At 56.4% G+C, this 130,615-nt stretch overlaps 13 protein-coding genes across 38 annotated transcripts in view; 6 read left to right on the forward strand and 7 right to left on the reverse strand.

The window, feature by feature from the left end:
* Window positions 1–900: 900 nt before the first annotated feature.
* USHBP1 (USH1 protein network component harmonin binding protein 1) lies at window positions 901–10,229 on the reverse strand. Its single transcript, XM_047850968.1, has 12 exons — window positions 9,688–10,229; window positions 9,448–9,596; window positions 8,793–9,231; window positions 5,593–5,718; window positions 5,285–5,421; window positions 4,978–5,118; window positions 4,557–4,730; window positions 3,612–3,861; window positions 2,844–3,065; window positions 1,771–1,877; window positions 1,448–1,570; window positions 901–1,166 (listed from the first exon to the last, which is right to left on the reverse strand). Exons 1-12 carry the CDS (start codon window positions 9,739–9,741, stop codon window positions 977–979), a joined length of 2,112 nt encoding a protein of 703 aa, XP_047706924.1. The 5' UTR covers window positions 9,742–10,229; the 3' UTR covers window positions 901–976.
* A 2,619-nt stretch (window positions 10,230–12,848) lies between these two features.
* On the forward strand, window positions 12,849–20,976 carry BABAM1 (BRISC and BRCA1 A complex member 1). Of its 3 annotated transcripts, none has more exons than XM_047850489.1 (10): window positions 12,849–12,942; window positions 13,222–13,263; window positions 14,828–15,140; window positions 15,861–15,919; window positions 16,599–16,719; window positions 16,803–16,881; window positions 18,088–18,112; window positions 19,360–19,489; window positions 19,678–19,764; window positions 20,489–20,976. In XM_047850489.1, the coding sequence occupies exons 3-10, from the start codon at window positions 14,841–14,843 to the stop codon at window positions 20,690–20,692; spliced, it is 1,005 nt and encodes a 334-aa protein (XP_047706445.1). In that variant the 5' UTR covers window positions 12,849–12,942; window positions 13,222–13,263; window positions 14,828–14,840; the 3' UTR covers window positions 20,693–20,976. The 3 variants fall into 3 exon arrangements, with proteins under 3 accessions (XP_047706445.1, XP_047706444.1, XP_047706446.1); XM_047850488.1 differs by having other exon boundaries at window positions 12,855–12,942; window positions 14,790–15,140; XM_047850490.1 differs by lacking the exon at window positions 13,222–13,263 and having other exon boundaries at window positions 12,886–12,942; window positions 14,790–15,140.
* A 737-nt stretch (window positions 20,977–21,713) lies between these two features.
* On the forward strand, window positions 21,714–44,485 carry ANKLE1 (ankyrin repeat and LEM domain containing 1). 11 transcript variants are annotated; one of them, XR_007147781.1, is made up of 11 exons: window positions 21,714–22,043; window positions 22,489–22,641; window positions 23,091–23,440; window positions 23,672–24,445; window positions 24,607–24,784; window positions 25,548–25,707; window positions 25,813–25,942; window positions 26,201–26,329; window positions 26,688–27,218; window positions 27,598–27,604; window positions 44,475–44,485. XR_007147781.1 is itself a non-coding variant. In XM_047838642.1 (10 exons), exons 1-9 carry the CDS (start codon window positions 22,354–22,356, stop codon window positions 26,386–26,388), a joined length of 1,896 nt encoding a protein of 631 aa, XP_047694598.1. In that variant the 5' UTR covers window positions 22,339–22,353; the 3' UTR covers window positions 26,389–26,401; window positions 26,540–26,830. The 11 variants fall into 11 exon arrangements, 5 of the variants coding, with proteins under 5 accessions (XP_047694598.1, XP_047694613.1, XP_047694589.1 ...); XR_007147780.1 differs by lacking the exons at window positions 21,714–22,043; window positions 26,688–27,218; window positions 27,598–27,604 and adding exons at window positions 22,339–22,415; window positions 31,106–31,111 and having other exon boundaries at window positions 23,091–23,196; window positions 23,296–23,440; window positions 26,201–26,532; XR_007147778.1 differs by lacking the exon at window positions 21,714–22,043 and adding an exon at window positions 22,344–22,415 and having other exon boundaries at window positions 26,688–27,195.
* ABHD8 (abhydrolase domain containing 8) lies at window positions 29,254–36,207 on the reverse strand. 2 transcript variants are annotated; one of them, XM_047838760.1, is made up of 6 exons: window positions 35,313–36,207; window positions 34,522–34,594; window positions 33,326–34,073; window positions 31,566–31,736; window positions 31,205–31,421; window positions 29,254–29,944 (listed from the first exon to the last, which is right to left on the reverse strand). In XM_047838760.1, the coding sequence occupies exons 3-6, from the start codon at window positions 34,063–34,065 to the stop codon at window positions 29,774–29,776; spliced, it is 1,299 nt and encodes a 432-aa protein (XP_047694716.1). In that variant the 5' UTR covers window positions 34,066–34,073; window positions 34,522–34,594; window positions 35,313–36,207; the 3' UTR covers window positions 29,254–29,773. The 2 variants fall into 2 exon arrangements, with proteins under 2 accessions (XP_047694716.1, XP_047694723.1); XM_047838767.1 differs by lacking the exon at window positions 34,522–34,594 and having other exon boundaries at window positions 35,313–35,544.
* MRPL34 (mitochondrial ribosomal protein L34) lies at window positions 36,713–38,483 on the forward strand. The gene is made up of 2 exons (XM_047838804.1): window positions 36,713–37,509; window positions 37,748–38,483. Exons 1-2 carry the CDS (start codon window positions 37,463–37,465, stop codon window positions 37,959–37,961), a joined length of 261 nt encoding a protein of 86 aa, XP_047694760.1. The 5' UTR covers window positions 36,713–37,462; the 3' UTR covers window positions 37,962–38,483.
* On the forward strand, window positions 39,514–47,223 carry DDA1 (DET1 and DDB1 associated 1). 2 transcript variants are annotated; one of them, XM_047838790.1, is made up of 5 exons: window positions 39,514–39,634; window positions 44,119–44,199; window positions 44,439–44,490; window positions 45,299–45,360; window positions 46,538–47,223. In XM_047838790.1, the coding sequence occupies exons 1-5, from the start codon at window positions 39,632–39,634 to the stop codon at window positions 46,646–46,648; spliced, it is 309 nt and encodes a 102-aa protein (XP_047694746.1). In that variant the 5' UTR covers window positions 39,514–39,631; the 3' UTR covers window positions 46,649–47,223. The 2 variants fall into 2 exon arrangements, with proteins under 2 accessions (XP_047694746.1, XP_047694736.1); XM_047838780.1 differs by lacking the exon at window positions 39,514–39,634 and adding an exon at window positions 40,045–40,208.
* Window positions 47,224–49,439: 2,216 nt separating this feature from the next.
* On the reverse strand, window positions 49,440–59,913 carry ANO8 (anoctamin 8). 5 transcript variants are annotated; one of them, XM_047838613.1, is made up of 18 exons: window positions 59,226–59,913; window positions 58,347–58,457; window positions 58,100–58,232; window positions 57,781–57,919; window positions 57,604–57,700; window positions 56,843–56,959; window positions 56,611–56,738; window positions 56,355–56,516; window positions 55,872–56,024; window positions 55,613–55,739; window positions 55,445–55,500; window positions 55,273–55,347; window positions 53,655–54,464; window positions 53,207–53,398; window positions 52,938–53,069; window positions 52,726–52,836; window positions 50,844–51,510; window positions 49,440–49,983 (listed from the first exon to the last, which is right to left on the reverse strand). In XM_047838613.1, exons 1-18 carry the CDS (start codon window positions 59,329–59,331, stop codon window positions 49,604–49,606), a joined length of 3,696 nt encoding a protein of 1,231 aa, XP_047694569.1. In that variant the 5' UTR covers window positions 59,332–59,913; the 3' UTR covers window positions 49,440–49,603. The 5 variants fall into 5 exon arrangements, with proteins under 5 accessions (XP_047694569.1, XP_047694549.1, XP_047694539.1 ...); XM_047838593.1 differs by lacking the exon at window positions 49,440–49,983 and having other exon boundaries at window positions 50,600–51,510; window positions 55,944–56,024; window positions 59,226–59,911; XM_047838583.1 differs by lacking the exon at window positions 49,440–49,983 and having other exon boundaries at window positions 50,600–51,510; window positions 59,226–59,910.
* A 545-nt stretch (window positions 59,914–60,458) lies between these two features.
* On the forward strand, window positions 60,459–64,837 carry GTPBP3 (GTP binding protein 3, mitochondrial). Of its 6 annotated transcripts, XM_047838738.1 has the most exons (9): window positions 60,463–61,367; window positions 61,789–62,042; window positions 62,150–62,236; window positions 62,335–62,537; window positions 62,706–62,778; window positions 62,866–63,009; window positions 63,204–63,369; window positions 63,597–63,875; window positions 64,076–64,835. In XM_047838738.1, the coding sequence occupies exons 1-9, from the start codon at window positions 61,315–61,317 to the stop codon at window positions 64,299–64,301; spliced, it is 1,485 nt and encodes a 494-aa protein (XP_047694694.1). In that variant the 5' UTR covers window positions 60,463–61,314; the 3' UTR covers window positions 64,302–64,835. The 6 variants fall into 6 exon arrangements, with proteins under 6 accessions (XP_047694671.1, XP_047694702.1, XP_047694663.1 ...); XM_047838746.1 differs by having other exon boundaries at window positions 60,460–61,367; window positions 61,795–62,042; window positions 62,706–63,009; window positions 64,076–64,836; XM_047838731.1 differs by having other exon boundaries at window positions 60,461–62,042; window positions 64,076–64,836.
* Window positions 64,838–70,182: 5,345 nt separating this feature from the next.
* Window positions 70,183–82,749, reverse strand: PLVAP (plasmalemma vesicle associated protein). Its single transcript, XM_047831853.1, has 6 exons — window positions 82,274–82,749; window positions 77,535–77,631; window positions 76,699–77,411; window positions 75,400–75,457; window positions 75,184–75,262; window positions 70,183–70,951 (listed from the first exon to the last, which is right to left on the reverse strand). Exons 1-6 carry the CDS (start codon window positions 82,637–82,639, stop codon window positions 70,945–70,947), a joined length of 1,320 nt encoding a protein of 439 aa, XP_047687809.1. The 5' UTR covers window positions 82,640–82,749; the 3' UTR covers window positions 70,183–70,944.
* Window positions 82,750–90,541: 7,792 nt separating this feature from the next.
* CCDC194 (coiled-coil domain containing 194) lies at window positions 90,542–96,844 on the reverse strand. Of its 3 annotated transcripts, XR_007146695.1 has the most exons (5): window positions 96,739–96,844; window positions 95,067–95,149; window positions 94,846–94,902; window positions 93,906–94,050; window positions 92,640–93,318 (listed from the first exon to the last, which is right to left on the reverse strand). XR_007146695.1 is itself a non-coding variant. In XM_047831881.1 (4 exons), the coding sequence occupies exons 1-4, from the start codon at window positions 94,227–94,229 to the stop codon at window positions 91,448–91,450; spliced, it is 720 nt and encodes a 239-aa protein (XP_047687837.1). In that variant the 5' UTR covers window positions 94,230–94,645; the 3' UTR covers window positions 90,542–91,447. The 3 variants fall into 3 exon arrangements, 2 of the variants coding, with proteins under 2 accessions (XP_047687837.1, XP_047687845.1); XM_047831881.1 differs by lacking the exons at window positions 94,846–94,902; window positions 95,067–95,149; window positions 96,739–96,844 and adding exons at window positions 90,542–91,613; window positions 92,176–92,308 and having other exon boundaries at window positions 92,714–92,810; window positions 93,906–94,645; XM_047831889.1 differs by lacking the exons at window positions 94,846–94,902; window positions 95,067–95,149; window positions 96,739–96,844 and adding exons at window positions 90,542–91,618; window positions 92,176–92,308 and having other exon boundaries at window positions 92,714–92,810; window positions 93,906–94,642.
* A 5,362-nt stretch (window positions 96,845–102,206) lies between these two features.
* On the reverse strand, window positions 102,207–104,541 carry BST2 (bone marrow stromal cell antigen 2). The gene is made up of 5 exons (XM_047831910.1): window positions 104,244–104,541; window positions 103,383–103,458; window positions 103,056–103,116; window positions 102,668–102,799; window positions 102,207–102,434 (listed from the first exon to the last, which is right to left on the reverse strand). Exons 1-4 carry the CDS (start codon window positions 104,487–104,489, stop codon window positions 102,679–102,681), a joined length of 504 nt encoding a protein of 167 aa, XP_047687866.1. The 5' UTR covers window positions 104,490–104,541; the 3' UTR covers window positions 102,207–102,434; window positions 102,668–102,678.
* Window positions 104,542–117,621: 13,080 nt separating this feature from the next.
* MVB12A (multivesicular body subunit 12A) lies at window positions 117,622–121,758 on the forward strand. The gene is made up of 9 exons (XM_047831868.1): window positions 117,622–117,849; window positions 117,958–118,056; window positions 118,187–118,283; window positions 119,591–119,717; window positions 120,265–120,384; window positions 120,460–120,566; window positions 120,793–120,854; window positions 121,155–121,211; window positions 121,383–121,758. Exons 1-9 carry the CDS (start codon window positions 117,760–117,762, stop codon window positions 121,443–121,445), a joined length of 822 nt encoding a protein of 273 aa, XP_047687824.1. The 5' UTR covers window positions 117,622–117,759; the 3' UTR covers window positions 121,446–121,758.
* A 7,779-nt stretch (window positions 121,759–129,537) lies between these two features.
* The window catches only part of TMEM221 (transmembrane protein 221), a 7,324-nt gene continuing 6,246 nt past the window's right edge, over window positions 129,538–130,615 (reverse strand). The window contains exon 3 of the mRNA XM_047828183.1: window positions 129,538–130,401. Coding sequence (XP_047684139.1) covers window positions 129,932–130,401 — 470 coding nt within the window. The 3' untranslated portion in view covers window positions 129,538–129,931. The remainder of the gene's footprint in view (window positions 130,402–130,615) is intronic.

The raw sequence follows: 130,615 nt of genomic DNA on the forward strand, positions 1-130,615 counted from the left end.
AGTCGGTCCCAGGCCCACCTTGCCCTCCCTTGGGAAAGGCCGTCACCGTACACGCCTGCACAGGTGTGGGCTGGGAATCACCACCACCAGGCTGGGGATGAAAACCTTCCCAATCCGCGGCTTGGGTTTCAGCCTTTAGCCAGGAGGGGAATAGCTGGCCAGTAATCTGGCTGGCCGGTCTCACCTAAGCCCCCTCTCCAGGAGGTGTGGCCTATGCAAACGACATGCTAATTAGCTGCCTGCAATTAACCTGACACTAACAGCTCCCAACGCCCGCAGGTGAAAGCTGGCATTTAGCCAGGCCAGGGGCCTTCCAGTCCCTGAAGGGCGAGATGTGCCTCCCTGCCCACCCTTGTGTGCCCTCTCTTAGTTAGTCCTTGTCCCTGAGTAACCACTTACAGGTTTTTGCTTTTGCTGTGCCCCCAACCCCAAAGCCCTTTATCTTACTTAGCTCCGTATTCTTTGAATACAAGTTCCAAAGCCCTCTGATTCCTCCTCCACCTTTGGGAGCGATTACTCTTCCAGCAAATTTTCTACACCCTGAACCCATAGGCCCTCAGTCTTCCTTCTGAGATGTGGGCCTTTTCCTCTTGGGAGCATCTGCCAGGCCAAACCCAGCATCTCCCCGTGAACCTCTCCCAGGGCTTCTGGAGGCAGCTGAGTGTTGGCATTTCAGTTCTGGCAATGTAGCCTCACTGACCCCTGAATCCTTGAGCCAGCCCTGGGTCTGTCATGACCTCTGGCATGATCCCGCTGACGTATCACATTCACATGCCACGTGGTGCCAGGCCAAAGACCTGGAGCCCTTCCCAAATGCCCAGCCACCCCTCCATCAGGTTCCAGACGCCCAAGTGTCCCATCCCACCCAACAGGTCCCGACATTCAAGGTCACACATGATATAGTATCACTCCAGGACAGTTTATGATGTGGCCTGCCCTAATTGTCTGGTACACCCAGACACAGCCAGAATGGGGCCTACAGAAAGGTCTCTCCCAGCCGGGGAGGTGGACAAGACGGTCTGGGCCTCCCCAGCGCCCTTACAGTGGCTTCTAGCACTTCCAATTCCTCTGCCTGTCGAACCTCCATTAGTGCCACCTGCTGTTCCAGCTTCCTCCGCTGCTCTTCCTGCTTCCGGTGGGCACCTCGGAAGGCCAGGACCAGGGCACTGGAGGGGATGAGTAGGCTGAGCCAGGAAACAGCCCCCCCCCCCCCACCAAATCAGGAGCTATGTGTTCCCAGCACCAGACGGGAGCTCTCTGAGCCTGAGTTTTCCTGGGGTCCCGTTCAGAAAGGGGCCGGCAAACACTGGGTATCGGGGGAGGCATGGGATGGATTGGACCTGCCACCTACCTTTCAGGGGAAGGCTGCAGGCCAGAGAGAGCCAGGGACACTTCTGAGGTCACGGGGCGGGGAGTGGGGGGGAGAGTACAGGGAAGGGAGACCCACCTGTGAGCCTTGCATAAATCGTTGTTCAGCTCGGCACTCTGAGCACGTCTGGCTCGCCCCTTCTGAGCCACCTGTTCCAGTTCCTCCCGCAGAGACTGCAGCTGCTCCCGCAGGCTCAGGGCCCTGGTGCAGGGGTGAGGAGAGAGGAGCTCATGGCCAGAGCCAATCCAGTCTTCCTTCCCTCCACCTACCCACCTGTATTCCCAGGTGAACACACCTGTATGCAGATGCATGCCCGGCCCTCTGCGGCACACAGTGCCCCTGGGGATTCTCACATAGACCCGCCCAACCCATCTGTCCCAGCCCGGGACCCAGACACACACCGGTGAAGTGACGCTGCTAGTTCCTGGGCTAGAATCTCTGGGCCCTGCGCTTTGCCCGCCTGGCCTCCATCAATGCCCCTGCTGCCACCAAGAACGGCTGGAGGGCCCTGTGGGAGGCAGAAGGGAGGAAAGTGACATTGGCTCAGGTGGAGCGTGTGTTCAGCCCAGGCCGGACGTTGAAGTCACCCAGGCTGTGGCAGCCACAGCCCCTGCCCTCACAAAGCCCCCAGTCTGATGAGAAACCCTAATTAGGACAAAATGACTCCCTAACGGGGAGTCTCATCTGGAGGCAGGTGATACCTGAGCACAGACCTGCAAGAGATCATGGGCTTAATTAGACAAAGAGGGAGATGCCCAGTGTTCCTGGCGGGGGCACAGCACCTACAAAGGCTTGGAGGTAGCAGAGACGATCCAAAGGAGGGTTCTATAAGCTGCTGAAGGCTTTAAGCAGAGGACAGATATGATTAGATAGGAAGGGGCAAAAGGGAAGTCCTCAGGGTGGAAGCTAGAGCCAAAAATTTAAGAAGACACGAAGCATGGGCTGGGGCTGTTGGAGTGGCGATGCCGCCAGAGTATGAACAACCCTGGGGGTGGGAAGCAGGAGGTACAGGTTTGAGTGGAAGACGCTAAACGCCTTGGGGCTTATTGGGCTCCAGACCTTCAGAGAAAACAAAACAAAACAAAAACCCAAAGTACAGGTATGAACTTTGACATGCATTTTTTTTTAACGTTTATTTATTTTTAAGAGAGAGACGGAGCGTGAGCAAAGAGGGAAGCAGCAGAGACAGGGGGAGACACAGAATCGGAAGCAGGCTCCGGGTCCTGAGCTGTCAGCACAGAGCCCGATGTGGGGCTTGAACCCATGCGCCATGAGATCATGACCTGAGCTGAAGTTGGACGCTTAACCGACTGAGCCAGCCAGGCTCCCCTAAACTTTGACATGTGCTCTAACCGTTCAACACATTTCTTTGTGCAGAAATGCAAGCCGAGGCTCAGAGGAGTCTGGGATTGACCAGGGCCACATAGCCAGCAGTATATGGCTATCCCCACCAGGTCCAGGAAGGGCCACTCACCTGAGACGACTCCTCTTCGTCTCCACTGCTCCCGCCTCCACTGCTGTCCCCACCACTACTGTTGGCCCCACCGGTCCGGAGCTGTGCCTGTTCCCACCGCAGCTGCTCTAGCAGGAGCACATGGGCTGGGCCCTGGGACCGGAGGGCAGCCTCCTTCAGCTCCAGACCCCGCTTCTCCCGCCTCATCAACTGTAGCCGCAGCATCAGTTCTGCCAGAGTCTCCTGAGAGAACAAGAAGTGGGCAGAGAATTTGGGCCTCTGGGATCTGGGGAAACTGAGGGCCCAGGAGGCACCCAGTGAGGACTGGTCAGGCAAGAACTCAAACCGTCACCATGATCTTGTATGGTGGGAACTATCATCTCCTAAAAACGACAGCTATAGAAATCGTCGTTCAGAGAGCACAAATATCTTAGACGAGGTCAAGTGGCATCTCAGGAAGGGTCTGGAGTTTCTCCAACTCTAGAACCTCAGATCTTTCATGCCAGGGTATAAACCTCAGACTATGTCCCCCTGCCACCATCTCCTTTCCATAGGAAGGCAATTTGGGAAAGCTACATTCAGAATCTTCTGAGACACTGAATTCCAGAAGACAAAGTCCTATTCATCCCTCAAAATCCCAGGCTCCAATTCCCTTCCCTCCAGGAAGTCTGCCCCCAGCCAGGTAGAACTCTCCTTTGCTACTTGGTCCCCCAATCCTCCCTCTAAGCCTCAGCAAAGGGCTTTGTCCCACCAGAAAAGACCGACACGGTGCCCGCTGCCCATGTGTACCCGTGTGGCCGCCAGGTCCCGCTGGATCTGCATCTTCTCCAACCGGGGTAGGACTGGGCCAGGCTGGGTCCCCAGAATGGCCTGCACCATGGCCTCCGCATGGGGCACAGCGGGCATGGGTGCCAAGGTTGGGCCAGGCTCTGGGGGAATCTTCACCAGAGCACGGCGCTCCTGGAGACGCTGGACATAGCCCCAGAGCTGGGTAGCCAGCTCCTGTGGTGTGGGCCGATCCACACTGCTGCCCTCGGGGCTACAGGAAACGGAAGAGGAGTCTAATGTCAACACTTGTGGCCATAGTTGTGTTAACTTCATGCCAACCCTGGTGGGCTTTGCCTTCTTCCATCTTATGGACCGTGATGGATTCTATGCCGTCTGTGGTGAGTGCTGTTATACCAACATGGCGGACACACAATATAAACCCCAGTGGGCACCATTATTCATCAAGACAATGTAGTGAACACCATCGTGTCAATGATTACTGTTGCTCATGCCATCGTAGTGGAAGCCACCACACCAACTCAATAGGCCCTATCACTTATGCCAACATAATGGATGCCATCACGCCAACACAATAGGTACCATTGCTCAGCTGGCCGACTCTATTTGGCAACATCATGCTAACCCCCACGCGTACCAGCATCAAGCCAACCCCATTAAACACCATCATGCCAGTTCTAATCAGTAGGCACCGTCATCCATCAACAAGCCATCCTGGTGGGTCCTATACCAACCCCAGTGGCTGTCAACCACCCATGCCAACTTTCTTGAGTAGCCACCAGCCAGCTCTACTCGGGTCTCATGCCAACCAACCACAGAGAGCCCCTACACCAACTTTGCTGGGCACGGCCAGGCCAAACCCCAACACGAAGCCAGCTGTGGGAGGCCCATTCTCTAATAAGAACCCCACTCACTGGCCCTCCCAGTTCTCAAGGTTCCCAGGGGTACCTTGGCTGTGGATTCCGTGGTGCCCCTCCATCCATGGCAGCCTCCTCGTGTGCCAGCAGCCTCTGCGCCTCCTTCTCAGCCACCTCCAGGTCCCTCATAGGGGCTTCCTCTCTTGCTCCTGAATCTGCCTCCCGGAGAGTGAGCAGGACTCCATACGCCTCCTCACAGTGCTCACTGTGAGACACTGATTCTGAGTGCTCTGGGACACTTGGCTCCATCTTGCGTGGGTGACGTCCCCACTTGCTCCTTCACTTCGTCCCCCAGCCCCCACCCCTGGGAGCATGTAAACTCCTTCAGCACCCTGGGACTAAGGGGGAAAGTGCTTTCCTGCAAGGGCCCTGACTCTCTCTGGGATGGGGGTTCCTCCTGAGCGTGCCCATTCCCTTCCACACCAGTGATACCATGGGTGGGATGCACTGACCTGTACTGCAAGGCCAGACGCAGGGCTGTGGCTTCAGCCTCCCGCTGGCCCAGCTGCATGCTGAGGGCTTCACACCGGCCCTTGTACCCCTGCAGCACAGCTGACAGCAGATGGTTGAAACACTTGAGCTTCTCGATGCTCCTGCCTCCGAAGTTAGGGAAGGGGGGATGTGAGAGGCCCCGCAGGGCAGCCAGGACCCAACTGACTGCCATCCTCCTCCCCACTCCATTCCAGCTCCAGACTGGGGCTTATAGGCCAGCTGGGAAGGAAGCGGTGCCCTTACGAGCTCAGCACGGGTGGCCCTTACCCCTGGAGCTGTTCCGTCTGGCTTTCCATGATGCGCACCTCGGGGGCGAGGGGTTGAGTGCGGAGAGGCCCAAACATCTGAGTGCTGGAATCACTCCGGAGGCGCCGGAGCAGGGGGTGAGCCAGGGAGAAGGGGTCCTGCCAGAAAGAGGTTACTTGATTCACCCGGATTGTCATTGAGAGCCCAGAATCACGGATTTAGGCCTTTTGCAAGCCCAGAAGCTACTGGATTGCATGACCAGGATTTCAGTCTCACTGCTCCAAATCCCACAGATCTCAAGATTGTGGTTTTGAGCTTCCCACACTCACCTGAGTCCCCCAGGGCTCTTCATCTACCCCAGAACTGCTGGAGCCACTGCCCGAGCCACCTGCTTGGCCACGGGAGGGAAGTGGAAAGGGCTCCAACCTCATCAGGGAATCCTGGAGCTCCTGGACCTGGGGGTGGGTGGGAAAGGAGGATGGAGTAGGTTAGGCCTGGAGACTCCAACCACCCAGCAGCACCCCCCCCCCTTTTTTTTAAGTTTATTTATTTTGAGAGAGAGAGAGAGAGCACATTCGTGCATGGGAGAGTCAGAAAGAGAGGAAGAGAGACAGAGAATTCCAAGCAGGCACTGCACTGCCAACACAGAGCCCAACGTGGGGTTCAATCTCACCAACCACGAGGTTGTGACCTGAGCCAAAGTCAAGAGTTGGGCGCTTAGCGGACTGACCCCCTGTGGCCCAGTCCTCCTTAAGAAGTGTTCCTGGGAGAGGTGCCTGGGTGGCTCAGTCAGTTAACCATCCAACCTCAGCTCAGGTCACGATCTCACAGCTGGTGAGTTCAACCCCCATGTTGGGCTCTGAGCCATCAGCACAGAGCCTGGAGCCTGCTTCAGATTCTGTGTTTCCTTCTCTCTCTGCCCCTCCTTCGCTCACATGTCCCCGTGCGTGCACTCTCTTTCAAAAATAAATAAACATTAAAAAAAAAAAGAAAGAAAGAAAAGAAAAGAATTAAGGATAGAACTATCACACGATTAGCTATTCCACTTCTGGGTATTTGTGTGAAGAAAATGAAAAAAGTAATTGGAAAAGATATCTGTGCCCCTATGTTCACTGCAGCCCAGGTGATCATTAGCAGATGAATGGCTAAAGAGCTGGTGTATAAACAGTGGAATAGTATTTGGCCTTAAAAAAGGAGGGGTGTCTGGCTGACTCAGTCAGTGGAACCTGTGACTCTTGGTCTCAGGGTGGTGAGTTTGAGCTCCACGTTGGGTCAAGATATTATGTAAAAATAAAACCCTTTTTTTAAAAAAAATATACATTTTTTAATGTTGATTTTTGAGAGAGAGAGAGTCGGGAAGGGGCAGGGAGAGAGAGAGACACACACACACACAGAATCCGAAGCAGGCTCCAGGCTCTGAGCTGTCAGCACAGAGCCCGATGCAGGGCTCGAACTCATGAACCGAGAGACCATGACCTGAGCCAAAGTCGCTTAACCAACTGAGCCACCCAGGCGCCCCCCCCCCCTTTTTTAAGAGAGCAAACAAACAGGGAAGAGGGGCAGAGGGAGGGAGAGAGAAAGTCTTAAGCAGGCTCCATGCTGAGCATGATCCCAAGACCCCAGGATCATGACCTGAGCTGAAATCAAGAATGGGACGCTCAACTGACTGAGCCACCCAGGTGGCCCTAAAAATAAAATCTTAAGAAGAAGAAGAAGAAGAAGAAGAAGAAGAAGAAGGAGAAGGAGAAGGAGAAGGAGAAGAAGAAGGAAATCTTGCTATTTGCAACAACATGGATGGACCTTGAGGGCATTATGCTAAGTGAAATAAGTCAGACAGAGAAAGGCAAATACTTCATGACCCCACTTCTATGTGAAATCGCAAACAAAAGAAGACGGAACATCAAACTCACTGATCCAGAGATCAGAGGGGTGGCTGCCAGAGGTGGTGGGGGTGGGGAGAGGAATGTGGAGGGGGGATTTTCTTTCCCAGCCAGGAAGTGGGCCCCACCCCTCAGGCTGGGCTCTGGCAGTCCCACATCTTGCCACCGGGTCCTGCCAGAGTTGAGGACCTGTTTCCCACGATCTCTTTCAGCCACATGGCTTTAGATTGCATCCACATGCTAAAGAGGCCCAAATGTGTTTCTCCTACCCTGACATCTTCCCTGAGCTCCGGACTCAGACACAGAACTGTCTCTTTGATGGCCCCACATGGGTGGCTCATGGGTGCCTGGTGCTCGTTAGGACCCAAACAGCTTCTGGTCCCCCTCCCACCACACCTGCCCCTCCTGCAGCATCCCCATTTCTCGTCTCCAGCCCTGCGGGCTCCCAAACCAGGACTTGTCCTCAACCCTTCTCTAGCTTTCAGACCCAAACCTGCCAGCAACACCTTCCACACCACCCAGTATCTGCCCACTTCGGGCCGCGTCCACAATTTCCACCATCTGGTGTCTGGACCAGTGCCTCCTGGATCTCCAGGAGTCCGCCCTCGCCCCTCCCACAGGCTGTTCCCCCCGTGGCCACCAGAAGGCGCCTGTGAACGCACCATCAGGTCCCGCCCCTTTTTGCTCAGAAAAATCCTCCGGGATCCCCGCGGGCTCAGAGAGCGAAAGCTCAACTCCCAGCATCCCCAAGACCCTGTAAATCTGCCCCCATCACCAGCCTGCCCTCCCCTTGGCCTCTTCACAGTTCCTTTTTTTTTTTTTAATTTTTTTAATGTTTTATTTATTTTTGAGACCGAGAGAGACAGAGCATGAGCGAGGGAGGGGCAGAGAGAGAGGGAGACCCAGAATCCCAAGCAGGCTCCAGGCTCTGAGCTGTCAGCACAAGGGCCCCACGCGGGGCTCAAACCCACCTATGGTGAGATCATGACCTGAGCTGAAGTCGGACGCCCAACCCACTGAGCCACCCAGGCGCCCCTCCTCTCATTTCCTTGAATCACACTCCTGCCCCAGGGAGGGGGTTCCTGCTCTGCCTGGCATGCTCTTTCCCCAGATCCTTGCATGGCTCCTCCCTTACCTCCTCATTCAAGTGTCACCTGCTCAGGGGGTATCTCTGAGCACCTGAACTAAGAAGACAAGGGAGTTTTATTTACTCAGGGCCCAGCAGTCCATGCTCTACGAAAGTTTTTCTTTTTTTCTTTTTTTAAGTTTATTTCGTTTGATTTTTATTCTTAATTTAAAAAAAGCGGGGCTCGAACTCACCGGCACCCCTAAATGGGTATTCATTTTTGAGAGGGAGCATGCGTGTGCACGAGTGGAGGAGGTGCAGAGAGAGAGAGAGAGAGAGAGAGAGAGAGAGAGGATCCGAAGCAGGCTCTGTGCCGACAGCAGAGAACCCAGTGCGGGCCTCGAACTCATGAACCTGTGAGATCATGATCTGAGCTGAAGTTGGTCACTCAACGACTGAACCACCCAGAAGCCCCTCCATAAAAGTTTTTCTAAGGAGCTAATGATTGAACGTTGCCTATGCCAGGCGCACCCCCCACCCCCCTTAGACAGAGAGCTCTGGGAGGCAGAGCTCCCCCACTCACCTCCCTCTGCAACGTCTCCTTTTCAGCCTGGATGGCCTGCACGGAGGCCTGCACGCGAATCAGCTCCTCTTCTCGGCTGCCCAGGGCCAATCGCAGCCAGGCATTCCTCTCTGCCAGGCGGGCTGCCTCCCTCTGGCAAGCCCCTGCCCCCTCCTCCTCCAAGCAGGGCTTTGGTCCTGCCTCACTTCTGTCCTCTGCCTCCACAGGCCCAGGACAGCTTGGGGGCCGGCGGTGCCAGGCCGCGGCAGCAGCCTCCAGCGAGCTCAGGGCATGCTGGAGAATCTGAAACACATCAGAGGCTCCAGGCCTGGGGGGGACCAGCTCCCCGGGCCGTGGGGCTACATCTGTGGCCTGGTGGCCTTCCTCTGCAGGCCCATGGGGTCCCTTGAGAGATGGGGCCGGTCCTCTGTTAGAGTTCTCTTCAGCCTCTTTGGTGGGCCTGTGGTCAGGTGAGACAAGGAAGATTCTGGAAATGGGGTCATCTGGGGTGGCTAACTCACGGGGGGCTGTATTATCCAGGGCCTCGAAAGTTGGGCTGACGAGGACAATGGGAAGCTATGGCATGTGTGTGAGCAAGGGAGGAACACGGGCGGACCTAGGGGTAGGGAAATTGTACCAGAGCTAGAGTGGGGAGCACAGACCAAGTGGGCCTTACCTGCCCCCCAAGCCCTGCCCCCTGGCCTCTGCCTCTGGCCCCGGCAGCTTTGGCTTGAAGCTCTCCTGAGATGGCACAGGGCCCGGCTCCAAACTCCCGCCGGCTGCCTCGGCCTCCTCTGAACTCTCTGCCACAGGATCCAGCTCCCCCTGAAAATGACCCACGGGACCAAGCTCTGAAGCCAGGCAGGGCTGTGAGCGGCCCCAAAGAGCCGGGTGTGGCAGGGAGGGGAGCACTTACAGGTGGAGCGTGCCTCCCTCGCCGGCTTCGGGGTCGTGTGGCCCGGGCACTCATTGCTGTCCAGAAGTCAGTCCTCTGGGTCTAACTTCTTCCTCTCCCCCTAAAACCACCGCCTGATCTCAGCTCTTGTCCTGGCTGTCCTGGGTAGCCTTAATTTCTTCTTCTGTGAAATGGGCATTGATTTCCTCCCTTCGGAAGGGATCTTGGGTTATCAATGTTGATTTGGCGCATTTGAATGCCTCCCTTGACAGGCAGCTCACTATCTCCAAAAATTGTTCTGACCTCCTCTTCTCCTCTGCCTCCTTTATCTTTCACTCCCTCTGTGCTCCCCAGTCTGGGCCTGGCTTAACAACTTCAAGAGTCACTTCTCCTCCCCAGGGCTCTTTTGAGCCAGAGGCCCCAATCTTGGGATTGGGTCCCCTCAGCCTGCTCAAATTCTAGTCCTCTGTGCCTCTGGGAGCACCTTGGTCAGCAGGCCAAATCCCTGGACATTCTTGGGGTAGCTCTGACCACTGCCTGCTGAGACCTGGGCTGGCCAAGGCTGGCTCGGGAGGGGCCAGGAAACAGGAAGCCCCCTCCCCTGGTCATGTGACTTGTTATTGTGCTGTTTCCTCCTCAAGGGCATCAGCTTCCTCCAGTCCCATCAGCTGGGGACACGTGTCCGGCTCCTGAGGTGTCAGCTACTCCTCACCTCAGCCTCTGATCTCGAGTCTCCTCCACCTCTGAGCCTCAGTTTTCTTATCTGTAAAATGTGTGCGGGGAGGGGGGGCAGTAATTATAGCATTTTCCTACGATGTCGTGGAAATTTTAACAAGCAATTTGCACATGGCCAAGCATCATCCAGGAACTGAATTGTAATATTTCCACTTGTTCCCTACCTCCCTGGCCCTCCCATCTCTGCTTTCTCTGCCAGCTGCCGTTTCTCCTGTGTAAATGTTGGATTCCTCAGAGCCCGGATAGTCCCTACATCCTGTCCATTTTCCCTGCATCCGTCTCTAAAGGCCCTCCTCATCTCCATCCATAATAAGAGCCCAAGCCTCTCCCCTCCCACCTGGATGCCAGCCCAGCTCCCTCCCTGGACTCTCCAGCCACCCCTCCACTCCCTTCCCTACCCAAGTCCCAGAGACAGAGACGTCATTGTTCACCTCCTCTGCTCACACACCATCCATGACTCCCCATTGCCCTTGGGAAATATTTCAAGCTCTTCTACCTGGCTTTCGAGGCCCTTAACAATTATGCCTGCTGCCTGCACCCTTGTATACTCCATGCTTTAGCCACGATGACCCCCCTCTCCTCTGTAAACAGTCGAAGGTTCACAATCCTTATACCCCAGGACCTTTGGTTATGCTGTAATCTCTGCCTGAAACACCCTTCCTTGGGGGCACCCAGGCACATTGAAATCTGTGCTCTTAGCCTCTGCTCCAGCCATATTAACCTGTTTAAAGGCTCTGCCACTCCAAAGTTCTTGCAAGCCTCCGGATCTTGGCGAAGGTGGTTCCTTCTTTCCGGAATGCCCTTCATTCTCTTGTTTTTCTGGCAAGTTCTCCATTCTTGAAGACTCAGCTTACATAGCTCCACCTGGATGTCAATCACTGGAGCCTGGCTTATGAGGGCAGGTTTAACTGACCCTTTTACAGACACACACACACACACACACACACACACACACACACACAGAAACTGATGCTCGTGGTTTTGTTTTTTTTTTTTAAGTTTGTTTATTTATTTTCAGAGAGTGCAAGCAGGGGAGGAGCAGAGAGAGGGAGAGAGAGAGAGAATCCCAAGCAGGCTCTGCACTGTCAGTGAGGAGTTCGACACCGGGCTCAAAGAACTCACAAACCATGAGATCATGATCTGAGCTGAAATCAAGAGCCTGACGCTTAGGAAAAAAAAAAAAAAAAAAAAAAGTCTGACACCTAACCAACTGACCCACCCAGGCGCTCCTCAAAGCGTGTTTTTCCTTTTAATTTTTTAATGTTTACTTATTTTTGAGAGAGAGAGTGAAACAGAGCACAAGTGGGTGAGGGGCCGAGAGAGAGAGACAGACAGAATATGAAGCTCTGTCAGCACAGAGCCCAACGCGGGGCTGGAACCCACAAACTGAGATATGACCTCAGCCGAAGTTGGACGCTTAACCGACTAAGCCACCCAGGCGCCCCCCTTTAAAGTGGGTTTTAGGGGCGCCTGGGTGGCGCAGTCGGTTAAGCGTCCGACTTCAGCCAGGTCACGATTGCGCGGTCCGTGAGTTCGAGCCCCGCGTCAGGCTCTGGGCTGATGGCTCGGAGCCTGGAGCCTGTTTCTGATTCTGTGTCTCCCTCTCTCTCTGCCCCTCCCCCGTTCATGCTCTGTATCTCTCTGTCCCAAAAATAAATAAACGTTGAAAAAAAAATTAAAAAAAAATAAAGTGGGTTTTAAATTGTTTGGGGGTGGGGTGCCTGGGTGGCTCAGCTGGTTAAGCATCCAACTTGATTTCGGCTCAGGTCATGATCTTACGGTTCATGAGATGGAGCCCCATTCCAGCTCTGCTCTGACACTGCAGAGACTCCTTGGGATTCTCTCTCTCTCCCTCCCCCCCCCCTCCAAATAAATGAATAAACATCTTAAAAAGTACAAAGAAAAGCAAATGACAATCTTTTTAAAAAAATGGTTATGGGGGTAAGAGGAGGAGTGCGCATGAAGAAGAAAGGGTGGTTTGAAATAGTTTGGGCTCAAAGGTCTGTAGAATAAGGAACAGAATTAAATAACTGGGAAGGGCCTGGCGCCTGGGCCACGCCCACCTCGGTCCGCAAAAACCCGCCCCTCATTGAGGGCTAGGTCAGCTCCACAAATCACCAATCAGCCCCACCTCGTCTTCTAAATCCCGCCCAAGTCACCTGTGTTCGGTTTATCACATCGCAAGTGGCCTTCTCCCTCCCTGTGAGCCGACTCTATTGAAAGCCCCACTTCACTAGGCCTTGTTCCAGCCTATCAGGGTAGAAGCGCTGACCAGTGTACCTGATTCGGCCAGAAACATAAAAGCTCTGGCTATTCTTCCTTTAACCAATCACATTCCAAGCCCCACCCCCTAGCACAGCCCCAGCCTATCAGCTTTCAAGGCTCACCAGCCTTCCCCTGTTCGGCCGTCCGCTCGCCTGACGGCTTGCTGGACTACATTTCCCAGGAGGCGTCGCGCCCGCGCCGCACTACTTCCGGGCTGCGAAAGATGGCGGCTTCCTAGCCAGCGCTCGACTGAGTTGGAGGGAGGCTCCGGCTACGGTGAGAAGCGGTTGGGTGCTTGCGGTCCAGTCCCTAGAGGTCCAGCCCCTAGCCTTTCCTGAGGCTTCCGCCTTCAGCTCTGGTATCTCCTGCAGTTTTCTGGTTTCTCGTCCATCTGTCTTGCTGAAGCTAAAGCATTGTTCCTTAGAGATTGTGGGGGTTGCAAGGCGCATAGCGACCACAGGGACATCAGCCCACACCCATGCCCAGACAGGGAAACTGTTGGTGTCCATCCTCAGGGACTTTTAACACCTAGATTCTTGCCCTTCCTTTGTGCAGACACCCTCTAGACAGCCCACTGTCCCCTGGAGGAACCCAGAGGTAATTATTATTACTATTTAATTATTTTTCTTTGTCCTTTTTTTTTTTTTTTTTTTTTTTTTTTTTTTTTTTTTTAAGGGGGCACCTGGGTGGCTCAGTCGGTTGAGCCTCCCACTCTTGATTTCGGCTTAGGTCATGATCTCTTGGTTCACGAGATCAGGCCCTACGACCGGCTCCGTGCTGAATGTGGCATCCACTTGTGATTCTCTGTCTCCCCGTCTCTTTCCCTCTCTTTCTCTCTGCTCCTCCCCCTCCTCTCTCTCAAAATAGATAAATAAACCTTTTTTTAAAAAAGATTTTAGTTTTAAGTAATCGCTCCACCCAGCGTGGGTCCCCAGCCCACAACCCCAAGATCAAGAGTGCACGCCTACCCACTGAGCCAGCCAGGCCCACCCCAGCTAATTATTCTCTTCACCTTTAAAAAAAAATTTTTTTTTTCAACGTTTATTTATTTTTGGGACAGAGAGACACAGAGCATGAACGGGGGAGGGGCAGAGAGAGAGGGAGACACAGAATCGGAAACAGGCTCCAGGCTCTGAGCCATCAGCCCAGAGCCTGACGCGGGGCTCGAACTCACGGACCGCGAGATCGTCACCTGGCTGAAGTCGGACGCTTAACCGACTGCGCCACCCAGGCGCCCCGAATTATTCTCTTCACCTTAAAATGAAAACTGTCAGTTATTTTACCAGCAAAAAGAGGTTTGGGAGTAGCAGAGGATTGCAATGCAGAATACAGGAGCTATAGCAAAACCTTAGGCAAGCCCAGAACAAAGGAGAGGAGTGCTCTTTTATAGAGGAAAGGGGAATTGGGAGGGCTGTTAAAACCCCCAAATCCATCCGAGTACACTGGGAATTTGCAGTTTAGTGGCTTTTCACTGGCTAAGTTATGACAGTCTGTCATTGGCTGGGCTGTTGGCCAGGCACTGAGAAAATCTTTCATTTTCTTGCAGGGTTAGTAAAATACAGTCTTCCTGTTGGGAATGCGAGGTCTCTCTCTTGCGGTTGGGGTCTACGTTTGGAGTAGCGCGTGAGAGCGCCCCCTTTTGGCTTCTGCACTCCATTTTAAATGAAGTTTCCTGTATTCAGTTTCCCACAGGCATAGCTGGACCCAGGTGGGCAGAGATACAGCTGCCATTCTCTGGGTGAGCAGCACTTCAGGAGGGCTGCTTGGAGGCAAAAGAGACTCCTGGCAGCTCTTGACTTCTGCCCTCCTAGCTCTGCAACTCTAACGAATCCCTCTTCCCTAATGGCACTATTGGAAGTCCCAGAGATGCCCCTCACTGACCTGTGTTGGGTCATGTCGCATCTCTGAGCCATTCGTGGTGGCCAGCATTGTTCATTGGCCAAGGAGAGGGGCGGGGTTATCTCTGCAGAAAAAATGGGAGATCGTTACCTGAAGTCAGAGTAGATGCCCGGCACCCATTCCACAGATGAGGAAACTGAGGCCAGAGAGGAGAGAGTTTTACAGTCATTAGGCAGTTCGTGCCGCGTCCTGCCTAGTAACCAAATGTTTTTAAAACCCCTAAGGGGAGGAACCTGGCTTCCCCCAACCCTACTCCATCCAGCCACTCAGGGGCCATGGAGGTGGCAGAGCCCAGCAGCCCCACTGAGGAAGAGGAGGAAGAGGAGGAGGAAGAGGAAGAGGAAGAGTCTGCGGAGCCCAGGCCCCGTACACGCTCCAATCCTGAGGGGGCTGAGGACCGGGCACTGGGGGCCCAGGCCAGCGTGGGCAGCCGCAGCGAGGGTGAGGGTGAGGCGGCCAGTGCTGACGATGGGACTCCCAATCCTCCCGGAGCTGGCCCCAAGCCCTGGCAGGTGCCCCCAACAGCCCCCGAAGTCCAGGTGCGGACGCCAAGGGTCAACTGTCCAGAGAAGGTGGTAAGTGTGGGGCTTGGCCTGTGGCTACGAGGTGTTAGGGAACCGTAGGTTTAACATTCTTGCCTTTTGGGAGTCACTCTGCAAACAGTCACTTTGTAGGCGTTTTCTAGAGCTGCCACAACAAATTACCACAGGCTGGATGACTTAGCACAACAGAAATCTATCCTCTCACTATTCTGGAGGCCAGAAGTCTGATATCAAGGTATGTGTAGGGCCATACTCCCTCTGGAGGCTGTAGGGAAAGATCCTTCCTTGCCTCTTCCGGTCCTTGGGGGCTCCACACATTCCTTGGCTTGTGGCCACATCCCTCCAATCTCTGTCTTTCACACAGCCTTCCTGTCTGTTGGAGTCTTGTTTCTCTTATAAGGACACTTATTGAATCAGGATCTTTATCTTAAGACCTTTGTCTTCGTTCCATCAGCAAATACCCTAATTTCAAAACAAGTCACATTCTTATAGGGCGTGTCTTTGTGGGGGATGGGACTCAATTCAACCCGCTATACCAGACATTGGCTGGCTCATTGATGCCCTCATAAACCCGGACTCCTAGGCTAGTTTCCCCTGAACTGCTATCTTCCAAAGTAGATTGCTTGGCTGAGAACTGGGGCGGGTCCATCATACCACCTTTTCAGACAGAGCTGCTTAGAGAGGGCCCCTGCTGTGCGGGCCGGGGTTAATGTCCAGGCACAGTGCCATCACCTCCCTCCAACCTTCTTGCAGATCATCTGCCTGGACCTGTCAGAAGAAATGTCGCTGTCAAAGCTGGAGTCCTTCAATGGGTGAGAGGAGCATTTGGGGGCTTGAATACGCAGCCGTGGCTTGGGGCTGAGCCCAGAAGACTCAGGGCTTCCTCTCTGAGACCCACACAGCTTGGCCTGGCTTGGGGCTCGGCGCCATCAGAGTAGCAATGACACCTGATAACAATAGAGCACAGCCCGTCAGGGCTCTGTGTCAAGCATGTGAGAGCTGTCATGTGCCACCCACGTCACAGCAATGACTCAGAAGCTCTGAGAAGTAAAGTGACTTGCTCAAGACCTCACAGCGAAAAGGCAGAGCCAGGATTCAGACCCAAGCCTAGCTGACCCCGAAGCCTGTGGCTTGAGCAACTGAGTCTCTGTGGGGCTGGGTGGCAGGGCCTGGATGGGGGTCTAAGGAGTCCTGGGGGATATTGAGGACAAGCCTGCCTTCCCCTCACTGCTTTCCCTAAACATCTGTGGCCGAGTGAAAGTCTGGGGGAGACCTCATGCGGATCCATTGTGAGACCCAGGCTGGCCAGAGGAAGCCATTTGGAGAGGGCAGAAGCTGGAGAGGGGTGCCTGGGCTCTGCCTCCTCCCCGCGGCAATACCTGGGCCTCCAGTGCCTAATCCTGGAATTAGCGGAGGGTTCCCTAGGATTGGCGGGTGAGGAGACACCCTCCAGGCCAGGAGGCCTTGCCTTAACTCTCTCTGCCTCCCCAGCTCCAAAACCAACGCCCTCAACGTCTCCCAGAAGATGATTGAGATGTTTGTGCGGACAAAACACAAGATCGACAAGAGTCACGAATTCGCACTGGTGGTGGTGAATGATGACATCGCCTGGGTGAGGCTGGGGCAGGGATCGGGGCGCCTAGGGGCTCCCCGGGGGTGGGGAAGTACCTCGCTGAGGCTTGTGCTTCCCCACAGCTGTCCGGCCTGACCTCTGATCCCCGCGAACTCTGCAGTTGCCTCTATGACCTAGAGACGGCTTCCTGCTCCACCTTTGGTATCCTTCCAGGCAGGGTGCCCTGTGGCGGGGGCTGGGCTGTTCCGTTGTCTTGGAACCCCCAGAAGTCCGGCTCAGGTCCAGACCCCAGTTGTGTCACTACAAACTTGGGCAAGTAGCCTTGAACCTCAGTGTTTTCATCCCTCTAAAACGGGAGGCACAAAACCTTCTTCCCCCTAGGGTTGCCGTTAAGGTAACGTGTGTGTATTTTTGAGAGAGAGAGCACGCGCGAGCAGGGGACTAGCAGAGGGAGAGAGGGAGACCCAGGATCCGAAGCAGCCTCCAGGCTCCGAGCTGTCAGCACAGAGCCCGACGCGGGGCTCGAACTCACGAACCGCGCAATCAAGATCTGAGCCGAAGTCGGACGTTCAACCGACGGAGCCACCCAGGCTCCCCTGCTGTTAAAGTCATAATACAGAAAAGAAAAAAAGGAGAAAAAAAAGCTGATTTAGACTCTAGATGTCAAAACCACACTCGTGGTGTGGAGCATTCTGTGCAGGACCAAGTATACAGTTGGTGCTCAATAAATGGCAATACGTGACTGAAAAGTCATAATCACTGTTATAACTCCCCCAACCTGGGCACATTTTATGTTAATTTGAACACAAAAGGCTCACATGCAGCCCAAAACTCAGATAGAAAATAAGTTAGAAAACAATGCTGTGGGGCGCCTGGGTGGCTCAGTCGGTTAAGCGTCCGCCTTGGGCTCAGGCCATGATCTCGCGATTCGTGAGTTCGAGCCCCGCGTCGGGCTCTGTGCTGACAGCTCAGAGTCTGGAGCCTGCTTCGGATTCTGTGTCTTCCTCTCTCTCTGCCCTTCCCCTGCTCACGCTCTCTCTCTCTCTCTTTCAATAATAAATAAATAAATGTTTAAAAAAAAAAGAAAACAATGCTGAGTGTTAGGAGGTAGGGAATGGGGACACCCCACCCACGGCTCTCATTGTGAGGACAGCTGCCCTGGCTGGGAGGGAAAGAGGAACTTTGAGTCACCCAGGGTTTTCAGGGCATCCAGTGCTGGCTTTCTGTTTTGTGATCTATGCTGAGGGAAAACAGGCTCAGACAGGGCAAGTGACTGGGCCAGGGTCACACAGCATGTCTCCTGCACAGTGGTACCCAGCAGGTGTGAAGGTGCTTAGGCTCTCCTGTCACCAGGATGATGCTCTGCCCATGCTCTGCCACCAGCCTTCTCCTTAGCATCCCTGCCAGATCTGGAAGGTCTCTTCAGCCTCATGTAAGTACTGCCTTCCCCTCATCTCGCCTTCCATTTTAGTCTGCGACGGCCCTGAGGTCCCCCATACCGTTGTTTTAATCCAGGGGGCAGCAAAGTGTCCGTAAAGGGCCAGACAGGAAACATTTCCGGCTTTGCAGGCCATGTGGTCTCTGTCACAGTGACTCTGATTCTGCTGGAGTAATCTGAAACCGGTCACAAACCATTACCTATCCCAGGCGGCTGTGGCCGTGTACCAAAAAAACTTTACTGATGAACACTGGACTTTGAATCTCATGTCATTTCCACGCGTCGCAAAATGTTCTACTTTTGAATTTTTCCCCCAGCCCTTTAAAAACGTAAAAACCAAGTTTAGCTTATGGGTCCTAGTAGTCCAACCCCTGTTTTCTCCAGCCCCCTAAAATGGGTATGGACCTTGTCTTGCCTCTTCCGTCGTGATTAACCTGGTACAACTGTCTCAGCAAACTTTGCCAGTGAAGCCGTCCTGTAAATACTCAGTGGAAGTCATGCTGGATCAAAGGGGTGTGTATTTTTAACCTGCTAGGCTCTGCCAGAGAACCTTCCCGGGAAACCAGCCCTGTGGACCTCCCCCGGCACTGGGGTTGTTCGCGCTGCTGAAGGTTCTGTCTGATGGTGGCAAGAGGCCACCTGTTGCTTTCGCTGTGGTTTTCCCTGAGCCTTTTTTTTCATTCATTTGTAAGCCAGTCAGTGTTCCTACAGTGATTTGTCTGTTGGTCCCCTTTGCCTATCTTCCTAGGGAGGTGTCAGCCTTTTTCTTATTAATGATCAGATTTGCTTTTCACATATTAAAGACATCAGCCCTCTGTCTGCCTAATGCCCTCTGCCTAACGTGAGATCCAGCTGTGGCCGATGGGGGACCTTGGTGCTAACCTAGCAGATAAGATTGGGTCCCTGCCTTAGAGTCTTCTGGCTTGGTGGGACAGGTACACCTGAGGTCAGCAATGCGGGGGGGGGGGGGGGGGGGGGGATGTTCAGGATCGTGAGGGTGGTCAGAGCAGGCTCCAGCTTTGGGGTCAACGAAGTCTCCCTGATAGAGCAGGAGAGGTCAGGCAGAAGGGTGAGGCTGGGGAGGCAGAAGGAACAACATGTGGGAAGGCTCAGAGGCAGCAGTGAACTTGGGAAGGGTCATGTGGGGCTTTGCATGCCCATTGAAGGCCTGGGCTCTCTGAGGGTGACAAGAAGGGCGGATCCCCAGTGCTCTGACCTGTCCCCCACCCTCCATTATGCAGCCAGCAGAAGACTGAGCTGCCAGTCACGGAGAATGTGCAGACAATTCCGCCCCCATACGTGGTCCGCACCATCCTGGTCTATAGCCGTCCGCCCTGCCAGCCCCAGTTCTCCCTGACGGAGCCCATGAAGGTGAGTGAGGCCCGGGAGAGGGAGGGATATATGCAGCCAGCAGAGTGGTGGCTAGGCACGAGGAGGGACTTCCTGATCACGAGAGCTGGGTGCCTATAGGCAGGTTCCCAGAGTCCAGGACAGAAGCTGGGGAACTGTCGTAGGGGCATGGGGTGACTCGAGCCCTGAAGGCTGCTGTTCTGCTGCAGAAAATGTTCCAGTGCCCGTATTTCTTCTTCGATGTTGTTTACATCCACAATGGCGCCGACGAGAAAGAGGAGGAAATGAGCTGGAAGGTGAGAGGCCGTTGTGCGTGTGGGTGGCAGGTCGGTGTAGATGGGGTGTCTCAGAACCCCCCTGCCCTGGGCCTTGGGAATCCCACCTCCATTTTGCAGCCCTGGAGCCCTGGCCGTGCTGGGGTGTGGTCATTTAGTCATTCCACAACCATTTCTGCCTGGCTGCCGTGAGCTAGCGGGGGCCGTTGCGACGGTGGCCCCTTGAGCACATAGGGTCCTGCCCCCCTCATCCTTAGCTTCTCCTGCTTCTCTCTTTCTGCCTTTGCTCTCACGGGGCCCCGTGCTTGGAGCACCCTTCCCTCCCTGCTTCCCAGGCCCTGCTGGTCCTTTATATCCCAGCCCTGACCTAGCTGTAGGACCTTGAATAGGCTGTTTCCCTCTGAGCCTCAGTTTACCCAACTGTGAACAGGTGGAGTTGAGACTGGCTCCTACTGCTGCCTCGGCACCCAGACCAAAAGTCTCTGTTCGTCAGGGATGATTAGCGTGGGGGCTGGCGGTAGTCTGCACCCAACTGTGCTTCTCCAGGCCTGAGACCTCCTGGAGTCCCTAACACTGGGTGGGTGGCAGGGAACATCTGCTGACTGTGGGAATGCTTTCTTTCTGGCAAACGCCTCTTCATCCTTCGGAACCTATCTCTGATGCCCCCTCCTCAGGGAAGCCCTCCAGGGGCAGAGAGGTCCGTCAGGGGAACCTCTGCCTGAACAGCCCCTCTCTGGCCCCACAGGACATGTTTGCCTTCATGGGCAGCCTGGATACCAAGGGGACCAGCTACAAGTATGAGGTGGCACTGGCTGGGCCAGCCCTTGAGCTGCACAACTGTATGGCTAAGCTGCTGGCTCACCCACTGCAGCGGCCCTGCCAGAGTCACGCCTCCTACAGCCTGCTGGAGGAGGACGATGAAGCCACTGAGGTTGAAGCCACTGTCTGAACCATCCCCGTGCCTCTCAGCCTTCCTGTGCAGCGAAACCCTTGGCTTGGAGAATGGTTCTCAAACCAGGCTCTGTGGCACCCTGATGGGGAGGGTTCCAGGAGGCTCCCGGGGCACCTGGGGGCCCTGGCAAGAAACTCAAGATTCCAGGAAGCATCCCAGGGACCCTGGGCACCCATTCCCGGTGTTTTCCAGCCCACATCCCGTCGCCAGTTTGTGAACTGTAATTTTTTGTTCTTCTTTGTGTGTTTTGATCATCAAAGTAAAGATCTGAGAATCCCTAACCCAGCTCCACAACAGTTACCTTGTGTTCTGGGATCTTTTTGGTTGCAAGTGGCAGAAAACCTACCCACTGAACAGAAGGGAGTGGCCAGGTTCTTGTAGACAAAAAGCGAAGTGCAGCTTCAGGCCAGGCTGCATTCACTTGTTGAGACAATAATGCCACTGGGGTGGGCCGAACTGTCTTGCGTGATTGGAGTTCAGTGTGCCCTGCTCTTCTCCCAAACCATGGAAAGGGATGTGATGGCTGTGACTGTTCCCCAAACTACAGCCCAGGTGAAGCAAGGGCTCCCAACACCTCCATGTGACCGGTCTTGCCTGGGTTAGGTAACCTTACAGTTGGGCCAGTCGTGGGCCAGAGTTGTGAGATGCTCCGGTTGGCCATGCCTCTGTTCTGCCACGGGATTACTGCTCTTTCAAGAAATAATAGGGGTTTTTTCCAGAGAAAGGGAGACCAGAGACACACAACAGGTCTACGATTCAATTATCTACCTGGATATTGAGCGACTGTGAATGAGAGACGGAGCATGAGTGGGGGAGGGGCAGAAAGCGAGGGAGACACAATCCAAAGCAGGGCTCCAGGCTCTGAGCAGTCAGTGCAGAGCCCAAGGGGCTCGGACTCATTGACCAGGAGATCATGACCTGAGCTGAAGTCCCACGATTAACGGAGTGAGCCACCCAGGTGCCCCTAGCAGCTAGATTCTTATATTTAAAAAAAGAAAAAAACAAAAAACCCAGCTTTTCCTCCGTATGAGCATTTATTGGGCACCTGTGTACCAGATCCCTGTGGTGAAACCCGTTCAATTTCACACCAGCCTGGAAGGGATTCTCCCATTTTGCAGAGGGGAAAATGAAGGCCCTCAGCGGCCGGCACTCCAAAGTAACGGACTCCTGTTTCCCCAGGAGTGAAAACGGGCGACACGGAGATGGAGGTGGGAGCTGTTAATTGAATCCTGACGTGGTATCTGGGTCGTGTCCGTCGGTGGAGCCCGCCTGGGCAAAACGTTCCTGGAGACACAGTGGCATGTGGGCACCTCTGGGCCCGGGACGCAGCTCCATCTCCTCCGTGAGGGTGCGTTCACATTTCCCCGCTTTTGAGAGGAGATAATGACACCCTCGGTGGCCTCCACCCGCCCGGGTCCTTATCGGCGGCCCCAGACCCTGCTTGAGCGCCACTCGGTGTCGCGGGCCCCCGCAGGCACTAGAAGCCCCGAACCCTGATGTGGACGCGGGTGCGCCGTAGCTCCGCTCCGCTGGGGACACTACGCTCCGGAGGCATCCGGAGACCGGAGGCGAGGGGTGGAGCGGCGCGTGCGCACAAGGGAGCCGCGGGAAGTTCGAAATTGACGGGCAAGGCGGCAGGGCCCGGGGGCATCCCGGGTATGGCCGCGGCGGCCGGCCTGGCGCGGCGGCTGCGGGCAGCGCTGCGGGAGGAGGAGCCGCGGTGAGGGCGAGGGCTGGGCGGGCCGGGGGGGTGGGGCGAGGGTCGTGGTCCACTCTGACCTCCCAGTCCGTAGGGCCGTGGAAGAACTGCTGCGCCGCGGCGCGGACCCCAACCTGGTGCTCGCGGATGGCGTGGCAGCCATGCACCTGGCGGCCAGAGCCCGGCACTCGCGCGGTCTGCGCTGCCTGGAGGCCCTACTGCACCGGGGCGGGGATGCTAACGCTCGGTGAGGCGGGGCCCGTACCCGGGGCGGAGTGATCCGCGCAGGGGAGGGATTTCCCGAATCCAAGGGCGAGAACTGGGAGTCCTGGAGAGGGCATCTCACAGCCCGAGGGCGGAGACTCGGGGCCCAAGGGTGGGGCTTGGGGACTTGGGGGCGGGTTCCTAAAGATCCAAGGGCGGGGGCTACGGTGCCAGATTGAGGGTGGGATGGGAGGTTGCGCTCGGGCCAAGTAGGGATCAAAGATTCGGATGTGGAGGTAGGAGCTCTAGGGTCAGAGAGCAGAGGTTTGAGTCTGGCCGAGGGTGCAGTGTCTAGGATCCAAGAGTGGTGTCTCAGGCTGGGGGGTGGGGTGGGGGGCGGTGGAGATAGGGGGCCGAGAGCCCGGTCTCCGGGGTCCGGAGGCGGAGATCTCATTCCCTCTTCCGCTGACCTCTCCTCCGCTCCTGCCCCAGATCGGTCGAGGCGCTCACGCCGCTGCACGTGGCTGCCGCCTGGGGCTGTCGCCGCGGCCTGGAGCTGCTGCTGGGCCATGGAGCGGACCCGACGCTGCGCGACCAGGTGGGAGCCCAGCGCCCGCAGTGGCGGGGCGGACCCGGAGGGAGCGAGGAAGGGAGGGAAAAGGGCCTCGGGTGCCCCCTGCTGACCAAGCCGCCGCAGGACGGACTCGGGCCGCTGGACCTGGCGGAGCAGCAGGGGCACCAGGATTGCGCACACGTCCTTCGGGAACTCCAGACTCGGACGAAGACATCGACCCGGACCCGGGCAGAGAGCCAGAAGCCTGAGCCTGAGCCCGAGCCTGGCGGTGGGTGGCGCCTGCGCGTCCTCGGGGCTTAATCTCTGATCTAGTTTTGCGTGTCTCTCTGATGACCGCTCTCTGGTTCTGGCTCACACGCGGTGCGGCCGGCTGGTAAACTGTCTGCCTCCGTTTCTTTCCCTCCTCCCTGCGACTCTTTCTGTCTGATCCAACCCCCATCTCTGGCTCTGGCTCTCTTCACCCTTCCTCTCTGACCCTCCCTCTCATCCCCTACTTCAGGCCCAAGCCCCTGGGGAAAGGGGCTGGACGCCAGCCCCTCTGGACTTCCCAATGTGACGCTGGGCTTCATAGCACTGGGCAGAAGTGATGGCAGGGACATAGGCCTGGAAGCTGGCCCCAGACTCCCCAGCCACCTGGCCTGCCCTGAGATTGCTGACAAGGATAGCAGCTTGGAGTACCCCCCAGGACAGTGGGACTGCAGCTCAGATGCCTCCTTTGTCACTGCGATTGAAGCTTCTGGAACTGAAGACCCAGCCCCGCACACCTCCTCCTGGGCTAGGTCATCTCGCCAGACCAAGCAGAGACTCATGCCTACTATTCGACCTTCCCAGAGGACGCCAAGGTCCCCAGGTACCCCACAGCTGGTACATCGAGCTGCTGCGGCAGACAGGGAGGCAGAACTAAATACCTGTCTGCAGGCCCTGACTCTGACTTCGCCAGATGCCTCCCCCTCCCCCCAAGCCCTCCCCGATGGGAGCCCTGCGCAGAGCCCCCCTCGGGAGCCACTGCCTGGACTCCCCCATGTTCACTTCCTGAAAGACGAAGAGTTGTCCCTCGACAGTGATGTGGCTGCCCTCTGGCTGACAGAGGATGAGGCGAGCCCCACAGGGGGCAGGGACCCTGCCCCCTCTCGCTGGTGCCCTCCAGTCCCTGCCATGACAGACCTGGAGGTACTTCGAGGGCTCCGAGCACTTGGCAAGAACCCTGGCCCCATCACACCCTTCACTCGGATGTACCACCCCCGACGGCTGGAAGAAGCCCGTGCTGCTCCTGGTTAGTCTGTTCTGGGCATCCAGAGTCCAAGGAACCTCCAGGGATCCCTGGAGACCCCTGGCTCTTGGTCCTCCCCCCTTTATTCTTTATGTCTGGGAACAACCCCTTCATTTGTCTGCCTTGACTCAGTTTCCCACACACACACACCCTGCCCGCCCCAGGCTCAGACTTTTCAGGGCACAGCCCAGAGCTGGCCGAAGCCCTGCGGACAGGCTGTATCCCAGATGCCCAGGCAGATGAGGATGTGCTTGCCCAGCAGTTTGAGCGGCCGGACCCCAAGAGAAGGTGGAGGGAGGGGGTCGTGAAGTCCAGCTTCACGTATCTACTGCTGGACCCCAGGTACTTGGGGCAGGGATAGAAAATTCTGGGATTGGTCTGCTTTGTATCCTTTTCTTTTTAAGTGTATTTATTCTGAGAGAGAGAGAGAGAGCGAGCAAGTGCAAATAGAGTAGGGGCAGAGAGAGAGGGAGAGAGAGAATCCCAAGCAGGCTCCACACTGTCAGCACAGAGTCTGACGTGGGACTGGAACCCACGAACCGTGAGATCATGACCTGAGCCAAAATCAAGAGCCAGATGCTCAACCAACTAAGCTACCCAGGCGCCCCTTTGCTTTGTACCTTTAATATTTATTTGTTTATTTTGAGAGAGAGAGAAAGAGTGCATGTGCACGTGCAAGTGGGGGAGGGGCAGAACGAGAGGGAGGTGCAAGTGGGGGAGGGGCAGAACGAGAGGGAGAGAGAAAATTCCAAACTGGCTCTGCGCTGTCAGTGCAGAGTCCGATGTAGGGCTCGATCTCACAAACTGTGAGATCACGACCTGAGCCGAAATCAAAGAGCTGGGTGCTTCACCCACTGAGTCACCCAGGTGCCCCTGCTTTGTATCTTTAAAAGGGGCACCAGCCCTGTCTGGTCATCAGCTCCTTTATCTATAAAAGGTTGGTTAGACCCCGTTCAAGCTGCTGAGTGTCCTCGGAGAGCATCCACCGCTCTCTGCCCCGGAAGGGGCTCACTGGACTCGGATTCGAGTTGCTTTGCGAACTTAGAAACTGTTTCTGGGGCAACTGTCATCACTTCTTCTTCTCTGAGTGACCCCTTTCATCCAGGGAGACTCAGGACCTGCCAGCCCGAGCCTTCTCACTGACCCCAGCTGAACGCCTTCGGACTTTTGTCCATGCCATCTTCTATGTGGGGAAAGGGACACGGGCCCGGCCAGATGTCCACCTCTGGGAGGCCCTCAGCCACCGTCGACAGCCAGGAAAGCAGGTGTGAGGATATAGATCAGGGTCATGGCAGGGGCAGCTGGGTCTTGGGGAGGTTAAGGAAGGAGGGGATTGGAGGACAGTCCCTGACCCCACCCTGGCCCACTAGGCCTGCCCCAAAGTGCGCCAGATCTTGGACATCTGGGCCAGTGGTCGTGGTGTTGTCTCCCTGCATTGCTTCCAACATGTGGTTGCTGTGGAGGCTTATACTCGAGAGGCGTGTCTTGTGGATGCTCTAGGTAGGTGCCTGACTTGTGAGGTGGGGGGAGTCATATGAGGGGCACTTGATCTACTGATTCCCTCACCCCTTTCCTCTCAGAGCTGTTCATTCATTCAGCCAATGAGCAATTATTGAGCGCCAACTGTGTACCTTCATGTGCACATTTTTTTGCTCTTTTGGTTTGTCCCTGCTTAAGGGTAATATGCAGTGGGTTCACCGTCACTTCTGCCAGGGGGTTCCAAGGATGCCCCTGTGACCTCACCCCTAATCTCTCCAGGCATCCAGACACTGACCAACCAGAGACAAGGACACTGCTATGGAGTGGTGGCAAGCTGGCCACCCACCCGGCGACGCCGCTTGGGGGTGCATCTGCTGCACCGCGCCCTCCTTGTCTTCTTGGCCGAGGGTGAGCGAGAGCTGCGGCCCCAGGACATCCAGGCCCGCGGCGGAGTACTGGGGACTTGACCGTCCAGCCTAGGTAGAGATCGGGGTGTTTGAATGTTTCAGCTGCCCCATGCTGACATCAGCCCCCCATCTCCAGCACGCAGCCCGGAGGGTGGGGGGGCAGGCAGCATGGCATATCCCCCCCTCAAGCTGAGGGAGGACTTTGTTACAGATGGACCTGCTGGAGACGTAATGAGCTTCCTGTCATGGGAGGAGGACAAATAAGGAAGCAGAAGTTCTTTGGAATGTTCTAGTGCTTCAGAGCATGCTAACGCTTTGGCAGTTTGGTCCCGTCTGTACAGTCCGCTTTTTTCTCCCAGACGCAGGGGACTCACGTGAGGGATGGACTGGCGGACTCTGCCCAAGTCAAGAGCCAGATTTCTCTGCTTCCCGGCTATGGGACCCCGGGCCAGGAATTTGTCGCTCTGAGGCTCAGTTTCCTTACTTTGTACAGTGGGGACAGTGAGGAGTGCTACCTCAGAGGGTCATTGTGGAGATGGGAGTAAACGAAGCCATGCAGTGCAATATGTGGTTCAGAGCCCGGCACTGAGCCAGAGGCAGCCCGTCTGCCCTGGTGGAAAGTCTCTTGGGGAAGGGAGGTGCCATGATGCTCTCCAGGGGCCGGCTGTGTGTGGTGATATGTGGGCAGAGCTGGGGAGGTCGACAGGGTGTGGGTGAGCGACCAGCCCTCCCCAGGATAGCTGTGCAACTCGGGCCTCCGGACATTGTTTCTCTGCCACTGTTTCTTCCACCATAAAACGGAATAACTAACCGCCACTTCCTGGCGATGCTGTACCACATCAGACTTCACATATGCTTAGAGCTTTAGTAAATGCCAAGCTGTCATCCTGGTGAGGTGTTGGCGGGATCATTTTGGTTTCCAGAAGTAGCTTCTTCAAGCTTTCAGTGTATTTAGATTTGGGAGGATCCGCCGCCTCATTGGGTTGATTCCCCTGCCCATCATCGTGGCTCAGCGAACCAGGTCCTGAAGGGGGCGGGAGGTAACCTGCGCTGAGGTTCCCACCCGCCTGGATTCCTGCGGGCTGAGCCCCTGGCTATTCGTGGGGTGTGGCTGGTGTGGTAATTAGGGGCCGGGCCTCTGGAGTGGGTCGGACTCTACCATTTTGTGTGTGAGTGGGGGGACTCAACCATTTTAACCGAACCAAAGAAACTTCTCTAAGCTTCTCGTTCCTCACGTGTAAGAAGACCCGGAGGGCTCCCAGACCCAAGTCTCTTGGTAAAGTGATAGCAATGAAAAGTGTGCCATATGCCCAGGAATTCACCAAGATGTCACTGGGAAAGAATCCAGAGACCCCACCCCCACCCCCCAAAAAGACCCCAAAGAGATGGGCTTTGTCTATTCCCAAGGTGGACCCTAGTGTCATTTGAGGCCAAATTATTCTTTGCAGTAGGGGCCGTCCTGTGCATTGTAGGATGTCAAGACAGCATCCCTGGGCTCCACCCACTTCCTCCCATCCCCAGTTGTGGCAATAAAACATGTCTCCAGAATTTGCTAGGGGGGAACACTGTCTCAACCAGAACCCCACGCGAAACTAAAGGTGGGCTCACAAACCAGTGGGGAAAGGACCAAAGATGCAGTAACTAAAGGGACAATGCTCTCCCCTCACCGTCCACACAAGCCTCGAGACACATTAGGAAATACAGAGGAGGGGCGCCTGGGTGGCTCAGTCCCTTGAGCAATCACTTTGGCTCAGGTCATGATCTCAGGGTTTGTGGGTTTGAGCCCCACGTGGGGCTCTCAGCTGTCAGCGCAGAGCCCACTTCGGATCCTCTCTCTCCCTCTCCCTCTTCCTCCCCCTCCGCTCCTCCTTCCTTCAAGTGTGCGCAGATGTGCCTTGGCTCTTTCTTAAAAATAGACATTAAAAAAAAGAGAAGAATATAGAGGAGTGGGCGCTTGGATGGCTCAGTTAAGCATCTGACTCCGGATTTCAGCTCAGATCACGCAGAGCCTGCTTGGGATTCTCTCGCTCTCTCCTTTCTCTGCCCCCCCCCCCCCCCCCCCCACCGCTCCTGCTCTCTCTCTCTCTCTCAAAATAAGTAAATAAACTAGGGGCGCCTGGGTGGCGCAGTCGGTTAAGCGTCCGACTTCAGCCAGGTCACGATCTCGCGGTCCGTGAGTTCACGATCTCGCGAGATCTCGAGTGATCTCGCGTGAGTTCGAGCCCCGCCTCGGGCTCTGGGCTGATGGCTCAGAGCCTGGAGCCTGTTTCCGATTCTGTGTCTCCCTCTCTCTCTGCCCCTCCCCCGTTCATGCTCTGTCTCTCTCTGTCCCAAAAATAAATAAACGTTGAAAAAAAAATAAGTAAATAAACTAAAGAGAAAAAAGTAAGAAAATATAGAAGAAATCCTTCTGCCAAAAATGAAAAAAGACAGATTCATTGGCTCCAACATAAAAATTCTTCACGACAAAAGTGGCCTTGAACCAAGTTGGAAGATAAGGTGGATGGAGAGTAAAAGGTACCAAGTTGCCCTGTAGCATGGGATAAAAGGAACTCAACGAACATGGTGTCAGGCACTTGGCACAGAGCTTTGTATACACGTGGCACTCAATTATGGCTACTGCAACCCACGCAACATCTACTGATCCTCACCTTAACCGCTGTATGAACCTCAGTTGGACGGCCTCCTGCCTTCCAAGGACGGGGAGCTCACCACCTGTCTCTGCTCTGGGAATACTGCCCAAGAAGCCCCTGCATTCTGAGGAGGGAGGGAGAACTCGGGAAGTAAGCCTGGACAGCCAACGCCCTTACTTCTCTGCAGTTCATCTCTGAGTGGGTGGGACCCTCATCAGCCCAGCCTGCAAGATGGGGAAACTCAGGCTCAGGACGACCCTGCCCTGCGGTCACCCAGCACAGGTCCGGAGACTCAGATTGTCGCTTCTTTTTATTGAGTTACAAGTTGAGATGTGCAGGTTCAGTGGCGCCAGCCCCCCCATCCCTCCCCTCTCCCTTGGGCAACAATAGCTCCCAGCGCCAAGAAATGGGGGGTAGGGGGGGGGTCTCGGGCAATGAGGCGGGGCCCCGAGGGTCCCAGGATCAAGCACGGCTGACACGGAAGACAGAGAGGGGGTGGAGGGGCCTGCCTCGGCCGTGGCGTTGAGGGGCAGGGACTTCTGTACAAGGTCATCCTCCACGGGGGTTCTGGCTGCGGCCCCAAACACCGATGGGTCCGGCAGGATGGAAGCGGAGAGCGGTGTATCCACTTGGCTCGGGAGAATGCCGTGCCCCACCCAGCCGGCCTGGGGGCGTCTCCCTACCCTGACTCCGCCCACCGGAGCGAACAGCCCGCCCAGGTGGTCCGCGCGGCGGACGTGGGGCTGCTCCTGGCTTCCTCTTGCTGCTCCGCGGCTTACCAAGTGATGCCCGATGCCCGGCCGGCCCAGCGGCTACTTCTTCTCTTCTGGGGGCGCGGGCAGGGGCTCGGGCAGGGCCTTGGGCGAGGGCTCGGGCTCCCAGAGCAGGAATTCATGGAGGAGTGTGTTGACCGTCTCCGGACACTCCAGCATCACCATGTGGCTGCCTTCATCAATGAGCTTCAGGAAGGCCAGCAGCAGGATCTGCGGGGAGGGGCACAGGCTCAGGGCGGCCAACGTAGAATGGTGCCTCGTGGGGCACCCAAGCCCACCCCCACACCACGCCTGCAGCGTTAGGAAGTCCCTCCTATGCTCTACCCTTCATCCCTCTACTTCCATCCAAGCTGGACGCAGAGAATTGCCTGCCGCCCCAGTGGAGCTCGACTCAGTATTCATTCAACATTTATTAGGTGCCTACGATACGTCCAGAGCAGGCTTTCTCAACCCCAGCACTACTGACATTTAGGGCCAGATCATTCTCCGTGGTGGGGGCTGTGTCCCATGCCCTGTGGGATGTTGAGCATCGTCCCTGGCCTTGACCCACTAGATGCCAGTTAGCAGTGTCTCACTCCCCTCAGTCCACAGTGTGACAACTTTAAAAAGCCTCCAGACACTGCCTCATGTCCGTAGGGAGCAAATTCACTGCTGGGTGATAATCCCTGAGACAGACAGAAAGGCAAGGTCTCTCATGCCGGGAATCTTAACCTTGGCATTCCTGACACTTGTTAGGGGATCATTCTTTACTGTGAAGCCATTCTGTTCATCAAAGGATGTTGAGCAGCATCCCTGGCATCCACCCACCGGATGGCAAAAGCCCCTCCTCCCCATTCATGGCAACCAGAAAAGTCTGTGGACATTTCAGGGGCATCCGGGTGGTTCAGTCGGTTGGGCGTCCGACTTTGGCTCAGGCCATGATCTCAGGTGGGTTCGAGCCCCGTGTCGGGCTCTGTGCTGATGGCTGGGAGCCCGGAGCCTGCTTCAGATTCTGTGTCTCCCTCTCTCTCTCTGCCCCTCCCCGGCTTGTGCTCTGTCTCTCTCTCAAAAGCAAATAAACATTAAAAAAAAAAAAAAAAAAAAAAAAAAGGCTGCAGACATTTCTGATGTCCCCCAGGGGCCAGAATCCTTGCTGGTTCAGAACTGCTCGTCCAGAGCTATTCCAAGTGCTGGGGATCCCACAACACTTTCCTGGTAGTCTCTGACCTAAAGATCCTCTGGCCCACCCTCTCCCAGAATTCTGTATTGCATCCCTGGTCACTTATACAAACCCCAGTGGTAAAGAGCACCTTTGATGTGCAATGGGGAAAGCACATAACCTAATACCTGTCCAGGGCAGCCCCACGTTCTGGATTCCTCCCTTAATCTTAGCTCTCAGTTTCCTGGGGCTGGAGCACAAGGCAGAGTCCACCTGGGGTGCACACACAGGGGGATCTGCAGGGTGTGGGGGCCAGGGTGCCAAGGCCCTACCTCAGCCATGCGCTGGTCTTCCTCCACCGGCACAAACTTGTCGTGCATGCCATGGACGAGCAGGACGGGCACAGTGAGCTCAGCATGGTAGACCTCATCACCTTCAGGCCAGTACTGGCCGCTCATCATGGCTCGCAGAACGAAGGACGACACATTGAATGCGTTGCCCTCTTTTAGCAGCTGCTTCTCTTTGGCTCCTTGGCGGGCAAAGCCGGCCCTGGTGGTGGGGAGGCATTCCTGGAGCCCTCATGCCAGCTTGGGCCACCAGGGGTGTCCCCCAATGCCAGTCCAGCAGTACAGCCCCCCCCCTCCCACCCAACTCAGGGAGATGCCAGGGTCGGCCAGGGCCAGGGTCACTCACTTGAGAAAGCTCCAAGCCAGGCAGGGTGACAGGCAGTGCAGGACGCACGTGGGCATGTTGAAGATGGAACAGAAGCTGGGTTCCAATGCCGTGGGGCCCCCGCCGTTGATCATGATCACCTTGTGCACCAGGTCTGGGTACTCATGTGCCAGGAACGTGCAGAAGGAGACACTGTCGGTGGGGAGGGGGGTGGTGGGGAGGGTTGAAGGGTGGGAGTCAGCAGGATGCAGTAAGTGAGGGAGTTAATGCCCTCCCTCACTCAGAGGCAGGTCCTCGAGGGCCAACATTCCTCCCCGGGGGCCCATGGGCACTGGATGGGAGGGATGGGTGTGGCATTTGAAATGCCCCCAAATTGTAAAACTATATATGTGTTGAGGGTAAATTCTTTTTTGGAGAGAAGATCCAAATCCAGAACTTTCCTCAGATCCTCAAAGCCACCATGACCCCCAAAGGGGTAAGAGTTACTTATTGTCAAGTGTTAAGGAAGCAATCCGATGAAATCCTTTGGTTTCCCAGAGAAGGTCCCTGTTTCCTATGTATCCCTTCCCTTTAAGAATAGTCTGTCTTCAGCTTCTGAACGTGGCACGTCAGCCTGCCTTATGCAGGGGGAGAGGTGCAGCCTGAAGAGAGAGCCCCCAGCGGCCCAGTTCCTGTGGGCTATAGCCATTCTGTTTTGTAAAGTAGTAACTAAGTTCACCGTTGGGTACATTTAGCAAATAAAGTTTTACCGGAACACAGCCACACCCATTGGTTTACAATTATGGCTGCTCTTTTTGCTATGGCGAAAGTAGAGTTGTAAAGTTCCAACAGAGATGACCATACGTCCTGCAAACCTAAAATGTTTACGCTCTGGCCCATGGAGAAAAAACTTGCCAACCCTTGCTGGAAAGAGGGACAGGATACGATCAAGAGTGAGGTGGGCTTAACTGTGCCAGGGTGGCTCAGTCCAGTAAGTGTCCGACTTCGGCTCAGGTCACGATCTCATGGTTTGTGGGTTTGGGCCCCACATCAGGCTCTGTGCTGACAGCTTAGATTCTGTGTCTCCCTCTCTCTCTCTGCCCCTCCCCTGCTCACGCTCTCTCTCTTTCTCAAAAACGAATAAACGTTCAAAAAAATTATTAAAAAAAAGAAAAGAAAAAGGAGAGAAGAGTACCCCTTGGCAGTGATCAGGCACCAAGGTCCAGTCTCCAACGGAGTGAGCACTCACCTAAATGCTAGATGGTATTATCTGTCACCCCTTTAAGGGAGAGTGAAAATTATAGCAACCTGCGTCCTTGGAAAAAGACTTTACAGGATTCTAATTAGCCCTTCCTTGGAGGCCTTGGGGTCTTCAGAGCAATTGCTTTTTGAACTTGAAGACAGTGGTTCTCAGCCAGGGGTGATTCTGCCGGCCAGGGGACCCGGGGCAATATTTGAAGACGCTTCAGATTGTCATGAACGTCACCAGGCCGTTGCGCCAGTGGCAACCAGCGGGTAGAGGCTAGGGATGCCGCTGCCACACATCCAACAGCCACATGAAAGCCCCTCACAGAGAAGAAAGACCTAACCCAAGATACCAGCGGTGCCGGGGCTGAGAAACACTGCTTTAAAACAATATGAAACGATAGCAGTGGCGGCAATCCCTATCTTGTTACAGATGTTAACGAGGTTTTTTTCAAGGAGAGGAAGCAGCGTTTTGGCGAGGGGGTGTCCCGTCCTGGCCGCCCCCGCCCCCCGCCCCCCCATCTCTCACCCCCATCCCCGCCCCAGCGTCGGCTCACCCGTAAGAATGTCCAATGAGCACGTTGCGCTTCTTGGCGTAACGCTTAAAGATGGCGCGCATGTCCTCTGCCAGCGCATAGAAGGTGTAGGCTGCGGCCACCTGGGGCGCGGAGCTGGCCCCGTGACCGGCCAGATCGGGTGCCACCACCTCGTAGCCCAGGCGCACAAAGAAGTCCAGCTGCTCCTTCCAGATGGCCAGGGAGCCGCCCACACCGTGGATGAAAAAGAGCACCACATCGGCCTGGGCACCTTTGCAGCTTGTGATGCGCTTCTCACAGTCAATGTGGATGGTGCGCTTGGGGCGCCGGGTTCGCCGCCGGCGGCCACTGCTGCCACTTCCGGCGCTGCCCGAGCCCGAGCGGCCGTCACTGCCTGCCGGGTCCGCCAGCTCCACCTCTAGGGCGGCCGGCGGCTCCCCGGAGCCATTCTGCCCGTGCAGGAGGTCAGCACGGGGTGCCCGGCCCAGGTTCTCCACCAGCAACCGCCCGTTGCGGTACACGGTAATGCGGCGCTGGCAGCGGACCAAGCCAGACCGGTCCCCCTGGGCAGCATCTGGCAGTGGTGGAGGTGGGTTGGGGGCTGGAGCAGGCCCGGCATGCTTCACCCGCAGCACACGGCCAGGCTTGACCTCCACAAAGGTGTAGCCATCACTGGACTCGACGCTCTCCAGCGGCCCCACAGCGTTGGGGGGTGCGCCCAGTAGGCAGCAGAAGATCCCGTCGGTCACCCCGGTCAGCATGGCGTGTCCTGGAAGTGGGGCCACATCCATCTCAGGGGTCATCTACATGAGGAACCCTCCACCCCCACAGCACCCAATCCCTGCACCTGGGGCAGGTGAGCTGCGCTAGGAGGTACCTTCTGGCCCCCAGTGTTTGGAGGGCGACAGCCAGTCAAGCACCAAGATGTTTAGTCTAGTCAGTGCCTGCATGGTGGCTGGCCACCCTCCTGGGCTAACCTAGTCTATCCTGGAGAGAAGGACCTGGCTATGGCTGACCCCAAGAGGTGTCCATAGGGAAGGTGGTATAGTCAGGGGGTGCTTCTTGGAGGAGGAGACATTGTAGCAAATGAGGACCCCCCCCCCCCAGCTGAGTATTATAGCAGTTATGGCTTCCTAAGCCCATTCATTCATTCATTCATTCACTCATTCACTCATCCATCCATCCATCCATTCAGGCACACACTCTCACTAACTTACTTTATGCTTCTGAAGGCATCTAAAAAGGTGCAGATTCCAGCGAGCCCCCATCCCAGGCCTCTGAACCTGGCTCCTGAAAGGTGAGGCCCTCAGGGAGGGACTTAGGGACTGAGCTCCAAAAGGCCTTGTCCAGCTCCCCAAGACCCAGACTGGGTCTGTTTCACAGAGGGACAAGCTGAAGCCCGGACACTCTGTACGCGCCCCCCCCCCCCCCCCGACCCCCAGTCAGTGCTCTGGTTTCTGGGGGGTCTGACACACAATCCCCAAAGGTGATGAGGATGGAGAAGGTAAAACCCTCCCTGGGGGCCTCCAGGCCTCCATCCTGCTCCCTGGGCTACCCCCCCCCTCCGTGTCCATGGCAACCACAGGCTGTTACATAACTCAAGGGGGATACCCGTGCAGCGCACCCCCATTGTCTAGGGCCTGGAGATGGGACGAACCCCTCCCCCCCACCCCCGTCCCCATCCTGTGAGCCCTGGGGATAAGACACGCCAAAGGCACGGCCTGTGATGGCCCAGACTTGATGATAGAGGGGGAGCAGGTCTCGCCTCTCACTCCACTGAGATCCCAACCCTGGATTGCGGAGGGGGACGCAAATGCGCCACGCCAGGTCCCCTCCCCAGAGGCAGATCCCTGCCTCTCCGTTGCTAGTCAGCCCTGCGGCGGGGTTGAGGCCACTGGGGCTCTGTGGGTTCCTAAGAGCCCGAGCACTGGCTTTGTGCACACCCCCTTCCGAAGTGGAAGCCCCGGGGACCTCGTGTCCCCCCTCCCAGAGCCCACTCCCCGCTCACCTCATCGAGGGCCCCGTAGCCCAGGGCAGGGCGGAGGGGTCCCGGGCGGAGAATCCTGCGTCCGCCTGCGGCGCCGTTTTACATGGTGGCACGGGGTCGACCCAGGCGCGTCTACGCGGGCAGCCTCGGGCCCACGGCGGTCAGCGCGGGGGCATCCCGCGGCCGCTCAGAGAGCCGGCCCTTTAATTCTCTCTCCGGTGGGGGAGGGCCGCATGCCGACGGTCAGGCACCTCGGCCAATCACAGCTATGAACCGACCTGGCCTAGTTAGACTGCCAATCATAGGCCGCAGCTCGGGGATGGAGGCGGGCTCATGAAGTAACGACCCCGCCCCCTTTAGGGGCTTAACAAGGTGGAGGGAGGGATTGGGCCTGGCCCCAAGGCCGAGAAGGGGGCCCAAACTGGGGTCTGCGGAGCTCCTGGGAGGTAGCAGCTGGAGCCCTTTACTGCGAAGAGGATCCCCTCGGCTAGCCTCTGCCTCCAAACTGCCCTGTACCCTCCAAAGGGGGCCCCATGGTCCTCTCTCTGTGCTGACCTTTCTGTTCTAGAGGTTCCCAGATCTTTCCAATTTCAGGTCGGGAAACTGAGGCTCATGAAGGGCACAAAGTCACAAGGCAAGATGTGGGACTGTAGGGCAGAAGTGGACTTAAAACCACGGCTTTGTGATATCAAGTCCCGGAAATTATTATTCGTTAAACCTTTAAACAGATGAATTGGAATTTCACAGACGAGCCAGTTTAACCGTTGGTCAATTTAACCGGTGACTCCGTGGTCCCAGCTGGAGTCAGAGATCCCAAGGTTCAAATTCAGTCTCTGCCCTTTGTTGATATGTGACCTTGGGCCAGCCACTTTTCTGAGACTCCTTATTTCTCTATGAAATTAATCCCCTGAGTTTGCTATGCAGCTAAAAACACCCAGCACGATAAATGCTCAATACATTATTGACACGATTATTGTACTGGTTTAGTAGTATAATACTACTCACTTAGTAGTGGTTTGCTAAGTGATGGTGCAGGTAGGATGCACTTCAGAGGACAAGGGGTTAACCATTCCTTGCCCACTCCCAGCTCCTGGAATTTGCTGCCAGAGCTGGATTAGGTCCCACCACCCACTCTTGCCCACTCAGGGTGCTCCTGGGAGACTACAGTTGATTCATGCAGTAAACAGTCCCTTTCGCCCCTCTCTGGGCCCTCCAAGTTGGGAGATTCTGGGGAGCCTGCAGCGACTCAGCCCCAAGCCTGGCCCTTGAGGGGTCCCTGGGCTTTTGGGAGAGTCTGGGGAGAGCTATACGGGGGCACGGTTGGGCCAAAGGGAGGGAGGGGGTTGGGGAAGAGGAAAATATCCGAGGATTTTAAAAGATGAATGGGGATGGGGGAGATGAATAGGGGAACATCAGGCATTGGAAAGTGTCGCTGAAATTTATTGTGTGTGTGTGTGTGTGTGTGTGTGTATGGAGGGCTTCATATGCTTGCCAGAGGAGCTGGGTATTTTTCGTGGGGCAATGGGGAGCCATAGAAGCTGTGTGAGAAGGGAAAGGGCTCGGATATGAGTATTAGAAAAAAAATTTCTAGGGCCTGAATGGAGCCACCACCAAGGGCAAGCTTGAAAGCCATGAGTTTTACACTGAGAAACTGAATCCCCGAGAGGAGCAGGGACCACCCCAAGGACATCCGGCCAACATCAATTCAGGTCTCCTGGGCACCCCGCCAAAGAGCAGAGACTTGGCTGGGCCCTTAGAAATGCTGCCAGCCAGCTGTGTGCCATCTGCCTGCCTCCTGCTGGGGAAGGAGGATCAACCAGCCGTTTCCTGAGGCTGCCCCCAGCTGCGCCCACGGTCACCTCCCGGCACCCTCTGCTGGTCGACGGGAGAAGGAACGACGGCTCCCAGCAACGTCTTGTACGCAGGCGCATGCCGACCGGGTGCCGTTCGTCTGCCACCTGTTGGTCGACATGAAGAAGTACACTCCCTTGCCGGCAAGGACGCGCACACAGATGGGACGCAGGCGCAGAACTGCAACTCCAGGAGGACCCGGTGGCCATTGGGCTCCGCTGTAGGAGAAACTACATTTCCCATAAGTTTCCGCACTGCAGCGGCAGAGCCTATAAGCTTTGGAATAGCCGGCGTGTGGACCGCGCGACGTGCGGCTGGACATGGCTTTCTTGGTCGGATCCCTAGGTCGCCAGTTGGGCCGCCTGAGGTGAGTCCTTACGGGGATCCTTCCCCAAATTTGGAAGTAACGGCGGTGTCCGGCGCTGGTGCCAGCTGTATACGGACAACATGACTTGCCAACGCCTTGCGCCTTTATGGAGCGCCTCTTGCAGCCAGGCTCCGTCCCGGCACGGATAGGGAAGCCGAGGCTCCAGACTGGTTGAGCGTCACGCCGAAGTCACAGAGCTCCCCCTCTGACCTTTCGCACCGTGTCTCTACCCCCGCAGGTGGCTCCAGCCCCGGGCCTGGCTGGGACTCCCCGACGCCTGGGGACTCCTCGCCGCACAGCAGAGCCGGGGAAAGGCGCGCGGGAACGAGTATCAGCCGAGCAACATCAAACGCAAGCACAAACACGGCTGGATCCGGCGCTTGAGCACGCCGGCCGGCGTCCGGGTCATCCTTCGCCGCATGCACAAAGGCCGGAAGTCTCTGAGCCATTGAGGATTGCGACGCCGACCGCGGGACCCCCATTAAAGCCTTTGTCTCTCCTGGGACCTCTCTTGCTGTTGCTTTGGTGGGGAGCCCGGACGACTCAGACAAGCGTGCACCTCAAATTGTGGGGTTGGCCCAGGGGGAGAAGTCTGGGGCTGGACTGAGAGTGGGAGTAGGAAGTCAGACCTAGTCCGTTTCTACGATTTTTGAATTAGGAAGAATTTTGAACACACGGCAACAGCCCACTGAATAGCACAGTGAACCCCGTGTACTCTGTACACAGCTCTGACCACCAGTTACCCACAACCCACCTGCCCCCTCCTGTGTTATTTTGGAGCAAATCTCAGGCATCGGGTTATTTCTTCTGTAAGTATATCAGAATGCATCTCTTCTAGAAAAAGCCTTTTTAAACACTCCAGGCCTGGTGACAGGCCTTTTAAGAACCTAACCAAAACAACTTTTCACACCTAAAAAAATGGTTAACGTTGTTCCTTAATATCATTAAGTGTCTAATAAATGTCCGAATTTCCATTTGTCTTCTACCTGTCATAATTTTCCACAGGTCTGGGGAGGCTTGTGGGGAGGGGGTTGGTGTTGGAATTCACTTGCTTCTTGGGGATGCCTTGTATGACCTTGAGCAAAGGCCTTAACCCTCTGAGGCTCATTTGGCTTCTATGAATTGAGGTGCTTGTTTCTCCTTTGCTGTGTTGTTGGAATAATAATACTTCATAGTTTCCACTTAATACTACTGAGTATTTCCTATGTACTGGGTGTCGGGTCCTTGTCCTTGGCAGGCTATCAGTCTGGTGGGCAGGGTAGGAGCACTTGATTTGTACCCAGGCAGCTCGGAGACAGCGGAGTCAGGGCTGAGAGGATTGCGAGGGCTGTGGGACTCTAGAGGAAGTGCCTGGCTTAGACTTGGGAAGAATGAAATCAGAGAAGGCTTCCTGGGAGAAGTACCAGGATCTGGGAGGGCCCAAAGGGAGAAGGGATTAGACCCAGGTGTCAAGATAAAAGGTGCCTGAGAGATGCCGGAGGGTTCCAAAATTCGGGGCCAGGGAGATGGGACTGCATCCCTGGGGGACTGGGGAGCCACGGGGGCATTTGGACAAGAGAATCTGAGCTGTCGGTTGAAAGATATTAAGCAGCAAGTGCGGAACAGTTTAGATCTGTTAACAGGTTAGGACCCTGGGGAGGAGGCTGGGAGTGTTACGGTGGGTCCCTGTCTTCCGGGGCTGCTGTGGAAACTCCATGAGCCACCACAAGAAAAAGTGAAGTAAACGCTAGAAAGTCGAGAGACTAGCGGAACCTCCCGGAGTTGTGGACTACAAATCCCAAGAGACTTCGGGGGCACGGCCTCCGCCCACTTCCGGATTTTGCGCCTTCGCCTCCAATTCCCGGGCGGGGTTTTGCTTCCTCAACCGAACTTGACCACCAAAGGAGGAGGTGTGGTGGCCAATGGACGCGTGACTTAGTGGGATCTGGCCAATGGAAGCGCGCAGAGGCCGCTATCCTTGGGGCGGGGCTAGAGTGCAAGCCAATGAGGGGGGGCGGCGGCGCCATCAGTGTGGGCTGTGCCGTGGCTGGAAGTTACTGTGCGGCGGCGGCTAAGAAGGCGGCTGTGGTGGCGGCGGCGGTGGCTGAGGCGGTGGCTGAGGCAGCGACGGAGGAAACAGAAGATGGTGAGAGAGGCTGCCGGGCCCGGACTCCCCCTCCGTTCGACAAAATGGCGCCGCGGGCCCACCCACCTTTAGTAATCCCTGAAGCCCCTCACCTCCCAGCCCGGCCCCCTCAGGCCCCGCCCCGCCTCTCGCTCTGCCCTATAACCTTCAACCTCGGGACCCTGCTGTGAGCTTCCTGCTGACCCCACCCCAGCTCCTTCTCTCCGACCCCTGACCCCATGTAGGCTTCCAGGCCCTGACAACCCATTCATTTCCGGGTCGCTGCTCCCCCGGAAATCGGTGGGGGTGGGGATGGGGTCTCCCGAGACCCCCCATTTCAGGCCTTGTCCTCAGCTTCCCCGGCTTGGGTGTCTCCAGTTCATGAGGATTTGGGAAGCTGGCCTGGGCGTTGGGGCGGGGGAGGGGGCTTGACTTCGTGACATGTGGGGCTTTGTAGCCAAAGGAAGTGCGACATCACAGACTGCCCAGGTCCCCCAGAGCCCTGATCCCACCCCCCGGATTCCGGGCCCGGACCTGCCCCTAGGAGGGAGCAACTTCATCTCTCCGATCCCAGGCCTTTCTACGTTAAATGGAGGTAGCAGTAGTCCAGACTTGATAGAGTTGTGACAATTGAGAGAACTGATTTCGTGAAGGGCTTAGGACAGTGAACGCTCAACAGATGAGCTGGGTGACTTGGGGCTGGTGACATCTTCTCCCAGCTGGCTTCTCATCTTGAGGTGGGAATAATGCCAGCTGGTTGGGCCATGCGCTCATCATCCTGGCTTTGGTTGTAGTGGTTCTTTGGGGTCCGTCCCCCAGCCTGCAGAGGGGGATGGTGACTTGGCATCAGAGTTGTGCTGAAGGCCCCACCCCCACCCCAGAGCTGACACAGGTGATGCAAGTCAAAACCCCGTGGTCCCTGGACCCAGGGCCCGAGCCCACAACCCACGGGATGTGGTGAGGGATAGGCAGAAGAAGTAGGAGAGGGGAAAGTGGGTCCTTAGCATGTGGGTCCCCAAGCCTGGGTGTTGTCCCTTGATTCATTGCTGCAATCTCGTCCCCCACGTCCAGTCCGTAAGAAGTTCTGATGGCTTTGCCTCTAGGATGCATCATGAATTCGTCCACAGTTCCCTACCCTGGTCTAGGCCCTGCCACCACTTGTCTGGACCCCCGCCCCAGCCTCTTCCCTGGTAACCTTACCTCCATCCTGCCCACCCCCCCCCCCCCCCACCCCGGCAGCCTGTAATTCACCCAGAACCAGAGCGAGCTTGTAACTTAAAATGTAAACCTCATTATACCACTTTCTAGCATATAAGATACTCTAGGGGTTTCTTTCTTTCTTTCTTTCTTTTTTAATGTTTATTTATTTTTGAGAGAGAGAGGGAAAGTTTGTGCAGGAGTCTGAGCAGGGGAGGGGCGGGCGTGGGTGGGAACAGAGGATCTGAAGCAGGCTCGGCGCTGAAGGCGGAGAGCCCCAAGTGGGGCTCCAGCTCAGGAACCCGTGAGATCTTGACCTGAGCCGAAGTCTGATGTTTAACCGACTGAGCCACCCAGGTGCCCCACTCTGGGGGTTTCTTGTAACCCAGATGAGACCCCAGCTGCCCCCTCGCCCCCAAGGCCCCGTCTACCTCTGTGATCTCATCTCTACTCTTCTCATCTCTTCTGCCAGCTCCAGCCACACTGTCCTTGTTTTCATGTCCCCACACTCTGAGTCCCTTCCACCCCAGGGCCTTTGCATCTGTTGCTCCTTCTGCCTGGAATGTTCTTTCTCCTGTGAACATCACCCCCTCAGAGGAGCCCTTCCTGACTTCAGGAGGCCCCTTGTCTCTCCTCTCTTGGCACATTATTTCTTTTCCTCTCTCTTTGGGTGGGTTCACTGGTGGACTGCCTGCCTGGGGATGGCACACACATGGTCGGTGACTGTCTGCTGAGCCAGGTGCACAGCTTCTGGGCCCAGCTTTGGCTAGGATTTGGCCGGCTGGCGTGAGGATTTCTCTCCTGTGCCCGAGGCCTTGTTTTCCTGCTTGGCTGACAGGAAGTACCGGTCATCCCATCTTCATTCATTTATTCAGCACAGACACACTGATGCTAACAGCTGGCCTTCAAGGGAGCTCTGGAGAAACTCCTTCCCGGGCTGGGGGGCCACTTGCCCCAGGTCACCCAGCCAATGAGGGGCCCGACCAGGATTGAGTGCAGGTTGTGGGGTTTCTGCACCTCTCACCACTCCGCCACCTGGCTCCATGTGAGCCCTGCCAGGGGTCCAGGATGGAGACAGCCCTGCCCTGCCCTCTGCCCTCAGGGAGGAGCCAGTCCAGCGAGGGAGATGGACATAGAGACGAGTGACCTCATCGGGGTGTGATTTTGGCTCTAGCAGAGGTTCTCAAGGCGTGGGGAGAGGGAAGGGGCCGAGGGGGTTTGGAGCTGAGCAGAGAGGTTGGTGGGTGTTTCCGGCATGGAGAAGGGAGGGGCACTCTGCGAGGGTGGCCCAGGACCAGCACAGATGGAGGGGCTTTGTGGCAGGAGGACAGCATGGGCCAAGCCGAGCCAGGGCTTTGGAGGGGCTTGAGCAGGGACAGGAGCCCCTCGTCACCCTTCAGGTCTCAGTGCCTGCATCATTGCCTCTGGGCAGCCCTTCCTGAGCCCCCAAATCAGTCACAGCTTTCCCCAGTGCTGTCCTGGGTCTCACAGTCCCCTCCCGACACCCTGTCCTCATGGCCACTCAGCACTCATCAGTTCTTCGAGTCTCACCTGTGTCCCTGTGTACTCCGTGCTTCCCAGGGCCGAGAGCGGGTCTGTTGTGCCTTCCCCCCAGGGCCCCGCTGCCTGGTGCAGGGCCTGCCACATAGCAGGAGCCTGAGGAAAACCTTGCTGGATGGATGAATTTGGCTCCGCCGTCTGGGGTGGAATTGGGGCAGGGGTCCTGGGATGGAGGAGGCAAATTTGAGGGGCTTTGAGCTGGCTCCAGGGCAGTGGGTCACCCAGACGTCACGCCTCCTGAGTGGGTGAGGGAGGCTGACCCACACTCCAGCTTCCCTAGCTGGTCCGTGCCGCCGAGGTCTCGCTAGGGCCCAGGAGAGGGAGGGCTGGGCCCTACAGAGGTACCTGCTCTCACCTGCCCTAGAGGGTGGGGGGCATCACCTGGACAGCTGCTTCCCTGACGTTGCTGAGCTCTGGCTCAGGTATGCGGATGGATCTCCCAAGGGAGGGTTAATGTGACCTGCAGGGCCTCTGAGGCCTTGGTTTTCAGGAAGGGAAACTGAGGCACTGGCATGTCATGTAAACAAGGAGCTTGGCCTCTGAGGTTGGGTGAGCCTGGGTAAAATCTGGTTTCTTGTTTTCTTGGTGGGGCTGGGTGAACGCAGTTGAAGACCATGTGACCTTTCTGCCTCCATTTCGTCGTCTTTATTATGGGGTGACTCCAGCCCCTGGTGGGCCATGTGAGGAACCCCTGCCCACCTGCCCCACTCCAGTCTTGATGACAGTGCCGCCCTCCTGTTCTGCTAAGAAGTCACCCCAAACTGTTGGCCATCATCCTTCCCCAAGCATCCCTCAGGCTCTCGTGCCTCAGTTTCCTGAGGTGGACCTGGCTCTCACTGGCCTTTATCGCCCCCGTCTTATGGCTGAGAGTCACTTCCTTCCCAGAATCAGGGCCTTTCCCCTCCAGAAAGCTCACCCTTTCTTGCCCAGCTCATGCCAAAGTGTCAGAGAAGAAGGACTTTCGATAGGTCAGGGCTGTGAATGAATTCTGGTGCTGGCTCCCGGCAGCCGCACGGGCCTGGCTCCGTGCCATGGACGGGCCATTCTCCCTTCGCGGAGCGGCCTCCAGTTCGGTGGACCCCAGGAGCAACCCCTGAGCTGACTCTTGTTCTCAGACCTGTCTGCTTCGGTCCACACAGCATTTTCTGAAAAGCCCAGCCACCTTGAACAACCTGGTGACGGCGTGCTAAGACTTGGATTTCTGAGTTTTCTTAGGACTTGGGAGCTCATTTGACCCTGGGTTCCCGTGTCCGTACAGCAGCAGCCTGTGTCCCGGCTGCCCTCTCCCCTTCACCCAGGGCCCTGCTCCCCTACCCCTGTTTACAGTCACTCTGGCCCACAGGGTTTTTTAGGGTAGCCAAGCCCTTTTCCATCCCAGGTCTCTGTCAAGGTGGATATGTGGAAACGAGACCAGGTGTTTAATATTCAGCAAGCACAGAGGGAAGGTCTGGGCCCGGGTTCGACTCCCTGCCCTGTTCCTTGCTCAGCCTCCATTCTCCCCCCTCTCAGCTGGTTACAGGGCTGTTGTGAGGACCCCAGAAGAGAACGCTCACTTATCCCAGGGCTACTTTTTTCTGGTCCCAACAGTGTGCACCTCAGGTAGCCAGCTTAAGGGTGCATTCTGGAAAACGTCATGGGAGGACCTGAGGAAGGAAACTGGAAGTCAGCTAGAAGCCCAGTCCCACGGGCACCCCAGGGATGGCCCGACCTGCTGCCCTGTCTCACTTACCATCTTCCCTGTCTTCTAGGCAGATTTTTTGAAAGGCCTGCCTGTCTACAACAAAAGCAATTTTAGTCGATTTCACGCCGACTCTGTGTGCAAAGCTTCGGTGAGTACGCGTTCCGGGCGCTGGGAGTGGTTCTGGAGCTGCCGGGGTGGGGGGGGCGGGGACAGGGCACGACGTGGACACACCGTCGAGGTCCCGCCAGGAACGCAGGCTGGTCTTCGAGCCCAGCCCCGCCCACATCCTTGCACACTGTTGTCTTTGTGAGAGGGTGGGTGCCCAGGTGAGGGGTGGGGGACCCCAGTCAGCCCGCCTGCTCTCCTCACTCCCCGACTCTCCTGCAGAACCGTCGTCCCTCAGTCTACCTGCCCACGCGGGAGTACCCATCTGAACAGAGTAAGTGGCCTCTGTCAGCCTGTCTCAGCCTGGCTGCCGAGGGGAAGGGCCCCAGGGCGGTGTGGGTGGTGAGCTCCGGGATGCCTGTCAGCAGCTGGAAGCCTGGCTTTCTCCGGGAGCCTCCTGATCTCCACATGCTGGCGTCCACATGCGGCCCCGAGGGGGCCCTCCTTAGCCCTCATCTGCTGCTCGCCGGCCCCCTCCCCTTCACCTCCCATGAGTTTGGGTGTCCCCTGCCAGCACCGCGTCGCAGACCCTGAGCCGCGTACTGTGGGGAGGGGTCCCCGCCCAGCCTGGGGTGGGCGGCTCAGGGAGGGGGGCGGCCAGGTGGAGGGGCCCACAGAGAAAGGCACAGAGCGCGCAGAGCAGGACGACCTGAAGGTTATCGTGGTTGTGTTTTATTTTAATTGTGAAAGGAACCTACCTGGACCTTGCTGGGTGGGTTCTGTGCTGGGTAGGTCTGTGTTCCTGGTCTGCCTGGACCCGTGTGCCGGGTTTCCTTCCCCGACCTGAGGGTGGAGCCCCAAGTGCGGCGGAGGTCTCGGGGCTCCCTAGGAAGCAGGGGCCCAGCTGGAGCAGCCGGCTCAGGCCCCCGGTAGTAGCTGTGTGTTGGAGCAAAAACACCAGGCTTCCCGAGCTCTCCCGTGCTGGGGGTGCAGACTCGGAGTCCCCACGCAGTCACCCAGGCAGAGCCAGGCTGGAGACCAGGGAGGGGCGAGGGCCTGTCCTGGGAGGGGCAGCGCAGGCCGGGTGGGGGCTGGGCCATCTGCAGCCTCTTCCTGCAACTTTCTCCGCCTTTTCTCCTCAGTCATTGTGACAGAAAAGACAAACATCCTTTTGCGCTACCTACATCAGCAATGGGACAAAAAGGTAAGGTGCCTGGGGTCAGGTGCCGGAACTGATGGCAACGGTGATGGCCAGCAGAGGGGCTCTGAGTGGGGGATGTTTGGTGGCTGGCTGAATAGCAGTTTGCCAGGCAGTCTAGGGGAGGGAAGAGCATTTCAGAGCAGTGAACGGCATGCCAAGGCCATACGGTTCTGGCGTTCAGGGATGGGTAGGAGCTTGTCAGGAGGTACAGAGGCCTGACTGCCGCTGAGGCCTGGCTCTCCACAGCCTGCCAGCATGGCCTGGGCAGCAAACAGACTTTAGTGTTATTGCCGAAAATCTTTGTTTAATGGTGAAATGTCACATGATTAAAGTTCCAGGCAATATGGGGCGCCTGGGCGGCTCGGGCGGTTAAGTGTCTGACTTTAGCTCGGGTCATGATCTTGTGGTTTGTGAGTTCGAGCCCGCATTGGGCTCTCTGCTGTCAGCACAGAGCCCACTTCAGATCTTCTGTCTCCCTCTCTCTGCCTCTCCCCTGCTCGCACTCTCTCTCTCAAAAATAACAACATTAAAAAAAAAAAATTCCAGGCAACACAACAGGGTGTAGTTGCAGTGAAAGGTCTTGCCACCCCCATCCCGAGGCTGCCTTTTTACACAGGACATTTTTTTCTTTTTCTTTAATGAAAACTCGCGTGCGTTCTGCAACACAGTCAGTCTGGGGGGTTTTGCCTAACACTGAGCATCAGACAGCGGCCTGCTGTGGGTGAGGTTGGAGGAGGACCCCATGATGAAGTGACTGCTCTGAAAATCTCAGCTGCGTGGCCCACCCTGTCCTCCTCCCCAGCCCCGGCAGACCTGGGTTCCCACCGTGGGGGCAAGGAGATTTTCCCACACAGGCCTGCTTTCCTCTTCTGTGGCAATGCACGCCTTCCCTGGGTGGCTCATGGGTGCTCTTTGCCCTCTGGCTGGGTGGCTTATTCCCCAGAGTGTTCCGTGCAGAGCGTGGGTCATGGCCGGCCGTGGTGACTCCTCACAGGGCCCGGGAAATACCTGGCAGTCTGAAGCTGGCGGTCCCGAAGACTGTGGCTTAGCCCGGGGTGGTCCGGCAGGCAGGGGAGGCCCTGGGCTGAGTGCCCAGCTGCAGGCCTGGCAGCAGGTTTTCAGGGGCTCACCCAGATGAAGACTTACGTGCCCCCCCCCCCCCTTTTGCCCTGCCTCTCAGAACGCCGCCAAGAAGAGAGACCAGGAGCAAGTGGACCTTGAGGGTGAGAGCTCGGCGCCCCCCCGCAAGGTTGCACGGACCGACAGCCCGGACATGCACGAGGACACTTAAGACTCTCGCTCCCCACAGGCGCCTCCTGTCTTGTCTGCTCCTCGCCCGCCCGCCTTGTGTAAGCGCCCCCACCCTGCCCCCCACCGGCCCACCCCCCGCCCTACAATCCATACCACTTCCAACCTCATAGGAGCCGATGTATTTATTTTCCTTGAGTTTTTATTTATGCTGTAAAATGTACCAAGCGATGGTTAAAGGGGACGTCAGACCCAGTAGTGTGATGTTGGTAGATGCTTTTTAAAAAACATTGTTATTCACAACCCCTCCCCCCCAGAACCCCCTTTGTGCCCCCACAAGCCCCCAGTTCTCCTCCGGAAAAACCAGAGCGTGTCTGCAAGGGCCTAGAGCCGGGGCCCTGCTGTGGCCCGGCAGCATGCGTGGGAGTCCTTCTCTCTGCTCCTGCTCTCCAGTCCGGGCCTTACAGACTTGGCTTGGACCTGTGTCGTGCCCAGGCTTTGCTCTGAATGTGTGCCAGGGGGAGAAGTCGGCATTTCCGGATCTTTCTCTTAAGTCATTTTATCATGGACTAGTGCGTGCTCCGTGTCCACCCCAATAAAAGGATCTTTCCTACTCGACCTCGCGTCTTGGCTCCGTATGCCTCAGCCCCAGAGGACGGAGTCACTGAGAGTCGTCTCATCACCACCAAGAGGAGCCAAGAGGGCCCCCCCACATGCTGGGGCCCTGGGACCCACTGGATTCTCTCACGGGCCTGCTGTGGCCGCCTCGCTCAGAGTCAAGACCTGCCTGGACCCACCCCCCATGCCTCACCTGTCAAGGTGTCCCAGAGGACCAGGACACCCCTGAGAGATGGTCCGTGTTGCCAAGGACATAACTGTGGTCAGCCCCACACCCTGGATGCCTTGAGTCAGGGTGGTGTGCCCACCGGCCACTATGGAGACCGCCCAGGTGGCATGGCCTTGAGTGCCCCTGGTTCAGAGACGAGGCACATGGAGCTCTGAGGAATGCCCAGCCCTGGAGCTGTCGGTCAGCAAGTTACACAGCCACTGGCGGGCTGTCAGCCAGGCTGGGTTTGGGCCCGAGCTTGGAGACGTAGAGGGCATTTAGGCTCCAGGCAGAAGGTCTGAGGCCTCAAACACTGGGCCTGAGGCCAGGGGGAACGCTGCTTCTCCCCACCCACCAGCCCCAAGTGGGGGCCGTGGCCTGGAAGCTGAGTGCTACAGCCTTGAGGGCGGTGAGGGGTTGGGCTGTGGAGCTGGAAGGAATGCCAGGCTTTATGGGGTGCCACCAGATTATCACCGTGGAGGTCCCTGCCTGAGCCAGACTGCTCCAGCCTGGGCCGCCCGGCACCTCCCACGGTGGAAGGTTCTGGGGGTCACCACCGAGCTGTGCCCTGTGGGGCCAAGGGGCTTTTCCTCCCAGCTTTGGGTGGCATTTACGCCTGTGTTGAGTCCCTGTGGTCACAAGGCAGGTGCTCACAAGATGCAAGCTTGCTCTCGGTGGTGCTGTGGTGGACTGAGTCCCCAGAGGCTCTCAGACTCCTTGGAATCCCCAGTCTCAGGGGTTGGTCTGACCTAGGCAGGCACGTGGCGTGGTGTCACTGATGGTTAGTGAATAGACTTCAGCTTCAAAGTGTATGGGATAGTGAGAGCCGGTGGCACCCCTGCCCTCGTCTCTGTGGCCCCGGTTCCCCTGTGAGGGACTGGGTTAATCTCCTGTCAGTGTCAGCCACGGCTTGGGCAGGGGTCCCGTGGCCATGGCCCACCTAGGCCTCCCTGTGGTCTCCCTGGTGCAGGTTTCCCTCAGCCAGCCTCTGCCCAGCTCTCCTGCCTCTGGGACCGCCCCTTATTCCTCTGCTCCTTCAGACACCAAACTCTGCCTTCCCTCACCTCTGTGCCTTTGCACAGGCTGCTCTCCTGCCTCCGGTGAACCCCGGTTTCTCTTTCACAGCCCTCCAAAGTGCCCCTGACTCACACTGGCTCCCCCTGGTCTCCTTCAGCCACGGGGCAGGGCCCATCAAGCTCTGAGCCTTTGGATGTGGACATGCTTGAGGGGGAGGGGCCACGTCCCATCCCTGACCACGCGACAAAGAGTCCCAGCAGCTTGGGTCTGACAGCAATCCCACAGTGGGGCATCCTGGCCACTCCCCAATGGCATCCCCAAAAGTGCCATCCCCTCAACATCGAGACTCGGGTGCCAGGTGCCTTCCGATTTTCATACCCCAAGTTCCTTTCACTGCTCTGGCTCCTCAGATGGCAGCCTGGGAGGCAGTTATCCCAGAAAGTGCGGCCTAGAGGACCGTGTCACCTCTCACCCTGCAGGGCGGAGGCCAACTCAGGACCTGGGCCTGGCACCCAAACTGCTGAGTCCTTTCAACATCTTCGAGATGTCTTCCTTTGTCTAGGAAGCTGAAGCCAGGGCCTCAGGCTCTGCAGCTCCTCCCAGGGGCCCCAGGCCTGGACTCAGCCCCCAAATCTGGGCCGTCTCAGAGTTGGCGCAGTCTGGAGTTTTCCATCTGTGGCCTCAAGACCCAGTTCTTAGGAGGAGGCCCCCAAGGGTCACAGGATGGGAGGGGCACCCACCCTAGGCCTGCTAGGTCCCCAAAAAGCCGGTGCCATCTACAAGTCACTGGGCCCCCTGACCCCCTCCCTTCCACTGCTCTGTCCTCGGGCACTGTTGAAATATACTTTTTATTGCATTTCTGCCGTTTTACAAAAATATGACAAAATAAATTAAAAACAAATAAATAATCGCCTATTCTGTGTGTTTTCTGTTGGTTTTGGGGGGTTTCCTTTCCCCCATCCCGGTCGAAAGGAAAACGGCAGATGGGGGCGGAGGGGAGGGGAGGGGTGGGCCCGGCCCCCGGCCCTGCCCCAGGATGGGGCAGCCAATACTGGGGGCCGTCGAGCCGAAGCGCGTTTTCTGGGTGGCGGCCGCCGCCCCGGTCCACGACTGATATTGCATATGAGAACAGGAAGGCAGGGCGGGCGGGTGGAGCTAATGCCAGCCGCTGGGCCAGCACACGGCCTGGGGGCTGGGGCTGGGGCTGGGCGAGGGCGCCGGGGGCTCCGGGGGCTCGGAGGTGGGCGGCAGCGGCGGGGGCGGGAGGCTGTAGAAGCTGGCGTCCCCCGGCAGGGGCTGCGGCGCGGGCGGGGGCCCCGCGAGGGCGCAGGGCGGGCACTCGGCGGCGGCGGCGGCGGGGGCCTGGCGGGGGGCGGCGCCCTCGCCCCCGCAGCCCCACGGCCCGTCCCACTGCCAGCAGCCTGCGGGCGGCGTCGGGGGCCGGGGCAGCGGCGTTGGCGGCGGCGGCGGCGGCGCGGGGCTCCGGCTGCGGCGGGTGCGGAGGGCAGGGGCGCCCACGGGGGCCAGCGCTGTCCCTGCGGAGGCGAGAGGGGCCGTTCCGGGGGGGTGCCGCCCCCGCCGCCGGACCCCGCTCGGACCCTGCCCGCGCTCCCTCCCGGGCTTCCAGGCACCTCGAGGGCCTTATTGCTTCTGATCAGTGACAAGGGGTGGGCGTCTTCCGGTGCATCCCCTGCCTCTGGGCACTGGGCCCCTCCCCGTCACGGGGGGGAGGGGACAGTCTGAGGAAGTCCCTCTGATTTCTGACCTGCGTCCCTGGTGTTGCAGCTGCCACCTCTTGGGCTCCCTGGGGGATGAGCTGCTGGAGCCTGGAGCTGGGTTGGGCTGGGGTTGGGGCTAGCAAGGTGGGCTGGGGGGGGGGGGGGAGGGGGCGGGTGGGCACGAGGCTTGCACCTCTGCTCAGCGCGAATCCGGGTGCAGCCTGTGGCCGAGCACGCCGAGCTCCCTGGGTAGGCAGCCCTGGCCCCCACCTCCAAGGAAGGCCTCCCTGAACAGCAGGGCTGCAGGTTAGGGACTTGCATAGAGGCCTGGGGGGGGTCCAGTCCCCCCAGAATGAGCTGGGTGTGGGGTCTCATAGGGGCAGGAGAGGCTGGGCCAGGTGGGGAAGAAGCCTCCTGCATCTCTCCTGGCACCAGAGCATGGAGGGCAGGGTGCCCTGGGAAGGCCGCCGGGACAGGGGGCTTTGGCTGTCAAGGGTCCCGGAGATACTGAGCAGGCTTTGACTGAGAGGCTCCACGTACCGCGTACCCAGGTTCCCAACCGGTACAGAGACCGGGCCTCCTCTGTCCCCTTCAGCCCCTCTCCCCAGGCCTGGCCACCCCACCCCTTCCCGCAAAGCCCAGCCCAGAGTCCCCACCCCTGAGTTAAAGCTTGTGACCTGAGCCTTCCTCTTCAGGCCGGGGGGCGTCCGGCTCCTCAGCCGCAGCCTCGTCCACCGGCCCACTCCGCTGGGCTCGGCCTCCTCCGCCGCTGGGGGTCCCATCCAGCCGGGCCTGCCCACCTGCCCCGTTGGACCCGGCGTCAGCCCGGGCCCCACCGAAAGGAAAGAGCTTGCCAGCATGGAAGGCCTTGGGCGGTGAGTGGCTACGCTCTGGGTCCCGCCGTGTCTCAGGTGACTTGAGGAACTTGAAGCTGAGGAAGGCTGGCAGGCGGGTGTCGCTACCCGTGGGTGACTGGGCAGGGGGTGGCCGGGCGGCAGGGCCAGCCCCCGCGCTGGCCAGTGAGGATGCGGCCCCAGACGACAGGAACTTGCCCTGCAGCGGGATGATCTGTTTCAGCTTCATGACGTTGTTGGGTGCCAGCAAGGACCCCGGGCGCTTGGGCCGCTCTTGCCCGTGGCCGCCTGCCCCACTGCCCTTGGCCTTGGCAGAGGCCTTCTCAGGGGCAGCAGGGTCCAGCCCTGAGCCTTCGGCCCGAGCCTCCTCCCGGCCGCTGGCATCGCGCTCTCGCCGGGCATGGTGCTCCGCGTGGCGCTGGCGCTCCTCCTCCTCCCGCCGCCGCCGCTGCTGCTGCTGATAGCGGTGCTGGGCCTGGCGTTCGTGTCTCTGTGGGCAGAAGAGAGCCATTAAAGGGACTGGGCAGAAAAGGTGTGTGAGCCCCCCGCCTCCAGGCCCATGCTGGTGCACCCTGCAGAAGCCGAGAGAGATCCAAACACTTACTGGGCACCAGCTGCATTCCTGGACCCACACTGGGGCTTTCTGTGGAAGTGGGGAGAGATCTAAACACTTTTTGGGTACCATTTGCATCCCCGAGCCCACCCTGTGGCTCTCTGAGGTAGTAGGGAGAGATCTAACCCCTTATTAGGCACCAACTGCATTCCCGGATTCATGCCAGTGCTTTCTGAGAATCGAGAAGAGAATTTCTGAGAATTGACAGGAGAACCGACTGGGGGGGCTCAGTTGGTGAAGCATCCAACTCTTGGTTTCAGCTCCGGTCATAACCTCGCGGTTTGTCGGTCTGAGCCCTGCATCGGGCGCACTGACAGCACGGAGCCTGTTTGGGATTCCCTGTCTCCCTCTCATTGCCCCTCCCCCACTTGCTCTCTATCCTCTTCTCTCTCTCTAGAACTAAAGAAACAAACATTAAAAAAAAAAAAAAAAAGAATTGAGAAAGGGGGTAAACACATATTGGTTCTTGACTGTCCCCTGCCTTCTGGAGAACCAGCGATAGAGTCATGTGTGGCACAGGCCAGACTCCACGCTGGCCAGTCCAGGAGCCTGTAGCCCCACGTGGCTTTGTCAACGTCGGTTTCAATAATTTCGAATAAAATGGCAAAACAAAATAAAGTGCAATGCGAATTCCGCCTCTCAGCTGTACCGGCCCCATTTCAAGTACTCGTCGGCCGCCCGGAGCCAGGGGCCACCCAGGCAGCGCAGACAGAGGCCATCTCGGTCATTGTGGAGAGCGCTGCCCGGCGCTGGTGAGCTCCTTGGCCCACTCTGCAGCTTTCTGAGGAATGTGGCAGAAGCCGGGCTTCTAGGAAGCATCAGCTGTGTCCCTGGCCCCAAACGGGACACCGCCGGTGAGCTGGCCGATGACTAAATGTTCACAAGTGCCAGCCTGCTGCTGGACGCCACCGGGATTCCGGGAGGGGACCGGCCGGTGCGGAGTGCTAATTATTACACTGGGCTCCGCACATCTTCCCTCCTGCTAAGAACCCGGCCTCCAGCCAGCCGGGCGAGGTGGAGAAGCCCCACCGAGTTTAGGAGTAGACCAAGCCCAGCCGCACCAACGTCCCCCCCCCCTCCCCCAAAGTGTACCTTGAAGGCCTCCCGGCGCTGGTACTCAAGCTTGGCCATCTCCTCGGCCACCCAGCCTGGGATGTCGGGGATGGCCACGTGGATGAGGTACTTGAGGAGCAGAGCGAAGTGCTGAGACAACAGATGAGGATGAGGCTGCAGGCTCCGGACGCCCTGCGCCCCCCCCCCAGCTCCTCCCCCGCCCCGCCCCCCTCCCCGGCCACCAGCCCCACCTCGAGCACCACCACAGACACGATGGCCGCTTCGGGGCTGAGCCAGGGGAAGAGGCGCTGCAGCTGCCCGCACTGGCCGATCAGGTAGCAATTGACCACGATTGCCAGGACACCCATGGCCTCCATCACCTTCTGCAGGGGAACACGCGGGGTGGGGGTGGGGGGGCTCCGGTGGGGTCCAGCCGCCCTTTCCCGGGGCCTCCTGCCCCTCCCCAGCGCACCCGGACTCCCTCGGGGCCTCGGCTCAGAGTCCTTGGCCGCCCCCACACCTGCCACTGGCCGATGCTCTCAACCCGTTGCCCGAAGGGCCGCTGCAGCCCCGTGCACAGCTTGAGGGCGTCGCTCCGGATCTCGATGAGGTTGTTGACCAGGGCGCACAGAGCGGCCAGGGGGAAGGCAGACGAGAAGAGTACCACATAGCCGAACTGCACGAACATCTCCTGGTAGTCCTGGAACGTGTCCTGCAGGGGGCGGTTCGGTGCCTGGGTGTGGCCTTCGGCCCTCCCTCAGACCAGAATGCCTCCTCCCTTAGACTACCTTCCTCTCTCTCAAGACTTGCCTTCCTCCGATGATCCTGAATGGACCCAGAGCTCCCCCTCCAGGAAGTTCCTGACCACATCCAGGGCCCCATTTTATCGCACCCTTCCCACCTCCCCCCTCAGACCCCAGGCCCTGCCCCTGGGAGGGCCTCACCTGGGCCCTCAGACCCCTCCTCACCTCATACTTCTTCATACAGCTCTCAAGCTCAGCCTGGGTAAGCTGGGGTGAGTGCTCCTCCTCGGGTGGGTCAATCCAGGATGACCGATTCTGTCGCCGCTGCCTCCGGGCTGAGTCGCCCGAACCTGGCTCCGGGTCTGGGCCCCCGTCTGGCCCCTGGTCACGGCCCTCGCCCCCAGCCCGGTGGAGCAGGACGGCCGGAGGCTCCCGCTCAGGACTGCCGGGAGCCCCTTCGGCCTCATCGTCTTCTTCAGCCAGTGTGAATACTCCCGGCTCCAGCCCCTTCTCCACCATAGTGGGGCTCCCCTCCTCCAGAAGGGCCTCTGGGCCAGGTCGCCGCCGCCCAGCCCCTCGTTCAGCAAAGCTGACCTTCTTCAGCCGGAGCCCACAGTCAAGGAGGCCGCTCTCCTCACCCTCCTCCTCCTCATCTTCCTCCTCCTCCTCCTCCTCCTCATCCTCCTCCTCCTCCTCTTCTTCCTCCTTGCCTCCCCGGGGCCCATCCCCCATCTCCCCACCTTCCCCTGCAGGCCGCCGCTCCACGGTAGCCTCCTCCTCCTCCTCAGGTGCCCCACAGCCCCCACTGAGACACCTGCGGCCCCCGCTGCCGCCTCCGCCACCCTCTTCGGCCTGGGGTTCAAGGCGGCGGGGTGCAGGGCGCTGGAGGCTCAGCAGGCCAAGCAGGGCACGGGCCAGCTCCCAGGCAGCCTGCAGGCCAAGCTCGCCACGGCCCAGCCGCCGGTACAGGTGCGGCTGCAGGACCTCACGCACGTTCTGGAGGAACTGACGGGTGATCAGCAGAGTGGCCAGCATCTGGGGGCAGGAAGGGGGTGGAGAGAGGCCACGTGGGGGGCGGGCGAGGCCCCGGGCACCAGGACAGGCTGCTGGGACGGGGCACCCGCCTTCCAGGAGCAAGCTTCCAGACACATGCCCTGAACCCAATTGCTAAAGCCACCCCTCTGGATGTCCCGGGACATGGAGACCCCAGCACTCAGCCTCTACCACCACTCATCTGCCACAGACCATAGCCTGGCAGGCCAGGGCTCCTAGCCAACCTCCTGGGGTTGTAAAGCATGTCTCATCCTGCCATGGCTCAAGGTCCCCTGCTTGCAGCACTGCCCAGGAGCTCAGCTGGTGCCCGGGGCCTCAAGAGGCCCCTGCCATCTGCACCCCATCAGCAGAGCCCCAGCCCCTGGGAACATGCACCCTTGGCTCAGCGTGAGGCCCCAAGCATAGCCACACTGCCCACCCCGGCGAGACCCTGTGGGCTCGCCACCTGCCCATACTTTGGCCCGGGCCACGAGCAGAAGGCCCCGGAGGGAGAGGAGGAGCAGGCGGAACCGCAGGGCCGCGAGCGGGACCAGCACCGCCCGAAGCTGCCGCTCGAGGCTCTGGGACAGGGACAGGACGAGCAGGAGCTGTGGAGGGACCGACGGACAGGTGGACGGACAGATGGGGGGTGGGTGACAGGCAGAGAGAGGACACACGGACGGACGGACGGACAGAGAGAGAAGGATGGAGGAGGGGGGGGAGGGGCTGGAAAGCCCGTGGACCCCTTGGCCAAGTCCGGCCCCCCACTGGCCACCATTGTGGGGGGCACTGCCGTGGGCTGGGGTCTCACCTCTTTCAAGCGCTCCATGTCCTTGAGGTAGAAGCCAATGTAGAAGAGGCTCAGGTATGAGTTGACAAACTGGAACTGTGGGAAGCAGACAGGCAAGCAAATTTGACCCCAGGAGCGCCCCCTGTGCCCCATGTAGGCCACCCCCACTGCCCGCCTGCTGGCCGCCACTCACCAGGACGACTTTGATGATGAGGTGCTTCTCATAGGCGCTCTCCAGCCGGTAATTCTCTGGGGGCCGAGGGGGTGAGTGAGGAGGTGGCCCAGGCCCCCTGAGAGCAGCCTGAAGGCCAGTGAGGACCTTCCTCCCCAGGGCAGCGGGACCTCCCCTTGCAGGGCGTACCCATGTCGTTGAGCCAGATGGCGAGCTTCTTGTAGCCCTCTGCGCTCACGCTGACCAGCAGGGCCAGCACGACCTTGGGCAGGAAGCGGGCAAGACGAGGCAGCCCTTTCACGCTCAGCACCAGCTCCTGCAGGGGCGGAGGTTGTACAGGTCACCCCGGCGTCTGGGCTCGGCTTGGGGGGTGGACCCAGGCAGGTGGCTGTCTGGTCAGGGCCAAGGCCGGGGCTGGGGTGGGGGTGGGGGGGAGGCCAGAGGTCACCTGCAGCTGGAAGCAGCCGAGCATGAGCAGGAACACACAGGCCAGGCAGGTGAGGCACAAGGGGAGACTCACGAGCAGCTGGAAAAGCAGCCGCTTCCAGGGTGGGTAGTAGAACTCCTCAGCCCGCGTCACAGGGCTGATGCGCCGGATACCCTGGCAGAGGGTGGGGGTGGGGCTCAGCGTGAGGCCAGAGGTGCACCCTGCCCCACACACCCTTCCCAGTGCTCTGAACTCCATTTCCATCCACCATGCCTTTACCTCTGTGGTGACGCTCCCCCCACCTCCCCCAGACCCAGCACACCTTTCCCAGGCCCTTAAATGCATTTTCCCACGCCTCCCCTTCCGAGCATGCAGATCCCCCGACGTGGCACACCCTTTCTGATGCCGTAGCCCCATTTCACATCTTGTCTTTGTCCCTGCAGTGGCCCCCCACCTCCACCTCTCATTCTTGGGAGTCCTTGGACCCAGACACCCACGACTGACCCTGAACTGGGGCCGTGGCTCCTCCACTGCTTCCCCAGGTGAGTCCAGCGTCCCCCATTTGTAGGCCAGCTCCGCCCCCCTCCGTTTCCACTCCTCCAAGAACAGGGTTGACCAGACCACGTTGAAGAGGGCAAAAACCACACACGATACATCCCGGCTTGTCTGGGGATGGCGGAGGGCCGAGCTGTTGGCCAGGTTGGCCCAGGAAGGAGGGTGTCTCAGGTACCCCAGCCCCTGCCCAGCCCACTCCCAGCACCTGATCAGCCTCCGTAAACGTGTACAGGACAGAGCCAAAGACGGCTGGGTATACCATCGCTGATGTGTAGAAACCCAGCCAGGCAAAGTACATGGCAATCTTTACTCCGAAGTAGTCACAGATGTCATCTGCCAGGGGCACACAGCGGGGGTGGGGTGGGGGGTGTTCTGGTCAGCCCTGCCTGCTCCGGAGACTCCCGCACACCCCCCCCCCCCCCAGCCTGGGGCCACACCTAGAGGCTGGTTTTCACACACAGCTTGCACCCACGACTTCATGAGGCGGTTCAGGATGCGCTGCTCATGGACCGGGAACACCTGCTGGATGATCCCGCGGGCTGCCAGCTCAGGGACTGTTGGGGGACAAGAATGCGTGAGCCCCGCCCTTCTGCCTCTGCCTGACCTGGCTAGCCCCCTTGGCCAAAACCCATGTCCCAGCTTTTCCCTGCTTTTAAGTCTGCAGGGGCCCTTCCCAGGAGAGAAGTTCTGAGTGGACAGATTATCTAGTTCTCCTTCAGAATTTGGAGGCGCAGAGGCAGGCAGGAGAGGATGCAGGAAACCTGGTAGGGTGGGGCCAGTGTAGAACCCTGTTTTTAAATAAAGCCATTTGGCCTCAGGTCACTGCTCCGAACGTCTGAGGATCGGTGCAAAGTTGGCGTCAGGAGGTGAACTTGGGGTAGCTGGTCTCTCGGAGAGGAAACTGAGGCCCAGGGCCGCACCACCCAGTGCATGGAGTGCTGTCCATGGTCCTGCCCCTACCTTATGCTAGACCCAGAAAAAGGTTTCTTAGGGACCAGCCTCCCAGGGAGTAAGCCCCACCTCTTAGTTAAGGCCACACCCCTTCACCTCATTGATTGATGCCTCCAGGCCCCACCCAACTCTTCACTAGCCTTTGAGCAGTTGGCTCTAGGCCCCGCCCTCTTACGTTGATAGGCTGTCCTCTAACAGCCCCACCCAACTCCCCACGTGTGATTGGAGGTTGGTCCCGCCCACTCACTGATTGGCTGGTCCTCCAGGAAGCGCACGTTGTGTAGTGCCTCGCCCTGCTTGGCTCGCAGGTTCTGCAGCCAGAAGCGGATGATGCTCTGGCGTTCCTGCAGGGGACAGGGTTTGAGCACAGGGAGCAGCAGCCCAAGGGCTAGGGATGCACACTGGGAGCCAGAGCTGGCCGCACCTGGGAGGTGAAGAAGCGCAGCTCACTCTCCACATTCTCGTAGATGAAGTCCTCCTCGCAGGAGAAGCCGCGGGTGCCCCCGCCAAACTCGGCCTTCACTGCTTTGCGCAGACCCAGCTCGTCGGCTCCTCGAAGCAGGCTGCCAGGGAGACAGGGAGGTGGCATCATGGAGAGGCCCTGGCTCACCTTCCTGGAGCTAGGGTTGGTATCCCTGGCAGCCAGCTGGGACAAATGCAGGGCGCTAGATCTCACAGTTAGTGCTTGGAAGGGTGGGGAGCTGGGGAGCCGGGTCAGCGAGAGGCTAGGGACAGAGACTCGCCTCTCATACGTGGCGGTGACGAAGAAGGCATAGGCACGCGTGTGGCGGTGGTGGCGGACTTGTACGATGAGCTCGGGGATGCCCACGCGGATGTGGTTCAGCAGCCATAGCAGCGTGTGGTCATCAGTCGTGTCTGCCAAGGGGCACAGGGACTGATGGCTCTTGTCACAAGGGGTCTGAGGCTTCTTACACACTCCTACTCAGGGTGGCCCGGCTCAGGGGAGCCCAGGGCAGTGGGCACAAGTACCTGGAAAGGTCATCAGCACATCGCAGTTCTCCGTGGGCACCGTCTTCATCCACGCCTTGTGGGACACCAGGTAGCGACCAGCCTGCAGGAGCCGCTTCCCAAAAAGCTTGTCTAGGGGGCAGGTGGGGCAGGGCCCAGGTCAGGCCACTCCCAGACCAGGACCCCAGCCTCTGGTTCAGTCCCTCCAGCCCTGGCCCTTGCTCATACACTCTCCAGGGCTCCTCAGCACTCAGCCTGGCATCCAGTGGCCTGCAAGCTCTGGCCTCGGCTTATTTCCTTCCCTCCGTGTCCTTGCACCAGCCAGGCCCTCCTCCAGAAATGCCCTTCCCCCAGGTCCTCCCTTACAAATCTTACTCATTCTTGAGGCCCAGCTCCGCCTCCAAAACCACAATCGATGGGGCGCTCACTAGCAGCCCTGAGCGCTACACCACATCATGTCAGCGCGTCCTCAGAGCTGGGCGCGGTTCTTATCCCCATTTCACAGGTGAGGAAACTGAGGACCGGGGCGTTTAAGTCACGCACCCAAGGTCACAAAGGCGAGCTGGGATTCGAACCCAGGACCGTATGATTTTGTATCCTCTGCGGAGTGGCTCTTTCGAGCGCACCCCTGCCGGGCTGCGATCCGGAAGCTCAAGGGGTGACTGGGCTCGGCCTCAGGCCGGGGCTCTCAGAGGGGCGTGTCCGCGTCTCTGCTCTGGGACCCCCGCCCCCTGCATCTTCCCAGCCGCTCTAGCCCCGCCGCAGCCGCAGTGCCCGGAGAACCGGCCCCTCGACAGGACTCCAGGCCTGGGACAGCTGACCCCAATCCCCTCCCGGTCCAACCGCCGTGCGCACCCCAGGCACCTGCAACCCTGTCAGATCCAGCCGCCGCACACATACCCAGAACTCCGGACGCCGGGGCTGCAGGCTCGCCCTCAGGCGGGGGCCTCTTGCCACGCTCGCCCTCCAGGGACGTGCCCCCGGCGTTGGAGGTGGCTTCGGCCATGGCGAGGGCAGGTCAGGTCAGGGGCTGCGGGCGGCCCGAGCGCCGGGGGGCCGCGGGCTCATCGGGCCGGTGCAGCCGCGGAGCGCGCTGGAGGTGGAGACAAAGGCCGCGCCCGCCCGCGCCGGCCGCCGTCCCCGCGTGCCCGAGCGCTGCTTCTCGTCTCCGCCCGCGCGGAACCTCGATTCTCCTTCTCGTCCCCGCGCACGTCGCTCTTGGGTTCTCGACTCCGCCCGTGTTGTTTTCTGGATTTTGTTCTCGCCCGCCCACTTCGCTCTCTGGTGCTCGTCTCCGCCCGCACCAAAGGTGCATTCTCTTCCTTGTCCCTGCCCGCGTCATATTCTGGGTCTCGTCCCCGCCCGCCCCGGGCCTGGATTCTCCGCCTCCGAGCCTTAGTTTCCCCATCTGCAAGTGCGGGGTTTGGAATCTGAGTTGGGCGTGATTTGACTACGGCTGGACGTGGGAGGGGGCGGGCCGGGTCGGGGGAGATTCCAGGTAGCAATACCTTCGCCACAGAAGACGAGTACGTAGTTACAGCAGGTTCTGCCTCTGAATCTTAGCTTGAGCCGTTCACCTACATGGGGCACTCGTCGCTCCCTCTCCGTCCAGTTAACCCCTGGACCCCTGACGACGTCACCTCCTCAGAGAGGACCCGATAGAGTTGCCAAGTTTAGCAAACAAAAGTACAGTCTTTCTAGTTAAATGTGAATGAACTTCTGACAAACGAATAAATACATTTTTAGTATGTCCCAAATATTACATGGGCCATAGTTACACCAAAACCTTATTGGTTGTTTATCTAAAATTTACATTTAACTGGGCGTCCTGTATTTTGTCTGGCATCCAGACCGCTGACCATTCTTTGCAGCCTCTTCTGTTAGACGGAGAGCCCAGGGAGGGCAGGGGCTCTTTCTGGTTCTTGGCGCACAGGTGGCGCTTGATGTATACTTGTGACAGATGGAACAACGCGGAGACGGCGAGTGTCCGCATTCGTCCCTCTTTTACAAATGAAAAAGTTGAGCGGGTCGAGGCAGGGTTTAGCCGGTCCGACAGTTTCTTCCCAAAATTGTGAGAGCGCCGCCCGCCCGCTCCGTCCAAGAACCAGAGAATTGGCCGTGCGAAAGCGCCCGCGGAGACCCCGCCCAGCCAGTGCCTGGAATTCCTCCATCAGCGCTTTATTCCGCGGTCCTGCGCTGTCCTGGGTTAACCTGAAAGTAATCCCTGAGATTCCTCTTTCTGGCTTTCGGGGAGCCAGGGACACACCGGAGACCGGATTCTCAGCTCTGCAGGAGCAGGCCTGGGCCGGAAAAGCCCAGAGGGCAGAGAGAGCTGTGCTGGGGATTCCAGAAAGGCGTCCGGTCGGAGGGAACCTTGGAGCTAGGGTCTGAGGAGGAGTTTGTCAAATGAAGAAGGGTATCCGAGGAGGAGGGAACGGCGGGAGCGAAAGCTGGGGGAGGGGCGAGAAACTTGGAGAGTTCTGAGAACACATGTAGGAATCTTCCCAGAGATTTGGACTAGACTTTATCAGGGCCAGGGCGTGAGTTCCCCGGACCCCTTCCGTCTGCGCCCCTGAGATCTCTTGCGTCGCCTAAAGCTTTGGAGTGGCCCGATGGAAAATACGGGACTCGAACCCTCGTCTCGGTGTAATTCCCACGGCCCTGGCCATGCGTGGTTCTTCCTCCCACCCTTCATTTCCGGTGTCTCGGATTCTCACTGTTCTAGGATCCTAAAAATTCGGTCTAAGGTTGCCGGGGGAACGCCATTTCGCGGCACCCCTGCGTGCAGCCCCTCCCCGCCTCTTGCCCTGTCACCAGCCAATAGAAACGAAGATCTTCAGTGAGTGGGCAGTACGTCTTCGAAGGGGCCCAATGATGATCGGGAATCGTTGAGCATTTTACCAGTCACGCCGCGGAGTAGGCGGGGCCTCCTGTCAGGACTAGAAGTCACCCAGGCTGAGAGGGTAGGCGGATCGCCGGTTGTGAATCCATGTGGCGGGGGTTGTGGACCCTGGTAGCCCGGGCCGCACGTGGGCCTCGCAGGTGGGGCGATAAGGGAAAGGGGTGTGACAGCGTGGGGTGCTGCTTGGGCTCAAACCCTCTCCCTGGGATCTGAGGACCCAGTTCCCTGCGGCGAACCACCTTTCGCATTTTTCCAAGCTCCAATCCGTTCATCCCCCTGCCGCAGAGCCCACATCTGGGTCGCGCATTGGCCTCAGAGTCACACTTTGATATCAGCCCCCTCAGCTTCACAATATATATCCATGCCCCTGCCGCAGAGCCCACATCTGAGTCAATTCTTGCTCTCAGAGACCTCAATCGGGTCTGGCCTCAGACGCTCCAATCTGCCCATCCTCCAGCCGCAGACCCTCCACCTGGGGCATCTCCCGACCGTCGAGCCCTCTATCCACCTGCCACTCTGCCACAAGAGCCTCCCAGATGCACTGATTCTCCTCCTCTCCAGTCCCAGACCGTGCACGCGCCAGGGCAGCGGCGTCTCGGTCCCCGGTTCCGGGGCCACTATCTTCGCGCTGAGTTCCGGCCACGGCCGCTGCGGCATCGCGGTGATCCGAACCAGCGGCCCCGCCAGCGGCCACGCCCTCCGGAGCCTCACGGCGCCCCGGGACTTGCCCCCGGCTCGCAGCGCCTGCCTGCGCCTGCTCAGCCACCCCCGTTCCGGGGAGCCGTTGGATCGCGCGCTGGTGCTCTGGTTCCCAGGTGAGGGGCTCCAGATCCCGAACCTGCTGTAGCTCTCGTGACCCAGTTTCCCCCCTCCAGGCGTTTGCCTAGCCGTACTCTCCTCGACTCCCATCTCGCCGCACTAGGTCCCCAAAGTTTCACGGGTGAGGACTGCGCCGAGTTCCACGTGCATGGAGGCCCGGCGGTGGTGAGTGGCGTCCTGCAGGCCCTGGGTGAGTTTGCAGCCTTGGGTTCGAGGTCCGGCTCTGCCAGTGAAGCTCAGAACCCAGGGTGGGGGCCGGGAAGCTCAGGACCCAGGACCTTCCCGCAGGTAGCGTGCCAGGGCTGCGGCCAGCGGAGGCCGGTGAGTTCACCAGACGGGCATTCGCCCACGGGAAGCTGAGCCTGACCGAGGTGGAGGGGCTGGCGGATCTAATTCATGCGGAAACCGAGGCGCAGCGGCGGCAGGCGCTGAGACAGCTGGACGGAGAACTGGGCCACCTCTGTCACGGCTGGGCCAGGACCCTCACTAAGGCAAGCCCGCTATGCGTCCATTTCCGGCCCGACCTGCCCAACCTGTGTGTGAGAGCTTCCTCATTGCAGGAGTCTCCGATCCGGTCCCTTAGGTCAGGCTGGACCTGGGCACACTGGAGGGTGGGTTCCTGGGTGGCCACACCACTGCCCCCTCTCCCCCCACCCCAGGCTCTGGCTCATGTGGAGGCCTATATCGACTTTGGTGAGGATGACAACCTGGAGGAGGGCGTCCTGGAGCAAGGTGGGTCCTCCAAGGGATGGGGACATCTGGTATCTCAGCCCCCAGAGGCCCCCTCACTCCCTCCCCTCTGCTTTCTTCCATCCACAGCTAACAGCGAAGTGCGGGAGCTGCAGCTGGCACTGGGCGCACATCTTCGAGATGCCAGGCGCGGGCAGAGGCTTCGCTCAGGGGCGCACGTAGTGGTCGCAGGACCCCCCAACGCTGGCAAGAGCAGCCTGGTGAACCTACTCAGTGCGTGGCGGGCGGGGGCGGGGCCTAGTGTTGGGGGCGGGGCCGGGAGCTGGGGAACTGAGCTGTTCAGGTGTTGGGGGAGGAGCCGGGAGGATGCAAAGTCCGCCTCGCCAGGAGGTGGAGCCCGAGGGAGGGGCTCCATCGCCTCCGTCCCGCCTCCTTGGTGATAACCCCTACTCTCCACGCCGTCCCAGGCCGGAAGCCTGTGTCCATAGTGTCTCCGGAACCCGGGACCACCCGCGACGTGCTGGAGACCCCCGTGGACCTGGCTGGGTTCCCGGCGCTGCTGAGCGACACGGCGGGGTTGCGGGAGGGCGCTGGGCCCGTGGAGCAGGAGGGCGTGCGGCGCGCCCGGGAGAGGTAGGCGGGTAGGGTGGTGGGATGGGGAAGCAGGCACTCCCGGTTCTCCTGGCTGCATTTATTTTATATCCCTCCCGGATGCGGAGAGGCTGCTCAGCTCAGTGGGGACTCTGACGTGGGGAGGACAGCGATTTAAATTCAGCCTCTGCCCGTGCCCCACCCTCCCCCGTGCCCTTAATTACTCAACTCTGGGGTCACTGCTCAGTTCGTTCTCGCTGTTCCCCCAGGCTTGAGCAGGCTGACCTCATTCTAGCCGTGCTGGATGCTTCTGACCTGGCCTCTCCGTCCAGCTGCAACTTCCTGGACACCGTTGTCGCCCCCGCCGGAGCTGGGAGCCCCAATGGGAACAGCCAGCGCCTCCTGCTGGTGCTGAACAAATCGGACTTACTGCCTCCAGGCGGCCCCGACCCCAGTCCCAACCTGCGCCCGCACCTGCTGCTGTCCTGCTTGACCGGAGAGGGGCTGGATGGCCTCCTGGAGGCGCTGAGGAAGGAGCTGGCCGAAGTGTGAGCGCCCATCCCCTCCCCCTTTCCCACACCCTCCTTCAACCCAAGTTCAAGTCACGGCTCAGCCACTGGCTTTGGACGTGTACCTGCCCACCCCGCCACGCCCAGGCCCATTTTCTGTATCTACAAAATGCAAACGATCCACCCCCTGCCAATGGTAGTTGTGAAAGTTGAGAGATCACATCCTTTGTCCCCTCCAGGTGTGGGGACCCGTCCACAGGCCCACCGCTCCTGACGCGTGCAAGACACCAGCATCACCTACAGGGCTGCCTGGACGCTCTTGGCCACTACACGCAGACTAAGGACCTGGCCCTGGCTGCTGAGGCTCTGCGACTCGCCCGGGGGCACCTGGCCCGCATCACCGGCGGAGGGGGCACTGAGGAGATCCTGGATATCATCTTCCGGGACTTCTGCGTGGGCAAGTGAGGGGACCCCTGGAGCTCTCAGCCAGGCAGAGTGGATGCCCAGAAGCCTTGAAGCATGTGGGAATCGCTTAGGCCAAGTGAGAATCTCCATCCCTGGGGGAAGAACCTGACTTCCAGAACAATGAAGCAAAGCCGCTGCCTTCAGAGGTGGTGAGCTCGCTGTGGCTGGCAGTGACCAAGCTACGGCCAGCCAGATTCCCTTGCAGGGACATGCCAGGGGTTCAAGCCGCTCTGGAGTGGAACCACTTTGGGTGCCTGATGCTAGAGGAGCAGGGGTGGAAGGCTGGGATGGAGGTGGGAGGGCCTCAGAGTTCTTTGCTTTGTGGTTTTTAATTTATTTTGCAAATACCAAAGGAATATAAAAAATTCAGGTGATTCGGTAATGCTTAAACACGGAAGACTCCGTCCCCCCACATCCCTTGGGGTCACAGCTTAACTTGTGTCCTCCCAAAATTTCTCTGCTCTTTTGCATACTTGTGGATACACCCATAAAATATACGTTTTGTATTTTGTACAGACAGTATGTGTTTATTGTTTTGGAAGTTGTCATTTCCTTAAAGCTTAGACTCTTATATTTTAAAGACGCTTTTTATTTTTTTATTTTTTTTATTTTTTTAATTTTATTATTTTTTTTAATATATGAAATTTATTGTCAAATTGGTTTCCATACAACACCCAGTGCTCATCCCAAAAGGTGCCTCCTCAATGCCCATCACCCACCCTCTCCTCCCTCCCACCCCCCATCAACCCTCAGTTTGTTCTCAGTTTTTAACAGTCTCTTATGCTTTGGCTCTCTCCCACTCTAACCTCTTTTTTTTTTTTTTTTTTTTTCCTTCCCCTCCCCCATGGGTTCCTGTTAAGTTTCTCAGGATCCACATAAGAGTGAAACCATATGGTATCTGTTTAAAGACGCTTTTAAAAAAAAAAAATATTTTGGAGAGAGAGCGAGCGAGTGCACATGGATGAGCAGGGGAAGGGCAGAGAGAAAAAGGGAGACAGAGAATCCCAAGCAGGCTCCACGCTGTCCGCGCAGAGCCCAACACAGGGCTCGAACTTATGAACCAACCAGGAGATCATGACCTGAGCCAAAACCAAGAGCCAGACACTCGACCGACTGAGCCAGCCAGGCGCCCCTTAGCCTCTTATATTTTAAATGTATGTTTGTTTAGAGAGAGAGAGAGAGAGAGTACAAGTGGAGGAGGCACAGAGAGAGAGGGAGAAGGAATCCCAAGCAGGCTTCACTCTCAGTGCAGAACCTGATGTGGGCTTAATCTCACAACCATGAGATCATGAGCTGAGCCACAATCAAGAGTCAATGCTTAACAGACTGAGCCACCCGGGTGCCCCGCCTCTTACATTTGAAGAGACTTGCAAAGTCCCGGGTCCCTGTTCCTTCCGAAAGCTTCATTCCCTTAGTGACTTACCAAGCCCCTGCTTATGTGCTAGAATCGCGCACATCATTTCATTGGGTTTTCCTAACAGCACAAGGCGGTGAGTGTTTTGTTATAGTTTTACGGACGAGGAAACTGAGTCTCAGAGAAGAGTAGCTAGTTGCTGGAGGTCCCCAGCTTTGGGATTTGCACCCAGCTGGTGGACTCCCGATCTGAGTGCCCTGCGGGCCTTCTGTGCAACAGGCTGAGTGCAGGACGCTGGGAACACAGAGGGGAACAATTGTTGCAGGCCTTGCCCCTGCCCTCGTTAGAGCCATCGTTCCTTAACAGTGACGGCTGATGGCCGCTGTGTGAACTTGTGATCACGAGTCCTGCCAGGTCAGGGGCTTGAAGGCAGGCCGCCGTACAGAGGTGACGTTTGTACTGACAGCTGAATGGTGAGACGGAAGCCAGATGGAGGAGATTGGTGAAAGGGGGCACAGCATGTGCAAAGGACCTGAGGTAGGAGCGCCATGGTGCGTTCAAGCCGCAGTCAGGTGGCCGGTATGGCGGAAGCGGTGTGTGAGGGGGAAGGAGGAGGGAGATGGGCGGAGGAGGAGAGGGAGGATCTGACTGATAATGAGGCCTTGGAGTCTTTTTTTTTTTTTAATTTATTAATATTTGGGAGAGTGCAGGCAGAGGAGGGACAGAAAGTGGGGGGCGGGGAGCAGAGGATCCGAAGCAGAGTCTGCACTGACGCAGGGCTCGAACTCACGAACCACGAGATCGTGACCTGAGCCGAAGTCAGATGCTCAACCAACTGAGCCACCCACGTGCCCCTTGAATCAAGTTTTTTCATTTTAATTCCAGTACAGTTAACACACGGCGTTATATTAGTTGTAATAGTATATATATTATTATATATATGTTATATATAATATAATATATATTACATAACATTATATTGGGTGTGCAACATAGTGATCTGACAATTCTATATACATCACTCAGTGCTCACCGCGGTCAATGTACTCTCGAATCCCCATCCCCTCGTTTACCCTTCCCCTCCCCTCCCCCACTTCCCCTCTGGTGGCCATCAGTTTGTTCTCTCCAGTTAAGAGTCTGTCTCTTACTTTGTCTCTCTGTCTCTCATTTTTCCTCTGCTCGTTTGTTTTGTTTCTTAGATTCCACACGCGAGTGAGATCATGTGGTATTTGTCTTCCTCTGAGTTGTTTCACTTAGCATTGTAATCTCTAACTCCATCCGTGTTGTCGCAAAAATTTGTGGCCGAATAATATTCCATCGTATACCTATAAATACCACTTCTCTTTTTATCCATTCATCTATGGATGGGCACTTGGGCTGCTTCCATGATTTGGCTGCTGTAGATAATGCTGCTATAAACATAGGGGCGCAGGTGTCCCTTTGTTGTTGTTTTTTAAAATTTATTTTTAATGTTTATTTATTTTTGAGACAGAGAGACAGAGCATGAGTGGGGGAGGGTCAGAGACACAGAATCTGCACAGGCTCCAGGCTCTGAGCTGTCAGCCCAGAGCCAGACGCGGGGCTCGAACTCACAGACCGTGAGATCTTGACCTGAGCCCAAGTCGGAAGCTCAACCGACTGAGCCACCCAGGCGCCCCCCATGTGTCCCTTTGAATTGGCGTTGAGGCCTTTGATTCGGGGATGCCCAGCGGCCTGATATGTTGGTGATGGACCAGCAGGGGGCGCCTTGCTCCAACAAAAGGCCGTCCTGGCAACTCCTATCAAAGCTCCTGCCCTCTAAGGACTCTGGGATCCAGGCTTCCACACCCCTGTGGCAGCAGGTAAATGGTTAACTTCCCCTGCCACTGGCAGAAACTGAATCTTAAATAGGGTCAGGATCTTTTCCAGAATCAGAGAAAGGGTCCTGCCTCCAGTGATTGAAGATACAAGCGCTCAGGTTTCAGGGGGCACGTGAGCAGAGCCTGGGAGGTATCCAGGGCCAACACAGGGTGTGAAGAGAATTCTCCCGCCACTCAACCGACGGGGGCCCCCTGACCCCGTGCCTTCACGGACCTCACTGCAGTGAGGCCATCTGGGGCTGCCCCAGCATGGGAGGCTCCCGGAGGGAAAGGGTCACTCCGTGAGGTTTAGGTGTCCGTGAATGTCGCTATTATGCCTGTTTTTCGGAAATACGAACTGATGCCCGGAGACGAGAAGCAATACCGTAGGTCTGGTGGGGGTGGGGGTCCCGATGTCCTCCACATGGGGAGGGCTGGAGGGCTCCCAGGAGGCGTGAGCGGGGTCTGGGTGGGGAGAGAGACGCTCTTGGGGCAGGATGCCTGGGCCCCACCCACCTCCCCCGGGCCCTGGCACACAGCTGGACTGAGGTCCTTGGCTACAGTCCTTTTTTTTCCAAGAAGGGTGAGGCAGTTTGTGGGAAGCAGCCATGGGGGTTATTTATAGAGGTCACAGGAAATCCCTAAAGAGTCAGAACCTCTCCCGGTGGCTGGGCCACAGAGTCAGGGAGGGCGTCTGCCAAATGCTCCCTGATAGGTACTCAGTCCCTGTCCTGCCCCTGGGGGAGCCACCAACTCGGGGGAGTCAGAGCTACATGTTCTGGGTCTATAAAAAGGGAGGGACGGAGCTGGGGATTCCCCCAGGGGGAGCAAGGGCTATATCTGGGGCAATCAGGAGGGCTGCCTGGAGGAGGGAACTCTGGGGGCGGGCCTTGGAGAAAGAAGAATTTGCCAAGAAAAAGGCATTGTAATCTGACAGCACAAATTTAGAGATACTCTTTAGCCAGAGAATTAAAGGTCCAGGGCAGCTGGAGGCAAGAGCCGCATTGGAGGTGGGAGTGAGGGTGAGGGGAGGGACATAAGAGCCGATGAGGAGCTGGACTTTGTTCCCAGGGTAATGGGGAGCCACGGAGGGTGTGTGAGCCAGAGAGGGACATGGTCAGATCCCATGATGGAAAGGTCTCTCTGGACCAGCCGGGCTGGGAGTGGGGGCCAGCTGGAGGGATGACATCCTGGGATGCTCTGGATGGGAGAGACCAACCAAAAGTCAGACCTGTGCCCACGTGTCCAGAAAGTTTAGAATGATTATTTCTCAGATGAGAAGAGGGAGGCTGAGGCCAACGGAGTCAAGATTTGAATCCAGGGATGTCTGGCCCCGGAACCCAAACTCAGACATCCTGTGGTTTCTGGGACTGGCGGGTGTCAGCGTCCTCTCCAGGTCTCTAGCTACCCAGGCAGTAGGCTTAGGGTCAGGGACGTCCTCGCTTCCTTGGGGCCCCCAGACTGGCCCGTCTGGGCGGCCTGGCCTGGCTGACCCCCCTGCCCTGGCTTGGCGGGGCCCCAGCCGAGTGTTTCCTGCAGTAGGTCGTCTCTCACCCGAGTTTCCGTATCCAGGAAATGTCGCTCCTTTGTCCCTCCTGACTAGCCTGCTTTAAGCTTTGCGTCGCCAGCCCTGGTTCCTTGTGACTCATCCCCTCCCTGTGTAGGGTCCCGGGGGGTGGGCTGAGAGGGAATCAAGGCTGAGGCAGTGGGGAAGGTTGGGGGGCGGGGGGGGATGAGCCGACAAGTTGAGATTCTCGACCACAACTTTTAGGCCATTTTTCTACTGATGGCCATTTGCTTGGTTTCCTGGAGGTTTTACTCCTCAGGGATAAAGTCCCAGGAATGGGACCGCTGAATCAAAGGGTTTGCGCACTGTTACTTTTATTAAATGTCACCAAACTAATTTCCAGAAGGGCCACCGTGAGATTTGCCTTTCTGCCAGTCCCATAGGAAAGTGCCCTTTCCCTACATCTTCACCAGCAGGGCGTATTACGGCTTTTTCGCTTTTTTTTCCCTCCAGTCTCCTGGGAACAACGTGATTTCCCTGTGTTCCACTAACGTACTGTTCCCTGCTTCCCCCCACGGACTAAACTGGCAGTAACCTGGGGGGCATCTTTGCAAATCTTAGGAAGAGGAAAGCTACAGATGGGTCATCTGGTTTTTAAGGAACTGCTTTTTAAACGTCTGCTATTTTATTTTTTTTTTTAATTTTTTTTTTTCAACGTTTATTTACTTTTGGGACAGAGAGAGACAGAGCATGAACGGGGGAGGGGCAGAGAGAGAGGGAGACACAGAATCGGAAACAGGCTCCAGGCTCTGAGCCATCAGCCCAGAGCCTGATGCGGGGCTCGAACTCACGGACCGCGTGAGATCGTGACCTGGCTGAAGTCGGACGCTTAACCGACTGCGCCACCCAGGCGCCCCATGTCTGCTATTTTAAAGAAACAACTCACAAAGCTGTCACGGTGTGGGCCGGCGTGGCCGTTTCGTGAAACCCTCATTGACTATGACTTTTGCCATTTCTCTTCACGCACGGTGATGCCTATACCTTGAGGGAATCTGGTGTCACCCCAGGCTTGCTCTAGTTTGTGGGCTCTTCTGGCCTTGGGACGGCGGGGAGGGGTTTCTCCAGCTCTCAAGTCTTTCCTCCCTTGTCGCCAAGCAGAAATCGCCACTCTGGAGTCTTTGAAAGGATTCAATAATATTTATTTCGTGCCACTAACATATTTATATGGGCCACAGGCCGGGCTGGGTATGGGGGGGGGAGAGGGACTGAGGGAGGGACAGCTGCCCCCATGGGCTACGATGGGGCCAGTGGGCGACATCTGCCCTGGGACCGGGTGCTGCCTGGCAGGGGAGCCTGGGGACTCTCGGGGGGGGGGGGGGGGGGGGGGAGGGAGACTCATGTTTTCCTGTTCTCACCTCCCTAGGCCTGGCACCCTGGGGGTGAGGAAGAGTCAGGAGACAAGAAAATTGGGAGGGCGGTGCGGTGGGGACACAGGCACGTGCAGACAAGCGGGACGCTGTGGGTGCCACGGCCCGTGTGCGTTGGAGGGGTGTGGCATTGTGCGAGGGCGGGGCAGGAAGCGCGCGCGTGTGTGTGTGTGTGTGTGTGTGTGTGTATGATGTCCTCCCTGTGTCTGTGCAGTGCTTTTGCGTGATGCCGTCGGCTCGTGACATCACTGTTACATCTGTGTGCTGTGGGTCCGGGACATCCTGCAGCATCCAGGGGCGGGGGAGGGGTCGCGTGGTGCGGGTGTGGGCCTGTGAGGGAGTAGCGGAGGCTGCAGTGGGGCGTGGGGAAGGGCGAGCGCGGGGTGCAGGCCAAGGGCGCTCACTTTGGTCTGTGTGCGGCCCGGGCTCCCGGCCTGTGCCAGGGGTGGCTCACGGCGTCTTGTCCGCAGACTGGCCAGTCAGGGCCACGCCTCGGTCCTCAGGGCCTGGAGCCTCCTCAGCCACTAAGGCAGGAAGGAGAGGGTGATACAATAGTCAGACAGACGGAAGGACAAACCTCGCCTGGGCCGGCCTCCTCCCACCCCAGCCCTGCTCTTGCTCCTAAGGATTCTTCAGCTCTTTTGGGGTTCGGCCTTCCCGAGACAGTGCTCGGAGAAGCCACCTTCTGGGCTCCCGGCCTCTGCTGAGGCCTTTCACCTTTGTTCCGTAAGGCCCGGGGGATCCCGGGAGTTTACCTCAAAGCCCCTGTCCACACCCCACACCCCGCAGACAGGGTCTCAATCTCCCTCCTTTGTCTCCGTTGAAGTGGCCCAAGGTTTCTCCAACAAGCCTGCCCCGACTCACTCACTCTCCCTGGTCCCTAGTGCCTTCAAGACGACAAAGCCAGATCCTTTCTACCTGGCATTCCAGGCTCCACCCACTCTGTCCGCAGCAGTCCCCCTCGTCAGAAACTTCAAGAGCTGTCACTTCACCCCTCCCCAACGGCCTCTGCAGGAGCCATCCTGCCGTCTGGGATGCCCTTCCCCTCCTTGGCCTCAGTGAGGTTCTCGTGAGGGGTCAGGGGTTGGCTCAGAGGCTGTTTCCTGGTCGGGGAGGAGGGGGCCTCAGCCAAGTCCTGCTTCCGCTGGCCCCCTCCCTTCCTTCCCTGGCTCTTCCCTGGGGCCCCAGCAGCCTCACGTTCCTTGGCTGGCGTTGGATCCCCGTCCCTGGCTCCGGCTTGACCAGAATGCACCCGGCTCCCGACCAGCCCTGACATTCCTTCTTTACCCACCCCTGCCCACCAGCCTGCAAGGGAGGGTGGTCCCTGGCCATCTGTCAGAGACTGAGGCTCCTCACTCCCCCGTCATCGCTTGTCTGGATGCCTTTGCCCTGGTCCTCGGCTGCTCGGCCTTCACCTCTCGACAGTGACCAGGGGGGGGTCCCTGTGAACACCTGAGTCCGGTCATGTCCTTCTCTGCTCGCTGCTGTGCCAGGGATCCCAAAGTTCTCACCGCACCCACAAGCCCCTGCCTGATCTGTGCCCCCCGCCCCTCCTCACCTCCTACTCACCCCCTGGATCACTGTGCTCGAGCCTCACCACGCACGGTCGGTCCTGTCTCAGGGCCTTTGCACAGGCTGTGCTCTCTGCCTGGTTCACCCTTTCAGGGATGCCCTACTCTCCATGGCTCCTCCCTCACCTTTCTAGTTTTTTGCCCAAAGGTCACCCTCACGCGGGGCAGAGAAGCCTGCCTGGCCTCCTGTGGAAAATTCTTTAATTTTTTTTTTAAAGTTTACTTATTTTGAGAGAGAGAGAGAGGGAGAGAGCACGAGTAGGGGCGGGGCAGAGAGGGAGAGGGAGACAGAGAATCCCAAGCAGGCTCCCCACTGTCAGCACAGAGCCCGATGCAGGGCTCGAACCCACGAACCGTGAGATCGTGACCTGAGCCAAAATCAAGAGTCAGATGCTTAACTGACTGAGCCACCCAGGCGCCCCCTCCCGTGGAAAATTCTCACCTCCTCACGCCATCTCATCCCTTTTCTGCCTCGCCCATGGCCAAGGGGACCCACAACGACATCTCACGCATCAGGTTTGCGATCTGTCTCCCCCGCTAGACTGTGAGCCCCACAAGGGGAGGGGGGGCTTCCATGCCTCATTCCTCTTTGTGTTCTCATCACCCAGCCGCTGCTCAAGGTATCCGGGTTGAATAAATGAAACAAATCACAACAGTGATGGCAATGGACTTGAGTGACACTTGCCCCGTGCCCGGCTCAGGGCCAGGGCTGGACTCCCATCTTCAGCCTTCCGCTTTCGCTTTATCCAGCCCCTTAGCCCCTGCCCCAATATTTACTTACTTGTTTTCACGTCCACTGTGTGTGCACGCATGGGAATCAATTGACACCCACAGGACACAGTCTCATCAGGTAAAAAGGAAAACTAGTGCACTTGTCATCAGGAGAATGTGACTTAAAAATGTCTAACGATGGGGCCGCCTGGGTGGCTCAGTTGGTTAAGCGTCCGACCCGCTCAGGTCATGATCTCATGGTCCATGAGTTCGAGCCCCGTGTCGGGCTCTGTGCTGACAGCTCGGAGCCTGGAGCCTGTTTCAGATTCTGTGTCTCCCTCTCTCTCTCTTACTCTCTCTCTCTCTCTGCCCCTCCCCCACTCATGCTCTGTCTCTCTCTCTCTCTCTCTCTCTCTCTGAAAAATAAATACTGAAAAAAATGTCCAGTGATGGGGCCCCTGGGTGGCCCAGTCGGCTAAGCATCTGACAGTTGTTTTTGGCTCAGATCATGATCTCACAGCTCGTGGGTTCGAGCCCCGCATCAGGCTCTGTGCTGACGGTGCAGAATCCTTTCTCTCAAAATAAATAAAACTTTAAATAAAAAAAACATCCAGTGAAAAAGCAAGACCTTGTGCTCAGGTCCAGCTGATGCTGGGCTGTGGGTTCGCCCCGGCCCTGGGAACGCAGGTATCCCCACAAGTGGGAGGCGTTAGGGCCTGTTAGCACCCCCAGAGACTTCCTCAAGGCTCAGAAGGAGTAAGGGTGGAAATGAAAGTGATTCTCCCGATCAGGGGGTGGATGATTTGATGCTGGACCTCAGACCTGGCCCCCGGTTGGACGGATTTAAAAATCAGACGTGCCTGAGACGCCTGGGTGGCTTAGTGGGTTAAGTGTCTGCCTTTGGCTCAGGTCATGATCTCATGGTCCGTGGGTTTGAGCCCCGTGTTGGGTTCTGTGCTGACAACTCGGAGCCTGTGTCGCCCTCTCTCTCTGCCCCTCCCCCGCTCACACTCTGTCTCTCTTTCTCAAAAATAAATATACATTAAAATTCAGATGTGCCTGGCCTCACTGGGACTCCCAATCCAGAGCTGATGGCCTCTTTCTCAGGGGAAGGCGAATCAAGGCTAGAGCCCAGAGCAAGAGGCCCTTCCTGAGCCCGGGCAGAAAGACACAGGAGGGGCCTGGCTTAACTAGTCATTGTTTTCTCTGCAGGGGGATGTCTTTTGGGGTAAACAGTGTCAAGAGCTTCCCCTTTTGCAGTTAGGACAGGCTTGGGCCCGGAGCCTGGCTCTGGCCCTGACTCACTGACGCATAACCCTGGGGCTGGTCACTTCCCTGGGGCCTCAGTTCCCTCCTCTGAGAAGTGGGGATAATAATAGAACCTCCTTCCTTGCCATGATGGCTTTAGGCCAAGATGGAGAGAGGAAAACTGTTTGCTTGGAACAGGGTCTTCTCTCCAGCTCTTGCTTTCCTCTCCGCAGGCTGCCTGAGGCTAAGGGATCCCTCCCAGGCCGAGAGCCATCTGGAGCAAAGGGACCAGTTCTGCGAGAAGATGAGCTCCCCGTCGGAGGGGGTAGGTAAGAAAAGGCACAGTGGAGATAGAGCTGGATGCGGAGAAGCCCTGGGGTTTGACCACAGACCCGGAAGTCTACTGGTCGCCAAGGCCTGACGCCGGCTTGGGGTCGGTGGGATCTGACTTAGAACCCCCCGGGGTGTCCCGGAGCCCCGGGTCCTAAACCGGGAATGGCAATGCCAGTCGCTGACTCCTTGGTCCGCGATGTGGTCCTGAACGGAAGCGTGGCCACCACCTGGGAGCGACCACAGGATGTTCTTGGGGCGGGGGTCTGAGTCACCTTCCCTGTGATGCGCCGGCTGTGGTCTGGGAGGTGGTGAGGGCGGCACGGGCATCGGGCCCTGACCTGAGCGCGTGCGGGGTATCTTGAAGCGCCCCTGCTGCAACCCCCGGCCCCTTGTGTTAGGCACTTGTGGACAGCGCTTTACAGGTGGCAGAGAGTCTCCGTGCCCTTGACTTCAGAGACTTCCGTTTTGGCAGAGGGAGAGAGAGAGAGGCTCAGAGAGGTGGGGTGAGAGGCCCAGGGTCTCTCTCCTGACCTCGCTCTCCTCCTTCCTCCCTTCCTCGGCTCCAGCCTCCCTCCCCACCCTAGTCTGGCCTCTGAGCCTTGACCCTGGCTCTTCAAGATGTCACCGGGAGCACTGTGGCTTCTGCCCGTCCCCAAACCAGCTCGCCCCCATCCCCCAGCTCAAAGGCCCTCCCTTGCCTGCCTGGAGTCCAACAGGCTGGGTTCGTGTCCCAGGCCCGCCACTCCCTGGCTGTGTTACCTGGTAGACAGAAGGCGCTCAATTAAGGAAGCAGCAAGCGTGAGTGTGAGATGAGCCTCCCTCCACCCGTAGTCCTGTTCCCATCCTCCTCTGAAGCCCTGAGACTGAACCATCCCAGTCTGCCAGTGCCTCACCTGGATGGGGCTGCAGCCCCTGCGGGAAGCCTCTGGGATTCCAGGATCCTTCTCTTGAATTCCTCGAGGCCAGCCGGGTCTGCCGTGAGAGGAAGGGGTCAGGTCCACCCAACTGGCCCAACCCTGGGCTAAGGACGGGCCGGCAGGGCTGAGATGGGATAAAGAGTGGAAAGGATCGCCCCCGACCCCTTCCCGGCTCTGCCTTCTGTCACTTACCGATGGGCTGGGGGTTGGGGGCAGGGCCCACAGGTCTTGGTCCAGGTATCAGCTGCGACTGTGGGACGAGAGACAGAGGGAGGTCGGCAGAAGCCGGGACCCCCTGAACCAGAGGGCCAGGGAGGCTCCTGTTCCTTCATGCCCCGTAGTACCTGGAGCTGAGTTCCTTCCAGAGCAGGGACACCGATACCAGAGAAGGACCCTCCCATCAATGGATGTCCGATCACCTGCGCCCACCTGCACTCAAGTGACTGGGGACTCCAGGGACTGGCTTCCCTCAGAAGCCCCCCAGAGACCCCACTGTGGCCTGCCTCAGGCTCCATTACTGCCTCAGTGCCAACCCAATGGATCCCAACCCATGACCCCAACTGAGCCAATCCCCCCGAACCCGAAATCCAAAGCCAGCTCTAAACTCAATCACCTAAAATCCAATCCCAACAGGAAAACAGAACCTTCCTTAGACCCAAAGCCTCATCTAAACCCAATCCGAATGACAAACTTGATCCAACCGGAACTTTACAACCAACCCTGACCCGAACCCATCCCTTAGACCTGGTTGCTATGAAAAATCTGCCCCCTAAGCCATGGCCCCAGCCCAGCCCTGGGCTCCACCATGGCTTCCCAATGCCCCACGCACCCCAACTCAACTTGAGACCCCAGACTCTCCCTGGAACCCCAAGCAACCCTACCAGCCACCCACTGACACCCTGTATTCACCCTTCACCCAATGTGAGACCCACTGGCCGCCCTGCATGCGACCCCTGACTTAACTTTTAACCTTTCTTCCCAATCCGCATCCAGCACGACCCCAATTCTACCAATTCCAAGGCCAACGAAGGCTTCGATGGAACCCTAACGTTAACCCACACCGACTCTAAACACAGCGGTCGCTAAGAACTCATCTTGACCCAAACACAAGCTCTGTCTCCACAGCAAGCCTTCCCCCAGACCTGCCCTAACCTTCAGTCTAACTCCCAACCTAAGCCATCACCCCCGCAACCTTCACCTCAGACACCTCCCGACCTTGACACCGACCCCCCCACCGTGAGTTCCCAGTTCTCCCCCCTGCACCCATTTCGAGGTCCACCCGTCCTCCAAAACTCAACCCCGCTCCTTAATCCTTTCTTAGGGTCATTCCAGACTCCAAACTCCACCCCGGTCTTATGTCATTGAGTCTCTCAAGTGAGGCCTAACTAACCGGACCCAGGCTGGGAGGCTCGCCTCGAGCCCGGGTTCGACATCGCCTCCACCAGGGCCCGCAGGCCTGACCCCCGTACAACCTGAATCCCCCCAGCCCACCTTGGCCTTGATGCAGGCGTCCAAGGTGGAGCGGCTGACGGCCAGCTGCATCTTGAGCTGCTCTGCCTCCCGCTTCTTCTCCTCCAGCTCCTTTGCCAGGCTGTCTCGCTCCTTCCGCAGAGCCGCCTTCTCCTCCAGGGCTAGCTGGGTCTGCCGGGCGCATTCGGCCTGGAGCTTGGCCTCTCGGGCCTGGGCCTCCTTCTCCGCCTTCTCCTTGGCCGCCTGAGTGGCCTGCAGGCTCCGCTCGACCTCCAGCTTCTGGCGCTGGACGTCCGAGCTCTCGCGGGCCACGCGCTCGATGCCGGCCCGCAGGCTCCGGGCCAGCTCGTCCACCTTGGTGCTCATGAGGGCGGGCATGTGGTCGCAGGTCCTCCGGATGGAGGTCAGCTCGGAGCCGAGAGGGTGGTACAGGTTGTAGCCCATGGTGTCCAGGGTGCGCGGGATGATGGAGTCCCGCCAGAGGTTCCGCAGCTCCGTCTCAAACTTGTCCTTGTCCAGCGGGAGGCAGAGGGTCTGCACCTTCTGCAGGCGATCCTCGGCCAGCTGTCGCTCCTGCCGCTGCTGCTCCCGGGCCTTGCCACACTCTGCCAGCTGCTCCTCCACCAGCCGCTTGTTCAGCGCCAGGCCCTCCTTGTCTTTGGCGCACACCTGCTTCTCCTTGGCCAGTTCCACCTCCAGCATCTGGACCTTCTGGTTCAGCGCCAGGAGCGAGGCTACAGGTGCAGGAGAAAACACCTCGGGAAGGTCGGGGGAGGGGGCAGGGGGGCGGGGGGGGGGGTCCGAGAGGCCAGGCGAGGGGTCTACCACCCTGGCTCCCCGCCGCCCAGACGACTCACCATCAGAGCTCTTGTTAGCTTCCTTCAGCTGCTCTTGACATTGCTTCTCACTCAGGATGATGGCTGCCATATACCGCTCATTGTTCATGGAGATCACCTGACCGGACGGGACACGGGGCAGAGCTCACGGTCCAGCCCCCGCGGGTCCCCTTGCTCCTGGGCTGCCCAGACCCTCCGGGCTGGGGCCCCAGATCCCACACCCGGGTGGCCCGGGTTGACCCAGTTCGCAAGGGCGTGACTCCTTTATGGGGGATGCTGGTCGCATCTTTCAAAGTCCTTAACTGGGGCACCCGGGGGGGCTCAGTCGGTTGAGTGTCCGACTCTTGGTTTCAGCTCAGGTCATGATCTCGCGGTTCATGAGTCCGAGCCTCGTGTGGGGCTCCAGGCTGACAGTGTGGAGAGGGGGATTTTCTCTCTCTGCCCCTCCCCTGCTCCTGTTCTTTCTCTCTCTCAAAATTAAATTAAAAAAAAAAAAAGTTGTTACAGTTAATACTATTGGGCCATAAAAAGGAATGAAGCACTCACACCTGCTGCGACTTGGATGAACCTTGAAAACATTAATTCACATGTACGGCCAACGAATTATGTTTTATCTTTCTATATTTTACTTTATTGAGGGAGAGAGGGCGCAGGTGAGCGAGGGGGAGAGAGAGAGAGAGAATCCCATGAGGCGCAGAGAGAGAGGGGGAGAGAGAGGAAGAGAAGAAGACAGAGACGGGGAGAGAGAGAGAAGCAGGGTTCACCCAAAGTGGAGCTTGAACTCATGAACCGTGAGATCATGACCCGAGCCTGCTTGGGATTCTCTCCCTCTTCCTCTCTCTCTGCCCGTCCCTCGCTTGCACGCTTTCTTTCTCTTTCTCTTCCTCTCTCTCTCAGAATAAATAAATAAACTTTAAAAAATAATAGAAAAAAGAAAACAAAAAAAAGAAAATTAATACAGGTGCCAAAATCATTCACGGGGGAGAAAAGAGTCTTTTCAACAAATGGAGCCGGCACAGCTAGATCTCCCCACGTTAAGGAATGAATTTGGACCCCTACCTCACACCATATACAACAATTAACTCAAAATGGCTCAATGACCCAAACATAAGACCTAAAGCTACAAAACTCTTTAGAAGAAAATGTACGTGTTAACTCCGCATGACCTTGGATTTGCCAGTGGTTTCTTAGGTGTGACACCCAAAGCGCAAACAAAGAGAAAACAGGTAAAGAGAACTTCATCAAAATTAAAAACTTTTGTTTTTAGGAAAAGACCGTCACATCGCTAAGTTGTATACCTGAGACTGACGTGACACTGTATGTCAATTATGCTCCAATTTAAAAAAGAGAAAGGGAAAAAACAACCCTTCGACGGGAGGAAATATTTGCAAAGCGTGTATCTGATGAGAGGACCGGATATCCAGAACGTATAAAAGTAAACTCTTGTGGATCGGTAATAAAAAGATAATTGAAAAATGGGCAAAGCAACGGAGACATTTCTCCAAAGAAGATACACACGTGGCCGACAAGCGCATGAAAATATACTCAGCATCATCACTCCTCAGGGAAAGGCAAATGAAAACCACGACGAGAGACCCCCTTACAGCCATGAGGATGGTTATAAATGAAACAGAAAACAAGAGCGGGCAGTGACGAGCGTTGGTGAGGGTGTGGAGAAAGGAGAATTCTCAGCCGGTACTGGTTGGAATATGTAAAAAATGGGGCAGCGGCCTTGGATAACAGCCTGGCAGTTCCTCAAAATGCTAAGCAGGGAATTGTCACGTGACCCAGCCATTCCACTCTTAGGCGTAGACCCGAGAGACACTGAAGCAAACTTCCACACAAAAACCTCCACGTGCACGTTCACAGCAGCGCCTGTCACAACCACCAAAAGGCAGAAACAACCCAAGTGTCCATCCACAGGTGAATGAACAAAGCGTGGTCCATCCACAGAATGGAATGTTGCTCAGCCACAAAAAGGAACGAGGCACTGACACGCGCTCGGGTGAACCTTCAAAACATCGTGCCGGATGATAGGAGCCAGACACAAAAGGCCACATGTTGTCTGATCCCATTTGTACAAAATGTCCAGAACAAGCAAATTCACAGAGACAGAAAGCAGATGAGTGGTTGCAGGGGGCGGGGGGAGGAGGGGTGGGGGAGTGACTTCTCATGGGGATGGGGTATCTTTTTGGGGTGATGAAAACGTTCTAAAATCAGTTGGGATGATCGCCCAACTCTGTGAAGGTACTAAGAATTATTGAACTGTACGCTTTAAAAAGATTTTTTAATGGTTACTTATTAAAAAAAATTTTTTTTCAACATTTATTTTATTTTTGGGACAAAGAGACAGAGCATGAACGGGGGAGGGGCAGAGAGAGAGGGAGACACAGAATCGGAAACAGGCTCCAGGCTCTGAGCCATCAGCCCAGAGCCTGACGCGGGGCTCGAACTCACGGACAGCGAGATCGTGACCTGGCTGAAGTTGGACGCTTAACCGACTGCACCACCCAGGCGCACCTAATGGTTACTTATTTTTGAGAGAGAGAGAAAGAGAGTGAGAGCGGGGGAGGGGCAGAAAGGGAGGGAGACACAGACTCCAAAGCAGGCTCCAGGCTCCGAGCTGTCAGCGCAGAGCCCGACGTGGGGCTTGAACTCACAAACCCTGAGATCATGACCTGAGCTGACGTCGGGTGCTTAACCGACTGAGCCACCCAGATGCCCCTGAACTGTACATTTTTAATGTGCGACTTGTAGAGCATATGAATTATATCTCGATAAAGCTGTTTTTAAAGGAGGTTTTTACAACTTAACAAGGTGTGCTTTCCAAACTTTGGACCAGAATCCTCTGCAGAAATGTAACAGGTAAAAATATAAAAAATGCAGGAAGTTTACCTTCCTACCACCTCTTGTCCTATTCCTTTGGAAGCTGGCCCTATGCTAATGGGGATCAGAGAACAGAAATCTTAGTCACAGAAGAGGAAGATTTGCACGTTTCAGCAAAGTGAGTTGGATCCAAACATGAAACGAGAAAGAGGTTTTTCTCCAGTTGGAGGAAGCGATAAAAGGGGGTCCCAGGGTGCTGCTTCCCGACCCCATGTGCCAGGTGAGGGTCCCGTTGCCTTGACACGGACAGGACAGAGCAGACCCTAAAAATATCATGGAGTTAGGGGTTGCCTGGGTGGCTCAGTTGGTTTAGCGTCTGACTCTTGATTTCTACAGATCTTCCTCTTTTGCAGTTAAGATTTCTGAAAACAGAAGTCACTGGAGGTCCCAGAGCGATTTCTGCCTTGACTCCCATCCCATTAGCATAGGGCCAGCCTCCAAAGGAGCAAGGACAAGGAGGGGCGGAAAGCTCAGGCTGTGGGATCGAGCCCTGTGTCGGCCGAATGTGGGACCTGCTTAAGATTGTCTCTCTCTCTCCCTCTCCCCTCTCCCCCTACTCACATTCTCTCTAGATAAGATAAGATAAGATGAGGTGGGATAACATAAGATGGGATAAGATGGGAAAAGAAAGAAAGAAAGAAAAAGAAAGAGAAAGAAAGAAAGAAAGAAAGAAAGAAAGAAAGAGAAAAGAAACAAGCAGGGGAGATGAACACGTTTTTTAAAAATATATCAGTGAGTTAAATTCTCTTTTCTCTTCCGGGATCTCAGGGCCAGAAATGGAGTTGCACTGGAAGAGAATTTAAGAAAAATCCTGTTTCTCAGCACGGCCAGGACCCAGAAACACCAACATCACATACCTGGGGCTGCCACGGTGGGGGTGGGGGCAGAGATACTCCCCGGCATCAGGGCGCCCCTCCGGGGCGAGGGGCAGGCGACCTGAAACTAGGGAAACCCTAGGGTCCTTGGAGAAAACCCTAAACTGTTCCAGTCCAGAGGCATTTGTCAACACGAAGGGGATTAAAGAAAAACAAAACTGTGTTTTTCAAATGTAATCGTTGTAAAGATCCACATTCTTAAGCTTCTAATTTTCTATGATGGGGGAGTTCAGATTCCGGGATGCATGTGTCTAAAACCTTCCGATCCCGACGGCTCCCAGACCGGATGGCGGTGCGTGTCTTGGATGAAACCAGTGGGCCAATTCCCTGACTAGACGCCCACATGTGCCCCCCGGGGGACATTTCCCGGCATAAGGCAGAGCTGTTCCTACTTCTTAGTAGGAACCGAATGCTCTGAGTTTTTAATATTTGCAGCTGGTGTGTGCTGGAACATTCCGAGCGCTTCGCACGTATTAAGTCATGGGCCCAGGGTTGCTGCCGCCAATTCAGTGAGGATGCCCAGTTAAACTTAAATTCCAGGGGCCGCCTGGGCGGCTCAGTCGGTTAAGGGTCCGACTTCGGCTCAGGTCACGATCTCGCGGTCCGTGAGTCCGAGCCCCGGGTCGGGCTCTGTGCCGACAGCTCGGAGCCCGGAGCCTGCCTCCGATCTGTGTCTCCCTCTCTCTCTCTCTCTCTCTCTCTGCCCCTCCCCCGCTCATGCTCCGTCTCACTCTGTCTCTCAAAAATAAATAAACCTTTAAAACAAATTTTAACCTTAAATTCCAGAGAGAGAGAGCGAGCCCACTGTCTTAGTGTAAGTGTGTCCCGAACCTCGTGTGGGATATACTCGTACTAACAAGCCCCCCCGGGCTCCTCACGTGCAATACAGCGTCTGCGACGGTCTCTGGCGCGTGGGTGAGGACCCCGCAGCTCGGATGAGCCGACGGGAACCTGCCCAGGGTCCCCGGGGTGCGTGTCCGGCCCGGCGGGCGGCCTTACCCGGTCAGCCTGGCACTGGCGGAAGCTGGCGTTGATCCGGTCCAGATCGCGGCGGGCGCTCCCCAGCAGCTGCATGACCGTGTCCTTGGTGCGGGAGGTGAGGTTGAGCTCCTTGGACAGGTTGGCCTGGGAGGCCGTGAGCCCCACGAGCTGGCTGTACAGGCCCTCGGCCCGGCGCTCGGTGGCCTGCAGGTTGGATTCCGTGCTCACGTGCACGTTGCCGTAGACCATGAAGAGGACGAGGCCCAGGATGATGAGGAACTGAATGAGCGACACAAAGAGGAAAAAGTAGCGCAGGTAGTACCAGCAGCCCCTCGGGCCGCCCCCCTCCCGGGAGTACGCGCCGTGCTCCGCCGCCAGCCCCATCGTGTGCAAGCGCCCGCTGCCCGCCCGGCGTGGCCTGCTCCCTCCGGGTGGCGGCCGCTGCCCCCTCTGCACCCTGCCACGGGGGGTGGGGGGAGTGTTTATATTACTCCTCTTAATACTTCCTCTGCCTGGCTCCTTCCTGGCCGGGAGGAAGTGGGGGCTGCGGGTTATCACGACACTCCCACCCTGGCTGTGAAGGGAGGGGCCGCGCCCCCCCCTCCCCCCCGCTGGACTTCTGACGCTCCCGCCGCCAGGCGGGGGCGCCGGCCCGGTGACGAGGGGGGGGGGCTTCCTCGGCCGCTCCGAGCCTCGGTCTCTCTCTGTCTCCACCTTGCCCTTGCTCCGGGCCCAGCGCCTTTCTCAGCGCTTGCCGCCCAGGATCTCAGGTCGTGGCCCCTGTATCGTGCGGAGGAGGAAACTGAGGCACGGGGAGGTGAAGGGACCGTCTGGGGGTCTCACGCCGTTGGTGCACAGAGTCGGACTTACCTCCCCCACCCCGTGGGCTGGCTGCAGAGGTGTGTCTAAATCGGGAGCTGAGTCGGCTGGGGTGCTTGGCCCCCGGGGCCAGGCGCACAGTAGGTACTGGTCACAGTAGTGCTTCCCCGGGCCGGGGAGGGGCTGACCCATGGATGGCAATGGCCCAGGCTCCCCAAGCTGTCAGCCCCACCCGACGCCCCGGCTCCCATAGGTGCTTCATAAGTGCTCTGGGAGCAGCAGCGTAAGCCGCAGTGAACTTGGAGCTGGGAGAGAAGGCTCGGCCCAAGCGAGCTCGAGTGAGGGGCTTCTCCTGCCCCTTCTCAGTTTCTGCCTCTGTGAGACGGGGTATGGGTGGCGTCCCCGGGCCGGAGGTGGGGGGCGGCCGTAAGAAAGGGTTTGCCATTGTTATTATTACTATCGTTTCGTGCTGGGAGCGTTATTTCGGGGCTCTGGGAGACGGTGAAGGGGCAGTGCCAGATAGGTGGGCATTGAACTTCACTGTGGGTCATCTCCAGGTGGGCGTCAAGGGAATTCGGGGACCAAGAGCAAAGGATTCTGGGTGCGTCCTCCTGTCCATTCCCCCAGAACCAGGAGCTCCATGCTGGATGAGGCGTTAGCCTCAGGCTTGGCCGTGAGGGACCCTGAGTCTTAGGGAGACAGTGTGGGACACGGCCCCCTGGCTCCATGGGGTCAAGGCTGGTAGGAGGGAGGGATGGAGGGGGGCGGGCAAGGGGCCGGCAGGTGGCAAGAAGGCTGGACCACAACACAATCGCTGTATACTGCCCGTGTGCGTGCGGTGGGGGGGGGGGGGGGGGGAGGACCCATCCCCCCATCGGCCAGGGCAACAGAGTTGGGGGTAGTTGACGGCGGGGAGGGGGTCCTCCAGGGTGGTGTTCGTCACAGAGGCAGAAGTTGGATTGGGACAGAGGAAGTTCCCAGGGGGAGGCAGGAAACCCCTGTCTGACCTTTGGCCTTTGCAGCCCGGTGATTCCTGATTCCGGACCCTTCCCAGCGGCGAGTGGGGGGGAGGAGGGTTGGGGGCTGCAAGTGGTGCCCAACCAGCTATTTCTCTGGGTTGGCCAGGCCCACCCGAGTCCCCTGGAACAGGGTGGGAGGCTGCGTAGGCAGAGTGGACCCGCGGCTTCCATTTGGGGCTCTGGGGTTCGGGTCTGGCTGTGCCCCCTACTGCTGCGTGACCTCAGACGAGTGACTTTCCTTCCTTCAGCCTCAGTTTCCTCTTGTCTAAAGCGGAGGCGACGCAGCCAGGTGTGGAAACATTTGTCACGGCGCCTGGCACACGTTCAACCTTAATAAGTGGCGGGACTTTTTTTTTTAAGGCCACAGAGGCTGGGTCTGGTGTCACCTCTGATGCCGGGGCGGAGAAACTAATATGCGGGGGAGGGGCGCTGCCTCCAAGTACAGGTGCTCAGGGCCTGTGAGAGCACTGGGGGACAAAGGGCAGGACAGGGGTCCAGCCCGGGGAATGTGGGTCCAGCGGGAGATGCTCAGACAACGGGGGGGGGGGGGGCAGTGGCGGGGCCAACATCAGCAGGTGTGACAGTCTCCGTAGGTACTTGAGATCCTGGCTGCTCTTCATGATATATTGAGCCTGACATCTATTGTCAAGGAAAAAGAAGGCAAACCATAAATTCCCAGAAAATTAAAAAGCCACCGTAGAGGGGCGCCTGGGTGGCCCCGTTGGTTAAACGCCCAACTCTTGATTTCGGCTCAGGTCGTGATCTCACGGTTCATGCGTTCGGACTCCAAATCGGGCTCCACGCTGACAATGAGGAGCCCGCTTGGGATTCTCTGTCTCCCTCTGTGTCTGCCCCTCACTCCCTCTCTTTCTCAAAAATAAATAAACAAACATTAAAACAATTTTTAAGAAAAAGCCACCCTAGACCCAGTGGTACAGTTTTGAGTGTCACAGTATAAGAAACAGAGTTTTATTTTTATTATTTTTTTAATGTTTTATTCATTTATTTTGAGAGAGTGAGAGAGACACAGAGAGAGAACAGAGGAGGAGGGGCAGAGAGAGAAGGAAAGAGAGAATGTCAAGAGTGCTGGACGGGGGGCTTGACCTCACAAGCTGTGAGATGACGACCTGGGCCAAAATCAAGAGTTGGACCCTTAACTTTTTTTAATGTTTCATTTATATTTGAGAGAGAGACAGAGCACAAGCAGGGGAGGGGCAGAGAGAGAGGGAGACCCAGAATCCGAAGCAGGCTCCAGGCTCTGAGCTGTCAGCACAGAGCCCGACGCGGGGCCTGAACTCACAAACCACGAGACCACGACCTGAGCTGAAGTTGGACGCTGAACCGACTGAGCCACCCAGGTGCCCTGACCTGGAACAGAGTTTTAAATAGACATACTAATGTCGTTTGTATCAAGCTCAAAAACAACGTTCTGTTTCTTTTTGGTAATTTGAGCTCACATCTTTGATTTTGCAATATTTCTTTTTCAAATAATTTGTTCTATTACCTAGATTTTTTTTTTTTAATGGAGAAAGTACAGATGAAACTTCCTCTTGTTTCTCAACATAATATCTTCCAGATTAGTTGATTCCCTTTGCCTGATGCTTAGGTTTTCACCACATACATTACCACGTTAATTATCAATGGGCATTTAGACTGTTTCTAAATTATTTGCTTCTGTGAACAAAGTAAGATTTAATATCAGATCCCCCCCAAATGAAACTGCTGGGACCCAGAGCAGTCACATCTTCTATTTTGATAGCTTGTCACCAGTTTGTCCTCCAAAGGTTGTTTCCATTGACACGTCTGGCACCAGTGGCTAAAATCTCCAAAAACAGGCTTTCTGGACACATTTTGCGCGTGTCCCTGGCCAGAAAATCCCAGAGGGAGGAAGCGAGTGACGGATCCTTCGATTCACAAGAGGTCAAATGCATCGGTCCTGATGTGAGCGTTCGGTTTTTTCCCGAAAACAATTTGTCATGTTCACAGGAAATTTTGCCCATGAACCCTTCTGAATTCCCCTGGGAGGGTCATCACGAAATCAGGCTTTGATTTTCAATGTTTTGTTGTTGTTGTTGTTGTCTAAATTAAAAACAATCCATTTGGTTTTATTTGTGGGTTTGGGCAGAGAAGGGAAGTGTCATGAGGAAGTCAACTTTGTGTCACTACGAGAAACTGACACTGACGTTCTCAAGAAGATGCAAGGTTTTAAAAAACTCTCACAGAACTTCAGGAAGGTCCTTAAGAAAGTAATACTTCTTGGGGTGCCGGGGTGGCTCAGTTAAGCGTCCGACTTCGGCTTAGGTCACGATCTTGCGGTCTGTGAGTTTGAGCCCCATGTCGGGCTCTGTGCTGACAGCTCAGAGCCCGGAGCTTGCTTCAGATTCTGTGTCTCCCTCTCTCTGCACCCCCACCCCCTCGTGCTCTCTCTCTCTCTCTCTCTTAAAAATAAATAAACACCTGAGGCGCCTGGATGGCTCAGTCAGTTAAGCGTCTGACTTTAGCTCAGGTCATGATCTCATGGTTCGTGAGTTCAAGTCCCACATCAGGCTGTGTGCTGACAGCTCAGAGCCCGGAGCCTGCTTCGGATTCTCTCTCTGTCTGCTGTCTCCCTCTCTGTCTGTTCCTCCCCTGCTCATGCTCTCTTTCTCTCTCTCTCTCAAAAATAAATAAATATTAAAAAAATAAAATAAAAAATAAAACCTTCAAACAAAATAGAAAAAAACCTTTAAAAAAATAAACATTAAAAAAAAAGAAAGTAATATTTCTAGTGAAGAACGATTTCGGTGAAATGCAAAAAACCCTCCACTTTTACTATCAGTGTGTTTGGTTAAATTCAAATGAAAATTAAAGTTTTGTGCTTTTGGAGGTGACCGAGGAGGAGCCCCGTCCCCTCTGGGCCTCCCTGTTACTGGCTGATAAAAGGCACCCCACTTTCTTACCTGGGTCTGGGGGGTTGACTGAGTCAGGCTGCTGCTGTCCCAGCCTGCTTCTCTTGCAGCCGCTCCAAGGTTTCCCATTTCTGTCCCTTCCTACTGTCACCGCAGCCACAGGAGGGGGGCTCCAGGGATGGGAAGCCAGGGCAGGGACCTAGGAGGGGGCGATGGTGATAGGGGCGGGGACAGATAAAGAGAGACAGAGACTCAGAGGGGCGCCTGGGTGGCTCAAGTTGGTTAAACGTCCTCCGACTCCAGCTCAGGTCAGGATCTCAAGGTTTGTGAGTTCGAGCCCCACGTCGGGCTCTCTGCTGTCAGTGCAGAGCCCACTTCGGATCCTCTGTCCCCCTCTCTGCCTCTCCCCTGCTGTCTCTCTCCCTCTCTCAAAAATAAACATTTAAAAAAGAGAAAGAGACAGAGAGAGAGAGAGACTTGGAGACAGAGAGACAGAGACTTGGAGGGATAATTAGAGAGTGGGAGGCAGAACAGAGCAAAGGCAGGTCAAAGACTGGCCCTGTGAGGTAGGAACAGATGGGGGTCCAGGAGTCAGGTCCCACCAAGGAGCGCTATTTACTTCCCTGGGCAGCTGAGGGATCCTCAGCGCAAGGAGGGGCGGGGGGCTGGGCTTGTTCTCCCCAGGTCACCCTCAAACCTCACCTACACCCTGGAGGTTCAAAGCTCTCGCTCAGTCTGTGTCTTCTCTTTCTTCCCAATTCTTTCTGACACCAGATCTAACTGCCATTCCTGCTCACACACCTGCCTTGGCTCCCTATTTCCCTCCCTCCCCGAAACTGATTTTCAGGGGTCTGGTGGTAGGGCCAAGATGAAGCCCGCAGAGTAAGTTGGGAATAATGATGTTTTATGGCCCATTTACACTCCTGAGCCCAGCTCTTTTACCCTTGGATCCCACAGCGACCCAGTGAAGGGGTCTTAAGTCAGACAAAGCAAGGTCAGTCTCCTGGTCTCCAGCTCTGCTTGACTCCAGAAGAAGCCACTTCCTGCACACTTCTGGATTGACGCCAGAGTTGGGGGTGGGGTGAGGGCAGCTTTCAGAACCACCCTTAACCTCTCCAGCTGAAGCCTTCAAGGGCAGCAATCGGGTGAGCAAGTTGGGGCGCCCCCTGGTGGCTGTCAGCAGAACTAAGCGATTAGACCTTCCTCCCCTCAGCCGCACTTCCTCCTCGGGAGTTGACCCTCCAATTCCCCCTCCACGTGGGCCCCTCCCAGGTAAAGCCCCAGATCCGGCACGTCTAAACCCCAGGGTGGTAGTGGGGGTAATGAGCAGGGCTGGATGAGGTGGCGAAAAGAGTTCCGAGGGCTTCTACCGCCCTCAATTACCAGCCTCTTAGGAATTTCTTACAACAAATTTTAATCATTTTAAATGTCATACAGGTGCATGGTTTTCAAAATGCAAACTTTACAGGGGGCGCCTGGGTGGCTCAGTCGGTTAGGCTAGGCGTCTGACTTCGGCTCAGGTCATGATCATCTCACGGTTCGTGGGTTCGAGCCCCGCATGGGGCTCTGTGCTGAGCCTGGAGCCTGTTTCAGATTCTGTGTCTCCCTCTCTCTCTGCCCCCACCCCCGTCTCCCTCTGTCTCAAAAATAAACATTAAAAAAATTTTTTAAATGCAAACTTTACAAAAGGGCATACAGAGAAACAAGAGACTGTTCCCCCCACCCCCCAGCCCTCCACCCCAGCCCAGCCCTCTAGCCCCCTTGCTCCTAGCTCTCAGCAGGTACTACCTGCCCCAAAGTCGGTGACCAGTGTTTCCTTCAGAGTTATTTGGGTAAAATTCTCTTCGTCCCTGCATTTTGAAAAATGCACACCAATTATCACTCTCCTGCTTTTTACATTAATGTATCTTGGAGATTTGCTTTTTCACCTTAAAGAGTGCATAGTATCCCACTCTATGGATGGATGGACACTCATTTATAACAGTCACCAGCCGGAGGACATTGAGGTTGTTTCCAATTTTTAACAATGACCAAGAATGTGATAACAAATGTCCTCGTCCCCCCCCCCCCCCAGTCTCTTTTTAAAAAGTAAACCTTTTCTTTTGGAATAACTTTAGATTTACAGAACAGTTGCAGAGATAGTACAGAGCCTCTGAACAGCCGTCACTGAACTTCTTCCATGGCCAAGTTCTTTGACACCATGGCATCCAAATTTTATTTGTCCAAACTAAGAAATTAACTCTAGTGCATTAAAATAATTATACTCTAGACTTTATTTGACCTTCTCACTAAGTGTTTTTCTGTCCAGGATCCAACCCAAGGTTCTGCATTGTATTTTGTCCATCAATCTGATTTATTTATTTGTTTATTTGTTTATTTGTTTGTTTGTTTATTTATTTATTTATTTATTTATTTATTTATAAGTAGGCTCGGCACCCAACCTGGGGCTTGAACTCATAACCTGTAGATCAAGAGTGTGCTCTACAGACCGAGCCAGCCAGGTGCCCCTGGTCCGTAAGTTTGTACCCATATAAATATGGTTGTAGAAAAATTTCTAGAAGGGGAATTGATGGGCCAAAGGATGTATACACTTTCACTTTTGAGAGGTTCTAGAAAATTGCCCTTCCAAGTGGTTGTACCACTGGGCTCTCTCACTAGCCCCATGTGGGATTACTTGTTTCTCCACAGCAGTGCCAGCGCATGGTACTTTGCGATTCGCTCGTTTTCATTTTTGCCAGACTAATGGGTAGAAAGTGGTACCACTTTGTCATTTCAATTTGCGATTCTTTTCTAGGAAAGAGGTTGGTCGCTTTTTTTTTTTTTTTTTTGCATATTTCTATGAAATGACTGTCTATATTCTTTGCCCATTTTTCTACTGAGCTGTTTTTTGAAAAATTAATTGATAAGAGCTCTTTACGTAAGAAGGAAATTAGTTTATTCCTGGAGATAAGTAACTATATGAAATAGATCTAAGGAAGTTTCAATTAGTTCTCTTGGGTTTTCTCTATATAAAACCATACTACCAGCAGGTAAAATTATGTTAAATTGCTTCCAAGGCTTTCCTGCCCAAAATGCCAACCTGAAACTAATCTTACAGAAACATCACAGAAACCCAAATTAGGACACCAGAAAATGACTGCCTTGGGCCTTTAAAAAACGCCAACGTCATAAAAGGCAAAGACATACTGAGAAATGTTCCAGATTAAAAGAGCTAGAAGACCTGACAAATACAATGTGTGAGCCAGGATATTCTTTTGTTATAAAGGACATTATGAGAACAGTTGGCAAAGTCTGATTAAAGTCTGTAGATTAGATAATGGTGTTTTATCAATGTCCACTTCCTGATGTTCATCATTGTACTGTGATTATGTGGGAGAATGTCCTTGTTTTTAGGAAATGCATACTCAACTGTTATGGGTAATGAGACATCGTTTCTGTGTGTTTTTCAGAAGAGGTTCAGAGAGAGGAAGAAGAATAAAGCAAAGGTGGTAACTAATGTTTGTGGAATCTGGATAAAGAATATCCAGGAATTCTTTGTACGAATCCTCCAGTTTTTCTGTAAGTCTGAAGGTATGTCGAATATAAGGTAAGAGACGAAATTAATGTGAAATTGAGCCATATGGAATTGTTGGTATTTCTATTATTTTTGACCTATGTAAACAGGGCTTACCCACGATCCAAACTGCAATTTCCCTACCACTCTCCTACTATCCATACCCCTTCTTTCTTTTTCTTCTCTAAGTGCGTTGGCTAGTACCTCCAGAACAATATTAAATACTCCACAGTGGTCATCCTCACGTTCGCCCTCATTTTGAGGCCTTTTCAGAACTTTTCTCGTTTGATCCCTCACCATGGTAAATCTTATTAGCAGACTTCTGAATATTGAGCCATCCCTGCATCTCAGGTATAAGGCCCCTTGGTTGTGATGTATTTTTAAAATGTGGTGCTTAATTCTCTTTTGCTAAAAATTCCATTTGGGACTTCTGTACCCTCCTCGTAGCTAGAGGGGTCTGTAGTTTTCCCATTGTGCCATCTTGGTCGGTCTGTGTTGTCAAGGATAGGCTGGCTCGCCAAACATGATTCTAATCACTGGATACACAGACAAGGTAAACTGAGGCCCAGAGAGGAGAAGTGACCCTTCCAGGTCACCCCTGAGCCAGGGCTGCACCCTAACTCTTCATGCCTGTGGGATGAAGCAACACTGTCATCAGAAGGGACTGAAGTCTCAAATCAGCACTATCTCATTGGGTCATTGAATGGGCCTTAGTTTCCCCATCTGTAAAAAAAAGCATTAGTTGGTTGGGGAGAGAGAGTCGAGTCTCCTTTCTGTAGATTCCGTTCAGAGTGGCTCCTGGGTCCAAAGCTGAGCGTTGATGGCTGTCGACTGGGCATCTCATCCAGCGTGGACACCTCTATATGGGTCCCAGCAGGGCCGCCACATTGTGTGCCCTCCCGGCCTCGGGCCCTCATCCTGCTAGGGGCCGACTCACCCTCGAGCGCGCCGCGCCGGCCGCCGGCAGCCCCCCGAAGTTCTTGGGCGAGAACGTGAGCGGGGGCTGGGTCGCGGTCGGGACCCGGAGCGGGATCGGGGGTGCGGCACTCTGCGCTGAGGGCCCATCTCGGCTTCCAGGGCTTTACTGACAGGAAGTGGGGAGGGGTCCATCAGCAACTGGATCCCCGCCCCCGAGACCCTCCCCCCAGTACTCTTCCATCTTTCCTGAGAACCCCACTCCCAAAAGATCCCCAGCTCCCCTAAGCTTTCTCCACCCCCAGCCATTCCCGGGACCCCTCCCCAGGGCCTCCCATCCCCTTTTCCAGGAGCTCAGCCTCCAGAACCCCCGTCCTCTCCCTCGGTACTTCCTTTTACTTGCGTCCTTCTCTTCCGCTCCTCGCCCTTCCTCTATGCGCGCCCGACCCCAGGGACTCATGCCTCCGGAGTGCCGGCCCCAGCCTGGGGAGTCCAGCCCCCAGAGAGCCTACATCCTTGACCACCCCTACGTTCCAACTCCAGGATCCCGTCTTTGACCTTCTTGTCACGCAACACCCCAAGGCCCCGCCCACACGGCCCGGCTGCTGCTCCATCCCCGGGGACCCTTCCCCACCAGGCGACGCTGGGCCGAAAGAACGAAGTCTCGCGCAGCCATTGGCCACGCGCCACGCCCTTCCACCGCCCCCGGCCCCGCCCTTCACTCACGCGCGTTCGCGCAGCGCCGCCTCCCGGGCCGCGCAAGCTTCGCCCTCGGCCTCGGCCGCGCGTGCGCGCTGCTGTGCCTCGTCCAGCCGCCGCGCAGACTCCGTGGCCGCCGCCTCCCAGCGCGCCAGCGCTTCTGCGGGTCCAGGGAGCCCCGTCAGGTCCGAGACCTCGCTCCCGCCCGCCTAACGCCGGCGTTGGGAGTTTTTTACAGTCTGCATACTATTTGCAGCCTTGCCTTATTTGAATCGAGTGTGTGCGTTGGTTGCATGACCTTTACGTGTCATTTGCAGAGCTCTTCATAGGCTTGTGTTGCTTTTGGGAGTCGTGTAAGTGGCGTTTGCGTATTTGGTTGCATTTGCGTTGTGTTTCTGACCTTTGCGTGGCCTTTGAGTGTGACGTGCATTTCCCTCGTAAGTTTTCGCGTTTATTTGCATGTCGTTTACATTACGTTTGCACTTGTGCATGTCATTCGCATAACTAGGAACCTTTTAGGCCCCTCCCGCCCTTAGCCCTGGCCACCCCTTGCGCCCCAACACACCTGTGAGGGCCCCGTTCTCAGCCCCCATCTGGGTCCCCTGTGCCTTGGCCTCCTCGATCTCAGTCTTCAGGGTCATCAGTTGGGTCTGAAGCCGGCTCTGGGGAGTGGAGAGGAAGTAAGGAGGGGCGGGGTGCCAGGAGAGAAGTGAAGTCTCCCCTCTTTCTGGGGAGGACTGAACTGACCCTGGTGACTCCGTTCCCTGAGCATTACTTGCAATGCCCTTTGGGGCTCCTGTGGTTGTAAAACAGAAGTGGCCTGGGGTTCCGAGTGGTGACCGCTGCTCTGCCCGGGGCCCACCGCCCCCCCCCCCCCCCCACCTGAAGCCACCGAATGTGGAAACCGTTTAGCTCTGAGGTCCCGGTCCCAGCTGCATCTAGACTCCCTGGGGTTTCAAACCAACACAAGCCAATCCGGTGGTTGACAATGACTGGGTTTCTGGAGTATGCTTCCTCACCTCTGTGAGACGTTCTTCGAAACAACTGGCCTGGCCTCCTCAGAACATCTTCCACTGAGGGGCAGAGCCAGAATTTGAACCCAGAGCAGGCTGCGCTTGACCTCGGCGGCTTGGGGCCCTTCCCTCAGGCAGGCAGGTAAAGGGTGGAGGCCTGTTTTGATTTCTAAAATTCACACTGCCCAGCCCCTGCTGGGCCTGGTACCCAGAGATCCACAGTAGTAAATGAAAGATTGGGACTTTGAGAATGGTTCTTTTGCAAGGCCCAGGGCTGGGAAGGGTTAAGAAAGAGTTTGTGAAGGGGTGGCTGGAGGAAAAGGGAGGACCTGGCCAGTACCTCCCCCAAGAGGCCAACTTTAGCCTCCTAATTACAGGTGACATGAATGTCCCTCTCTGGAAATAGGGCTGCTGGACACTGGCTGGGGGAGGTTGAGTGGGCACCCAGGGGGAGGGTTAGCACAGGGTCTCCCCAGGTGGACTCAGGGGTCTGGGGCTTCTAGCCACCACCATCTACTAGGCAAATGGCAAATGGCAAATGGCAGAGAATCATGGGGCCTCCTTGGTCAGCAGGGAGACTTAAGGGGGAACCAGTAGGATTTGGAAGGGATGACGGTGCCACTCTCGGTTGAAGAATTAGGGAGACGAATGCATGGGGTGGGGGTGGGGGGCAACCCTGGGGTTGTGTGTGCAGGCCCTCTCCCCCGATTCTGGATTCCCCAGTCTCCCACCCTGCCCGCCTACCTGGCGGCCCTCACAGGCCCTTAGTGCCTCCTCCAGCTCCCGACGGGCACGGTTGGCCTGGTTCAGCTGTCTGGCCAGGGCCTCCTGGCGTTGGGTAGCCTCTGCCAGCTGGCGCCGCAGCTCCTCGACCTCTGGCGCCAGGTCCCTGGGGGGCGCCGTGGCGTTGGCACCTGCCTCCGGGCAGCGAGGTCCCCGGGAGGCCGAGGAGGCCAGATTCCAGGCCAGCAGGGCCCCGCCGGCTGCCGCGGCAGCCAGGAACACCGCAGCCCCGCACAGGGCTAGCACCCGCCAGGCGCGTCCCGGCTCTGGCCCCAGCTCGGCCATGCCTCCGTCCACAGCTCTGGCCCCAGACAGCCACGAGCATTTAATTGGCACCTTGGGGCGCCAGGGACACCCACGGCTCCGCCCTGCCCGGCCGTGGCTTCCCGAGTGCGTTGGGAGGGGCTGGACCCCCGCCAGGGGCCAGCCTAGGCTACCCGCGCCCAGGACCGGACTGGGGGTCCTGGGTTCCAGTTCTGCCTCCGCATCGCATGTGCCCAGCACAGCACGTGCTGTCCTCTCATCCTCAGTCTCCCCCACTGAAGTGGGGGTGCTCTGGCTCCTGCCCCATCGGGCTTAGTGGGAACCATGTGAGCCCATCCTCACAAAGCGCCCATTTGCATGCGGGGCCCACGGCAAGGGTTTTTTCGTGGAAAAACTGAGGTTGAAAGACGAGAGGCTACACGGCCGACGGAGGTCTGCCTGGCTCACGCTGCCACACTTTCTGGGACTGGCTGCGAGGGCCAGAGAGGGTGAGACGCTGGAGGGGATGGGTCCCAACTCCCAGCCCCTTCTCCACTAGGCAGCCAGGGGGCGATCTGACACTGTAAATCAGCTCCGGCCCCGTTTACCTCGAGGCCAAGAACAAAGGAAAGGAAAGAGAAACGAGGGGTTGACTTACAGACATCACAGCCATGCAGGACAGGTGTCTCCTTCAGTTTGTGGGGAACTTCATAAACTGCAAGAAAAAGGCAGTCTTATCCATAGCCTAATCTCCAGAAGCCTATAGACTCCCATTTCCTGGAGCCCTAAAATCACCCTCATCGAGACGTAAGGGGGGGTTTAAGTGCTTGCCCCGGCGATGTGGGAAACTAAGGCAAATGAAAAATGAAATTCCCTTACTGTCTGCAGCCCGTTGGCGAGTCCTTGAAACAGGCAGAGCGACCTTCCTCTAGGAGCTCAGCTGCCTCGACGATGACACTTGGCTGGGGGCAAAAGACAATCTTGGCTTAACATTATCCTGACCCCCCAGGATCCTGTGAGTGTCCTTAAACACATAAAAATTCCTTTGCAAACCTCCTATATCCTTAGCCCCCAAGTCTATGCTGGCAATCATACTCCAAGCATACGGCCCTCTGATATACATCTGAAGGGCCTCACGACTAGACTAAAGTTTTGCTAAACAGTAAATAAACGGCGTTTCCCTAACAACACCTAGAATGACTTCCACGTGCTTAAAGAGGGCTCCCAAGATACCACAGGCCTGGCTATTGTCAAGCCGAGGTTGTTTTTTCCTCTAGTAAGGCATTAACATGAAGACAGTAGGGAGTTCTGTAGAAATGTCTTAACTCTGTCTGCCTCTAGTATGTCAATGGGCTGCAGGTTATAAGGAAACTGAATTTTATTTACCATTTCCTTCCTGCCTTTGTTCGCCACCTCGCTACGGAGGGGAGGGTGGTGTTGGGGCTCGAGGAAACGGAGTCCGCGGGTTTCTGGAGATTAGGCTGTTGATAAGATTGCCTGTTTCTTGTAATTCACTAAGGCATCTGTAAACCGATGGGGACTCCCGCCCTGCAGGACTGAGATCTCTAGCAGTTAACCATCAGGCTTTCTCTTTCTCTTCACTTTAGGGCAGCCAGGAGTACCTGATCCTTCGTCCTCATCACTAACTCAGGCCCCTTTCGACTGTCTCTGCTCTTCTTGTAATTTTGCATTTTAGGTGTTCGATTCCCAGCCGACGAGGGGAGCATAAGGCACGCTGACACCCTGCAAACCGCCGCCCCCCCCCCCCCCCCCCCCCGCCAACAACCCAGGGTGGGACACGGGTGACATTCCTCGCGCACCCCCGGTTGCCCAAGAACAAAGGAATGGGAAAACCTGATGGTTAACTGCTAGAGATCACAGTCCTGCGGGACGGGAGTCCCCATCGGTTTACAGATGTCTTAGTGAATTACAAGAAAAAGGCAATCTTATCAACAGCCCAATCTCCAGAAACCCGTAGACTGTAGACTCCGTTTCCTGGAGCCCCAACACCACCCTCTCCTCCATAGTGAGGTGGGGAACAAAGGCAGGAAGGAAATGGTAAATAAAATTGAGTTTCCTTATAACCTGCAGCCCATTGACAAATACTTGAGGCAAATTCAGAGTGAAACATTTCTCCAGGAACTTCCTACTGTCTTAATGTTAATGCCTTACTAGAGGAAACACAACCTCAGCCTGACAATCGCAAGGCCTCTGGTATCTTAAGAGTCCTCTTTGGGGGGCCCTGGGGAGCTCAGTCGGTTGGGCAAGTCACCTCTTGGTTTCAGCTCAGGTCATGATCTCATAGCTCATGAGTTCAAGCCCCACATGGGGCTCTGCACTGACAGCTCAGAATAACCTGCTTGGGTTTCTCTCTCTCTCTCTCCAAATTAAAAAACAAAAAAGCCCTCGTTAGCCTGTGAAAGTCCTTTTAAAGGACTCTCTTTTGCCTTTACCTACCCCCACTCCATAGTATATAATCAGTCACTCCTCACAACCCCAGTGCGGGCTCTTTCTGCCCGCGGGTCCTGTCCGTGTGCTTTAATGAGGTCACCTTTTTGCACCAAAGACGTCTTCCAGAGTTCTTTCTTGGCCGTTCAGCTCCGGACGCTCACCACTCCAAAAACCACATCACCTCCGCCACCGGACTGGGTGAGCTCCTAAAAGCAAAGCCCACGCACGTGTCCTTATCACTGTCACTGCGAGGGCCTGGCACACAGTAGTTACGCAGCAAATGTGAAATGTGAGCTGAGTGGAGACTGTGAACTAGAAGCTCAGTGTCCTCCCTTCCCCGTCTCCCCCATTCCACATGAAAGAAACCAGAGCCCAGAGAGGCCCGGTCGCAGGGCCGGGTCACACAGCAGCCGCTGACCACTGGGAGATTCCTGCTGGAGCCGGAACCCCACAGACTTGCAAGACTGACTTCTCAGGGCCCCGCTGAATCACAGCCAGTGAGGGAAAAAAGGGGGCTATCAGGGAGTAAGAATTTCCTGCCCCTTTCTACATCTTTCTAGCCAGACTAAGAATCAAACTGACACGAGACAGAGTAACAAGAGAACATAAAGTTTAATTTCATACATATGGGGAATCCACACAGACAGGGAAATTCCAAAGCCAGGCAAAATCAGGTATCTATGTCATTCTATGCCTTTTTTTTTTTTTTTAAGTTTATTTATTTGAGAGAGAGAGGGAGAGCGGGGAGGTGGAGAGAGAGAGAGAGAGTTTCCAGCCGGCTCCGCGCTGTCAGAACGGAGCCTGACTCTGGGCTCGAACTCGCGAACCCGTGAGATTACAACCTGAGCTGGGTTGGACCCTTAACTGACTGAGTTAAGACGCAATCAAGAGTTGGACTCTTAACTGAGCCACCCTGGCGTCCCGGGTATAGAAGTCATTCTTTTTTTTTTTTTAACATTTATTTATTTTTGAGACAGAGAGAGACAGAGTATGAACGGGGAAGGGTCAGAGAGAAAGGGAGACACAGAATCCGAAACAGGCTCCAGGCTCCGAGCTGTCAGCCTAGAGCCCGACGCGGGGCTCGAACTCACAGACCGCGAGATCATGACCTGAGCTGAAGTCGGCCGCTTTACCGACTGAGCCACCCAGGTGCCCCTAGAAGTCATTCTAAACTGAAGAGAGGAGGAGGGTAGGGGTCTGGGACTTCAAAGGGAAGGAACACAAGTCACAGGAAGATGAAAAAGAGTGAACATTTAGTAAACAAATACGTGCTGGGCTGCCGGGGTCCAGCCCCAGCAGGTGCAGGGGTTCCCGAAGGATGAACGGCGTCGGCGAAAATAACAAATGGATGCAGACAACAGCGGCGTGTTAGACTGGCCGCTTTATTGTGGCGAACGTGGCATTACGTTTGTTAGCGATTTCCTTGTAGCGCGCGTTCTCTGTTTCTCGGCGTGACCTAATTCTAGAAACGTCCCTTTGTGCAATCACCCGTTAAGGAACGTCATGATTATTTTCCTGTAACGTTCCCTCCTGCCCTTTGCTTATTGGTTGATTTCTTCATACTGCTTTCATTATGTATCTACGCTTATCTACGGTCTCTAAAGCATTTGCTTTGCCGTTTTCACGAAAGGTCATCTAGCTCTCGACACTCAAAGGTCATTTAGCGCCTCAAATGGAACGTTTACAAGGACATGGCTTCTTGATTGTTCCTTTGAGCCATTTGCGGTACAAGGAACCGAAGTATTCGCTTTGGTCTGGGGTGCCGGGAGGGAGCCAAGAGGGCCCGGGAACCCACGCCTTATGCGCTCCCAGAGAGACAACGGATACCTAGGAACTAATGAACCATTCTGTACCTCGACCCACCAGGTCCTTCTAACACCTGGAATGCCTCCTGGGGGCCAAGTGGGCCTAGGGGTTGGAGTAACTTGTATCCACGGATACATTCCTTTGTCGCCGGAGTGGGGATTTTGAACCCATTTGTCCCCCTCCTTGGCTGGGAAATGTAGGAGGCTATCCTTCCTTTAGGCAGAGGAGTCTTTATAGGGGGTGGCAAGGGCTGCATGTGGGGCGCCATAATTTCCCTGCGGAATCTTGTTTCTTTCCCCAATGGTTCTCTTCCCGGGGGGAAGGGGGGGGGGCGTGTCACGGGCAATTCCCCAACCGACAAATCCTCAGGTACTTTCATTGGTGGGGGGGCTGCCCTGACCAACGCTAAGGCCAAATTACATAAAAAGCGGGAGTACAGGAAGCTTCACTGTCCGTGGGCCGCCGTGCAGTCCCGATCCGTCCACCGATCCGTCCACCGCCCGGGGCCCTGCCATCAGGCTGGTTGGAGAGCTTGGCTTCCGGCACTGGGCCACTCAGAAACAATGGGACACAGAGGATTTCGGGTCAAAGAGGCCTTGCTCAGTTCCTGTCTACCACATCTAGTGAACATCACATCTAGTATGATGTTTTCATCTGTGGTGATAGCTCTCTTCCTGGAGCGGGTCCTCTATTTAAATTCTTTTTAGGCTGGGGCGCCTGGGTGGCGCAGTCGGTTAAGCCTCCGACTTCAGCCAGGTCACGATCTCGCGGTCCGTGAGTTCGAGCCCCGCGTCGGGCTCTGGGCTGATGGCTCGGAGCCTGGAGCCTGTTTCCGATTCTGTGTCTCCCTCTCTCTCTGCCCCTCCCCCGTTCATGCTCTGTCTCTCTCTGTCCCAAAAATAAATAAAAAATGTTGAAAAAAAAATTAAAAAAAAAAAAAAATAAAATAAATTCTTTTTAGGCGGTTGCGGGGATGGGGGGGGGGGAGGACAGAGCTTTTCCTGAATCTGCTGGGCTTTGATTGCTTTTTATTATTTGCTTATTTTTAAAGTCTCTTTATTTCTTTTTTTTTTTAAATTTTTTTTAACGTTTATTTATTTTTGAGACAGAGAGAGACAGAGCATGAACGGGGGAGGGGCAGAGAGAGGGAGACGCAGAATCTGAAACAGGCTCCAGGCTCTGAGCCATCAGCATAGAGCCTGATGCGGGGCTTGAACTCACGAACCGTGAGATCATGACCTGAGCCGAAGTTGGACGCTTAACCGACTGAGCCACCCAGGCGCCCCTCTTTATTTCTTTTGAGAGCGAGAGCGCAAGTGGGGGGTCAGAGAGAGAGAGAGAGAGAGGGAGAGAGAATCCCAAGCAGGCGCCCACACTGTCAGCGCAGAGCCCAACGTGGGGCCCGGACTCACGAACCGTGAGATCATGGCCCGAGTCAAAGTTGGCCGCTTCACTGACTGAGCCACCCGGGCGCCCCTGATTGCTTTTTATTTTTTATTTTAGTTTCTTTTTTCAAGTAGGCTCTACGCCTGACGTGGGCCTCGAAATCACGAGCCCGCGGCCAAGAGTCGCGTGCTCTCCTGATGGAGCCAGCCAGGCGCCGCGTGATTGCTTTTTATCTCAAAATAGTCTTCCTGCCAAAGTGGCCCATCTTGGCCCTGTCTTTAGGAGGGAGAGAAGTTTATACTCAGCCGCGTATAGGGGCTTGGGAGGAGAAATGTTCTGAACAGGTTGAGTCCATCATGTTGGGCAAGGCTGTCCCCCTTTATCATCGAAACGCAGCTCTGGGGGTGGGAGTTGAGGACAGAGGTGGGTGGGCCCGCAGGCCACCCTAGTAGTCATTAAATTTTTGCAAGAGAATGCTGAGCCCATGTGAATGATTAACTAAGCCTTTCTTTGTATATTTATAGATCATGCGTTCTTTCCCAGAAAGAACAGAGCGCTTCTGCACCACCCTGGGCACCAAGGACCCAAACCCTCTAGCACCTCCCCTGCTCCCCGCCCCCCCCCCCCCCCACCGGGGCACCAAGGAACCAGGATCCCTTGCACAACCTCTGAGCACCACACTAGCAAGGTCTGTAGCTGGCACCATTGAGATGGCACATAATTAAGAATTGTCACAGGCCCCTGCACTCCCTTAACTGATTAACTGTGTCCTCAATCCCTTTAAAAATCTCTGGGCCGGGCAGAAACCTCGGAGTTGCCTTTTGGACAAGAGTCGGCCTTCTCCCCAGGTGGCCGGCCTCCAGAACGAGACTCATATTCCTTTCCAGTCAAAACTTGTCTCTTGAATGTGAGCCCGTCCAGCGATGGGCTGCGGTAACAGGTGGGGGGAGGCCCCGGGTCCCGCGAGAAGGGTTTGCTTCTGGGCATCGGGAGTTTCGATTGCTCGAGCAGCTGAGAAATCCCGAGCAAATCCAGGCACTTCTCATTTCACACGGGTGAAATGACTTAGTCATCATAAAGCAACCTCCTGAGCCCTCCTGCGAGCTGGGGACACAAGAGAGGAGGAAGACCAGAATCTCCGCTTCTAGAGCAGAGGTTCTCACGGGAAGGGAGTCTGCACCCCCACGGGGAACTTGGTAATGCCCGAAGGCAATCTGTGTCGTCGCCGCCCGGGGGTAGGGGCACAGGCATCTGGTGGATGGAGGCCAGGGGCGTTGTTCAAGATCCCCCAGCACCACAGAGAACAATCCAGCTCAAAAGTCAGCAGTGCTGATAGACACAAAGGTCCTGGCTCCTGTGCCAAGGACAGGAAGCTGCCTGGACAACGGTTGGGATTCCAGCAGAACTTGGAGAAAGGGAGGTAACAGAGGAGGAAGGCTTTGTAGAGCCTGCGAGGATCCCAGAAAGCAGATGAAGAGTCTATCGGGACAACAGCTCTCAATGTTGAAGAAGCAGAGGGACTCTCTGTAGGAGGGGTTCCCAGAGTGGGGCACTGCAGGATGAATAGGAGTTTGGGGCGGGGGCGAGCCTTGTGACAAAGACCCGGCGTGTGTGTGTCTGCAGATCTAGGTTTGGGTACCAGCCCCGAATTTTCTGTGGGATGGGATTGGAAAGTACAAAAGGATGTCCCCCGTCACAGCCTTGGTTTCCTTACTGGGACACGCCTCGGAAGATCCAGTGAGGAAGTGAGAGTAGATAGGAGAGCAAGAATAGATTGCCCCGCGCACAGCTGGTGAGGGTGTACATACAGTCCTTTAAGACAGTCCCACTGAGGAGGGCCAGGGAGGCGGTGGGATGCTGCCTGCCCAAACCCTAGGGGTTCCTGGGAACATTCTGGAGCAGCATTTGGTGTGGATGTCTGTGGGTGTCCACATTTGCCTGCAGGACAGGCCCCAGACGCAGTGGGGTGACACAATGGCACTCCAAGAACTTCAGAGCAATGTCTTTCTCCCCGGAAGGGGTGTTTACTTTTTTTTTTTTTAATTTTTTTTTTCAATGTTTATTTATTTTTGGGACAGAGAGAGAGAGAGAGACAGAGCATGAACGGGGGAGGGGCAGAGAGAGAGGGAGACACAGAATCGGAAACAGGCTCCAGGCTCTGAGCCATCAGCCCAGAGCCTGACGCAGGGCTCGAACTCACGGACCTCGAGATCGTGACCTGGCTGAAGTCGGACGCTTAACCGACTGCGCCACCCAGGCGCCCCGACGGGTGTTTACTTTTTAAGGAGGTCAAAGACCTCAGAGGACAGTGAGCTTCCAGAAACCGCGACAGCAAGAAGCAGGTCTCCCCATCCCATGCCCTGCCCAGCGCTGCAAGGGGGAGGGGGCGGGGAGGCCCGAGGGGGAGGCAGCCCTGGGCCAGCTCCCCTGCTTTGTCCAACTTCAAGGCTTCTCCGTGTACCTCCAGCTGCTGCCCGCCCCCCCCCCCCCCCCCCCCCCACCTTCCCCTGACTGTGCCACAGCGTGGCCTCTTCAGAACCGGTCAGGTCAGGTCAAGCCTCCAAGGGAAAAGCAGAGCAGGAACGGACCAGTCCAGACTGTGGCCTAAGAGGCATCATAAGAGGGACTCAGGGTGGACTGAAGGGGAACAAAAGACGCCCCGCCCCCTCCCTAAGCCTCACCTCGGGCCCCAGGCCTCCTCCCCACTCAGTGAGCTCTCTCTCCCTCCCCCAAACCCCTCCCTGTGCCGGCAGGCCGCCTCCCCAAATCCTGGCTCATCCTGGACTCCCTCCTTTCCGTCCCCAGCTTTCTTCTACCCCAGGCCGCCCCCTTCTTACCCGCAGGGACCTCAGGCCAGCAGAGCAACGAAGGCCAGGAGCAGGTGCACAGAGACCACCGAGGGGCTGAGCGCTTTCAAGGAGCTGGCAGACGCGACTTCCTTTTTCTTGCTCGAGGTCTCAGTCCCTTTTCTGGGGGAAGATGTGGGCACGACTCAGGCAACCTCCCGGGACTGATTGCCACCAGCTCTATCTAGCCTCGTCGCCCCTCAGAATCTCCCCTCTCCCCCCGCACCAAGTCAGTGGGGAGGAGAGTGGGCTTGTAGGACCAGAGGGGCAAGGATGGGATTCAAACTTTGCGTGCAAAGGGGGTCCGGGGTCTCGGGGTGGGACGGGGGTAGGACGGGCCGGTGGAAGGGGCGTGGTCGGGGAGGGGCGTGGCGCCAACCTCAGTCTTTCCACCTCCACCGAAGCGTTCTGCAGCTTGTGCTTCAACTCCTCAATCTCTCCTAAGGTGGGAGAGAGACGGTGGGGGGGAACCTGTCAGCACAGTGGCACCGTCCTTCACCGGGCTCCATCCTGGGACCCAAGACCGCCTCCGCCCCGCCCCCATGCCACCCCATCTTGGAAACCTGAGGTCCTCCTATCACACCCTCCACTGGGTTTTTCTGGCAGCTCCCTAACGACCCCAACCCTGGGGCCCTCCCTCTCCCCTCTTCAATACTTGACCCATCCCTCCGAATCCGTCTCCTTGGAAAGCTTTGTGCTTTCTCACCCCGAAGCTCCTCCCGTTTCGTGAGCCACTCCTGGCTCTGGGCCTTCTCCATCTCCAGGGAAGCCAACAGGGTTACCTGGGACAGAGGGGAGGGCTAGAGACTGGGGTTCTGGCCTAGAGGGGGGGCTGCTGACCAGGGCCCCAGACTCCCTCCCCAGGCCCTAGGTTCAGAGGGGTCCAGGTCCAAACCCCTTTCAGATTCACCTCCGATCCTCCCTGCACCCCAGTCTCCCACCTCCAAATATGGCCACAACTTCCCATCCTCCCAGGGCCGCTAAGGATATGATCCTCGAAATAGGGGGTTTGAGGCCCCCAACGTGGGAATTTGGAGGCTCCCTATGCCCAAACCCTAGGAGAAACTCCTAGACCTCTTTTTGCCCAAGATTTAGAGGTCCCCTCTAGCCCAGAACACAGGGGGATTTCTGAGCCCAAGTTAGACGTCAGCGGGAGTTTCAAGGTCCCCCATATCGGGACCCAAATGAAAGTTTCAAAGTCTCTCTCTCATTCAGTGGATGTATAAAGAGCCCCTTCCCATCCCAACCCCTATATGGGATCTCTGCTATACAGGACTGGTGGCGAGAGGAGTTTCTAGCCCCCCCAGAGCAGGCTGGAGGTTTTTGCACATCCTAGCGGGGATACTGACACACCCGATTTGGATGCTCCAAGGAGTTTTAAGGCCCTGCCCCACACCAGCACTGCTGAGAGAATTCAGAGGTCCCCAAAGCCTGATGGGGGGTTATTGGGACTCAGGTCCCTATATGAGGGTCCAGGGGCAGTTTCAAGGTCTGTCTTTATCTCCATCTAGACCGGTGGGGACCACCCAAGCACGGGGGGGCCTCTCCAGGAACTGCAGTAGCTTACCACAGTCTCGTTGCAGGTGGCAGCCTGGGCCTCGGTCCTCAGTAAGCCTTCCCAGGCTTGGGTTAGTTGGACCTCCAGGAGGCGGGTGACACTGTGACACTCCTCCTCTGCTAGGAGGCCATCCTTGCAGGCTTTGCTGTTGGCCTTGACAACAAAGATGACCAGGGCCACGGACAGACCCAGCACCGCCAGGATCAGGAAGCCCCCCAGCCACCTCTGCCACCCAAGACTCCGACCTGGCACCATTGACTCTGAGTAGTCAGTCCTGGGCACAGGCCAATAGTGGTAAAAAGCAGGTGCCTCTACATCTGCCCCTGAATGAGTGAGTTTGGGCAGGAGCTAGGGGGGTGCTGGGACGTCCTATTGGCTGAGGCTGCCCCCTTATTAACATAACGGCCATCCTGGCCAATGACAAAGGCTCGAGAGAATCCTTTGACCTGGAGGCTCTCGAGTGGGTATTTGCAGGCAGAAGTTTCGGCTTTCAGTTTCTATTTCCCAGGAAAGAGGTGGGTTATTTGTGCTGAATTAAAACCTTGAGCTTTTCTGGCTTGGTGTCCCCGAATGAGTTCCTGTGGGCGGAGAGCTAGGGCTGCCTGGGACACCCCATCTCAAGTTCCTGCACCTCCCCTGCAGGTAACTGAGGGTGACAGCTGCAGTAACGGGGCGTCTGGTGCATGCCAGCCTGCTGTTCACGTGTACCAGGACCTGAGGAGGCAGAAGCTGCCGTTGTTCAGCCTCAAGCCGGAGAAACTGAGGCTGAGAGGTGTGTGGAAGACTGGGGGCAGGGCCTGGCTCTGACCCAACAGGCTGGATATTGTGTTTAGGGGTCTCCGTGATGACCCAGCCGGGGCTCACTTAGCGTCCCTGGGCCCACCGAGGGAACTATAGGAAACCATGCAGGGTGTCTGAGGAGGGACTGGAGGCTGGGAAAATGAAAGCCCAAGCCCAGAGAGGCTCTGGATGCCCCCCCCCCCCACCCCCGACCCCGCCCTCCACGCAGGCCGCAGTTCTCAACTTGGCCACCAGGGGCCGCCACAGCCAACAAATAAAGTCGCCCAGGTCCCTGTCCTGGCTCCAGCAGGAAATAGGCTCCGACTTCTAGATTCTGCCTCTCTATCCCGGGGCACCAAGTAAACCCTCTGAACCTCCATTTTGTCATCTGTAAAGTGGGGCGATAGCAGGAGCGGCCTCGTCAGTAGGGGCCAGTGAGGAGTTTCTAGCAAAGTGCTTCGGTGTCCAGTAGGCGCTCAATGGATGCAGGGCAGGAAGAAAGGTGGGTAACACAGAAACACGGCCATTCTGAGGAAGGACAACCTGGACCGTTTGGGATACGGTGAACCCAAAGTGCCCGGGGAGTGTCGGGGGTCCAGGGAGAGGCCTCAGAAGGGGCCGGACTCCGCAGCCAAATAACAAAGAACGGGGGGATCTTGCTGAAGCGCCTTGAGGAGGGGTCTCCCACCCTGGCCAGGCCCCTAAGTGCAAACACGCGACCCTTGGCAAAGCCGACTTTGCCCTGCGCTGGCCTTCAAACTTTGGGGTCAGCTCGGGACCACAGCTGCAGGTCAGAGGCCGAGGTTGTGGGCGAAGAGCCCTCGTAGGACCTGGGCGAGTGATTTCCTCTCAGCCTCGGTTTCTGCAGCTGTAAAATGGGTGTGATTGATAATAGAACCTTTTGGTGCGCCCTTAATTTCTGCAGCTGACGCGAGGGCCTTACTCCCCTTGCTCTGGCCCTGGCCCTGGCAAACAGTAAGTCTTTCCCTCTAAAATTCCAGGGGAAACGGGCTGCCATTTTTCTGATTTTAGCCTTGTTACTTTTTTTTTTTTTTTAAAGGATCATTTTATCTTAGAATAGTTTTGGATTTGCAGAAAAATAGCGAAGACGGTACAAAAATGTTCCATATGCTCCAATTCCAGTTTCTCCTCCTTTTAACATCTTCCAGGTCTATGGCACCTCTGTTGTAATGACTGAACCAATACTGATAACTAACGTCTTACATTATTAGTAACTGAAGTCTATACACTATGCAGATTCCCTCAGTTTTTCTTAACGTCCTCTTTCGGACCCAGGACCCCAGGTTACATTTAGTTGCCACGCCTCCTTAGGCTCTTCTGGGCTGAAAAACTGTTTCGGGCTTTCTTGCTCTTGATGACCTTGACAGTTTTGAGGACTAGTCAGGTGTTTTTGTAAGATGCTCCCCAGTTGGGATTTGTCTGGTGTTTTTCCATGGTTGGCCTGGGGTGACAGTTTGGGGGAGGACCGCAGAGGTGAGGTGTCCTTCTTGGCGCACTGTGTCCAGGCCACATGACGTCAGCGTGACTTTTCACTACGATGTTGACCTTGACCACCGGGCTGAGGTGGCCTCCGTCAGGTGTCTCCGCTGTGAAGTTACTCTCTGCCCCCTTTCGGTGCGGCGCCCCGTGGAAGGAAGTCAGGGTGTGCAGCCCATGCCTAAGCCCACATCCTGGGCAGGAGGGAGAAGCACAAACAGGACTTTTTCTTTTTGTGGTTAATCTTTTCCTTCCTTCCTTCCTTCCTTCCTTCCTTCCTTCCTCTCTCTTCCTTCCTCCCTCCCTTTCTTTTCTTTTTCTTTCTTTTTCCTCCCTCCCTCCCCCTCTCCCTTCCTTCCTCCCTCCTTCCCCCCTTCCCTTTTTTTTCTCTTCTCTCCTCTCTTTTCCTTCCTTCCTCCCTCCCTCTTTCCCTTCCTTCCTTCCTCTTTCTCTCTTCCTTCCTCCCTCCCTTTCTTTTCTTTTCCTTTCTTTCTTTTTCCTCCCTCCCTCCCCCTCTTCCTTTCTTTCTTTCTTCCTCTCTCTCTCTCCTTCCTTCTTTCCTTCCTTCCTTCCTTCCTCCCTTCCTTCCTCTATACCCAGCATGGAGCCCAACATGGGGCTTAAACTCACGATCCTGAGATTAAGACCTGAGCTGAGATCACGAGTCAGATGCTCAGGGGCACCAGGGTGGATCAGTCACTTGAGCATCTGACTCTCAGTGTGGCTCAGGTCATGATCTTGCGCTTCCTGGGATCAAGCCCCGCGTCTGAGCTGATGGCACAGGGCCTGCTTGGGATTCTCTCTCCTTCTCTCTCTGCCCCTCCCCCCCTTCTCTCTCTCTCTCTCTCTCAAAATAAATAAATAAATAAAAACATTTAATTTAAAAAGAGTTGGATGCTCAACCGACTGAGCCACCCAGATGCCACTTTTTGTGCTTAATCTTGACAGGATAATGTAGGGACACTGAAGAAACAAACTTCTTTTTTTTATTAAAAAAATTTTTTTTTAAACATTTCTTTATTTTTGAGAGACAGACAGAGATTGAGTGGGGAAGGGGCAGAGAGAGGGAGACACAGAATCCAAAGCAGGCTCCAGGCTCTGAGCTGTCAGCCCAGAGCCTGATGTGGGGCTCGAACTCATGAACAGCGAGATCATGACCTGAGCCAAAGTCAGACACTTAACCGATTGAGCCACCCAGGTGCCCCGAAAAAAACTTCTTAAGGTCATCCTCAATCCTGCTCCCTTCACTCAGCTGTTTTTTTGTGTGTGTTTTTTTTAATTAAAAAAAAATGTTTATTTATTTTTGAGAGAGAGAGAGAAACAGAGCACAAGCAGGGGAGGGGCAGAGAGAGATAGGGAGACACAGAATCGGAAGCCGGCTCCAGGCTCCGAGCTGTCAGCACAGAGGCCGACGCGGGGCTCGAACCCACGAACTGTGAGATCATCACCTGAGCTGAAGTCTGGCACTTAACCAACTGAGCCGCCCAGGGACCCCTCAGGTGTTTTATTTCTGTTCATTAAACTGCACAAGTATTTCATTGAGCTGACTAAATGCCTTACTTTTGAGGTGTTTTCAGTTGTGCATAGCCCTGGGTGGGTCCTCTCCAGCCTGGTAGGAAGGCGCTGGCCCAAGGGTCCTCACTCAGGGGCAGTTCTGCCCCCAGGGGACATTTGGCGTTGTCTGCAGTTTTCTGTTTTTGTTTTTTCTGAAGTTTATTGCTTTATTTTGAAAGAGAGAGCGAGCCAGCACGAGCAGGGGAGGGACAGAGAGAGAATCCCAAGCAGGCTCCACCTGTCAGTGCAGAGCTAGATGCAGGGCTTGAACTCACAAACTGTGAACCGAAATCCAGTCGGATGCTTCACTGGCTGAGCCACCCAGGTGCCCCTGGAGACACTTTTGATTGTCACAAACTTCGTATTAGGGTTGAGTGGAGGGGCACTACTGGCATCGGGTGGGTGGAGACCAGGGACGCTGGGCAGTGCCCTCCCGTGCTCAGGACAGCCCCGCCACAGAGAACGACCCCGGAGGAGAAGCCCTGGCCCGGTCCTGGTACAGGTTTGGAGGCCGCTGGGCCCGGCCCGCTTGGCCCTGGGCCAGCTCCTACACCCGCCGGGCCTGCCTGCTTGTAGGATGGCTGTGACGGCGGCTGTCCCCAGCTGCTCTGAGGACAGGGGCAAGGCGCAAGTGAAAAGGCACTGAGCTCAGCGCTCGACTCCTCCCCACTGCCCTGTCTGTCCGTCCGTGTCATCCTTTGATAAGTTGTGGATCCAATGTGTTCTCTCCTTAGACCGAATTCCCAGGGATGTGGTTAGTGGGTCTCAGGGGATATGTGTCTCCCTGACTCTCACTTTCCCTAAAGAGGAATCCAGAATTCAGTCTGTTCCTGCCCCTGCAGAGAGTAGATGCTCGTCTCTCCACGTGTCCGACGCGCCTGTGTCCTTCCAGTCACTTCCCGTCCCTGGCTCTCAGGCCTTCCTCTGCCACAGGGCAGGCCGGCTCCGAGGTGGCCCCCACCTGCTGCGGCCACTGCCCTGGGTCCACGGTTCAGTCAGCACCAGCTTCTCAGTCCCGGCCTCTCACTCGCCCCAGGGCTGAATGTTGGCATTCAAAGCACGTTTCACACTGGGGAAGGTCACGGAGAAGATGTGCGGGTTGGTTGACCAATGAGCCGGACCCAGGCACTTGGAGGCTTCTCGCCCCCTCCCCTATCCCTGGCATGTACCTTCTGCCCATTTTTCCCACATTAGGAACCACCTCAAGGACACAACCTTGAGAGAGAGCAAGGTGTTGTTGAGCCCATCCATCTGTATCCGTGTTGAGGTCTCTTGTAGAAACCCTTAAGATTCTGGTGGGCGGGCGAAGAGAGTTACCCACCCCGCTGCCTCCCCAGACAAGCATCATGAGGGAGTTTCCCTCCTTATTTAACCTGCTCCCTACGATCTGGAGCTGCCTGCCTCTTTCTTCGGTCCCTCCCTGCCCTCCGGGTCTGGGGCCCGCTTCAGATCTCACCCGGGCAGCTCCCCAGCTCCGGAGGTGGGGAGACAACAGCTAGAAGGCGGCCAGGAGACCAGAACAATGGGCCTTGGGACAGAGGCACCTGCAGGGACAACCCGGAGTTGGCCATCGACCCGTTTGGGATGGGGTAGGGGGACATGGCTCGTATGTCAGATGCTTGTGGACTGTCATGTGAGTATGGGGACGCCCCGAAAATGCTTGCCGGTGTGACCGGCACGCCGCGCGGTGGCGGAGAAAGGAAGCGCGGTGGGCTGGGCTCCACTGCGGCTGCGCGCGCCGGCCCCTGAGTCACAAGGTTGGAAGGACAGCTGAGGTTAAAGAATGCGCAGCGACTGCCGGCTTAGGGGCTGGCAGACGGGGTGGGACGGCAGCTACTTAAGTTGGAGGCCTTAGCACGCCGTTTTGCGTCGCTGGGAGGGTGCAGGCAGCGTGTCGGGGACCCTGAACACCAAGGAAAGCAACGACAGCCCCAGCCAGTGGGGCAGCTCCCCAATTCCGGAAATGTACATGATAAGCGGATATACTCCGGGGGCGCCTGGGTGGCTCAGTCTGTTAAGTTTCCGACTCGTGGTTTGGGGCCCAGGTCACGGTCTCACGGTTTGAGTTCGAGGCCCCCGCCGGGCTCTGCGCGAACAGTGCGGAACCTGCTTGGGATTCTCTCTCTCACCCTCTCTCTGCCCCTCCCTTGCTCTCTCACTCTCAAAAATAAATAAACATTACAAAAAAAAAAAAAAAAAAAAAAGGAGCGAATATACCCCCACTGGGCCTGTTTATAGGTATAGCTGCCAAGTTCCAGCAAAAGGCCAGGGAAAGTCTCCAGGCATGGGTGGTGCCCCTATGAGATCCCGGGGGCGATGGCATTTCTCTTACTGGGCAGGACGCAGAGAAAACGAGCAGCACCGCCAGCACACTCCCTGCCCTCTGGTAGCACTTGGGTGATGCCCAGGGAACTCAGGTACTCACTCCCTTCTAGATTAGATTATTCTAGCCTGCAGGGAGGCTCGGCCAGATGAGGGGGACCTCCCTGGGCACCGGGCCCTGGAAATCTGTAGAAGAGGTACAGCAAATGCTTAGGGAGTTGGGAAGGAGACAGGACATTTATACCCCTCTCTCTCTGAAGGCCCTGATCGGGCCCCAGTCAGTCACCGCAGGAATGAAAGCTAAAATTTTCCGGTCCCCTTCCGAAACCTACCATGGGACAGTGATACCCATGCTGAGCCTCGCTGTAGGCCAAGATAAAGTTTTTAGGTTTACTTACTTATTCTGAGGGAGGGAGAGAGAGGCAGAGAGAGAGAGAGAGAGAGAGAGAGAGAGAGAGAGAGAGAGAATCCCAAGCAGGCTCCGAGTTATTAGCACAGGACCTCGATCTCACGAAGTGTGAGATCATGACCCGACCTGAGATCAAGAGTTGGATGCTTAACCCTCTGAGCCACCCAGGTGCGCTGTGGGACAAGACATTTATGACACTGGGCCAATCCATTGCTGATCTGGGGAAACTGACAAATCCCGAGAATGGGTAGAGGGTGTGGGAAAGACCCAAGACAGAGAGGGAGACCAAGAAGCCAAAAGACTGTTCCAATTGACAGTAGAGGGTCCAATAAAGGTAACCTGGAAGCAAATATGGCTGGACCTCATTGCTGTCAGGACCCCACCTGGAAAGACGGGTCGGCAATCCAGTGCTGTGCCGGCTGGCCTGTGGAAAGCCTTCAACCCCGAACAACGGTTCGGATCTGCCCAGCCTGACCCTCCCATCCCTGATGCCCCTCGCTGCTCCAGCAGAGGCCTCGGGGATACAGGCCTAGTCAGGGTGGGTTGCCTCCCACAGCCTGGCCACAGGATGCGGGCCAAGAGTACCTCTAGGTGAGGGTTGTGGGGGCACTTGGAGGCCCCATAGTGAGCTCATTCTTTACTGGTCGCCCGGAAACAAACAGAAGTTGACATCTCTGGTGGGTACTGGAGCTGGAGGTGCTCTAACACGTGGTGACCCTCCAGCTCCTTCTCTTTGACCCTGCAGATTGAGAGTTCTCCCCCATGAGAATGTGAGGTTTTTATTTCTCCAGTACCAGAGAACATCCTGGGCACGGACAGCCTACAAGGTCAAAGTCTGCGAACCTCTAACCGTGAAGTCTGCCTCTGGGTTAGAGTTACCAAACCAGCACTGAGGGGAAATACCAACTGGGAACCAGTAAGCCAGCCACCCCCAGGAAAGCGTGATGCTGTGAAACGATCAGTTGCCTGACGGACTGTCCAAGAACTTCACCAAGTTGGTATGGTGCCCCTTGCCCCCAGTGCTTTCTATTTCGATTCCTACTGGTCCAGTACGGCTGGTAGAAAAAAACCAGATGCTCACGGCAGACGGTTGAGAATTGAACAAGGCGTTGTCCCCCGACATTGCCACCATGTTAGCTCGGCCATGGTCCCGGTTGTGTATCATGCCGCTCCAGACTCACCAAATGCCTTTCCCAGTGTACCTCTGGCCACTAGACGTGAAGTCAATTTGCCTTCACGTGGGAGGGACAACAGCGGACCTTGCAGCGGCTTCCCAGGGCTGTCTGCCAGCCCCGCCACCTGTTACGGGATGGCAGCCCAAGACTTGTCCCCGATCTCGCTCCTCACATCAGAAAACGGGCCCGTTACACTGATGACATGATGTTGACGTGTAAAGACCTGCCTCTGCTGCAGAGCCCTCTACAGGCTTCCCTGGAACCATCCGTGAGTGGGAGGATGGGTGGTGAACCTACAGGAAACTCGAGGCCCAGGCACCGCCACGAAGTTTTTGGGAGTCACTTGGTTGGGTAAGATGCGCATTGTCCCAGAAGCTGTTATTGACATGTTGCGAGCCGGTCCAGCTCCTAAGGTGAAAGAGGGGCAGGCCTTTGGAGGGGTTAGGAGGACATTTATTCCCTCTCTGGCATCGTTTTCCTCCGTCCCTTATACCGCCTGGTAAAGAGAGGGGCCCATGTGGGACTGGGGATCCGGGCAAAAGCGGCCTTGGAGAAGGCAAAGCTACTCATGAAGCCAACGAAGGCTCTGGGCAGCTCCCGAGCAAGGCTACTGTCTGAGTTACACGTGCCTGTGACTCCACAGAGTCTGGGTTGGGCCGCTGTGCCAGAGACGACAGAAGGAGAGAATGCCCTAGGACTTTGGTCTCGGCCGTGGAAGGGGCAGAAATCCGATATGCCCCCAAGAGCAACAGCTCCCAGGTGTATACACTGTGCTCCTTCGCGTTGAGCCTCTCACGAAGGGACAGCGTGTCGTGGGAGGAACTTCCCTGCCTGGCAAGGGGCAGGTGGAGAATAGGGCCCACGGACTCACCTCTGTCCTGGCTCAAACTCCCACTTCGACTAAGGGAAGCCGACTGACAGTGCTGGAGCACCCTATCTACCAGCCCACCAGAAAGAGGGTGCCTCTAGGCCCTGTAGAGGACCTAGATCTTCCAAGTGCCCCCACCCCTGGTCCCGTGGTGGCCCCAAGGCCCGTAAGGAGAGTGGCACATTTCTGCTCATGCCTGGTATACAGATGGGTCTAGTCTAGTCGGGGCAACCTACCCACGGGAGCCGCAGCCACTATTCAGCTCAACACTGACACCATCTGGGTGGAAACGGGAACAAGCCACAGCAGCTAGTGGGCTGACCTCGGAGCCGTTTGGCTGGTGATCACACAGGAGCCCAGGCCGTTAACCCTTCTGCGCTGATAGTTGGGCTCTTTTATCTATTTTTCATTTTTTTAAATGTTTATTTATTTCTTTTGAGAGAGAGAGAGAGAGAGAGAGAGAGAGAGAGAGCACGAGCGAGGGAATCCCAAGCAGGCTCCACGCTGTCAGCACAAAGCGCGACACGGGGCTCGAACTCACAAACCGTGAGATCATGACCGGAGCCAAAATCAAGAGTGGGATCTTAACCGACGGAGCCACCCGGGTGCCCCGATAGTTGGGGCTGTTTTAAAAGGATGAACCCTGTGGCTTGGGCAACAGAAAGCTGAGAGGTGGATGATCATGAGTAAGCCTTTGCGGGGCCAGGGTGTGTGGAAAGACGTTTGGGTTCACCTGCAGGAGCCTGAGGCACCCTCACTGTCTCCCACATCCGGGCTTGTAAGGCGCTGAATCCCCCCTGGCATTCAAGGAAGCTGATGCCCTAGCCCAGGTATGAGCCCTGGCAACCGACCCTTCGGTAGATAAAGCAGCACTTGGGTGGGATGCTGTATTGCCAAGGATACCAGATTGCTCCTGAGAACCAGTGACTTGGTTAATGCAGTAATATCATAAAATTTTTTAAGTGTGTATTTATTTTTGAGACAGAGACAGAGCATGAGCGGAGGAGGGGTAGAGAGAGAGAGAGAGAGGGAGACACAGAATCCGAGGCAGGCTCCAGGCTCTGAGCTGTCAGCATGGAGCCTGATGCGGGGCTCCAACTCACGAGCTGTGAGATCATGACCTGAGCCGAAGTCGAATACCCCACCGAGGCGTTGAGCCACCCGGGCGCCCCTAATGCAGTAATATCATGCCCTGTGTGTTCTAAACAATGCCCAAGGCAACTGACAAAAAAGTCTGGGGCCATCCATCAGAGTTCTCAACCGGTAAGGGACAGGCAAGTTGATTACATTGGCCCTTTCCCTCTGAGGGAGGGTTCTAACTATGGCTTGGGTGGTGTGGTCATTGTGTCTGCTCTGACCCAAGCTTTCCCTTTTCACCACGCAAACCAGGCTGCCACCATTAGGGGATTAGAGAACACTGAGTATGATGTGTGGATACCCTCACCAAACAGACAAGTGGCTGGGGTCGCATTTTAAGAGTCATGATGTGTGAGACTGAGCAAAAGAACATTACAGCGGATGGAGGTTCCGCCTCCTGTGTAACCCACAAGCAGCAGGATTGGTAAAAGGAAGAATGAAATATTAAAGCAGCAGATGAAATTACCAACAGGTCAAACCACCTTGGCCGGGTGGCCAAAGTACCATCCCAGGCTTAATGGATTGGGATGAACAACCAATTGCCCCATATGCCAGACTGGGGACCCCTGTCAAAGCACCCAATATCGTAAAGGTGTGGGAGTCTCAGGGGAGAGCTATCGCCCTGACTCTCCCTGTACATCAACGTGCTGGGCTGAGGAGGACACCGAGTCCCATCACGCCCGGGGAGAGGCATTTATCTACGAGATGTGTGATGGGACATCCAGCCAGGGTTGGAGAGTTATTTCACACCCTGGGTCGGGGGGAGCTGCCCAGTCCCCACTGGGAAAGGGGAGAAGACGGGGACCCTGGTCTAGCACATCCTGCCCCCCGTCCATCTCCCCACGCCTGACAGTGCTGCCTCCCCCGGCCAACCTGCATGGTGCGCACAACCTGATCAAGTTCCTGAAGCCACAGTCACATATTTAAAAAAAATTTTTTTTTTTTTATTTTGAGAGAGAGGGAGCGAGAGCAAGCTGGGGAGGGGCAGAGAGAGAAAGAGAGGGAGAGAGGGAGAATCCCAAGCAGGCTCCGCGCTGTCAGCCCGATGCGGGGGCTCGATCCCACAAACCCATGAGATCAGGACCGCAGCCGAAATCAAGAGGTGGGACGCTTAACGGCGCCCAGGCGCCCCCTAGCTGCAGTCACATTAAGGAGAAGGGTTCCCCATACAAGTTTCTACGAAGTATCTGTCTTTTTGACCTTAGACTTCTACTGCTCCCGTGGTTTCCACTGGTATGACCCCTCGGCTGCCATATTTGTTCCCTCCACTGGCCTGAAGGAAGTTCTAGCAGGCATAGAAGCCCTTACTAAGTTTACCCAACAAAGCCTGTCCTATTGAACACTGAAATGTCTCTAATGAGAAAATCTGTCCTCCAGATTAGAATGGCCTTGGGTATTATGACTGCCTTGCAAAGAGGCACCTGTGCCATTATCCGAGCAGAATGTTGTGTGTTCGTACCTGATGAGTCTATCAATGTATCATCTTTGTTAAAGCAGATAAAGACACACAAGTGAATCCCCTGAATGATCCCACCCCCATCCTAAGGGACTTAATAAATCTGTGGTTTGGGGAAGTGTAGGACTGTAAGGGCTGGTCAGGAGGGGTGGAGGGTTAGAGGAGGTCACCAAGAGGATGTGATTGCCAGTTGACCCTTGAGGTGGAACCAGGCAATCAGAGGCTCCTAACCTCCTCCCCTGTCCTTGGAATGTATGTTCTGCTCACCATTCCCACAGTGAGAGCTATTTTCAAGGATCTGTCTTGAGAGAGTAAGGTGTTGTTGAGCCTTTCCGGACACTGTATGTGACTGAACCCAGTTAAGGCTTCTATATGAACTTTTAAGATTCTGGGGGGGGGGGGGGGCGGTAAGGAGATCTACTTGTCTTGCAGCCACTGAAGACTAGCCTCCTGTGTAAATCCCCTCCTTATTAAGGGACTACCATCTCCCGGGGCGCCTGGGTGGCTCAGTTAGTTGTGGCTGACTTTGTCTCGGGTCATGACCTCACAGCTCATGGGTTCGAGCCCCGCACCAGGCTCTGTGCTGACAGTGTGGAGCCTGCTTGGGACTCCCTCCCTCCCTCCCTCCCTCCCTCCCTCTCTCCCTCTTCTGCATGTTCATGGGCAGGAATTCTCTCTCTCTGCCTCTCAAAAAAACAAAAACAACTTAAAACAAAACAACAACAACAACAACAAAAACCCTGCCCTCTACCAATCTAGAGTAGTTGACTTCTTTCTCCTTGCCCTCTGAGTGTGGGGTCCAGTTTCAAATTTCACCCAGGGAACTCTCCAGGTTTTGAACCCACATTCCTCCTAAGTACTAGGAAACTGGGGTATTTCTAGGGGAGCCCATGGTTAGTTCCCTCCTGTATCTCATTATTGGGTCATCTTTTCCAAGATGTTTGTTTCTTATGGGCATCGACATTCAAATGTTGTATACTTTTCATACGTCACTAAATACTCCTTTTTTTCCCCCTCCCTTCAATCATTTATGCATACAAAAACCAGACAGTGGGCCAACCCGTGATATTGCAGAAAACTGAAAAATATGTTAGAGTAGATAATACCTTGTTCCCTATTTTTTCGTATTTTCCCCCCAGAGGGGTGTAAAAGCATGTTACCGTATTAAATACTTTATATCTCATTAAAAAAACCTAATTGTGTCTGGGAATGATGGAATAGGCAGTTAGTTAGACCTGAGCTGGGGGCAAGGGCTGTGAAACATAGGTCACACATTAGAAGCCTGGGGGCACAACATTTTGACTTTGTGGCTTTCAACATCTTGGCCTTGTGGCTTCCACCAAGGTTGGCCAACCAAGAGCCACAGGTGCAGAACCTGCGGTCTCCTCTCCAACTTCTACCGCAGGGTGATTGCCTATGTTCGTTCTAATATATTTACATTGCGGTTTCGACCCCCACCCGCTACCCTTCTGGGGGGAAGGTGGCCATGACACTTCCGGCAAGAAACTTGTAGGGCCCCAAACTTCCCCTCCCAGTAAATAGGAGGAGTCCCTTAGATGATTGGAAACCACGCTAGCTAGGACCCACAAACAGAAAAAGAAAAGACACCCCTAGCCTCTTGGCAGTTCCCATCTCTGGGCCTGCCCGCTCTCCTACCTTGAAAGTGTACGGTTCTTAAAAAGCTTCTTTGTGCTTGCTGCCTTCCTTCTTAGCTGTCTTTATTCACGCGCGGATCCTCAGGTTATTCTTTCGTGGGGAATCCAAGAACCGAGACCTCCATTCACACAATGCAGAATCTCCCACCGGTACCATGAACAACTCCTCAAGTTACACACATTTCATGGTTCACGGTGGTCCGTACTTTTTGTTATTTAAACTAATAGCTGCATAACCCATGGACGTTTCCTTTGGGATGACTTCCTAGAACTACAATTACAGTTTTTCAAATCTCTTCCCTAAATATCCAAACGTGTCCCTGGAGAAGCCGATACCGCAAGGAATTCTGGGGAACGTAGTTCTGGTTTGGGGCAGGCAAGACCTCGGCGCTGAGTAGAAACACTTCTGGAGGAAGTCGCCGGGCGTGAGGAGACGAGACGATTTTCCGCAAACGTCGCTCATGTGCGCCTGCGCGGTGCACGGGGGCGTGACTTCATGTTCCCACGCGATTGGTCAGCCGTTTTCCAGGCACGCGCAGACAGCCCCCTTCCCCTCCCCGCCTTTCGCACGGCCCTCTGGGAGTTGTAGTTCAGACTCCTGCCCTAACACGGCCGCGGGTCGTCGGCTCGGACGTCTGAGGCCGTCCTGGCCTTCGGCTCTGGGCTCGGAGGATGGATCCAGGACCCGGGACCGACACGGCGCCGCTGGCTGGCCTGGTCTGGTCGTCGGCTTCGGCGCCTCCGCCACGGGGATTCAGTGCGGTGAGCGACGTCGGGGGCCGGGGATCAAGTGGGGGCACGGGATCAAGTGGGGGCACAGGCGGCCGCGTCGGGGTAGGATCCTGGCTCTGACTCCCGTCCACATCGTAGATCTCCTGCACCGTGGAGGGGACGCCCGCCAACTTCGGCAAGAGCTTCGCGCAGAAGTCTGGCTACTTTCTGTGCTTCAATTCTTTGGGCAGCCTAGAGGTGAGGGGCGCCCACCTTCGGAATCCCCGGGGTCAGCCCACTCCCCCGTCCATTTGCGGGGCCCTCCGCCAGGGGCGCTGTTCCTGCTGCAGCATGACTGTCGCTGTGTCCTCCCCTTCCTCCCTCTCAGAATCCGCAGGAGAATGTGGTGACCGATATCCAGGTCCTGGTGGACAAGAGCCCCCTCCCACCGGGCTTTTCCCCGGTCTGCGACCCCCTGGACTCCAGTGAGGCCCGCGTCCGAGATTGGGGGCGGGGTGGGGGGCCGCGTTCGGGTCCCTGTGGGCAGGACCAGGGAGGGGCGGAGGGACGACAGGCACTTGTTTTCCGAGCCTCGACTGCCCATTCGGTGCACTGGGTAATGACAGAGTCGGCTGAGGCGTCGAGCTCTGCTCCAGGGCGGGGCCACATGCCCTGCCCTGCGTAAAAATGTGCCATTGGCACAGCCTTTGTCCCAGAGTAAGAGTCATGACTTGTTTTATTACTGTTCCTGCTATATCTTCTTAACTGGTAGCCAAGTCGAACCCTCGCCATTTCCACGCCTTTTCATTCCCAGGCTTTTGCACACAGTTTCCTCTGCCTGGAGCACCTGTCTTCGACTCTTGGGGCTAGTTAATGCTTGATTCTCCCTCAGGTCTCTGTTTAGTCCCCGCCCCTTCTGACTCCTATAGCCCTGGTGCTGCCCTTCCAGCCCTGACCACCCTGCTTTCCAGCCACCTGGCTCTCCCTGCCTCTCACTGTGTCTTGTCATGTGTATTTGGGTTTTTTTATTTTTTATTTTTATCTTTTATTTTTGAGAGAGACAGACAGAAAACTAGCAGGGGAGGGGCAGAGAGAAAGGAAGACACAGAATCTGAAGCCGGCTCCAGGCTCCAAGCTGTCAGCACAGAGCCCGACGCGGGGCTCGAACTCATAAACCGCGAAATCATGACCTGAGCCGAAGTCTGACGCTTAACCGACTGAGCCACCCAAGCACCCCTTGTCATGTGTATTTGACTCTCAGGGTATATCTATTGATATTAGAGTCGGCAAGCATTTTACGTACAGGTCCAGATAGTAAATATTTTAGGCTTTGCAGGCCAGATAGTGTCTGTTGCCTTTTCCCTCCATAATCCTTTAAAAATGTGAAAACCGTTCTTAGCTGTGCAAAAGCAGATCTTGGCGTCTTTTGGCTCACGGACCAGAGTTTGCTGACCCCTGGATTAGAGGACTAAGGAAAAGTGAGGTTGGCAGGGCCAGGATGGGCACTCAGTTCCATCCGATCCCACAGCTACCCACCCTTGCCATAGGTGTGCACGGTCACCCCATGAATGCTTCTCCATGTCACCAAAGATAGGCCTGCCCCAATGGCCCCGAAAGGCTACATGGAGTCCCCTCCTATGGCTATACCATTCATGACTCAACCACTGACCTAAAGCTATCCAGGTAGCTGCCTTAAATAGCACCCTGGCAAGCGTCATCCTGGAGCCATCTGTGGGTCCGTTCTCTGCTTCTTTCCTCTTCTCACTCCCTTGCCCCCCACCCCCACTCCCAGAGGCCTCTGTGTCCAAGAAGAAACGCATGTGTATGAAGCTGGTGCCCCTGGGGGCTGCAGACACAGCTGTGTTTGATGTCCGGCTGAGTGGGAAGACCAAGACGGTGCCTGGATACCTTCGAGTAGGGTAGGGCCCCCCCCTTACCCTCCCCCCACCTCTGGCCTCCTCCCTTGCCCTCCAAGTCCCATATCTGCCCTGCTGACCCTCAGGGAGTCTCCTGAGGTCTCCTGTGCTGCCTTTTTTTAAAAAAAAAAAAATTTAAGTTTGTTTCGAGAGAGAGAGAGAGAGAGTGCATGAGGGGGTGAGGGAGGGGCAGAGAGCGAAGGAGAGAATCCCAAGCAGTCCCCGCAAACCGACCTGGGGCTCCAACCCCACACGAACTGTTGAGATCATGACCTGAGCTGAAACCAGCAGCTGGATGCTTAACCGGCTGAGCCACCCAGGTACCCCCTCAATTTCCACACCGTAAAACAGGAGTAATTGTATCAATCTTGTAGGGTTCTTGTGAAGAGTGTGTTGATGGGTCTGAAACGCACACTGTGGTGCTCTGACCCAGCAATATTAACTAGGATGTTGCTCAGGGTGCGGGCTGCGATGCTGAAAGGAAAATCCCCCAAAGGGCTGGGGTCACCCCATCAGGCTAGGACCCCTCCCTACTTCTCTCTCCTTCTAGGGACATGGGAGGCTTTGCCATTTGGTGCAAGAAGGCCAAGGCCCCCAGGCTGGTGCCCAAGCCCCGAGCTCTCAGCCGGGACATGCGGGGCCTCTCCCTGGACCCACCTGCCCAGCCCAGGTGAGTCCTCAGGCTTGGGAAGGGGGCGGCCATGGGGGGAGTTAGGCCTGACCTGTGCTGTCCTGCCTCCACCAGCAAGGGCGGCTTTCCAGAGCGGACCCTGTCCCGGGTTGGCTCTCGGGCATCTACTCTGCGGAGGAGCGACTCCATCTATGAGGCCTCCAACCTCTACGGCATCTCAGGTGAGCGCAGAGCAAAAAACTGAGGCACGGGAGTGGGGGGTGGGGGGGGAGGGCAAGGCTTACCCAAGGTTGAATAGCCAGGAAGGGGTGGAACCAGGGTTGGAACCAGGCCTGGGCCTCCCCCATTGGGGGGTGGGGATGGTGTGAGGCTCTCTGCTTAGGGTGGGCGGCAGGCGGGCCTCAAGTCTCCTGTGCCTCAGCCTCTGTCCTCACTCGCTCTCCTCAGCCATGGATGGTGTTCCCTTCACACTGCACCCGCGATTTGAGGGCAAGAGCTGTGGCCCCCTGGTGAGTCTACGCTGGACACTGGGGGCGCCTGGGGCTGCCCCTGTCAGTGGCAGGGAGGGTCGTCCGTGCCTCCAGTGCCCCAGCACAGAGGTCCCTGTTCCGGGGTTGGAGGAAGCTGGAGGGTCTCAGGCTCGGAATGGGGCATCAGGAGGGACAACTGGATACTGGTGGCCCCAGGCAGTGGCAGGAAGGGTGAGGGGATGTTCAGGCCAACACTGAGGGAGACCCTCCTTGAGGTTCAAGGAATGGGGGTTCCAGGTTGGGGTCCCCGCCCGGGACTGATCTGCCTCTGCCCGCCAGGCCTTCTCTGCCTTTGCCGATCTGACCATCAAGTCACTGGCGGATATTGAGGAGGAGGTGGGTGCAGGGCCCAGGGTGGCATGCTGGGGTGGGGGGGTTCTCCCCTCCCTTCCCGTCGCCCCAGGCTCCCCCATCCACACCCCGTCTCCCAAAGGCTGGAGATCGCCAAGTCCCTAGTGGTTTCCACCCCCTCACTCACTCTGTGCTCTCCTCGCTCCGCCTCCCCAGTATAACTACGGCTTTGTGGTGGAGAAGACTGCGGCTGCGCGCCTGCCCCCCAGCGTCTCGTAGCCCTTCGTCGGCCCCAGGGAAGAGCCCCCCTCTGCCGGACACCCGGGACTGCAGCCACCCCGCCCCACAGCATCTTGGCAATCTTGGTGGCGCAGGGCATTTTAGACCCTCAGCCACGCAGCGGAGGGACAGCCCTGGAGAAGGGAGCAGGACCGGTCCTCTCGGTGATGGGGTCTCTCGCCCCTGGGCCCTGCAGGGCAGGGGTGGGGGCTGGACGGAAACCAGTGCCTTCAAGTCATTTGTGTCAAAACTCTCTGGTGCCTGGAGGCCACGCGGGCGCCCTCCTGGCAATAAACACCGCCCTGCGCTCGCCGTCTGGAGTCCTGATCCCGGCCGCCGGTCCGCTGTGGTTCAAGGTGTTCACCACGCACGCGCGGCACGAGCCAGGGGGCGGAGGTGCCCCCAGTGCAGGACATCTAAGGCGGCGCTGCCACCACTCGCCTTCTACACAGGGGGAATCAGGCTCCGCGAGTGCCTGAGCCGGGGACGTAGGTCACAGAGAAGACCTGGTCCGCCCCTCCCTCCAGCATTGCGCAAAACGCGAATAATCGTTTCAGTCACATTTATATTGCGGGGACCCCAGCCCCAACACCTGATGCGCAGCGTCTCTTTCAGTCTTCCCGCACCCCGGTGGGAAGCCCCGGTTTTGTCGCGTTTTACGGAGCGGGAAACTGAGGCAGGGGCCGCTAAGGTCACAGCTGGGATCTGAACCCAGGGCCTGCTGTCTGAACTTTCGAGCTGCTCTACGTGTCTCTTTTCCTCTGCCGGGTGACGGGTACGTTCTGTCCATTCTCATTATTGGCGGTAATGAGGTCCCTTAATGTCACAGCGAAAACTGAGTTAGGGAGTACCGGATCCCATGGGGGGTTCCTACCAGCCTTTGGTCACATTTTTGTCCAGCAATCGGTACCGGGCCTTGTTGTGTGTGTGTTTCAAGACCCCGTGTTTAATACATACTGCTGATTAGTTAATGTTGAACTTCCGGCCGATAGCGCTGTTAACTTACGCCTGAACAAAGTTCATCTAACCCACACATTTTCTCCAGGAGGCACATCCCTGCCTTCTTGCGTGTGGGGACATTAGGTAGCACGAAGCACTACACGTGGGGACATTTTTATTTTTTTATTTTTTTAATTTTTTTTTTTTTTTAATTTTTTTTTCAACGTTTATTTATTTTTGGGACAGAGAGAGACAGAGCATGAACAGGGGAGGGGCAGAGAGAGAGGGAGACACAGAATCGGAAACAGGCTCCAGGCTCGGAGCCATCAGCCCAGAGCCCGACGCGGGGCTCGAACTCACGGACCGCGAGATCGTGACCTGGCTGAAGTCGGACGCTTAACCGACTGCGCCACCCAGGCGCCCCGGGACATTTTTATTTTTAAGTTTATTTATTTTGAGGGGGGCGGGGAAAGGCAGAGACAGAGGGGGAGAGAGAATCCCAAGCTGCCTCTGCCCTGACAGCGCACAGCCAAGTGCAGGGCTTTAACCCCCCAACCATGAGGTCGTGACCTGAGCCAAGTCCGAGGCCCCGATCAGGCACCTTGGGGGCTTTCTTAAACAACAAAGTTGCCGATGAAGAAGCACAACGATGTGAAAAACCTGCCACTAGGTAGACCACAAAAAGGCCACCTGTTTACGGTCTGAGGGGCGAAACAAGACGCCAGAGTGTCACCACGTTCCGCCTCAGCTGGGAATGGGTCCCCCAGTGATTCGAACTCCCCCCCCCTTCCCCCCACCGCCAACCCGCTCTGTGCGTGTCCTTGAATGGCCGCAAAATGCCGCAAGTATTGGCTGGGGGGTGGGGTACAAGTGAATTTCAGCCAGTAGAACTCACAAATACAGAATCCCTGAAGAATAGGCTGGACCCATTTGTTAAACGAATAGCCCCAGACTAACACCATTTTCTCCCACATCTGTGCTCCTTCCTTTAATGCTCTGTCTTCCCTAGGTCCCCCCAGCTTCCGGGTGGCCCAGGTCCTGCTGCGGTCAGGAACATCCCCAGATCTCTGTGGCTTTGAAAGGCTAAGGCTTAGTTTTCATTCATCCCACGGGTCCATGGCAGAGCAGCCCCAGACTCGGCTGGTCACAGTCCCTGAAATCCGCCTGAAGGGGCTGCCACCATCCCCTGGTGACACTGGGGGGGGCGGACTCCAAAAGGTCTTGCACCATCAGTTAAATGCCCGGGCCTGGAAGTGCCTTTGTCAAAGTTCTGCTCACGGGTCATCGGTCAGAACGCGCCCCACTGGGCCCCCAGAAGGGTTGTGCCACCCACTTTTTAAAAAATAACTTCTTTTTAATGTTTATTTTTGAGACAGAGAGAGAGAGAGACCAAGTGCGAGTCGGGAGGGGCAGAGAGACAGGGAGACACAGATTCGGAAGCAGGCTCCAGGCTCTGAGCTGTCAGCACAGAGCCCGACGCGGGGTTTGAACCCACGAACCGCGAGATCATGATCTGAGCTGAAGCCAGAGGCTTAACCGACCGAGCCACCCAGGCGCCCCTGTACCCCCCACTTGTACCCCCTGTCCTGGGGGTCTGAGGGGAGAGACAGCAAGCTGTCCCGGAGAGGTGGGCGAGGGGAAACCGTAAAATGTGCCCCCTCCCCCATACACTTCATCTGCCTTGGGAAAACTAGGCCTTTGGTCGAAGACATCTCCCCACCTCTCCCCTCTCTGGGCACAGACAGCACCTGCCAGGTCCCGCCCAGGCTGCTGTGGCGCCGGCCGTGGAATCTGATCTGCTCGGGAAGTAAAGGCTGTTTGTTCTCCCTGGTCGCCTTCTTGGCCATCCTGAAACCAGCTTCAGATCACTTTCCAGGGCATCCGCGGGTGACCAGGGGCCCCCCAGATGAGCCGTCCTGGCCTAGGATCCAACTGGGCTTGCTGTCATTGCTAGGCCAATGACCCTGCAAAATTCCAATCCTCTGGGCCCCACAGGGCCTCAGGGGCCTCAGCCTGGGGAAGGTCCAGGAGAATTGCCATGGAGCCCACCCACCCACTCCTGACTTGGGCCACATCGATCCTGACTGCTATGGCTGAGCTCACATCTTGGGCTACAGAGAAGGGAGCCAAAGCTTTATCCTTCCTGCCCAGGCACTGAGACTGAGGCGTCACAGGGCAAGATGAGGTCCCAGCTGCACTGCTCACTAGCTGGTGACCCTGAGCTGTGGCTTAACCTCTCTATACCTCAGTTTCTCCATCTTTCCAATGGCAATCTCAATGGTCCTTACCTCTCAAAGGTCCTTACCTTACCTGACCCAGGGATCGAACCCGTGAACTGGGAGATCATGACCTGAGCTGAGATTTCATTGCTAGAGTTCATGGTATGGATGTACCAGTCTGGTCACCTGTTGATGAGCACGTGGGTTGTCTCTCATTCGTGGCCACTGAGCAAAACTACTCCGAGCACTGTTGTACGTGTCTTTTGAGGAACGCAGTCATTCCCATTGTGCAGATGCCCTGAGTGGAGATTGTGGGTGGTAGGTGAGGCCTGGGTTCATCTTCAGCAGATACAGCCAAGCAGATGTCCGAGGCTCTTTGGACCAACGCACCCCCTCACTCACAAGGAATGAGAGTTCCAGTGACTCCATGTCTTCACCAACACTTGGCACTGTCCGACTTCGGCTCAGGTCATGATCTCACGGTGCATGGGTTCGAGCCCCGCGTCAGGCTCTGTGCTGACAGCTCGGAGCCCGGAGCCTGCTTCAGATTCTGTGTCTCCCTCTCTCTCTGCCCCTCCCTCACTTGCACTCACTCTCTCTCAAAAATAAAGAAATAAACATTAAAAAATAATATGCTCATAAATTGTTTTTTTGTGTGTGGGGAGGGGGGATACGCCCCTTGCTGTGCTGAGCCATTTCCTTCAAGGTGGCCTCTGGCCTTCCATTCTAAATGTCACCAGCACAGAGGACGCCAGCTGCATTCTGCCACTTTCAGCAGATTGCGTGTGCAGAAGAAGTGAAGGAGGGAGACCAGTTGCTGCCTCAAGGGGACAACGGTGATGCCTGTGTGAGTCAGGCATGGTGTTTGGCACATGGTGGGCATCTAAATATCAATAGTTCTTCTCATCCAGAGATAGCGTGGTTAAGTGCTTTCGGTATCCCTCTCCCGCCCCACTCATGCCTACTGTTGCAAAAATGCAACACAGCTCAAGCAGATGCTGTCTGTGCCCCCCCTCCCATCCATCCCATCCATGTTCCTCTCCACATGATGAATGTCACTCGCAGCAATTATCTGCAACCTTGCCTGGGGTTTGTGTGGCCACAGGTGTCCAGCTGGTGCATAGGGAAGACCAGAAGTATGAGGAGTTAATCTCTCTCTAAGCAATGCCTGATGGTGGTCAGAGGATAAGCACCCCAGCCCTGATCCCTTGTGTTGGGACCACTCTGCTGGGTGTGCTCTATGCTGTCTGCCAGAGTTCCCCAGCAGGAGGGAACCCTGATTGCCACACACCCCCCCAACCCCGGGCACTGTGTCCTCACTGGTGCCCCTGAAGGGCTCTGGGACTTCCTGGCGTAACCTCCCACATAAGCAAACCACATCCCCCAAATCATCTCAAGGTGTGATTCTGAGGATCCCAATCCAAGGCTACGTCTTTGAGAGACGTTGTCCACACGCTAAGTCCCACCGGGATGCCAACCACTGCTTTTGTTTGCGTGGTCTGTGAAATGAATGGAGACATCGATACCCTTTCTGATTTGGTCCTCACAGCTGTTTGGTGGAGTGGAGGTTACCTGATTTTATAAAAAAAAAAAAAAATTGTGTTAATGCTTATTTGATTTTGAGAGAGAGAGAGAGAAACAGAGCATGAGTGGGGGAAGGGCAGAGAGAGAGAGAGGGAGACGCAGAATCCGGAGCAGGCTCCAGGCTCCAAGCTGTCAGCACAGAGCCTGACGTGGGGCTCGAACCCACGCACCGCGAGATCATGACCCGGGCCGAAGTTGGCTGCTTAATTGACTGAGCCACTCAGGCGCCCCCAAGGTTACCTGATTTTATAAAGAAGGAAACTGAGGTTGCAGGCTGCATGACTGTTCGCTGGGCCAGATCTGTCCCAGTTCCTGGAGCACCAAACCCTTATCGGCTACCCAGGACACAGAGCAACCTGAGCATCTGGTTCCAGCCCCGGGACAACCTGATTCCGGCTGAGATACGAGGACGCTTGGCGCCCCTTCCAGGGCACGGCTGGCAAGGGGGGCACATTTCGTCCGGGCTGTGGGCATTGTTCCCAGCCGGCCTTCTGAGCCGGAACCTTGCATAGCTTCCCAAGAGGATGAGCAGGGGTCAGACTGGGATGAGGCTCGCGAGCTCGTGGGGTGCAACGTTCAAGGAGCTCGTTTTAGTTCAGAGGCCCATCTGCTCCCGCAGGAGGCCTGAGAGCAAGTGCCTCCTTAATTATTATTTTTTTAATTGGGGTGAAATTCACATCACACAGAACTCGCCATTTGAAAGCGGACAATTCAGTAGCATTTCGTGCACTAAGATCGTGCAGCCATCACCACTGTCTAGTTCTAGAACATTTTTTTTTCTTTTTTAATGTTTATTTATTTTTTGAGAGAGAGAGAGAAAGAGAGACAGAATGTGAGCGGGGGAGGGGCAGAGAGAGCGGGAGGCACAGAATCCGAAGCGGGCTCCAGGCTGTGAGCTGTCAGCACAGAGCCCGACACGGGGCTCGAACTCATGAACTGAGAGATCATGACCTGAGCTAAAAGTCAGATGCTTAACCGACTGAGCCACCCAGGCGCTCCTAGTTCCAGAACATTTCTTTTTTATTTAAATTTTTTTTTTTTCAATGTTTATTTATTTTTGGGACAGAGAGAGACAGAGCATGAACGGGGGAGGGGCAGAGAGAGAGGGAGACACAGAATCGGAAACAGGCTCCAGGCTCTGAGCCATCAGCCCAGAGCCGGACGCGGGGCTCGAACTCCCAGACCGCGAGATCGTGACCTGGCTGAAGTCGGACGCTTAACCGACTGCGCCACCCAGGCGCCCCTATTCCAGAACATTTCTATCACCCGGAAAGGAAACCCTGTCCTCACGAGCAGTTAGCAGCATTCTCTTCCTCCAACCACTCGTCTGTCTCTACGGATCTGCCTGCTCTGGACGTTTCCTATGCATGGAATCACACACTGCGTGGCCTTTTGTGTCTGACTTCTTTCCCTCAGCGTGATGTTTTCACGGTCATCCACCTTGCAGTGCTGTGTCAATGCTTCGTCCCTTCTTATGGCTGAGTAAATACTCCATTGTATGGATCGATCATATTTTTTTACCCACTTACCTGTTGAGGGACACTTGGGTTGTTTCTACCTTTTGTGACTAGTGCTGCCGTGAACATGTTTGCGAAAGAGTTTGTTGGAATCCCTGTTTTCAATTCTTTTAGGCCTCCAATTTTGCACCCACACCCCGGTCCTTGCCCTGGGGACGAGGCTGAGGGGTCCAGCTTCTGGTTCCCCTGCCTGCTGCAGGAGATGAGGCACTCCTCCCTGGCAGACAGCTGTGGTCCTCCCTCCTCTGCTCCTCTCCCACCCTCTCGGAGCCCTCGGGGCCTGCCCCATTCCAGGGGATTCTCCGAAACCGCAGTTCCCAGGGTTTCTCGGTCACCTGCTCTGGCCTGGAGCCCACTGTGAACTTCCAGCCATCGCCACCACGTGGCCTCACAGCCTGGGCCTTGGTCTTCCCATCTGCAAGTGGGGTTGTCCTGAAGATTCACGGAGGCCAGGAAAGTGCCTGGCATGTGCCCGCAGAACCAGGCTTGTGAGAAGGATGGGACACTTATTCTTTGTTTTTTAAAGTAAGCTCTATGCCCAACGTGGGGCTTGAACTCACGACTCCAAGATCAAGAGTCACATGCTCTACTGACAGCCTGTCAGGGGCCCCAACATTTATCCTGGTTTTATCTTCACTGATATTTATCATGCTCCCCGAGAACCTATGTTCCTGGCTACCCCACATGTCAGGCACCCTGTGGAATGTTCGTGTGTGTTCTCTCCCCACTCCCCCAGCAAGGAGATGTTCTGTGCAGCTTCCTGGCGGCTCTGGGAGGTGGCAGCCAGAGTCAGTGGGCCACCTGGGTCTGGGTATATCTGATCAGCAGGGTCCCTGCCAGGGTCACGCTTGGGGACTAACCGCCTCCCCCCGCCCCCCGCCGCCACCGCTGGGTGCTGTCACCTCTCTGACCTTTGGAAAGGGCCCTAGGGAGGCTTTAAGCCACTATGTGGCTGAGTCACCTCTACTCCGAGAGCCTTGGAGTACCTCTGTGGTCCAGGAAGGGACATATTGGGAGAATTCTGGGGATATCTGTCCATCTGGGGTCGGGATGAAGGCCAGGCATCCCTACCCCCCCCCCCCCGGTGAAATTTACATACATGAGGATTTGTGGGACCTGGGTCCCTGACTGAGGTCTACAAGGAACATACCCTTGCTCCCCACTTCTGCCTCCTCACCCCCACTCCTGTCACTCCATCCATCACCCTGGGCCTGGGCTTGGCCACACAGCATGTTTGGATGTGGCTCAAGTGACAAAGGAGATAGTGAGGGTTGGAGTTTATTTGAGGGTCGTGCAGAACGGGAGGGGGGCCAGGGCCTCTGGAGACCCTGAAGGCTCTGAGTTATCCACTCCAAGCCTTGTCAGTTTCGTGAGCCCCAGAAAGTGGTCATCGACCCCGCCTTTTCCTGCCACCACGCACCCCACCCGACTGACAATGGCACAGGTTGACATCTGTGGAGGACCTACTGTGCACAGGCACCTGGAATGGCTTACACCGAGTCTCCCAGGAGCCCTAGGAGAAGAAGCTGCTTCTGTCCCCATTTTATAGACAAGGAAAGTGAGACACAGAGCAGCGAAGTCTCTGCCACAGCCAGAAGTCTGGGTCCAGCCCCTCAGGTTTACCAGTGGCCCTGGGTTGCTCTGAGCTCAGCACACACAGATTTCAAATGCTCACAGCCCGGAAGACGTTGCAGAGTCTGAGACTTGCACTGTCAGCAGCACGGGGGTTACAGAACCCAGGTTCAAATCCTGCCTCTGACGCTCAGTATTGGCCATGGGACTCCTGGTGAGTCACTGCCCCTCTCTGGACCTCGGTTTCCTCATCTGTAAAATGGATGGAGACATTTAGAGAACCACGGCATAAGCCCAACCCTCCCTCCTGCCTATAACATCTGGATAGCTACATTTCCCAGCCTCCCCTGCCGCGAGATGTGGCCATGTGACTGTTCTCTCCAGTGAGGTATAAACAGGAGGGCCCCCAGGCTTCCCGGGGAGATTTCCAGAAGATACCGAGCCTGCCCTGGCCTCTGCCTTTCCCTCTGAGAGGAGATGAAGGCTGGAGCCCTGGCAGCCATTTTGTGCCATGAAGCAACCTTCAGGACAAAAACCAGGGATGCTGTGAACGGAGAAATCAAGTCATACTGCTACTATGGCTGAGCCTAGACTTATCTTTACAGAATCCTCTTCCTGCTGCCTGATCCCAGGTCTCTGTCCCTGGTCCCTGGGTTCACACCAGGGTGGAGTCCTTCCCTGAGCCCCCTGGCCTGTGGCCCAGCATGCTGCGCATCTCATGGGTGATCCCTTCCCAGTGCCCCCTGCCAGCTGACAGTGTCCGGTGCATGCGGGATAAAGGCAGGCTGCCCTCCCAGCCTCCTCCCTTGGCCGTAGGCGCTGTAGCAGCACCCGTGGGTCTGACGGGGTCCCCAGGTTCTGGGAAGGATGAGTAGGGGGTCCGGTGGTGGGTACCCTGCTGGGGCTGAGCCCTGGGGCTGGCCTTGGAGACTTCAGCAGGACGGACAGGATCCTCTTCAAAGTGCGGTGGGGACAGTTCGTGGAGGCCACGGCGGGTGGCCCGGGCAGCTCGGACCAGAGTGTGGGTCAGTGCCGCCACCAGGACCAGAGCACCCACTCCGAGGATGGAGGCGGCGGCCGCACCTGTCTCGATCTCAAAGAGCAGCAGGGCGTAGATGGACAGTGCTGGAAAAACAAACGGCTCTCATTCACTTAGTCCACAAACGTTTGCTCCCCAAACCCTGGGAGAGCTCCCCAAACAGAGGGCAGTCACAGACACCCATACAACATGCTAGGCACACGGCTTCACCCATCTAATCCTCTCACATCGTTGTCACATCCATTTCACTATAAAATGGTAAACTTCCGTGCCTTATCATGTGTACTTGACTACAACTGA

This window comes from Prionailurus viverrinus, chromosome A2 (assembly GCF_022837055.1).
Source record: "Prionailurus viverrinus isolate Anna chromosome A2, UM_Priviv_1.0, whole genome shotgun sequence".
NCBI lineage: Eukaryota > Metazoa > Chordata > Mammalia > Carnivora > Felidae > Prionailurus > Prionailurus viverrinus.

What these genes read in the sequence shown, in the direction of transcription:
- ABHD8 (XM_047838760.1), bottom strand. Translation starts at nt 34,065, where the DNA reads ATGCTGACCGGGGTGACCGACGGGATCTTCTGCTGCCTACTGGGCGCA. An exon ending in CTCATTGGACATTCTTACGG is followed by an intron (nt 31,737 to 33,325) that starts GTGAGCCGACGC and finishes CCCCACCGACAG; the next exon opens with TGTCTCCTTCTGCACGTTCC. An exon ending in CTGGCTTGGAGCTTTCTCAA is followed by an intron (nt 31,422 to 31,565) that starts GTGAGTGACCCT and finishes CCCCACCACCAG; the next exon opens with GGCCGGCTTTGCCCGCCAAG.
- ANO8 (XM_047838613.1), bottom strand. Translation starts at nt 59,331, where the DNA reads ATGGCCGAAGCCACCTCCAACGCCGGGGGCACGTCCCTGGAGGGCGAG. An exon ending in GTGTGAAAACCAGCCTCTAG is followed by an intron (nt 56,739 to 56,842) that starts GTGTGGCCCCAG and finishes TGCCCCTGGCAG; the next exon opens with ATGACATCTGTGACTACTTC. An exon ending in ACATGGAGCGCTTGAAAGAG is followed by an intron (nt 54,465 to 55,272) that starts GTGAGACCCCAG and finishes TCCTGCCCCCAG; the next exon opens with ATGCTGGCCACTCTGCTGAT.
- USHBP1 (XM_047850968.1), bottom strand. Translation starts at nt 9,741, where the DNA reads ATGAGTGCCCGGGCCACACGACCCCGAAGCCGGCGAGGGAGGCACGCT. An exon ending in GGGACCTGGCGGCCACACGG is followed by an intron (nt 3,066 to 3,611) that starts GTACACATGGGC and finishes TTGTTCTCTCAG; the next exon opens with GAGACTCTGGCAGAACTGAT. An exon ending in GATTTATGCAAGGCTCACAG is followed by an intron (nt 1,167 to 1,447) that starts GTGGGTCTCCCT and finishes CATCCCCTCCAG; the next exon opens with TGCCCTGGTCCTGGCCTTCC.
- CCDC194 (XM_047831881.1), bottom strand. Translation starts at nt 94,229, where the DNA reads ATGGCCGAGCTGGGGCCAGAGCCGGGACGCGCCTGGCGGGTGCTAGCC. An exon ending in GGGCCTGTGAGGGCCGCCAG is followed by an intron (nt 92,811 to 93,905) that starts GTAGGCGGGCAG and finishes TCCACTCCCCAG; the next exon opens with AGCCGGCTTCAGACCCAACT. An exon ending in GCGGCGCTGCGCGAACGCGC is followed by an intron (nt 91,614 to 92,175) that starts GTGAGTGAAGGG and finishes CTGTCAGTAAAG; the next exon opens with CCCTGGAAGCCGAGATGGGC.
- GTPBP3 (XM_047838707.1), top strand. Translation starts at nt 61,589, where the DNA reads ATGCCCCTGCCGCAGAGCCCACATCTGAGTCAATTCTTGCTCTCAGAG. An exon ending in GCTGGTGCTCTGGTTCCCAG is followed by an intron (nt 62,043 to 62,149) that starts GTGAGGGGCTCC and finishes TCGCCGCACTAG; the next exon opens with GTCCCCAAAGTTTCACGGGT. An exon ending in GGAGGGCGTCCTGGAGCAAG is followed by an intron (nt 62,779 to 62,865) that starts GTGGGTCCTCCA and finishes TTCCATCCACAG; the next exon opens with CTAACAGCGAAGTGCGGGAG.
- BABAM1 (XM_047850489.1), top strand. Translation starts at nt 14,841, where the DNA reads ATGGAGGTGGCAGAGCCCAGCAGCCCCACTGAGGAAGAGGAGGAAGAG. An exon ending in TGAATGATGACATCGCCTGG is followed by an intron (nt 16,720 to 16,802) that starts GTGAGGCTGGGG and finishes GCTTCCCCACAG; the next exon opens with CTGTCCGGCCTGACCTCTGA. An exon ending in AGGAGGAAATGAGCTGGAAG is followed by an intron (nt 19,765 to 20,488) that starts GTGAGAGGCCGT and finishes CTGGCCCCACAG; the next exon opens with GACATGTTTGCCTTCATGGG.
- DDA1 (XM_047838780.1), top strand. An exon ending in ACTCTGTGTGCAAAGCTTCG is followed by an intron (nt 44,200 to 44,438) that starts GTGAGTACGCGT and finishes ACTCTCCTGCAG; the next exon opens with AACCGTCGTCCCTCAGTCTA. An exon ending in ATCAGCAATGGGACAAAAAG is followed by an intron (nt 45,361 to 46,537) that starts GTAAGGTGCCTG and finishes CCTGCCTCTCAG; the next exon opens with AACGCCGCCAAGAAGAGAGA.
- MVB12A (XM_047831868.1), top strand. Translation starts at nt 117,760, where the DNA reads ATGGATCCAGGACCCGGGACCGACACGGCGCCGCTGGCTGGCCTGGTC. An exon ending in CGCCACGGGGATTCAGTGCG is followed by an intron (nt 117,850 to 117,957) that starts GTGAGCGACGTC and finishes TCCACATCGTAG; the next exon opens with ATCTCCTGCACCGTGGAGGG. An exon ending in CTGCGACCCCCTGGACTCCA is followed by an intron (nt 118,284 to 119,590) that starts GTGAGGCCCGCG and finishes CCCCACTCCCAG; the next exon opens with AGGCCTCTGTGTCCAAGAAG.
- MRPL34 (XM_047838804.1), top strand. Translation starts at nt 37,463, where the DNA reads ATGGCTTTCTTGGTCGGATCCCTAGGTCGCCAGTTGGGCCGCCTGAG. An exon ending in CGCCAGTTGGGCCGCCTGAG is followed by an intron (nt 37,510 to 37,747) that starts GTGAGTCCTTAC and finishes CTACCCCCGCAG; the next exon opens with GTGGCTCCAGCCCCGGGCCT.
- ANKLE1 (XM_047838667.1), top strand. Translation starts at nt 22,354, where the DNA reads ATGGCCGCGGCGGCCGGCCTGGCGCGGCGGCTGCGGGCAGCGCTGCGG. An exon ending in GCCTGAGCCCGAGCCTGGCG is followed by an intron (nt 23,441 to 23,671) that starts GTGGGTGGCGCC and finishes CCCCTACTTCAG; the next exon opens with GCCCAAGCCCCTGGGGAAAG. An exon ending in AGAAGCCCGTGCTGCTCCTG is followed by an intron (nt 24,446 to 24,606) that starts GTTAGTCTGTTC and finishes TGCCCGCCCCAG; the next exon opens with GCTCAGACTTTTCAGGGCAC.
- BST2 (XM_047831910.1), bottom strand. Translation starts at nt 104,489, where the DNA reads ATGGTGCCAGGTCGGAGTCTTGGGTGGCAGAGGTGGCTGGGGGGCTTC. An exon ending in CCACCTGCAACGAGACTGTG is followed by an intron (nt 103,459 to 104,243) that starts GTAAGCTACTGC and finishes CCTCTGTCCCAG; the next exon opens with GTAACCCTGTTGGCTTCCCT. An exon ending in GTGGAGGTGGAAAGACTGAG is followed by an intron (nt 102,800 to 103,055) that starts GTTGGCGCCACG and finishes ATCTTCCCCCAG; the next exon opens with AAAAGGGACTGAGACCTCGA.
- PLVAP (XM_047831853.1), bottom strand. Translation starts at nt 82,639, where the DNA reads ATGGGGCTGGCGGCGGAGCACGGCGCGTACTCCCGGGAGGGGGGCGGC. An exon ending in AGCTAACAAGAGCTCTGATG is followed by an intron (nt 77,412 to 77,534) that starts GTGAGTCGTCTG and finishes CTGCACCTGTAG; the next exon opens with CCTCGCTCCTGGCGCTGAAC. An exon ending in ACGCCTGCATCAAGGCCAAG is followed by an intron (nt 75,458 to 76,698) that starts GTGGGCTGGGGG and finishes CTCGTCCCACAG; the next exon opens with TCGCAGCTGATACCTGGACC.